At 37.4% G+C, this 135,909-nt stretch overlaps 1 protein-coding gene across 2 annotated transcripts; it reads right to left on the reverse strand.

Moving 5' to 3' along the window:
* Window positions 1-7,833: 7,833 nt before the first annotated feature.
* Window positions 7,834-121,183, reverse strand: TRIM33 (tripartite motif containing 33). 2 transcript variants are annotated; one of them, XM_038561827.1, is made up of 20 exons: window positions 120,657-121,183; window positions 68,744-68,862; window positions 68,202-68,346; window positions 67,908-68,040; window positions 41,935-42,051; window positions 39,180-39,294; window positions 36,978-37,124; window positions 36,390-36,507; window positions 34,706-34,980; window positions 33,740-33,904; window positions 29,579-29,779; window positions 22,907-23,039; window positions 21,056-21,119; window positions 18,251-18,410; window positions 16,849-17,198; window positions 14,969-15,092; window positions 13,176-13,250; window positions 11,314-11,466; window positions 9,836-9,886; window positions 7,834-9,756 (listed from the first exon to the last, which is right to left on the reverse strand). In XM_038561827.1, the coding sequence occupies exons 1-20, from the start codon at window positions 121,180-121,182 to the stop codon at window positions 9,544-9,546; spliced, it is 3,384 nt and encodes a 1,127-aa protein (XP_038417755.1). In that variant the 5' UTR covers window position 121,183; the 3' UTR covers window positions 7,834-9,543. The 2 variants fall into 2 exon arrangements, with proteins under 2 accessions (XP_038417755.1, XP_038417756.1); XM_038561828.1 differs by lacking the exon at window positions 9,836-9,886.
* Between the last annotated feature and the right edge of the window lie 14,726 nt (window positions 121,184-135,909).

A 135,909-nucleotide genomic window follows, 5' to 3' on the forward strand; every position in this document is an offset into this window, starting at 1 on the left:
TAAAAAGATGTTTCTTCACCTGCTGTTTGCACAGATGTTTCTACATCTGCTGTTTGCTTATAGGGTCACTTCTGGAGGCTTCACGTTTTAATTTTCACCACTTTCCTTGGAAGCAGGGAAGTAATCGCACTGTCATGCTAGAAGTCATCTGGTTCACTTTTTAACTCAAAACTTGAGTTTAGGTTACCCTCATTAACCATTTTCTTTGGTCATGATTACTTCTTGTGTCTTAAAACTTGTTTTTCCAGGAGCAAACCAAGAATGCATTTAATGAAGACATGTCGATAGTAAGCTCTCACTTTTTATACAAAATGACCTTGCCCCCTTTTTTCTTAGTTTTATTAGGTATAAAATTCTAGATTGATAGCTTCCTCTATCTGAAAATATTATCCCATTGTCTTCTGGTTTTCACTGTTGTTCTCAAGTAGCTGTAGCACTAATTACCATGAACTTCGTAAGCCTTCTTTTGCTCTTTTAAAGACTTATTTTTGGTAGTTTGCTTCATAAGAGTGTCAACTCTAATTTCTCAGTTGTGTAGGTCCTATATTTTGTTGATCTTCCAGAACTTAGCTCAGTAGGTCTAGATGTTGATTTTCTAAACTCCACAAATCTGATATGACTTTAAGTAAATGTGAAAAGTTCTCAGCCAAAATACCATCCCTAACTATTCTCTATATCATTCTTCTGGTACTCTAGAAGATGTTCACTGGCCTTCACCATTTGCTCTTGGTGACCTTTAACTTCTCCTTCATATATTCTGTGTACTGTACTGCATACTGTATTAATTTATCTTGGTCTTCTTTGATCTGTATGTTTTTCTTCTCTAGATGTTTTATTCTCAAATCTGATTTTTCCTCCCATGTACCCATTATCCCTATCCACCTATACCATTTTTAAGCTTCTTATTCTTTCTCAATTTTTGGACACTCTTTTATTCCTTATGCATTTTGTATTTCATTGAATCTAAGCGATCATGTATTGAAGGATACACTTTTTATATCACTAATATAACCAATATATTACAATGCCATCACAAGTTTAGAGATAATAAGCCTTTTCAGTCTCTGAACATACTTATCAGTAATTCCAATGTCTGAAAAAATAGTAATTTCAATGTCTGCAATCATTACAAGCCAGATTCTGCTCTTCCTCCTAATTTTTAAATAATGACTTGTTCCTCATTTTTGTGACTCTGAATGAGTCCAAGAATATTGTAACACTATCTTTAAAAATTCTTTGAGATTGGGTTTGGAGTACTTTTTTTAAAGATTTTATTTATTCATGAAAGACACAGAGGCAGAGACAGGGAGAAGCAGGCTCCCTGTGAGGATCCTGCAGATGTGTTTTCTACATCTGCTGTTTGCTTATAGGGTCACTTCTGGAGGCTTCACGTTTTAATTTTCCTCGATCCCCAAACTGGGATCACCCGCTGAGCCAAAGGCAGATGCTCAACCGCTGGGCCACCCAGGCATCCCTGAAGTACCTTGCTTAAAATTTTGAGTACCAACACTTGTTTAAATGCCTGGAATCATTTCTAACCTGATATACTTTAAGCCTTAGTTTTTCTGATGACACAGAGAAGTGTAAGTCGGGTTCCAAACCTGTTTTAAGTGTTAGCTTGCAGACACCAATTCTCAGGGGAGAACTTTTTTTATTCTTCACTTAGCCAGTTTTCTCTTCTCTCTTGAGGTACGGTATTCTGGCTCATTCTTTCACTGAATGTGTCATATTTTGAGGTACCAGGTTTTGGAAGATTATCTGACTCTGACTTCACACCTATGTTGTGGCCCTAGTCTCCCTAAAGCTTAGCCTATTCCAAAGTCTTTAGGACACAAAAGGATTAGCAGAACCTTGGCAGTAACTGTCTTTTTCAATACTTCTTTGGATTCATACTTTTGTTCTACCCTCGTTTAAACCTTATTTTGACAACTTTCAAGTCTTCAAAAACTTGAAATAGCAATAAAATAAACACCCTACTTTTCACTAAGATTCACCAGTTATTTTGCCACATCCACACTATATCATATATATATTTTACACACACACCCATTTTGCCTAATCAAATGATATTCTTAGATATTTTATTCCTAGATATTTCAGTATGTATTTCCTAAAAAAAAGGATATTCTCCTGTGTAAGCAAGAAACTATTGTCACCTAAGAAAACTAAACGTTCCATATCATTAAGAATTCTATACAAATCTCCACAGATGTCTCTAAGATGGCTTTAATTTCCAGGTTTACTTAATTCAAGATCAAATCTAATTTAATGCATTACTCGTTTGTTTTGTTTTTTAAGATTTATTTTGGAGAGTAAGCATGGGGATGGAGGACAGGAGATGGAGGGAAAAAGCCAAGTAGACTCTGAGCTGAGCGCAAAGCTGATGCGGGGCTCAATCGCACAATCCTGAGGTCATGACCTGAGCCAAAACCATGAGTCCAATGCTTAACTGACTGTGCCACCCACGTGCCATTACATGTTATTTTTTGATCTATAATGGTCTCCCTACCTGTTTTACCCAACAGTTACTTTAAAAATTCACATCAGGCATCTTTGCAAATGTCCTACATTGCACTTTTCGGCCAGAACGTGGTCCTAGAGTCCCGAGATTGAGTCCCCCATTGGGCTCCCTGCATGGACCCTGCTTCTGCCTCTGCCTGTGTCTCTGCCTCTCTCTCTCTCTCTGCGTCTCTCATGAGTAAATAAATAAAATTAATTATTTCATATGATTAGATTCTCAAATATTTTTGGTAAAAATGTTACAGGTGATAAAGGTGGAGCTTTTGTTTTGTACTGGTCTCAATCTACCAATAAATAATGGTGTGGCTGGACTGGCCTCCATGGCCAGTTATTATTATTGTAAGACACTTCAGCAACAACCATCAGGAAACTGAAGAAATAAAGGTTTATTACTTACAAGACCTGGAAATCACACATTTCACAAAAAATTAAAGTGAAGCTCAGAGTTCATATAGGTAACTGGTTAACCAAAGTTTACCAGTTCAAACTAAAGTGTACAAGGCCAAAACTCATGATTTTTCCACCACACAAAATACATCCAGAAAGGTAGCAATTTGGAAGTTCCATTCTGGTATTTCGCTTGGTTATTCATGGTCATAGTTCTGCATAACCTAAAGAAAAGCCAAGGCTAAATTCCTTGGAAAACAATCTATACTCAATCTAACCCACTGTATGCTTAACGCTGCTCAAAATGGAATAGTTCTTCCAAGGTTATCTATGGCTTCTATATTGCTCAACTTAGTGGCCACTTTACCTTCACTTCATCTCTTGCTCTAACACTTCATATCAATGATACTCCTTTTGAAACCCCTTATAAAACCTCTCTCATCTTCCATTATGGCTCCTCTGCCTTTCCTCATGACTAACCTACAGTCTTCTTGTAGAGTCTTTTTATTTTTTTTTAAAGATTTTATCTATTTATTCATGAGAGACAGAGAGAGAGAGGCAAGCAGAGACACAGGCAGAGGGAGAAGCAGGCTCCATGCAGGGAGCCCGATGTGGACTCGATCCAGGGACCATGGGATCATGCCCTGAGCCAAAGGCAGATGCTCAACCGCTGAGCCACCCAGGTGTCCCTAGAGTCTTTTTAAAATATACTCCTTAAAAAAAATAAAATAATAAAATAAAATAAAATAAAATAAAATAAAATAAAATAAAATAAAATAAAATAAAAAATAAAATATACTCCTTAAATGTTTCCTCTGTTACTATAAGTATCCTACTCTTCTCATTCTATAAATTTCCTAGGCAATATTGTTATTTTTACATTGTTTTAGTTAACAACAGTATGCTAATCGCTCATCTTTTGATAGGTGTTTGCTGAATGCCTATCATGTGCCAGTCAATTTCAATGATAATAAGATAGACGGGATTCCTGATGGATCTTGGAGGTTCTGTCTGCAGTCTAGTTATTTCTCATAAGCACCAGAACCATGGACACCTGCACCTTAATTTTCCACAGGTACCTTAAACTCAACATATCCCCAAAATGAACCCATTCCCCTCCACTTATAATCTTTTTTCCCACTCTTTTTAATAGGTGCATTTAAAATATGCTTACTTTCTGTTCTAAATCTCTCTAGTTTCCATCTCCACTGCCAGATAGCTAGTTTAGGGGTCACCTGGATTATTCACAGCCTACAATTCCCTCTCCACTTTCAATATTCTCCATAACCCATTCTTCACAGTTTAAAACGAACTTTCAAAAAGGCAAGTCTGATTATGTCCACTCTCCAAGACCTATTCTGTTCATAACTCTTCACAGGCTCCTTGTTGCCATCAGTGAAAGCCCCAAACCCTTTAACATGACTTTCAAGGCACTGCTTTAAAAAGGACCCTGTCTCAGTTCTCCAGCTTAGTATTTTACTACTCCAAGTTATACTCTACTCCAAACTGAACTTCTCAGGTCCTGGAATATATTTCTGTTCCCTTTCATTTTCAGACTTTTCTATATTTTATTCTCTCGTCACTCTCTCTTTGCCTGGTCTCCTATCATTATATTTTTAGGAATGAAAGAGATCACTTTCTTCATCAATGAAGTTTGGTGTTAGTCCCTTTCCTATATGTTTCTACCATATTGTGTTGATCCCTATCACAATACACATTGTTCTCAAATAGAGTCTAACCACTTGTGAAGGAAGAGACTCTATTTTATCTTGTTCACTTCTGTATCTCCAGTGCCCGGCACGGAGTATACATATTTCAAATAAACTTAAATGATTAAATCTCAACTTAAAGAGGAAGAAAAAAAGGAATTCATTTGCAAACTTTTTCAATTTTCTAATTTAATAGAAATAACCAAAACAATGTGGCTTTCAAACAAGGCTTTAAACTAATCTAATACAACTTCTACAACACATTCCAGAGCATTATAACAAGAAATATTTACAGGCAGCTAATGTATTAAATAACCATGAAAAAGAAAATCTTGCTTTTAATACACACCAGCAAAAAACACAGGAACGGAACAATTAGAAACTGCAACCTTGTTTTAAAAAATTAAATATGATTATTTAGAGAATACAATACCACAGAAACAGCACTTTTTCTTTAAGAATCATATTGAAGGGTAGTTAATTATGTGCAAAAATAATAGTTGTAGTAATAGTAGGAATAATAATAATAATGAGGGGAGGAGACCAGTTGAAATACTGGAAGCAAGGAACTAGTAAGGCTGTAAATTTAACCCTTTCGTGTGTATGTCTACATAGAAAATTAACAGGCTTTCAGATTGCACATACCATTTTCATAGGCTTATATACATGTTTCACTGTGATTTAAAACATAGTAAATGCCTACATTTTTCAGACTAGGAGCAGACAAGCACTTCCTTCGTAAGACTGAAATTTAGGCCACACCTGAAAGGGAATATTGCAGTGGCACTTACAAAATCATTTCAGTGCCTTCCCACATACAAATTTGGTGAATTTAAAAGAACAGCATTTTTGACTTTAAAGATTACTTGCTAGAAAAGGGCTAAACTTAATTTTGTACATTTTGTAGTATGATTATGACAAATATATCCAAATTGACCTATTTTTGAAGATAATTTTCTCAGATACAATAAAAAATATATAAAAGACCACGAAGGCAAACACAAGGAACTAAGATGAAAGATATGCTTTACATGCATTTTGGCCAATAAAAGAAACCATTATATCCAAGAGTACATGTTGAAATCTGAAATGTCTATGTAAACTGTGGCATATAAATTTTTTTTTCTTAAAAAAGTACCTTCAATTTTTTTTTACTCAAATACTTACTTTTAAAAAAATATGCAACTTTCCCCAATTTTTAAAATAAAATGCCACAATATATTGTCATAAGCTCCAGCATACATTTAAATTTCTTATTTTTTTAAAAGATAGACTGGGTGATATGCATACAAACTTTCCTATAAAATCACCATCCGAGAGAGGACTATGACGTGCCTATTAGGCAACAGACTTAAAGCAGTGTTATTGCTTTATCAAGGAGGAGAGAACTGTGAGAAAAATAAAACAAAGCATCCAGGTTCAGTTCAAGATCAAACTGATAAACCTTGAAAACCTTGGATCATCTTCAGCAGATTATTAATACAGATGGTATGAATTAAGAATGATTGTTTTAATTAGGGGAGTTGGGGTAGGTGGATTTTATAAAACTACTCACCGATCCAATGCTGAGTATGCAAATAAGCAGTGCTGACTTCAACAAGAAATGAGATTTTTCTATTTCCTGTGTTGTTCATTGGAAAAGGGTAAGGGACTTAAAAGGCCAAGGAAGAGGGGGCCGCAGCATCTACTCCCGTTTTGGATACTAAGAGATTGCTGAATAACATACGGTAGGCCAAAATCCAAGGGCACAGTCAGAAGACCTAAATCTACTGGCTTACTAATACTAATCACTAATAATTACATGGCAGGATACCTGCTGAGGTAATTGATAAACCTACAATTTGTACACTATAAACCTTTGCTTCTAATTAAAAGCATTATTTCTTTGGATTAACTAAAAATCTCAAAAACCATTACAACAAAAAGTGAGAATTAACTAATATTATTTCAAATTCCCTTATATAAGACATAGAAGTCAGAAAGTACCTTGTTGATTCCAAAAAGACAAATTTCAACAGGGGATCCAATGCCTTATCATCTCTCTGTGGTCATGATCTGATATTTCTATATAGAACATGACCTATAATCTTACCATACTTTGGAATACTACATGCTTCACCTTGCAAAACAATTCTTTTACTCAGTGAATCAGCTGAACCAAGTGCTAAAACAAATACAAATAAAGGCCAGTAGAACAGACTGAGGAACACTTTGTTCTTAGTGTTCTAATGGGCGATGGGAACTGAAGTACTACAAAACTTTGCACTCTTCTTTAAGAAAAAAAAAATTTAACATCTCCAAATCTAAAATACTGCCTTTTAACAAAGAGTAATTAAATTGCCTTCAGGAATTGACATTCAATGTTTGTTTTTGAAAAATAAACTAGTAGAAAAACATGAAGATATCTGAATACCAATTTAAGTTTTTATATTTTTTACCGGTTATATTAGATAGTGGCTGAACAAATCAGCTTAAGAACACAGTGATTAGTGTACAAGAAAAAAAGCTTCAGTGAAATCTAAACCCTCATTTAAGGGTGGTTGACAGCTATTTACTTAATAGTAAATTCTCAGTAGTATGAACTGTCTTCTATTAAGAGAAATGGAGCATATTACACGTTGACAATAAAGTGGCTTTTCAAAAACCAATCTCAAAAAAAAAAAAAAAAAAAAAGAATTCCACCTCACATAGAAAGGGAACACTATCTTTTAAGGCCCCAAATATCAAGAAATAAATATTTACTTAAAATTTAATTTCTCCCCCATGGATAGAACCTATGTATAAGACTTTTTCTAAGAATCATGAAAGGATTCATCTGAAGAGCAAGTGTAAAATATTAGAAATCAATGGCTTGACAAAAGGAAGTTATACTGCTACTCAGTGCTTTCCAAAACGTGCCCTTAGATATGACTCCTGATAAACTGAAATCATAAATGTGGTGGTAAAGAGGGAAATACACATAAATAAAGCATTTTAAAATGATTCTCTCCCTCGTTTAAGAAAATTCTTCTTACGTACCTGAAATTTGAGTAAAATGATAAAAGTTTGGTGTAAATTTTAAAGCTGAACTTATAACAAGAAGCTAAAAAGAAGCCACAGAATGAAGTTAGTCAACAGCTGTAATAAAATCAACACCACTTACATACACCATCAGAAGGCCTGAATAATATTCATGTTTACCCCCAACACTTGTTAAGAAAAGAAAAACCCAAAGGAATTTGTATAATAATTTCTTTAGAGCACTTTATTTGATTCAATATGCACTAAAAAATATTTACCTTAGACAATTATGTCAAATAATTTTTACTGAGTAGTCTACTGTCCGAACTGCAGAAGCTGAAGTTTTAAAAAGGCAAACGATTTGCCACAAATCTGCTGACGTCTGAAAAATATCTAATGGCAAGTCTTCTATTTTGGTCACTTTATATTTTAAGGTGTCCATACAAAAGTAGGACTAAATTTTTTTTAATCCAACAAAAGAGAAGCCTGTACACAGTCTAGAACACACATCTTGGATCTGAGCATCACAAATGAAGAGAAGAAAAATGAAACCAAGCCAAGGTGGTTTACCTGTCTCAGGGGCTGAACTCAGGGTAGTAAAGGTGGGTTTACTCCAGTAACCATTCAAGTGGGGATTGGCTCATTTTCAGGATTTACTTACAGGCCTCTTCTAAGTCCGTTAAGCCCCCAGTCCATGCAAATGTCCCACTTGGTGGACAGATGAGTAATCTAACCCCACCGGGTTTATTTTAATAGTTTTGATATTTAATAATAAGCTGCTTCTGAAGATTTTCTGAGAAGTCTGTTCTCTATTAAAATAAGATAGAACCTCAAAATATGAATGTGAACATTAGAAATAGACAGCATATATTACAAATCCATTCTTGATAGGAACATTAGTAAGAATACACATTAGCTTAAAAAACAGGCTCAGCAAATGTTGCTGATCTGCCAGAAGTTTTAGTTCACTATTTACAAATAAGACAAAGTGAAATACAGAAAATTTTACACATTTGGTAGTTGACAGATTATTGTTTGCCAATAGTGGTCTATCAGAAAACTGATATGAAGGAAGACTGGATAAGAGCCAGTGGTCACCTTCTCAATCAAATTTAAATGTACAGAAAACTAGATTAATTTTGAAACAAACATTCTGCCTTTGATGGGAGTAACTTTATGATTAAATGATCTGACTGGGAAGTGCGATTCCATGGAAGTGTTTCTCTGGAAATGACTACTATATGATCTGCCACTGAAAAGTTACCATATTTATTTCAGCAGACCATTAAAATTGATTAAATGATGATCAATGATGTTTCCTAGACTCCAGGTATAAATAGAAAATAAAACTACTGTTGAGTTCTTTAAACCAATATAAAAACTAAGGTCCAACAGCATCAAAGGGAGAAAAAATATAATGGCATGATTCAATGCACATCTGCATTGACATCAAAGCGGAATCTGAGCAACTTTGATTTTACCTAGAAAAAAAACTGGTATGTATGTGTGTGGAAGGGGAGGCATGGAAGTCGTTTTTAATAGCTGTGCACTCTTGTCCAAGAGACAATTTATCAAACGACATGACCTTCAAGTATTTACTTGTACACCAGCATCCTGCAGCAATCAATACCACATGATCACCAACATCTGCCATTCTAAAGAACCATCCTTTTTAGTAACAGAAATCTTCAAATCATTTCACTTTTACTTTTCGTTTTTTACTTTTAAAGTTGCAAATAGAGTTCTCTCCCCCTTTCTTCGCAAGAAGTGACTTCTGTCCATTACTTCAATCTAATACTGTGTAAAAGCTATCAGCTTCGTCAAGGAGGTGCCCATTGCAGGCAGGATATTCCAGCAACACTTAAATAAAAAGTTTTCTTTTCTCTCTCTTTCTCTTTTTAAAACAATTATTTAAGTTCATGTCATTTTACTTTATATGTACTGGTCTCTCATCTGACTTTAGGCGTTTTCTGCGGGGCTGTATAAAGTCTTCGTCAGAGTCCTCAGTTACCTCACCATCATCCTCTTCCTGCTCAAACTCTGGCAAAGGTGCGAAGGTCCTGTCTGAGTAGATCTCTGTGAGTTTATCTTCAAAGTACAATGCAACTGCTTTCCCTGCCTGAGCTACTTCTGAATCAGCCTGCAAGCAAAAGATAGGAATATTCACCTATTGGTAATGCATATTCCTTCACCAAGTTTGCATGGTCTGAAAAGCTTACCTTCAAATTAATCTCTTGTGTTTCTGCATAAACTTGAACAACTTTCATCATCTAAAAAGGATACCAGAGTCAAAAAAAAAAAAAGGGAAATTATAATCCTTTCTAAAGTTATGAAACTGCATAGGATTGGTGACGAAAGTCAGCCATATTAGGGGGAACAAATTGCTATAACCAGATCAAGTGCTTTCTAAAATTCTATGGAACATGGAACTACTTTCTTTACAACGTTCTGTTGCTAAAGCTACTGTGAAACCTCAAGAATGGTTTCAAATTCTGAATTAGTAAAGTCAATCTGAAATGGAGGTCAAGTGAATACATCAATCTAATTAAGACCAAAAAATAAATCATTTAAGAAATGTTGCTTTTTTAAAAACTACCAAACCATCAACAAACCACTTATCAGAATTCTATCTGTATGGCAATTTGTTAACCATAAACTATTTAACTATCACTAACGCAGATAAAATGTGTCTTCCTTGCAAATGTTAGCTACAATTCACAAAAGCACATTTATTTGAAAATAATCTAATTGGATTACAAAATATGACAAAAAACTTAGGACTGTATCAATTTAACTTCAAGTAAGTAAGGTTTTACTATACTCTCTGTGGTATACTACTACACTATACATTTAACCTATAAAGATTATTTTTTTCCCCAAATTTTAAAAAGATCACCTAGATGCTTGCAGAGGTAGCTATGAGTATACTTTAAATGATTCAACATGCTTTTAGTAATAGTCATATGGCACCAAATTTCATCAGCAATAAAGAAGATCTTTTACGCTTTTGATCTTTCTAAATATTCTGTAGATTCTTATCCAATTCCATTTTCTTCTCCTAGAAAAATGAAAATCTTCCTTAACCACAGGAGACTTGCCTTTTCTCAAAGAAAACAAAATTTCCTTGAAGGAGTTATAGATCACATGTTCCCTCAAGGATAGCCCATCCTTATCCTCAAAAAATACATAACCAAAATTAATGAAAGTCTTATTGCTGAGATCAGAAAACTTAACATTATATACTCTGGCCTATGATTCAAGATGAGCCACCAGAGATTAATGATTTTAGGGTTCTACATTTAATAGACTAATATTATTAACCTACATTAAAAACAAAATCAAAGGAACCAGTACAAATCCTTTTTCTAAATGTACCCTATCAAATATAAGCTGTTTATAATCATTTCCCACAAAATATACTTAACTACAGACTACTCTCTATACTTGTGTATCTCAACCCTCAACTTATTCAAAAAGGCATATCCAATATACTTCAAGTTATACACAGTAAACATACTTCTTTAGAGCTGCGATGCAATCAAATTTTACTTTTGACAGAACTGCAGCAGAAAAAAAAATTTTGAGTCAAATTAGAAAAATCTTTTGGAAAGAAAAATAAGATTTAAAAAAAAAACCAAAAACAAGCAAAAACCGAAAACTAATAATCCAAGACTTTATAGTTTGGAAGCTAACATACTTCATTAAACCTTTCACAGTTCTTGAAGATCAAACGGACATCAGCCACAAAGTCATCTGGGATTTGGTAGTGTTGGGAATGTTTTTTCTGAAGCTTCTTTTTCACGGTGGATAAGTCCATTGGTTTCTTTATAATTTTATAGTAGTTTGGTATCTGAAGAAACAAATAAATAGGGATATATGAGGATTCTCCAAAAATGCCAAACTGTTTTATTTGAAAATGCACAGCATATTGATTTTGGAAAACAACATATGTTAATTATTGAGTTGGCTGCTTGCAAATTTTGGGTATAGTAAATGTATTTTAAATCTTATGTCCAATCATCTATCATAAAAACTAAATCATATTCAGAATATGTGGCAGTCTAGTGCTCGCTTCGGCAGCACATATACTATAATCAGAATATGTGGCAGTCTAAATGGTTAATGAAAGTCCCAAAGCTCCATCTTTGGTAAAGAGCTTTGGAAAGAACACAATCAGCAAGGGTAGCCAATGACTACTGTTAAGGACACAACTGGCTCATCATAGTTTTATGACAGCCAGGGAGTTTTTTTTTTAAAAAGGAAAGAAAAAATAAAAAGAACTAAATGTATTATTAGTAGAATGCTATCTTTTAGAGGCTATTAATTTTATATCATAAAGAACTCTGGACATAAAACAACAGAGGGAGAAAGAGTATAAATAACACAAGTAAAATTGTATTAACCCTTTAATAGTGATCATGCCAGGGAAAGTTCTGGCCCCAACTTTTGGCCAAAAATTTGTATCCTTGAGAAACAAATGAACTTGGAGAGCTATATAAACAGTTCATGAAAAGAAATGTTTGAAAGTTATTTTCTACTGTAAAGTCCCTGAATTTGAAGACAAACTTCCTAGTATCAAATGATTACTATTTGCATAAAACACCTTGTGTCCAGTAGGCCTTTTGTGCTTAAAACTCATTTCTGAGCCTACCCAGGAAACAAGTCCACTATTTAATATTCTATAACAGGTTTGGTATTAAACAGTATTTTAATTCAGCAACTGATGGTGAGCAAATGTATATAGCCTATTCTCATTCCATTTATGAAGCAGTGAGCACCCGATATTCCTTTTTTGTATGGGGCTTTAGAGCTTTTATTCTTTACAAAAGTCTCCTTTAAGATAAACAAAGAGCACGGACTTGCAAATTTTCAGTCTTTTCTTAACCCTGACTATTCTTTATAAAAGTGGACTTATCTTCATAAGATAATAGCCAGTGTGAAAGATTCAATTTTATATTTTTATTCAAATTAATACTTACATAGAGAGATTGTTTTCTCCCCAAGGTACTGAGCCTAGAATCACAGAACTGGAATTTTAGAAATAATTTAGTCCAATACTCCCACTGTATGTTTAAAAAAGTAGAGGTAGAAAATTATGTAATTTCCCCAAAGTTATTAGGCTGGACTGGGAGAAGAAGTTAAGTCTTCTGACTCTTGGTCCAAGATTCTTTCCATTACACCTATATCCCTTATGTCCATTTTAAAAGTGAAAAGGTACACTGAAATTAAATCTTCATGACAGCAATAAAACCTTTAAAAAACAAACTGCGATTTTGACAAGTTAATCTCACATCTATAGAGCCCTAATAAAATTTCAGATTAGTAAGTACTTAAAACATTATCAGATATTGTGCTAAAGCATTCTATAAAGGTATCCATCCTATGTGTCTTGGAATATCCAAAATGGGATAACAAATAATAGTAGAAAAGAAAACTTGAACCTTGGAGAGGTTGAGATTATTCAAGAAGCCTGAGATAAGAAGTCTTAAGGCAGAGCCAACACTCTTAAGTCTTATACTACCCTTCTTCACCAGAAATGTCCTAAAGTAAACAACTCACCGAAGCAGGAACTGGCTCCTGGAATTCAATACTTAATTCATGGCAATAGAGGTAAAGCAGAAGACGTTCACATTTCTGGCCCAAAAAAAGAAAGGAAAACTCATGAGATGTTTTTTCCCCTAATAAGACTCTTGAGAAAGAGAACTTTATCACTACAAAGCATTACTACAATAAACTGAACATATGCCTCCTATATATTGACTTATCTAACTAAATACACACACTCAAAGAAAATCGTCTTGTTTCCCATTTAGTTTTGAGACCTCTGTTCTGCTTTAAATGAATTTTATCAGAGTGCTTCTGTTCTTAGATGATGACTAAGGTAATTTATCTATTATTTGTACAAATGGAAATGAGTCATAAAAGTCACATATAGCATTTTTGTATGAAAATTATAGATTACTAGATAATCCTAGTAATCTATAGTAATCCTAGTAATCTATAAATCATTGCTGCTGTTATTCACTGTAATGCTCTGATGCAAGCAGGACATATATTCTTTCTTTTCCTGAAATGACTCCACACAGGTCCAAAATTAGACAAAACGGTCTTCTCAATATAATTCTAAAACTCTTTTATACAATCAGAAGTAAGCTGAAATGCATTTTACATTTACAGTTTTCATTTGCTTAAATTTATTTTAATATGTTTGTACACTCTAAACAGATAGTAGACAGGGATTTTGCAAGTATATACATCAGAGTAGACCCAAACACAACTGTAATGATCACAGAGCAGAGATTTTGTTTTTGGAGTTGAGACTACAGACCAGCTCAGCAGAAATCTGAGTGAAAAGAGGAGAGAGGGATGCCTGGGTGGCTCAGGAGTTTAGTGCCTGCCTTCGGCCCAGGGCATGATCCTAGAGTCCCGGGATGGAGTCCCACATCGGGTTCCCTGCATGGAGCCTGCTTCTCCCTCTGCCTATGTCTCTCTTTGTGTGTCTCTCATGAATAAAAAGAAAAAAAGAAAAAAAGAAAGAGAAGAGAAGAGAAGAGAAGAGAAGAGAAGAGAAGAGAAGAGAAGAGAAGAGAAGAGAAGAGAAGAGAAGAGAGAGAGAGAGAGAGAAGAGAAGAGAAGAGAAAGAAGAGAAGAGAAGAAAAAAAGAAAGGGAGAGAGAGGGAGAGAGAAAGAAAGAAAGCAAAGAGGATTTTGGATTTCATTTTTAAAGACAGAAAGCTACTGGAGGATTTTAAGCAAGGAAGTGACAGACTTATTTATATTTTTAAAAGAAAAAAAAAGAAAAAAAGAAAAAAAAATAAAAAGAAAAATAAAAAGAACACTATGTAGAGGCACCTGGGTGGCTCAGTCAGTTGAGCATCAGACTCTTGATTTTGGCTCAGGTCATGGTCTCATCAGGGTTGTGAGATCGAGCCCCTGTATCAGGCTCTGCAGTATAGAAAACTATAGTTTAAAGAGGCAAGAGTAAATTCAGGGAATCCGAGTGAAGAGATTATTATGATAGTGCAGATGAACAACTATAATGGCTATCTCAGTAGGTGATGGTGAGGAGAAGTAAGAAAATCGTATTTTGGTCATTCCTGATTCTTTTATTTCTAACAGATTTCTGGCTTGAGCAATAGAAATAAGTGGTGATACCTTATAATGATAGGAAATGTAGAGGAAGAGTGCAGTTTTTTATATTATTTGTTTATTATTTATGTATTTTTGAAATCAAGCTTTTGGTTGGGACACGTTAATTATGAGGAAGCTAAGATGTAAGCTAGATGTCTGGAGGTACATAGCCAGGCAACTACAGAATCCCTAATAATAAATCTAACTATTCTGACACTTACCCTTTGGTCCACGGGGCTTAACCCTTGTGCAGTTTTCCCCTTCTTACTATGTTGCAAATTATCACAATCGTATTCAACTTCTGGTTTCCCAATATCTCTGCAAAATGTGCATATCCAATCCCCACTAAAGAGGAAAACAGGCAATTAGTCCGTGTAATTCTAACAAAACTCACTCTAGAGAAGCTAGTTCTCCAGAAGTAAATCTCCAGTTTGTTTTCTTTCCTTCCCAGTTTTTGAGGGAAAGAGAGGGTCTATTCCTGTCAGATCTCATACAGTGAAGCTGTAGGAGAAAAGCTTCCCAAAACTTTTCCTACTCGTCAATTACTTTCTAGAAAACTTTATAAAACTGGTGTCCCTATATTTCAAAAAGGATCTCTTCATAACACAAAGTTGATAGTCAGTACTTGTGGCATAAGAGTGTCAACAGCAGTACTACCTCACAATGACCCCATACACATGAAGAAGAAAAGAGTACAGGATATGGAATTCCTCGGGTATCCCATGCTGGTTTGGCATGTATTGAATATGCCAAAAATAAAACCATTCTTCTTCATGGCTAGCCAAAGCCAAAAATATACACCTACCTCTGTAAGTGCAAGCACACGTATATATACCCCTTACTTTTTAAATCTGTTTAGTCTATGGTTTGTTTTTATCAGGATTTCCATTAAACCGTAAATTCCAAAATGGTGCATTCCCAGTAATTCTCCCCCTCTCCCCGACCATAAAGAAATTCTAAATCTAGAGATTGTACTAGTCTGTGCCAACAGTTCGAATTCCTTCCAAAGTATCAGCCTTTGAGAGAAAGAATTCAGTGGCAAAATTCTAACATTCCAGCAGATGTTACTACCCAAAGGAAAGAAAAATATGAAAAGCCTTAATTACAACATCATAATGCAAACACTTTTCTTTTATAAAAGAGTAAAGTAAAAAAAGGCCCTTATTACATCTCTGCCAAATGACTAATAACCTCTCTTAAAACTTAGGTAAGAATTATGATTTCTTCAGAAAAATATTCTGGCACTGTTTATATATATATCTACCACTTTTCTAATTATTCAAAAGGTTGAATTATTCAAAAAGGGTAGCATTTATTCAACTAAAATCACTGCTTCTCAGGAATCTGAGAGGAAATGTGAATGTTTTATCTATAGGCAAATAAAAGCTGGACTTTCCCAAGAACATCATTTACTGTCACTTAAAAGGAAATTTTGGGGTAAGAATTTAGGAAGGGGAAAAATAGTCTCTGAAATGCATCAGAGATAAAATGGCATGGATACAACTTGATAAATAAGAAATGTGCACACAGTGCTACAGGCTAGCACTACCAATTAACTGCTTCCAGTGGTCAAGAAGTGGTAACTAAAAAACTCAAGATGTTGAAGGTGTTTTTACAAAACACTTTTTTCCTTTAAAATGCCTTTTGAGAGTTTTCAAACATTAGAAAAGTAAGTTGTGGTAAGATCCAAAAGAGTTGTCTCCAACTGAATAGAATTCTTAAATGAAATTTCTGTAGACCCTATTAAGATTGATTGCAAAAGATAAAAAAATTCAGCATCAATAGGAAATCAACTAATCTCTCCAACATCCCAGACCTCTGCCTCTCATAATTTAGAGTTTTATCTACTTTGCTTACACTAAATATAAACCGAAGGCCAGGAAATAGTCTATTTTTTATCATTCATGTATTACTTAGATCTTGGACATTTTACCATTCAGCTATTAGTTTCTCTAGAAAATAATATCAAAGGAGTAATAGGGTCCCTGTCTGATAGAAATACTATGCATTGGTTAGGATTTTATGGGTGGTTGTTGTTGTTGTTGTTTTTGTAGCTTATAAAAATAAAGAAGAACAAAAAAATCAATTATTTCACCAGTACCTTGGAAAGCTAAGAAGTGTTGGAACATGACAAGTTAGATGAAAGACCTTTGGACATTTTTCACAGCACAAGAGATCCCCTCCATTTTGGCAGACAGCACACCAGTCTTCATTTGGGTCATCATCTTTGCTACTGCCATCTCCTCCAATCCTTGACGACCTGTGTACAAGGCTTCGAATCGGGGACTTTCCATTAACAAGGCTGCTGAGCCCTGACTGTTTGCAGCTTTCATTTGTATCTGCAGGTTCAGTTTTCACATGGTTTTCCAGGCTTGCTAATGCATCCAACTCACTCTCTAGGTGCAGGTTGGTTGAGAGAGGTGGTGTCAAGCTACTCTCAGGACTGCTCAACTAAAATAAAACAAGGACAAATTCTTGAAGAATCATTTAATCCTTATTGTATGCAGTGTGAGTGTAACTTAAAAATTATGTCAATATACAAACATATATACTGACAAAATTAATTTGGAAATGACATTAGTGACATAAAGGAATGAAAATAACCCCAAAACTATTAGGCATGTCAATGTATGATCTTATAGAGCACACTAATATTGGTTCAGTTCGATAGTAAGAAAATGTTAAGCACATTGATTGGAAAGTGGGCATAGGGTTATACTTTTCCTACAAAGAAGTGACTATGAGACCCTATTTTTCACACAAGAATCTACTGCATAGCTTTTAAGAAATGCTGTTCTGCCTACTTAACATTTTACTACTCTAAACACAAGGCTAAATCCCTCTGCTTTCTAAATCTACATATACTGTATTACACATGCTAATATTCCAAGTTGAAATGTCTATGTGCCAACCATGTAGAATATGACACCCAAGCCTGGGCAAGAAGAAAAAATCAAGTTCAAGATTTACTGCCAGGGTAGGTAGATGGGGGTGGCCTTCCTTCACCTATATTATAAATTTTATAAAATGTTCAATCTGGAAAACTCTAAAATAGTAATTCATTAGCCAAAGACAATCATCCCATCACAAAACTCTTTGATCATTAAACTTCTTTCATGCCAGCAGCCCTAATTCTGAGTTCACAGGTCCAGGAAAATAGTCAAGGATCTTTTGTGGCTGAGACTCAATGTGATTCCTGAGTTAATTAATAAGGTCGAAACAAAATAGAACCTGATTTAGAATCGTGGCAAAAATACTAACCAATAACAAACTAAATGATCATTTCAAATGACTCCTGAATACAATTAAATCTTTTGTGATAAATTACAGCTGATACTTAGAGGAAAAACTTGAATTACAGAAGGAGATATCTGACTTATACCAGGCATAAATATCCAAAATTAATAAATGTCCATAGAGCCACTATTCAGTCTAATATGCAGAAATGGAAGAATTCATGAAGTGGCCTCCTTAAATCCCTGACAGCCCCAGTGGGAACTTACCATGCAGGCACTTCTCCTGCCATCTTCTGTCTTTTCTTGTTTCACAGCTCCTGAAAAGCTACATATTTCATCTTCAGTTCCAGGTTCTTGCTTGACCTTAACTTGATCAGACTTGAAACTAAGACTTGTCTTCTCAGCAGTTCTTCCTGATGACCCACAGCTAATAAAAACAAAAAATGTCACATATGTTTGACCGTAAAATGTACGTGAAATCAATTATATGAAAAATAATGTTCATTAAAGTAAAAACAAGAAGCAATATATTAACTTTCCAGAAAATAAAGACACTTCATAATGTAGGTAAGAGAAGTATGATAGAAGCTTAGCTTCAAATTCTTTTAAAACATAGATCAAACTTTCAAAAGACCCTGAAAACATATTTTATGGTGTGAGGCATTTATACTAAATCATTTAAGAACTCTAGTAAATAACCATTTTCCCAGACTAGTTAATATAGAATGTCAACAATTGCTTTTCTCTGTAAAAGTAGTTTTGATTCTTCTCTGCCCCCCGCTCCCCACCCCCCACCCCACAAAAGAAGCATTAATAACAGTAGTTTGTGAAGCCTCCTCAAAGGAAATTCTATTTTGGCTTTTGAGAGCAGGAAATTGGAAGAAGAGGGTAACAAGTAATCAACAACTCAAGCCATCCTTATTTGAGTTAACAAAATAATAGGCTAAGAGAACAGGTATATGACTAATTGGTTCTATCTAGACCACAAAGCAAAACCACTGGCAAGAGAAATGAATAACTGGTAAGACTGTACTGCTACTGAGAATGAACACCTTTTTCACTCAATATGTACTTTTCTTCTAAAAGTACTGATTATTTAAAGTATAATTTAAAAGTCATGCAAGTATTTAATAGCACTAGTCTTCAGAATGCACTCATACAACCAAATTTTTAAAAAATGTATGTAGCTTAAATCTTTCTTGCATTGTACTAAATTATTCAAACTAAGGTATATAAATCAGTCAACATTTATTCTATTTTGTTAACACTCCACACACCACCTCCATTTCTTAGCTCTGTCCATCAAAAAGGCAGGAGAAACAATTCAGCAGCAATGAGTGCCCCTAGTGCCCAGAAGACTGTCTCCAAGCACTATTTCCTCACTAACACAATCAGGATTTCTTAAGAGAAATGGTGGGCTCTAGTCCTGAGGCAGGAAATATATAAGACTAACCTGGAACATCATTTTTTAACGGGAAATAAAGGAAGCTTTCAAAGACTCCTAGGTTATACCAAAGGACTAAGGAGCTAAACTGAAAGAGCTCTGACAGGCCAAAGATGAAACAATCAGTAACCCATCAGTAAAAATAACATCTATAATAGTTTATAACATAAAATGTTTAAATATATGAGTTCACAACTGACTGAGCCACCCAGGTGCCCCTAAATATATGAGTTCATAAAGGTAATAATAAAAAAACCTCATTGGTCACTGTTGGAAGGTGCTAGGAACTAACTCATTATTATGAAAAGAGAAATAATCTCTTATGCCTTTCTTATATCCAAATAAATAGTTGATGACAGAAAAGTTTCTCTTTTCAGAAATATTCTAAATTAGTAAACAAAACGAAGAAATAACACAATAATTAAAATATCATTATTTTTCAGGGCACCTGGGTGGCTCCATCGGTTAAGCATCTACCTTTGGCTCTGGTCATGATCTTGGAGTCCTGGGATTGATCCCCACATTGGGCTCCCTGTTCAGGGAGAAGTTTGCATCTCCCTCTCCCTTTGCCCTTCCCCCAACCCCAGGGCATGTGCTGGCTTGCTTGCTCTTACTCTCTGTCTCCCAAATAAATAAAATCCTTAAAAAAATGTTTAATTAAAAAAAAAATTGTTTTTCAACCAGTTTAAAAAAAAAAAAAAGCTAGGCAATTATCAATTAATGGTTGCTATCATGAACAAAAAACCACCAAACATTATGTGTCCCTGATGGAAGCACATGCCACCATCAATGAAATATTCTTCCTATCCCATCTTCCCCCTGATTAAACCTGAATCGGATCAAACCTCATGATCAAAATTATCAATATACAGGGGAAAAAAAAACAGCACATAGTGTATTTAAATGACAAGCTAGGAAAACTCTGTATGAGAAACAATACATTTCTTCAACATATAAACTGATTTTGACCTCAATATATCTGTTGATGGCAATGTATAGAGTTCATTTGAGTTTGATTCAAAGAAACCACTTTTTTTAAAAAGGGATGTATGGCATCAAGTGGATCTCTACTGATGTTAAAGAATTAGTGTTTTGGTTTATACCAAAGTGGTTATACCACTTTTTTTTAGGTGTAATAATGGTTCTGTGGTTAAAATTTTTAAAATTCTTTCAATGAGGGATCCCTGGATGGCTCAGCGAGTTGGAGCCTGCCTTTGGCCCAGGGTGTGATCCTGGAGTCCAGGGATTGAGTCCCGCATCAGGCTCCCTGCATGGAGCCTGCTTCTGCTCTCTCTCTCTCTCTTTCTCTCTCTCTCTCTCTGTGTCGCTCATGAATAAAGTCTTTAAAATAAAATAAAATTCTTAAAAATATAAAAAATAAAATTCTTTCAATGATATATACTGAAATAGTCCAAGTAAAATGATAAGACTTGTGAAGTTTGTATCAAAATAATCCAAGCCAGGGGAGAATAATATATAGGAGTATAGAATAAATAAGACTGGCTATAACTTGGTAACTGTTGAAGCTGGGTGCTAAGATAGAAGTTAAATGTAATATTCTACTTTTTTAAATACCTTTTGAAATTTTTCTTAAGGAAAAGAAAACTATTAATAATGTTAACACTCACCTGCCTCGGCTGCCAGTACTAGAGGTACTAGGAGGTCTCACAGGTGTGTGAGAATTGGATAAACCTGGAAAATAATGAAAATATGAGTATAAATGCAGGTAATATTCATAATTCTACCTACTAGTTAAAGAATTAAAGATTACTATAATGCAAGTTAGCAATTCTTGGAAATCAGACTTAGCCTTCATGTCAAATCAGGGATGGCATGTGTAACCCTTGGCAGGGCAGGCATCAACCAGCTTCTGTCAAACTAAGTCCAAATAGGATTCTCAGAATCCTCCTCAGAGAAATACTATCTAATCAATGAAAACTACCAGATCAAGAGAAAGCTATTTGCCATTCCACCCCAAGTCATCTGGTAAATCTCCTATTTAGATTCCTAATAATTATTCTTTCTTTTAAACGTCCTGGAATAACTATATTAAACCTTAAAAATTCTACAACTCAAAAGCCGTATTAATGAAGCATCTCATGAGAAACTCACATTTTTATATTTGAACTATTTTTGCTCTAAAAATAGTGAGGTGGTCTGTTTAACAGAAGTAAAAAATAAGTAACATTTAAGAAGTAACATTTAATTTAAACCAAAAAAATATACTCCATAACCACTTCTGCACTGTCAATCTGTTTGGACTTGCTTTAATCATTCATTCATGGTAAGAGAGTCAATAAAACAACTGGGATTTTGGAAGAGATCTGTATTTCACAGACTTAATTAGTCACAACTTTAATAATTATCAGTGTTTAAAGTTTTTGTTTTAAAACTGCAATTTGAAAATTTACTTTCTTCAACTCTTGTTTTTGAAATTTTTTTTCAATTTTTCATTATCTTACAAGTTTTAAACTCAGTATGAAACCAAAGAACTCTTCAACTGACCATCTATATTATAAAATGTAAGACATGGTAAGCAAATGCATCTATAAATCCAGCAAAGAACAAGAATACAGCTGGGGATTGAGGAGGGGTAATTAACAACTCTGAACAGTAAATACTACAGATATATATTATTTCAGTTAGGTGAAAATTGCCAGCAGTATCTGAAGAAAAATAATTAGAAAAAGCAGTCAGGAAAAAAAAAATGGCCTGATATTATGATGGTTAATTTTATGTGTCAACTTGGTTAGAATATAGCTACCCAGTTGTTTGGCCAAACACCAGTCTAGATGTTGCTATGAAGGTATTTTTAGATGTGATTAACATTTTAATCAGTAGATTCTGCCTAAGCCTACCAACCTCCACAATGTGGGTGGGTCTCATCCAATCAGCTGAAGACCTGAAAAAATTGAGGTCCCCAGAAGAAGGAATTTCAACTCCAGACCCAAGCCTGTAACATCAACTTTGCCCTGAGTCTCCAGCCCGCTGACCTACCCTATGGCTTGCCAGTCCTAACAGTCATTTGAGCCAGTTCGGAAAAACTTCTCTTACTCTACACACATACCTCCTATTGGTTCTGTCTTCCTAGAGAACTCTAATATAGTTGATCCTTAAATAATATGTTTGGGACATTGACCCCCTCAATGGTGCAATCAAAAATGACATACAACCTTTGACTCCCTAAAAATATATCTCCTAAGAGATATTATTATTTATTTATCTTCTATTTATTGACTAGAAGCCATATCGATAACCAATTAACCTATATTTGGTACAGTACATATATTATATACTGCATTCTTATAATAAAGTTAGCTAAAGAAAATGTTATTAAGAAAATGGTAAGGAAGAGAAAATACATTTACATTACTGCACTTATCAAAAAGAATCCACATATTTGTGGATACATGCAGTTCAAACCTGTGTTGTTTGAGGGTCAGCTGTAACAAAAGAAATGCCACCTCTGATGGCTTTACCTGATGATCCTGGAGACAGGGCAGAGGGTCCTGGGGAGGGATTCATGGTGCTTGTAGGCTGTGGGGGTAGGTGACTGCCTGAGATGTATCTACTTAGTAGATTATCTAAACTACTTGAACCAGCATCTTCCAACTAAAGAGAAAGAATGAAATGATAAATTTGCTTTGATTAAAGCTGAGAAGCTATTACTTTCATTAGTATAATTGCTTATGTTCACAGTTTACTAACAGATTATAGTATCAAATTTGGCTTAACTGTTGTTTCTTTAGCCTCTCCTGAGGACCCACCGAGTTTAAAGTTTTTGTGAACAAATCTATAATTTCAGCAAATACCTGAGGTAGCTCAAGACAAAACCCAATAATCCAATAAACCCTTCATGTTCAACTATGAAAATAAAATAGCTCTGACATATACTGACACTTTTGTCTTTTCTCAAAGTTGATGAAGAACCCTACTTATCAACATCCTTGTCCATCTAGTCTTCCTCTATTTCAGCATTCATAATCCTGTCAGAATCATTCACCTGAATAGAAATTTAATCATGTCCGTGTCTAACTTTTTTTTTTAAGATTTTATTTATTTATGTATGAGAGACACAGAGAGAGAGAGGCAGAGACACAGGCAGAGGGAGGGACAGGCTCCATGCAGGGAGCCCACTGTGGGAATAGATCCCGGGACTCCAGGATTATTCCCTGGGCCGAAGGCAGGCGCTAAACCACTGAGCCACCCAGGGATCCCTCATGCCTTTAAACCATGGTTTAAAAAACTTTAAAAAGACTACACTCAGAAAAAAACCCTTAGCCTGGGATATAGGGCCCCTTATTACACAGGGGCAGCCCACAGGAGAATGAGCCCTTTTCTCACTTACAGGCAGGGCAGCAGGTTAAAGCCAGAGGGCCAGACTACCTAAACATCAACTTCCACTCTTAAAACCTCCCAACTATGCTGAAACTGTAATGGTGAAACGATATACATGTAAGAAACAGTAAATACTATATAATTATGAAAATTACCTTAAGAAAAATTTTACACTATTCCAAAAGAAGCAAACTATTCTTAAATAAGTGAAAATCTTGCTTATCGGTCTCCTTGTGCTCATACTTGGCCTTTTAATCTTCTCTCTCATCAGAGGCAAGATTACCTTTTATGCAAATCTACTTCTTATTCAAGACAGAAAACACATACATTTACTTCTTTCCTTTCTTCTCAAAATTGCACTGATTTTCATGGTTATAAAATAGAAAAGGATGTCATCAAAGTAGAAACTTTAAAGAAAATTACAGAAATAAAGCAAGGTAGAATCGGACTGATAGAAAAATGATCAAAATAAACCAGCTCACAACATACCACACACAGGTCAGGGAGGACTCTTCTAAAAATTAAATAGGTCTTTCTCATTAAAGCCCTTAAAAAACCTCCTATCAGAAACATAAAGGGCTAAACGTGGTAACAGGAAGTGGGCTCAAAAGGGGGGCAATGAAGGGCTCTATGAGGAGTTGTGCCTGCCTGGTGATCACAGCTGTTGGCAGAGAGTTCACTTGTAAGCTGTAACTTTAGGAGAATTCCTAGCTGCAACTAGTCAACTGGAGGATTTCTGGAGGGTGAGCTCATAATATGGGCCACAGATGGAAATTGGGACAATGTCACACATGAACACAGAGGAGGGGATGACTCAAAACAGACAGGAAAGTCCCAGATTACCTATAACCTCTACTCCCATTCCTTCTATACTCTCCTACCTGCAATTTATATCTCTGGCCAGATAGGCCTAAGGCTAGAAGACAGGACTGATTAGGAAGAGGCAAACTGGAAGTACATAAAAGGGCCTCCATAATGTCACTACAGCCTCCAACAGGAAATATTAGCTGAAGCATTCTCCCCCAGGTTTCACTAGACCTGGATGAAGAGTCAGCATTAATAAAGTTAGAAGTCTAACTTGAAAAACATTAATTCATTTATTCATGACATCAGTGTTTTTTGAGCATCCTTGAGTAACTACATAGATTATATATTATATAATTTCTATGAATTAAAAGGAAAAAGACAATCCACAGAAGAAATACAAATCATCACTGAAACTAAGAAAAGGCAACCAAGCACACAAATAAACCAAACGTAAATGAAATCAGTAATATCTTTTTACCCAGCAGATTGGTAAAGATGGGGAGGAAAGACTGATTCATTCAGACAGTATTAGGAGCACAGTACAGAAATGGGTATCCCGTAACATTTAAATCTACATATGAGTATCAGAAATACAGTTTTCCCAAAATGTCATAATATCCAATACAGTATCCAGATAAATAGTTGCTAAGTATGTCAAATATGAAAAATTCTTCTAAGAGATTTCATTTATTTATTTGAGACAGAAAGAGCACAAGCAGGGGGGGAGGAGGGAATGGAGGAGGGAGGAGGAGAGGGAGAAGCAGACTCCCTGATGAGCAGAGAGTCCAATCTGGGGTTTGGGAACTTGAGATGGTGACGTGAGCTGAAGGCAGATGCTTAACAATGGAGTCACCCAGTTGCCCTGAAAAATTCTTTATAAAGAATAAATCATTAGAATATTACATCAACTGGGGCGCCTGGGTAGCTCAGTCAGTTAAGCATTCAACTTTTGATTTCAGCTCAAGTTCCTAATCTCGGAGTCCTGAGATTGAGCCCCATGTCTTAGCGTGGAGTTCTGCTTAACATTCTCTCTTTCCCTCTCCCTCACCCTCCTGCACTCACATGTGCTCTCTCTAAATAAAATCTTAAAAAAAAAAAAAAAAAAAAGGATCATAGCTATTAATTATAATCAAATCTGAACAGAATCTAGTATTCATTTATGTATTCAAAAAGTATTCAGGTTCATCATGTATCAACTCAAGGTGTAAATTACAAACATGCATTATCACTATGCTGGAGATGGGCAACTGTTCAAAATAAAATTTAATTTAGGTTGAGAGAATTCTATTTAAATCACTTTCTAATCCATACTTGATGGCTATCATAACTACTATTAAGATATATCAACAAAACTCCAAAACTGCCTTTGAATTTACTTCTGACTTACATCACACAGTTAATGCTATCCTGTTTACTTCCTGTGTAGCCTCTGTCAGGTTTATTCTTACTATACCATGAAAAGTATAGGATAGGAGAGAAAGCAAGTGATTCTTAAAGAGAGGATAGGTTTCTTTCCCTTTCTGTTCTTGGTTCATATGGTTAACTATTTCTTACTATATATGTGCTTTCATGGTAACCACCTCTACTTTTAAAAGTAAAGGACAGTAACAAGTGTTGGCAAGAATGTGTAAAAACTGAAATCCTCAAACAATGTTGGTAGGAACATAAAATGCAGCCTCCACTGTGGAAAACAGTTTGGCAGTTCCTCAAAAGCTTACACATACAATACATGACATGGCAATTCCACTCCTGGATATTTACCACAGAGAACCAATAACCTGTGTTTATGCAAACACTTGTAATCTGTTCACAGCAGCATTATTCCTAGCAGCTAAAAACTAGAAACCCAAATGTCCATCAACGGATGAACCCATAAACAAACATGCTGTATCCATACAACAGAATACTCAGCCATAAAAAGGAATTAAGTACTGATGCAGGCTACAATATGGATGGACCTGGAAAACACTGCTAAGTGAAAGAAGCCAGACACAGAAGGCCATGTATTATAATCCCACTCATGCAAAATGTCTAGAAGAGGCAAAAACAGAAACAGAAAGTAAATCAGTGGTTTCCAGGGGTGGGAAAGAAGGAAACATGACTGCTTAATGGATAGGGTTTCTTTCGGGGTAATAAAAATGTTCTGGAAATAACGGTAATGGTTCACAATCTTGTGCATATACTAAAAACCAGTGAACTATTCATTTTTAAAAATTGGATTTTCTGGTATGTGTATATTTCAACTTTTAATAGTAGGTGATAAAAAGGAAACTCTTAATATGATGCCAGCTTTTCAAAGATGTGTAGCATCTATACTTCTTCCATCTGATCTCTGTCAGCACCAAAGAGAAGATCAGAGTAGCATGAGAAAATTACACTAAGTAAAATATTAGTATACTTCCTTTTCCTTTTGAAAGTTTTTTAAGACCTGGAACCAAGCCTTATTTATCTTTTTATTCTCAGTCCCCAAGGACTTTAGCATATACTAAGTATTTAGCAAGACCTGAATGATTCTTTTAACACTGTACATGTCTCTTAATACTGTACCTTTCCAGGCCTACAATCCTGAACTACCTCCCTACTATCTCTATGGACAGTGGGGAGAAAACCAGACTTGTAATCAGAAGCCTGAGCTTTGAAATCTAACTTTTCCATGTACTGGGTGACTAGTCACTAACCTTTCTTACTCATCCATAAAATAGGGATAGCACTTATCATAAGATGGTTTTGCATATTAAACTGCTATACAGCCTGTGAAAAGTAGTTTGTAAACTCTAAGCTTATAACTCAGAAATTCTATTTTTTAGGGGCACCTGGATGGCTCAGTCAGGTAGGCATCTGACTCCTGACTGTGGCTTAGGTCATGATCTCAGGGTATTGAATGGAGCCCTGCTTTAGGATCCACGCTTAGCAGGGAGTTTGCTTGAGATTCATTCCCTCTGCCCCTCTTCCTGTTCAAGCGTGCTATCTCTAATAAATAAATAAATCTTAAGAAATTTTATTTTTTATAGATATGTTCCCACATTTCCCATTCTATATGGTCTAGTCCTCTCAGCACCAATACAACTTGAAGTTAAAGAAACATCCTTTAAAACTAACTCTAATAAAACCCATTAAATATATTAAAATATTAAAAGGCAATCAAGGGCCCCAGTGTCTTAGTAATTTCACTGCTCTTTGCTCCTATGGTGACCCTTGATTCTGAGTAACTCATACAATGCATGAGATGATGACTTGGTATATAACTTCAAAGGTTAGAGACACCTGGGTGGCTCAGTGATTGAGCATCTGCCTTTGGCTCAGGTCATAATCCTGGGGTCCTGGGATTGAGTCCTGTATCAGCCTCCCCACAGGGAGCCTGCTTCTGTCTCGGCCTCTCTCTGTGTCTCTCATGAATAAATAAATACTTTAAATTTTTTTTTTAACTTCAAAGGTTATATTTAAATTTATAAATAAAATGCTTTTTGTCAAGTCATTGCCTTGGCTTGATGCAGACATGCAGTGTGCTATGCCCACTCTTGGTGCCTTACTGTTTCCACTCACCCTCAGGATGGCCCACAAGCAGACCTACCAACCTAAACAAGTATTTTGATGAGCACGACAAGTACTGGTATGTCACATTACCCAGAGAATTTTCCAAACAAGTACCCAAAACCTATCTGATGTCTGAAGAGGAGTGGAGAAGACCTGGTGTCCACGAGTCTAGGCTGGGTTCATTACACAATTCATAAGCCAGAATCATGTATTCTTCTCTTAACCACTTCCAAATTATCAACAAAATAAAGTATATCTGGGAATCATTCATTAAACCTGTTTCAAATTTAATGTGTTATATGTATGTAGTATTCAGTGAATACCTGAAAAATGTACAAATCATCCATCCCTAACTGTGCATGAGTTGTATTCTTCACAGCAACAGAGCTCAGTTAAATGCAACTGTAAGTAAGCTGCAATAAGGTGGATTTGTTAAGATTTTTTTTTTTTTTTTTAAGTAACCTCTACACCCAATGTGGGGCTTGAACTCACAACCCCAAGATCAAGAGTTGCATGCTCCACCGATGGAGCCAGCCAGGTGTTTAAGACAAAATTTTTTCTAGTCTGTTTTTCCTTTAATATAAATGATTGACTCTATTACTTTTGTATTTAAAAGTTTGTATGTCGCATTTAAAAATTATTTATTTGAGAGAGAGAGAGAGAGAGCACACGCTCAAGTGGACACAGAGAGAAGGGAGAGCAAGACTCCCAAGCAGCCTTCATGCTCAGCAAGGAGCCTGATGCAGGGCCCGATCTCAGAACGATGAGATCATGACCTGAGCTGAAATCAAGAGTTGGATGCTTAACCAACTGAGCCACCCAGGTACCACTCCCCTACAAAAATTTTTAATAAAATGCTTTTAATTCAAATGAATTCATGAAATTTCAGAATGCACTGCAAGATTTTTTTTTTCCCAAGAAAATGCTACAGGTGAAAGGAAGAGAAACCTCAGAGGCCTTTAACCTTTTTTATCTTCTACTCTTCATCACTTCCTCTCTCAGTATACACCACCCCCACCAACTGCAACTGCCTGTTATCTAGACCTTCCAACCTCTTTCTCAGTCCAACCTGTTTGCAAAAGGGGTACACCATCCCTTTTGGACCTAACATAAGATGTGACCACATTGTGGTCCTGGGTCTCCTCTCCTCTCTGGATCCAGACTCATAGCAGGAGTGCTTTATCTAATATATAACGCTTGCCCGCTGGCAAGTGGCAGAAAGATTAGCAAATCTGATTATCTTATTACTTTAAAATGTTGAGGTATGCTAGTTTTAGTACACATAACTTTTAAAAATCAAATATTATATTCTACTCTTTGGAAACTTCAAAACACGTTCCTGAAAGGAAAAGGAAAAGGAAAAGGAAAAGGAAAAGGAAAAGGAAAAGGAAAGGAAAGAGAAAGAGAAAAGAAGACCCTTAACTCTCTAATTAACAGGAGGCTTTAAATCTCTCATCCACTTAAATACAAACCTGTATGGGTGGAATATCTGGCAGTGACGGAAGGTTTTCAGGATTGGTAACTGAGGGAATTAGCTCTATTGCTGTAACAGATGGACTGGTGGGGCCTCGATTTGCATTTGCCATCGTAGCTGTAGTAGGACTGGTTGGATTAATTGTGGTATTGTGCACCGACACAACAGGAAAGGGTCCAGCATGCCCTGGGTTTGAGTGCTGTTAGGAAAAAAAGATGTTATCATTACTTGATCTGCCAAGATATTTTAATATGAACTATACCTTCACAACAATTTTCAGTTTAGGAAGGATACACAACAAGTGTCTGATACTTGTGACTGAGAAACAAAGAAGTAAGCACTACCTTAACAAGAGCCAAGACACAGAAGAAATCTGGGTCCATGAATAGATAAATAGACAAAGAAGATGTGGTATGTATGACTGTGTCTGTCCATGGGTGTGTTTGTATACACAACAGAATATTTTTCAGCCATAAAAAATGAGGCAATTCTATCACTTGCCACAGTATGGATGGACCTTGAAGGCATTATGCTAAGTGAAGTAAGACAGAGAAATATAAATACTGTATGATCTCATTTGTATACGGAATCTTAAAAACAAATTCATATAAAAGGGGTTCAGACTTGTGGTTTCCAGAGGTGGAGGATGGGAGAAGGGGGAACTGAAGGGCAAAAGGGAAAAGGTACAAACTTCCAGTTATAAGATAAAAAGTACTAGGTATGTGATACATATAAAATATGACCACAGTTCTAACACCATATGTGATACACAGGAAAGCTGTTAAGAAAGTAAAACCTAAAGATGATGTGGTATTTACACACACACACACACACACACACACACACACACACAATGGAATATCAGCTATCAGAAAGAATGAAATCTTCCCATTTGTAATGATATACAAAGAGCCAGAGTGTATTATCCTAAGCAAAATAAGTCAGTCAGAAAAAGACAGATACCATATGATTTCACTCATATGTGGAATTTAAGAAACAAAACAGAAGAACACATGGGAGGGGAGACAAAAAAGAAAAAAAGAGAGAGGGAAACAAACCATGAGACTCTTAAAGGTACAAATTGAGGGTTAATAAAGCAGGGTAGGTGGGGGATGGGCTTCATGGGTCATGGGTATTACAGAGGGCACTGTTATGTATTAAAGCACTGGGAGCTGTACGTAAGTGATGATTACAGAATTCTACTTCTGAAACCAATATTGTGCTATATGCTAACTAATTAGAAATTAAATAAAAAATTTGAAAGGTAAAAAAAGTAAATCCTGAGATTTATTACAAGGAGGGAAAAAAATTTTTTAATTGTGTCTATATAACATGATGGATGTTAGCAGAATCTATTGAGACAATCATTTTGCATAATATTTAAATCAAACCATTATGCTGTAAGCCTTAAATTTATACAGTGATGTAAATCAATTGTTAATAAAACTGGAAAAAAGAGTAAAGCCTTCTCCAACTCATACAAAAATATTCAAATTTAGGCTTTTACATTTTCCTACTCATTTCTGTGTAGTATTTAGAAAAAGGTAGACTTGCCAATAATTTTCAACCTGTCACCCTGGTGATATGATGTTATTTCAGAACAAAGATGTGTATAAATAGATGATCTGGAAGCCCCTAAAGTTTTCAAACAACAGACCAGTAAAACCTCTGCTCTATCTATATTCCTCTTTGGCCCTTTTGTATTTTTAAAAACACAAATAACTGCGAAAAAAGATCGTGTAGTTATGCACTATATAACTGATATGGTAGAAAAAAAACAAAAAATGTACAAACAGAAATACGACATCAATTCCTAACTGTAATACTCTGTGACTCTGGGCAAATCCATAATCTCAGTAATTTAGAAATGTGGATAATACCTCACTTGCTTCATTGTGAGGGACTGTTAGGAGAATCACCTTTAAGATAACATAGGCAAAAATCTTTGGGAAACAAATTACACACATATAAAAAAATTAGAAATTTAAACGTGTAAAATTCTAACATCCAATGATTTCTGCAGGAGCCCTAACATCTGATTCTGGAGCTTTTGCACTCTTCCAAGGTATACCTGCCCCTTGGTAATATATACATATATTTTAAATTTTATTTAAACCCCTGTTAATATTTGAGGGCTTTCCACATACTAATGGGTACATGGGTATGTATCTTTAAGGAAATTAATGTCCAGATCTTCAACCTTCATTATGTATTTTTTTTCTAAAGAAAATACGATTTCCCTAGGAATGTGCCAGAGTCTACACTACGGATTCTCCTCTTCTACTTCTTTCACAATTGCCTTTCAACCCCCAGCCCCAAAACAGTATACCTCTGACCCATTCCTAATCTTATCTAGCATCCTGCCCAGAGGCAGAAAATACTCTCAGAATGACAAGCAAAGGTATGAGTTTCAAGTTGATGAAAAAGTGCTCAGCTCAAAAACCTGGTAACAAATCCCTGAGTGGGTTCTGATATGAAGAAACTATCAAATCATAAAAAAGATTTAAAAGTAGTATTGATTATCTCATTTTGAGTTTCAGTTTATAATCTACAAAAGTTCAAATAATGGAGGAAAATGAGAAAATTCTTTTAATTCCCAGATACATGTTTTTGTGAACAAGTTTCCTGAGCATCATGAGAAAACAAAAACCAGGAAAAAAACAGTAATAAAAATTGATGTTGAACTCTCATTTACTCCAGTAGTAAGTAACAGACATACAAATATATATAAATGAATACAAAGGGGGAAAAGGCTCCATATATCTCATAAAGAAATGTGTATCTAAAAGAATTTTACTTTTTTTATGTTTCCTAATACTCTTAAACCATGTAAATATATTTCTGCTATTTAAACAACTGTATACGAATTATTGTAATGAAAATTCAGTCCCAAAAATCTTTTTAAGCTTAATAACAACAGTCTTATTGTCACTGGAAATTTAACAATTTTTAAATTGAGAGACATTTTTCCTGCAGAAAACTGCAACTAACTGATCTGTGAGTCTATCAAATGTAACTATATTATTATTTTTTTTAATGTAACTATATTAAATTTCTGTAGAGAAAGTAGAAGAGTAATTCAAATCCATGGAGAAAAGAGAGAATAAAACTGATTTTCAAAAAAGAGCTTGCTATGGTATCTGGGATTCTAGTGGATTCGTGTACAAGAATGATGTAAGGATTTTACTTTATAATGTTAATATTTACAATATGCCAGAAATTATGTCCTCAGCAACCACTTAAACTTATAATAGAACTTTTAAATGTCAATTTTAAATGTAAAGGAATGCCTAGTTTTCAAAAGTCTTTCCAGAGGTACTTGGGTCTAAAAGTTGAAGGACCACTGCTCTGGGACTGCTTATCCAACTTTAGTGTGCTGATTGATCTGAGTTAGTAGAAGTTTACATATTTCTGAGTATTTTGCTCCTAGAAATCCTGATTCAGTGAATAAGGCTCAGAACCTATTTCTGACAAGGACCCCCCCCCCCCCAATAGTCATTCTGATGGTCATTAAAGCACACTTTGAGAAACATCACTGTAATGGTTATGAAATGAAATTTATTATTTTATAACTAGAAACCACATGTAAAAGTAGCCTGATTTTATAATCCTAACTCCTGTTTAATATAACCTACTGTTAGGCAAAAATTAGAAAACGTGTTTCTAAATACACTTATTTTTAAGAGTAGGCATATCTATATTCTTAAAAGAAAAATAAGCAGAGAGAAGCAAAAAATAAATAAATTACACAGAGCATAGCTCTATTGTTTTCAAAGCCCTTTTTTATAGATTAGCTCCAAACACTGCATTAAAAGATAGGAATAATTTCAGGAAACAAAGGTTCTAAACTTGACTTTACCATTACCTCTTGTGATCATGAATAAATAACAAGCTCCTCTGTTTTTTACTTCTGTAAAATGAACTGGCTGTATTAGAGCAGAGGTTCTTAACGCATAGTATATAATGAGTGGAATGCCATTAAAGAAGCTCTTAAAATTGAATTCATGTGTATATGTATTTTTCTGGGACAAGAAAATACACAGCATTAATCAAATTCTCAAAGGTATTAATGGCCATACATCCCCCCACCTGATTAAGAAAAATGATGTCTTTTAGTTTTAAAATTGTATGATTCTTACAAATGTAACTCTAGGCATACTTGTCTTTGGAGGTGTGGCTGCATCATGGAATACTGAGGGCCGCTGTGCCTGGGTATCCCTGGTATTCGGGCAGCATTCTGAGCCAATCTCATCTGATGGGCTTGGAAAGCTCCACAGTTCATGTTGCCTCTTTGCATTGTTTGCACACTGATCAATCTTGGAGGCTAAAAAAGGTAGAAATTGCATTTACGTAATAATATTTTTTATCAACTTATCTTTCAATTATAAAATATTATGGTAAAAATTAGGACAGAAGGGCATAAAGTAAAAAGTCTAAGTTACATTCTCCCCCATTTCTAGCCTCAATCTCTTTCTCTTGGGGTGTGTGTGTGTAAGACTTATTAACATTAATTTATCCAAACCTGGATTAATGGTTTTGATTTGGATGGGGAAGGGGAGATCAGGAAAGATACAGGGATGGAAATGATTTGAGCAAATGCCTGAAGAACTTATCAGATCAAGGTGCCTGCGTGGTTCAGTCAGTTAAGCGTCCGACTCCCAATTTCTAAGAGGCTAAGGTTGTGATCTCAGGGTCATGGGATCAAGCCCCGTGGGGGGGGGGGGGGGGGGGGGCTCCGTGCTCAGCACTGAATCTACTCCAGATTCCCTCTCACCCTCCCCGCTATCACTGTCTTAAATAAATAAGAACTTACCAGATCTTAGGCAAAAACTATCTAGTTCTCTGGCCCAAAACCACATGTGGAAAACAAAAAATATGATAAAAATTTGTGCTCCTCTATAGTAAGTACAGAGTCAAGTTTGTTTCCCATGTAAGTATTTAATGCCCTTCCTCCCATCTCCCCCAAATCCCTGCCAAACCCAGAGGAAACATTTAAACTCTAACATTTGAGCTTTGTCCTTGCTAGTAACTTTGAAATGTGTAAATTCATCCGTACAGGACAGAAGTATAATCTTGAGGCCTTCATAATCTTTATCAATAATGTCATGCATGATATAATACTCACCTGTTGCTGTAACATCTGCGGGGCTGCTTGTCTAGGGTGCTGCTGTGTTGTTGTTGTTGTTGTTGATACAGGTGCAGGTGGTTGCTGCATCCTCATCTGCTGCAACTGTTGATGTTTCTGTGCATATACTTGTTGTTGCATGTGCTGGAGTCGAAGCTGTGCTAAGTTAATCTGTCCAGGGGTTTTACTAATGTGGTTTGTCCCTGGAGGAACTTGCCCAACTACAACATTAGGAGTATAACCAGGAGCTGGCTTACTCTCTATTACTAGATTACCTGAAGGATTTAAAAAATGAGAATAATTTGCATATAAACGATTAAATTATCTACTTTGTGGATTAGTCACTATCTTTTCCTCTTTCCTTTGACAATTATCAGCACTCAAAGCTTTTGACAGTTCAGCAGAGATAGAAGCTAGGTTTAAAGATAATGAAGATCAGAAACAGTCCAAAGCCAAATAATTGACTTTTGATTATTCAGAATAATATATCGCCTGCCCTTATTCTTTATTTACACAAATGCATAAAAAATTAAAGATATGAAAGAGATATTATCAGAAGAGGCCCATCTAGTCAGTCAAAATCCATTCTCCTAGATTCAAGGAAACCTAAGATTGCTAATGCTGATGCCATTGCCTTTGAATTGCCAAAATCTGCAGGGGAGAGCATGACACTGCTCCAGAACTGTCTTCTGTGGAAACGTGGAATGTTTTAACCACTTATGTCCCTAGAATGACAATTTTCCTTGCCTCTCACAGAGCTCTTGTTTTCTAGGAATAGAAAACAAATTTTAGGAAGGTCTGATGTAAGGCAGAATTGGCAAACATTTCCTTTGATGAGTCAGATAATTTAGGCTTTGTAGGCTACATAAGATCTGTCACATATTCTTTTTTTTTTTTTTCATTTGTTTTTATAACTCTTTAAAATGTGAAAAAAAAAAAACAAAAACAAAAAACTTAGCTGCCATGCCATACAAAAACAGTTTGCTAATGCCTGATCTAAGGCTATAGTAAAATTTTAAAATACACAAAAATTATTTTTTTACAGAAATCTATCCACCTCTGCTTTTACAACTTCCAATGGTGAGGACTTGACTATTTTGAAAGTGACTTTACTCAATGTGTAGACAGTTCTAATCATTGGGAAGTTTTTGGTCTTTGTTTTAAATTGAGCTGTTTGACTCCCTGTAACTTTCACCTGTGGTCCACAGGTCCACACTGAGGAGCAACAGAGTAAAGTCCATTCCTCTTTCGTGTGGAAAAGAGCTAGTCTTAGCTTTCAAACATTCCTCAGTATTTGACTTTCAGACACATCAGCATCCCGTAGGTCCTCCTCCAGTGGATAATTAGTATAACTAATATACAAATTACCAAGCATCTAATAAACTCTTTCAAGAGAATAAAGGCCCATTTGCTAACTTTTCGACATGAAACAGTCATTATCAATTTTAAAAGATGGGGGGGTAGTTAGCAATGATAAACATTTTTTAAATCTAAAATTAGTAGACTTTCAACATTCTTAAAGATGTTATGAACACAGCTCAAGTGAGTTTCCGATGAGGAACATATTTTCCAAGAAGTTTACATGTAAGAGTGAATTTAAATTTTAAGTATCTAAGCTTTGCTTTAGATACTTTCTCCTAATTCAGTGTTCCCAGTTATATTCATGAAACTAATTATTTCTCACCTAAATTGACTACATTCTTTGCCCAGAAGGTGGGATCACAATGGAAACGAATTGCTCCATTAGCAGCAGGCACAGGATCACACCGTGCTTTCAAAATATGGCGCAATTGAAAAGTAATCTTAAAGGAAAAAATTCACATTAGTCTTAAAAATTTAAGTATCACTTGAGAAATCACACATGATAAAGACATTAAAAGCTCATCAAGCCCCACAATGTCAATCTCAGATGAGACAGTACACGATTAAAAGACTATCTATATCAGCAATCAAATGCACATGCTTGAACTTCTGATATTTCTGGTGATAAACTGCATTATGATACCAGGTATTTTCAGGAAAATAAATACTGTCTGGTTCCATTCATATGAGATTCTAGAAAATAAAAGAAATCAGACTAATGGTTGCCTAGGGTCAGGAGTAAAGGGAACAAGGAAGCTTTTGTGGGTGATGGAAATTTTCTGTATCTTAACATAGTGGTGATTACATATGCAAAACTACAAAATCTATACTTTAAAAAAGTGCAGTTAACTGAATATAAGTATATTAATGTCAAGTCAATTTAAAACCATAAATATACTATGTGTCTCACCAGTCGCTTGCTGTACAGTAGTGCTGTGCTGCTGCCACTCGCAATTGCCCAGTTTGTAAAGTTCATAACATGTTTCACCTGTCGGGAAAGGCCTGTGATGTCATTCTGTTGCTGTAGTAACTTCATCTGTCTTTCTTTTGTAACATTCTGAAACAGAACAAGAGTTCAGTGAAGAATTCTATATGAAAATTTCAACTCACGATTCTTATTATAAATGAACAAATTCCTACATTATTTTTTAAAATTAGGATAAGTTGACAAGCACTTCATTATTTAATGAGCTTCTGATCAAAAGAAAAGTCACTAACAAAAGCGGAACTAAAACTTCATTCTCAAAGCTAACAAGGGATATTCCACATACAGAAATTGTTAGTTGATGTTCTCTCTTTTCCTTCAGAAGATAAAATGTCTTTGTTAAAAATAGTATCTATTAGGCTGATCCAACATACAGAATCTATGACACAATGAGCTGACATTTAGAAATTTGATATATTCGTTTCAGACCAAAGAAAATTTTGTGTTACCACTGCCACCTACTGGTGTAGCATGAGGCTAAAGTTAAAATCTATTCCTTTAAATACTTAAGACAAAATGAGAAAGGTAAATTCCAACACTCTAAGAGTACAGTTAGGGAAAGTTTTGAAAAGACAAAAGTTCATAAAGAACAAGAAAGTAAGTAAGAGCTGAAGGACCAATGGGTGGGGGGAGAAATGCTGCAAAGGAAAAATAAACTACCTGGGAACTTAAATTCCCAGAAGCGATAGATGATGTTCTATACACACTTCGACATTAGGTACACCAAACAACGTAACTATAGTTGGTACTTAACCATTTTCTTAATGCCTCAACTTGATTTACTGGACAATTTTTTTCCCTAAGAAAACAAGTTGCTCATTTTGTAATGTAAAACAAGGGATAAAAGTATTCAACTGATAGAAGCTGATTCACAACTTTCCTAGAAATCATCCCTTTCACAAAGCTTAGGAAAATAAATTCTATTTTACGAAGTTTAAGAATGTATTATACTAGAAAACATCTACTGTTTAAATTCAGCATATTAGGAGTATGTGGCAGATTTACCATTTGGTATTTTTGTATAAAGAGGCATCTTTTCACTCAAAAGTTCTTGACATGGTTTAAGAACATTATTTTACACCTATAGTTAAAATGTATTTGCAGTAAGGTAAAAGGTTATCAAAAATAGTTGCTGCTCCGGTGCTCTCCATTTACACAGTCCTTTTAAAAACAAAAATCTATTAAGAGTTATATACACTGATTGGATGTACAACAGAAAAGGGATCTCTAACTTTATGTGTGAGAGTACTTTCATCTCACAACTGAGTCTTAATAAAAAGATATTTTTCAAAAAAACAAAATTCAGAAATAACACTGCCAACAGAATTTCTTTCATTTGTGTGTAACTATGTGTCTAGTATTTACACACAATGTTCTATAAAGGAATGGAGCAGAAAAAAATAACTACTGTGGAAAATCTGAGGTTAATAGTAATGGAAGTTAAAAAAATCAAATACACAGTTTAAATTGCTACCATTTAGTGGTGCAGAAAATACAGCCCCATATTATCTGAGCCTATTAAAGAGCACCAAATTTGGAAAACCAATGAACTGTGGTCAGTAGTTTCAAACTTAATTTGGATTTCACAAATTAACTGGATTCTTATCTAAAAATTTATATCTACATATTAATCTCAAATTATGCAACACAAAAACAATACAACAACAAAATTATCTGTGATTTTAAAGTTTATAAATTTTGAAATGTGCATTTTAAGCAAAACTATGGAATATTTTTTAAATGAAACACACAAATGACTCAAGCTGACTCCCAATATACATTCACGTGTAAAAGTTAAATTGAGGCCCTATCTTAGGGGCTGGGGAGGATGTAGCAGGTTGGCTTTGTCTTGGTTTTGTATCACACTTTAGAAATAATTCTTTCATTTCTAAAAGGACAACACTATCTTCTCATTTATACAGCTAAAATCAGTTATTATTAAATTGGGCTGCAAATTAACTCAATAAAGCTCTATTTTCTAATAGGAAATGAAAATTTTTAAATGTTTTTAATTTTCTTTACTTCCATGCCCCCACCCAACCAATCTAAAAGAGCTTTCAATAAACATTAAAACAGCTAAAGCGCAAGAGAAGCAGTCTTTGTTTTTATTTTGGCTTTGAACCATACCTCTAGCTGCTGTAAGAGAGATTTTCCTTTCTTATTAATTTCATTGATAAGGGTGAAAATGGCCACTTTAATTTCCTGTTCTACTCGTTTGTTAGTCTCATTTACTTCTTTTATCCTGAATAAGAGAAATGCATCATTAGGTTATCAACTTATCCTATGTCTCTGAATCAACTGTTACAGAAATTCATCCAACTGGGCACTTAAGTGAATAATTAAAATAAAACCTCTGTCAAAATGTACAACTTATGTTTTGGTAGATCTGAGCACTCAATTTGGTCGAAACAAGTTATTTATACAAAGAACAGATTAAATATTTAGTATTAAATTAAGTTCATAAAGGCCTGTTTAGTAGTCTAGATGGCAATCTCCTTTAGTTCCTATGACATCAATGTGATATATAAACATCTGACTCCATAATTGCTGTCTAATGTCAAATCTGGCGCATCGGATCTGCTTAATGCTTTTCAAGAATAATGTGCAAAAGAATAATGTTGCAAACAGTAATTATCTGTTGAAATAATAGGAATTAAACTTAGAATTTATTTTCACTTATAATTTAACCACCTCAAATGTGGGTTCTGATACATGCCCCCCTTTCATAGGTTCTTCCCAAAACATCTTCAATTCATTTTGTTGAGTTGTTAGGTGTTTTAGAAGAAGTATAGGCTCCCATTTTGGTGATGAAAGTTTTGTTTGCAGATATGAAATAGCTGATACCTATGGGGGGGAAGGGGAGCAGCCCACCAATATAAACATATATAATATTAAACAACAATATAAATACATATAATATTAAACAACCAAAGAAATTAGCCTTCAACTTTTATACATTCTACTTCTTTACAAACCATTACTCACACTTTCAATCTCTAAAACGTCTTTTATTTGCCCAATTCAAATTTGAGTAACTTTAAGACAGTCTGAGTAATAATAATGTAATTTTCCTTCGTCTATACATCAGTGCTTGTTTGGGCACTTACTTGAAAATTTTATTCAATTCTATCCTTACTAAAGTAAGTGGAAGATGTATTTTTAAAAATAAGAGTGCTAATTACTATTGATAATGTAGGACTCTAACTTAAAATGATTCAGCCCAAGACTGAAACAGTAAGCATGCGAAAAGAGAAGAGTTAGCCACAGTCAGATTCTCATTAAATTCAAGCATGTACTATTCAATTGTGAAGAACAACAAATCAATGTACATTAAATAATGGAGATAGGAGGTCACTACACACTGTGTCTACACACTGTGTCTAAAGGGAAGTATTACTGGAGATTTCAATACTTAAAAAAAAACATTCCTGGATATGAAATCATTAATCTCCCCAACTCTCTGCATTAACACATGAACTTCTTGTTCTACTTCTATACAGATTCAGAAACATACATACAAAATATCTGTATAAAAATATGGGACTGCCATATAAATGAACTCACTATCCTTTTCTTGAAAAGGACATTCATCTGTGATTTATGAAAAGATAGCTACCCTCCCCAATATTACCCAACATAGCAGTAACTTTGAAACATCCTGGCATTTTCATGACAATTAACCATCCATGATTAGCATATATAAAGTATATAGAGTTGACCCTTGGGCAAAGTGGAGGGTTAGGTACTCCTAACTCCATGCAGTCAAAAATCCATGTATACCCTTTGACTCCCCAAAAGCTTAGCTAATAGCCTACTGCTGATTAGAAGCCTTACTGGTAACATAAACAATGAATATGTTTTATGTGTTATATGTATTATATATTCTTACAATCAAGTTAGAGAAAAGAAAATGTTGTATTTATTGAAAACAAATCTGCATATAAGTGGACCCTCTCAGTTCAAATCCATGTTGTTCAAGGGTCAACTGCATTGTTACATATTACCTCAGAGTAACCTTTATTTTCTTTTGGCATCACTTAAGATGAAAGTTCTACCACCTTTTAGTCTAATATTTAATGTACTCTTCATTCATCTATTTAATATTTGAGTATTGCCATTTTTAATATCATAAATTAATCTTAACATTCTAGAAGTACTTTAAGTCTCAATATTTGTGAAACTGAAAAATATTTATTGATTCTACTCATACCTCCAGGAATATACAGATTTTAATTATGCCAGATCCAAGTGTTCATTTTTCTACACCAAGTCTTCACCTAACAAGGATGTATTCACCTAACAATATGTATTCATTTATGGAACTGATTTCAACTTGCCTTATCAGTAAATTTAGTTCATTTAGAAATGAACCTGAATAAAATTTTAAAATATTGATGCTATTATTGATAAAAATAATAAATAGCTAAAATCTTGAGGGTTTTAATATGTGACACAAACCGCTAGTCGTAAATCTTATACTACTACTACTAAGAGAAATAGTATTTTCAATTCTTACTTTACAGAGGGGGAAGGTACATATTTGCCCACCATTCTTCACACTCTATACTATGTCTTCCACAAAGTTAAATTTTCTAATTCAACTCTGTATTAATTGCTTTTTCCACAGTTAAAATTAAGGCTTTTACAAAGTCTAGTTTTACGGATTATAAAATAACCAAAAATGTAAAGAGTATTCAAAATACTGGTGAATTAAATCTTATTTAACAAACATTATAATGCAAACTCAAACTTAGAGCATTTACCCTTCCAAAAATATGTTTTCTATATATGCTTAATATAAAAGGAACACAAAGTTTAAACTGGACCTACTGTATTTAAAAATTCTTAAAGTGAAATTATGGTTTTAAGGCAACACACTTACCTATTCTGCACCTGAGTAGCAGCAAAATGAACATAATTCTTTTTCTCAAGAAGCTTAGCCAATAGATTCTCAATTGCACCTTTCTGGTTTTGAAAAGCTTCTTCCAAAAACTGATACCTTAAACACACAAACAAAAAAATACTACATTTAAAACAGAAAATCTACTATTAAAATTCTTAAAAAGTGAAAAATTGCTACGTGACTCAAATTTAAGACTTTACTTAAATCATCAACATGCTATGTTCGGCCTCACACACCTTACCTTAATACCAACTTTTAACTATCAATCCTTCCCTTTTGGCCTGAGCCAGAGAAACCCTTACAAGACCAAAAAAATTAACTTAAAAACCATTCAACTGCTCTTAAATTAGAATTTTGATTCAGAATTACATTTTTTTAAAAAATCCAAATATCAGAATAAGTTGTGTACATTTTAAGCCATAAAATATAACATTACAGAAAATATTTTCAAAAGTGGGAAAACTATCCATAGTTTTAACATCATAAAACCACTATTACCACTGTAATGTAAATTCCCAGAGTCCTGGGATTGAGCCTGCATCTCCCTCTCCCTGCCCTGCCTCCTGCTTGCTTTCTCTCTCCTCAAATAAATAAAATCTTTTAAAATATATACACATAAAATAAAAGTATAATCATAATGTATGTGCAATTTGACCTCTGACTTTTATCTTGTCTTTACAATCACCACTTGAAACAATTTTTCAGCTCCCCATACTATATAGTCAAATTTTTCCAAAAGAATTATAGCAATTAAAAATCGCAAACACCACACCAGTTTTATTATTACTTTGTCAACATGAGTAGTGTATGTCAATATTTCCTAATATTATTGTACTGAAAATTTAGACTTGATAGTAGAGACTACAGTTCTTTGGCTACTAGGAAGGTAGAATGGTTTTCTTTCCTAGGTTTATTTCCTTTGTGTAAATTACTCATTAAGTCAACAAATATTGTGGGGCTTCTTCTGTATGCTAGGGTCACATGAGTAAAAAGAAAAATCCATTACTGTTCATATTCTTGTAATAAATAGGCACACATACAAAATGATACCATACTGTGAGGTAACAGGTATAGTGGAGGTATATATATATATAATCCACAACAAGAACCTAGTGCATAAGCCAGCCAGCCTTAATACCAAGGAAAGCTTCACAGAGAAGTCAGAATGGTATTTTCGTATGCTAAATACAGAGGCATATTTCAGGAACTACAAACACTTCAATTTTGCCAAAAGAAAGCCATGTAAAGGTCAGAATATAAGATAATAATTAATAAAACCCGAATCAGACTGTGAAGAGCTGGGTATACCATGCTAATGTATAATGATTTTATCTTCTCAGTAATGGGAAACCCTTGAAAAGTTCTAACCAAGATGTTATAATCTGATTTATGTTCCAGGAAAATTGTCAGAAATATAAAAAATATATCTGAAGAAGAGAGAACAGGATGACTAGCTAGAACTCAATGACAGTAGCCCAGATAAGGAATCAGAAAATAACACTAGCTGGCACAGCTGCACAAATAAGTTTGAACAATGGACTCTGTCAGATCAGCACCTTTGGTTATTTGGGAGTTTACATGGCTCCAGTTAAAGTAAGGTCCATGGGTATGACCTAAAAATTAGATGCCTAGCTACGGCACAATCAAGAGAACACTGGAAATGAGTTCAAGATATTGACAAAGTTACAATTGTCTATGGGGGTACTAAAATTATTAAAGTAAAGGCAGAAATTGACGTTAAGAGGAAGACTATGAGCACCTAGATGTCTGTGTCTTCAGTGAAGGTCTCACTTATGGTAAACATAGGAGAAAAGGCTATGAAAGTTGTGAACACTGAGGAAAGTTCGGTACGAGGAAGGAAAAGTTTGCTTCGTGCTCAGGTTCAAGACGTAAAGGAAAAAAAGGCAGTGTAGGAGGCAAAGTGTACAGCAATATGAGGCCTGGTGTAATAGAGAACATTCAGCAAGTGAGGTTTTTATTTTGTGGGCTGCTTTAAGTTTTTTTTTTTTTTAATTGTAGTAAAATACACATAATGAAATTGATCACTCAACAATTTTAAGAATTCATTTTTAAAGCAAAAACCAAAACACCCAAAATCTTGTCTGTAAAGTCTAGCACTTTATAATTTGTGTAAGATATTAAACAGCAAAAACGGATGTGGGTATTTTAATTTTAAATTAAAACTATCAAAATTAATTAATTAATTAATTAAAACTATCTATTGTGGGGATCCCTGGGTGGCTCAGTGGTTTAGCGCCTGCCTTCAGCCCAGGGCGTGATCCTGGAGTCCCAGGATTGAGTCCCACATCGCGCTCCCCTGCATGGAGCCTGCTTCTCCCTCTGACTGTGTCTCTGCCTCTCTCTCTCTCTCTGTCTCTCATGAATAAATAAATAAAACCTTAAAACAAAAAACTATCTATTGTTAGATTGGTAACCCAAAGATTGTTGTTTTTGTTTCATTTCATTCTTTCATTGAAGAATATTTGATTTATTCCCTGCACCACAATTTCTCTATGTCCAAAATAAAACTTTACTTTGTAAAATCTGTACAAATGAAGAAGAAATAGGAGATTACCATCCTAACCTTTGAGACCGAGAGGGAGAAAGATCTTTTGATGCAGTTTGGTTATGTCAGTAATGTCAGTAATAGAAAGGCACCTGGTAGAAAGCTCAACTAGTCTCATAATTCAGAAAACTGTAATTCAGAAAATCTAACCCTTACAAATTTATCTTCTCACCTCAAAATAAATGTTTCAGAATCCTATTTCTAGAAATATCTTGTTGATTCATATGAACAAGTATTAAGCAAACACATTATGATATACCTACATTTAAGTATGTGTTCTTTCCTCCCCTTATACAGGAGTTGACATCTGAGCTGAATGTTTAAGTATGAGTAAGTTAGTGCTCAAGATGAATTTGAGAGGAAGGTAAGTTCTCCCACCGGGGGAAAAAAAATCTGAGTGTATAGAAGTAATAGTTCTGAAACTATCTGTCATTTTTAAGGCTCAGGAAAAGAAAGTAAAACTAGAAAAGTAGAGAATTACCAGATGCTAACAAGACTTGCACATTTTCTTAAGGTGCATTCAGATAATAACGAACAATGAATCATTAAGGAATTGAATGAAAAGCGATAATCGGATTTGTCTCTGTTCACTTGATTAATTACAATTATATTATTAGAAGAAAAATACTACCTGGATTTTGAACAACAAAAAAGCAATATGGAAGTAGTTCTGGCTACAAGCTACTTCTGATTCTCCTAGCTAACAGAATAAGCTAACACTGCATTTTCTTCAAATCAAAATTATAGTTGACATACTTCAGAAACGGGGAGGAAAAAGGATAATTAATAAACGGATTAAGTATATTTTTGATTAGGGGTACTGGGTGGCTCAGTTGGTTAAGTGTCCCAACTTGATTTTGGCTCAGGTCATGATCTCAGGGTCCTACGATTGAGCCTTGAGTCAGGCTCTGCACTCAGTGGGGTATCTGCTTGAGAATCTCTCCTCCTTCAGCACTTCCCCCCTGCATGCATGCTCTCTCTCTCTCTCTCTCCAAAATAAATAAATAAATCTTTTAACTATAATTTTGATCACTATGTAAATACACAAGAGCCATTTCTTAGGTGTTAATCTTGTATATGAAGTAGAAGTGATTCTTAACCTAGGGTTTCTAGTCACAATGAGCTATATTCAGTATTTCAAAACATGTAGGTAAAAATTACAGAGGTCCATGATTTATTAGTACAGGCAGGCTAGGTAAGACTTTCTGTGATTTTGATTAGAATTGTAGAAACTCAGTATAATATATATACCACTGGTTATATAGTTTGGAACAGACATCAACATCATAATCATATATTTTTTATTAATGAAAAATAATGCAGTTTGCTAAGAAAGTTTTGAAAACACAGTTCTTCTAAGTAAAGACTGAGAGATAAGGACCATTTTTTTAAAAAGACTGAGAAAGAATTATCTAGTAACTTGAAACTGTAACTTTTGAATGCACATTTAGTCTTACTAGATCCTGAGCTATACAGGGATGCTACTTTACTTGCCAAGTAATCACAGTATTATTTAGTAATTGTCAGCATTTAACAATTGTAAGATTTTACTCTGGCACTTCTAGGAAAATATATCATCTTAGTTTATAACCAAACTGAGTATCTAGGGAAACATTTTTTAAAACTAGTATGTAATAATTCTGGCTCAGTATCTTTTTTTTTTTTTCTTTCTTTTTTTTTTTTGGTTATTTTGAGAGAGAGAGAAAGCATATGTGCATGCAGGTGTGAGGCAACAGGCAGAGGGAGACAGGGAGAGAATCTCAAGCAGATTCCTCATTGAGTGCAGAGCCAATGCAGGGCTCAATCTCACAAACCCAAGATAATGGCCTAAGCCGAAACCAAGAGTCAGACACTCAACTGACTGAGCCACTCAGGCGCCTCACAGTTTCTTTTTAAATTCAGTACTCCATTTTAAAAATGACATAAAACTTTATATATTTAAGGTTCAGTTCTACTGAACCTATCATCCATTTTCAAAGGTATGCATTTATTATACCCAAGTTTGTGGATATCCCCTCCTGCTCTATCCTCAAGATTACTTTGAAAAAAATCCCAAACATACTATATCTAGGTATTTATTAACCTATAGATAGCAACGGATCTTTTGAGAACTATGTTTTCAAATGCTGTGATAAGTATCTTACATGGATTCTCTTATTTAATCTTTAGAAAAATTTAATGATGTACATACCATTACCAGCTTCACACTAATAACAGATGGATAATTTTGATAACCCTCTGTGTGTTAATCAGACAAATATATAATACTTATTTTATAGGACTAGTCCAAGAGTTAAATTGGTCAAAACACACAAAGCACTTATTAAGCATAGTACTTTGCTTACTGGAACATAGTAATGGCTTACAATTAGCTGTCATTGCTATTTTTTGCAGTAATTTTACATGATTTGCATTATGACAATGTTAAACTTCAAAACTTCAATAACAAAGGTCCTACTGTGCACGAAGACCTCATGTTTTTAAGAAAAATTTAAAATGAGGTTATGTTCCTTATTTAAAGCTCTATATGAAATGATAATAAGCCATTCAGAGTTCACAAAAAGTTGCACAGAGTAGGACTCTGAGCAACTATGAAAACCTAAAAAGGGTGGAAATTTCACGAAAGCCTGGGGAAGACATTAGGATTCTCACATCACCAGAACAGGGAGGGGCACCTGGGTGCCTCAGTGAGTGAGCTTCTGCCTTCGGCTCAGGTCACGATCCCAAGGATCCAGAATGAGGACTGACCCTCGCATAGGCTCCCTACAGAGAGCCTGCTTCTCCCTCTGCCTATGCCTCTGCCTCTCTCTTTATGTCCCTCATTCATAGATAGATACATAGACAGATAGAAAATAGAATAAAACTAAACTAAACTAAATCTTTAAAAAAAAAAACAGAACAGAGAATAAAAACCAACTTTAAATCTCAAAGGGCACACAGTGACATCAGTTGATAGGTCAATTGTGCATGACTTCAGTAGTACAACAGGCTATTGCTTTCTAATATTGTCTTCAAATTTACCTATCTTTTCTTCTATAATGTCCAATCTATTGTTAATCCCATCCAAACCCAATGGGATTTTGGAAAAAAATAAAACATGGGGGTTGGGGGAACAGCAGTGGAGAGATAGAAGAATATTGAGTTTGGGGACAACTGTAATATGTAATAATATATAATATGTATAACTAGCATTTCCAAATGGGGAAAAAGGGAAAAAACCTGGAAGAAATTATAATAATGGAGTAGGCTTTTCCAAATTTGATAAAAAAAATATAACCCTACAGATTTAAGAACCTCAACATCCTCCAAGTACAAGAAACATTATGAAAGTTACTCAAAAGTATATAGTTTCCAAACTGCTTAAAGCCAATAGGGAAAAAAAAAAAAAAAGAATCTTAAAAATGGCCAGAAGAAAAAAAAGATATATACAGACTAATAAAGATAGAACAGGTGGGCCACCTGGGTGGTTCAGTGGGTTAAGTGTCACACTGTTGATTTTCGCTCAGATCATGGTATCAGGGTCATGAGATTGAGCCCTGGGTCAGGCTCCACTGGGCTGGGTGTGGAGTCTGCTTAAGATTCTCTCTCTCTCTCCCTCTGCTTCTCCTCCCCACCCCCTCCCTGCTCATGCACAATCACTCTCTCTCAAGAAAATAAGTAATAATAACAATAATAATAATAACATAAAGAAAGGAGAATTAAGATGAATATACAAAATAATGTGGGGAAAAAATACAATTTAGTGGAGATAACCCAAAAGTTGGGTCTTTGAAAAGACTAATACTGATAAATCTAGAAAAGATGATCAAGAAAAACAGAAGGCACAAATACCTGATATCAAGGATTAAAAAGAAGTCACCATTATTACAGACCTGAAGACATTAAAAAGATAACAATGAAAACTTGTATCAAGAAATTTGAAAATCTAGATAAAATGGACTAATTTACAGAAAAATGTAACTTTACAAAACTAAAGCAAGAAGATACAGAAAACCTGAGTCTATAGCTCAAAAATAAATGTAACCAAAAAATTCCTATCCAAAAGGGACACCTGGCTACCTGGCTCAGTCAATAGAGCATATGACTCTTGATCTCAGAGTAATGTGTTCAAACATCATGTTGGGTGTGGAGTCTACTTAAAATAAACAACAACAATTTTTAAAATTCCTGTCCAAAATATATATTCTAGAGAAACACAGAATAAAATATGTATTACTAGAGATGGGAAGAAATATTCCTATTTTTTACAGTAGCCCAGAGTAGAAACAACCCAAGTTACTGTCCATATGGCAATGGATAATATATAATATAATATAATATAATAAATATAATATAATATAATATAATATAATAATATAATATAATATAATATAATATAATATAATATAATATAATATAATATATAATGGATGCCTGGATGGCTCAGTTGGTTGAGTGTATGACCCTTGATCTTGGGGTTCTGAGTTTGAGCCCTGCAGCGGATACAGAGATTACTTAAACATAAAACCTTTTAAAAATAAATAAATAAATATAAAATAATGGATAAACTATAGCCAAGAGGTTCCCAAACTTTCTTAAATCATGATGCCATTTAGTGTCTCAGAAATTCTTTGCAGAGAACTAAAAGCAATACCCAGCAGTTCCATTTATGAAATAGTAAGGTTGTAAACACAACAAAAATTCAGATTTACAAAGATATTTTAGTCATTCCTTACACTGTACTTTTTAGGTACTTCTCTCTCTTTCTCTCTCTCTCTCTCTCTCTCTATATATATGTATACATTCTCTGTATATTATATATATATTCTCTATATATATACACATTCTCTGTGTGTGTATATATATATATTCTGTGTGTGTGTATGTGTGTGTGTGTGTATATATATATATAATATATATATATATATATATATATATATATATATAGTCTTGTGTTTTTAAAACTTTTTCAAAGAATGCAGTCGTTAATGACATGCAATGAATTCTATTTGCCAAGAAGCATTTAAAGGGTAAGGATACCATAGTAAAAAAAACAAAGCTTCGTCTTCTTCTTCCTTTCCTTATATTCTAATTAAGGAGAAAACAAAATTTTAAATAGAGTTATGTGATAGAGAAGACACAAGCGGCAAAAAATTCTAGATTAGAAACCGAGAAAAGGGTTCCTGAGATCTCAAAGGTAGGAACCAGCCATGCAGAAATCATAGATGAATCATAAAGTTACCAAAGGCATGTTTGCATAGCTGCAAAGGAAAATGACCAACCAACCGAGTTTTTACTTTTGTAATAATTTACCAATTAACATTTTTACCAACACACATCTCAAATGACCTGTCCCTTTGCCAAATGGATAACTGATTATTCTAAATATGTTTCTTTCTCAAATCTTCCCTCCTAATATTCCTCTCATCAAGCTAACTCTTAGAGATAACCAATTCTTCTCTTTCTAGTCATAAATAATCATTCGGCTGGGTAAGTGAATCTGATACCTATGAGTTCCTAAGATAATCTGATAGGCACACAAACTATAATACTAAAGTTAACAACTTTTTTTTTTTTCAGCAAAACCAAAAGGAATTAACTCTATTTCAGAGTTAATCACTGAAGTGAACTACAGTTGAACCATATATTCAATCTCAAGACACATATAGACTAAAACTCTCCAAGATAGCAAAAACAGTCTCAGTTATTATTATTATATAGTCATCACCTAGCATGGTATCTAGTACAATGGTCAGCCCTCAAATATCTACTGAACAAAAGAGCTGAATGAATACTGAATACTGCAACAAGCTGCTTTTACTCTGACAATAAATGTACCATATGAAAACAATATACTTGGGAGCACCTGGGTATCTCGGTTGGTTAAGCATTCGACTTGGATCTCAGCTCAGCCCTTGACATCAGGGTCCTGAGTCCCGCAGTGGGCAGAGAGCCTACTAGAAGGGAGGGTGGGTGGGAGGGAGGGAGGCAGGCAAGCAAACAATATATTTAGGACAGGAAATCTTGATTTGTCACCATAGCTCTGGATCTAGCTTCCTGAGAATAATGATAGTACATATTAATTTATATGTCATTTTTACCAGCAACTTAGATATTATCTGAAAGTTTCTTGGAACTTTGCAAGAATTTAGAGAGAAAAAATGAGTTTGGCAAAGGGTTCTTCTAAAGTAGAGGTTATCAACCTTCAATGAGTAACTGAGGTGATTTACCAGTATTTGTAACATACTGTAAAAAATTTTGATACCCAGAATGTAATTTAAAATTCTTATTTAACTGGTCTGGAGTAAGACTAAGACATTAATATTTTTTTAAAGCTTTCTAGGTAGGTCTACACCTAGGACTGAAAAACATCTACTCTAAAGCTTATTTATTCATAATAAATAATAATAATAAAAATATATATACTTAGAATAAATTCTATGTCTACCCTGTCCTAACAAAATCTAACCAAGCCCTTGCAAGATCTTCCAAGAAACAGAATTTAGAAATTGAGTCCAACCAAGTTAGAGAGGCTTGGGAAATACATTGGGCTTTCCATAGACCCTCCCTTAAAAAAGAGGAAACCAAGCTTATACAAGATCAAGGTGATCAGCCAGTAACTTAACCCCCTGACAGAATAACAACCAACAGTCTACACAGGAAAGAATCCAAAGTTTCTATAACGTAACATCCACAACATCCCAAACCTCAATTTAAAAATCACTAGGCATCAAAGAAACAGTAAAAAATAATTTTTTTAATTTTAAAAATTTAAAAAGTAAAAAGAAAAAAACCAACAGTAAAATATAACTTAAAATAAAGAAAAACAGTTCAATAGAAACTGACACCAAGATGGTCCAGATGTTGTATTTACGCAAGGATTTAAAATGGGTTATTGTCTATTCAAAATTTACATGAAAACATCTTTCAGTGAGTGAACTAAGAGAAAATCTGAGCAGAGAAATTAAACTATAAAAAGAGAAATGGAAATTCCAGCAAAGTGCAATAATTGAAATAATTCACAGGATGAGCTTGGCAGTAGTAAATGGGAAATGGCTGAAGGATTAATTCAAATAAACACAAATCTCAAATTATAAAGTTTGAAAATGAATAGATTAAAGGAAAATGATCAAAGCCTAGAGTACAAAACAATACTTGAAGTTTCAGAAGACAGAAATAATGCAAGGGGTTGGGGGGGTGAATTTTTTAAGGAAATAACGGCCAAGTTCCTAAATTTGATGAAAATGATAAAGTGGGATACCTGGGTGGCTCAGCAGTTAAGCGTCTGCCTTTCGCTCAGGGCATAATCCTGGAGTCCCGAGACTCAGTATCACATCGGGCTCACATGGAGCCTGCTTCTCTGCCTATGTCTCTGCCCTCTCTCTCTCTGTCTCTCATGAATAAATAAATAAAATCTTTAAGAAAGAAAGAGGGAGAGAGAGAGAGAGAAAGCAAGCAAGCGATAAACTTACAGGCAAAGAAGGTGAGTGAACCACTCGTAGGATGAACCAAATAAAATATATAGCTTAAAACATAATGGTCAAATGGTAAAGACCACAGAAAAAGAGGATCTTGAAAACAGCCAGAGAAGCACCACACAACATTTAGGTAAGAATAAAATGGATGACATCATTAAAAACAAAGGAGGCCAGAATACAAAGCAATGACAGCTATAAAATGCTGAAAGAAAAAAATGTCAATCTAGAATTCTATATCTAGTGTATAAACATCCTTCTAAACAGGATTTTCTGGTGAATGTAAACTAGAAATATTAACTGCGGCAGACCTGCGGAAAAAGAAATGCTGAAGGATATTCTTCAGGGCAAGGGAAAATAATAAAAGATAGTATAACTCATATAAATGAGAAGATATAAAGAGAAACAGCAATGATAATAAACAGAAAAATATAAAAACCTATGATTTCACTTTTCCTTCTCATAATTTTCTTAAAAGATACCTTTTTTGGGGGGCAGTGGAGGAGACACAGAGAGAACATGCATATGAAGGAGGAAGGGAAGAAGGAGAGGGAGAGAGATACTAGTACACCAAGCAGGTTGTATGCTCAGCATACAGCCTGATGTGGGGCTGATCTTACAACCCTGAGATCATGACCTGGGCTGAACCACCCAAGTACCCCAAAGTCAACTAATTTTTTAAAGAAGGCATTGTAAGGCAAGATTTATAAGGTATGTATAAATAAATGATATGGCATTAGTACAAAAGATAAGGGTTTGATAAACTGAATTATCCTTTTGTTTGTAAGGTTACTGCATTCATAAAGCAGGAAACAGTACAATACTTTACGGAGGCTTTAAGTTAAAGCTGGGTATCATGAACTCTGGAGCAGTCATTAAAATAATAGAACTAAAAAAAAAAAAAAAAAAAATAATAGAACTAGGGGTATCTGGATGGCTCAGATGGTTAGGCATCACCAGTCTTTGGCTCGGATCATGATCTCTGGGGTCCTATGATTGAGTCCCTGGTCTGTCTCCCTGCTCAGTGGGGAGTCTGCTTTTCCCTTTCCCTCTGCCCCACCCCCCACCGTTCATGCTCCCTTGCTCTCTTTCTCTCTCTCAAATGAATAAATAAAATGTTTTAAAAAAAATAATAGAATTAGAGCTTAAAATGCTGAAAGTGGATGTAAAATGAAATACCAAAAAGTTTTACTACATTGAAACACGACAGGAAAAAAAGAACACAGAAAATAAAAAATGAAACTAAATGATAAACTTAAACTTAACCATATCAATAATTACATTAAATGTAATGGGATTAAACATTCCAATTGAGGGGTGCCTGGGTGGCTCAGTGGTTGAACGTCTACCTGCCTTTGGCTCAGATAGTGATCCCAGAGTTCTGGGATCAAGTCCCACATCAGGCTCCCTGCATCAGGGAGCCTGCTACTGTCTCTGTCTCTCTCTGTCTCTCATGAATAATTAAAATCTTAAAAAAAAAAAAAAAACTGAAAAGGCTAGGGCCTCCACAGGGCACTTGGCTGACCCAGTTGGAAGAGCATACAACTCTTGAGCTCAGGGTCTTGAGTTCAAGCCCCACACTAGGTGTAGAAATTACTTAAATGTTAAAAAAAAGGGGGGGGAGGGGGGTCTCCAATTAAGACACAGCCCTCAACAATTTATATAATTAAAAATTAATTTCTATGAAAATACACAGATATAACTGACAACTCCTATATTCAGGCAGGTCTATCACCTCTTTTATTCCTATATCTAAATAAGTATTTGTTGAATAGATGAAATGTCTAAATGTGTGTCAAATACTGTTCCAGCTCCTGGCACACTGTGAATAAAACACATGCCTATCTTCATGAAGTTTATATTCTAATGAGAAAAAAGACAAAAAATAAGATGCAAATTACAGAACATGTTTAGAAACTGGTAAGTGCAATATAAAAAAAGAAAACCAAAACAGGATAAGGAGGATTAGGAGTAAAGGGACAAATTACAATTTTAAACACAGTGATCAGAGTAGATCTCACTGACAAACAGAGACTTGATGGATATATGGAAGTTAGCTATGCAAACAAGTGGACCAAGAAGAGTCTCACATACAGAAAACAGGCAGACAGCAGCATGTTTGCCATGTTTTAGAAACAACAAAAGACAAGAGTGAGGGAGGAGAGTAGTAGGAGATGTATGAACATACAAGCCACAGTAAGGAATCGGACTTTTAGCTCTGACTAAAGTGGAGAGCCACTGAAGGTTTTGAGCAGGGAGCTCTAGTACTTAAGAATGAACTGAAGGAGAGCACTGACAAGCATAAGGATAACTAAGGAGAGGACTGCAGTCATCCAGGCTAGAAATGATAGTGTCTGAGATCAGCCTCGTAATAATGGAGCTAATAGCAATGAGGTAGTAAGGAATTGTGAGATTCAGGGATATATTTTGAAGGGGGAGCCAAAAAGATGTTCTGGTAAGTTTGAGTTTGGGTATGAGAAAACTGTGGAATCAAGGATAGTGCCAAGATTTCCGGCTTATGCAATGGAAAAAATGCAAATGCCAAAAATTGAGATAGGGCAAGTCTGCCAGTGAAAAAGATTTGAAGTGATCAGTTCTATTTTGGATATATTATATTTGAAAAAGCAGACACTCAAGAAGAGATGTTACAGTTTATAGAATAGACAAATCTGAAAGTTCAGTAGAGAGTACTGAGCTAGAAATAGAAATTTGGACATCATCAACATATGGATGGTATTTAAAGCCATAAATCTGTAGCTGTAGATAATGAAGTAATGCCTGGCACATTCAACATTAAGAGATGAAGGAAAATGAGCAAATGAAACTGAGAAGTAATTAGTGTGATAGGAGGAAAACTAAAAGAATGTGGTCTCTTGGTAGCCAAGTAAATAACATGTATTAAGGGAATGATCAAACATGTCGAATGTTGCTGAACTGTCAAGTATTAAGATGATGACCAAGTAATGACCTCTAGATTTAGTAATGAAATGGCTATTGATGACCTTGAAAAGAACAATGTTGATAAAACACTGACAGAAAGAATGAGACAGGAGAAATTAGGGGACTGCAGATTACAAGCAATCCTTTCAAAATATTTTCCTGCAAAGAGGAACAGGGACAACTGCCCAAAGGGAAAGTGGGTTAAAGAAAAGGTTTTACCTTCTCATTTTTAAAGACGGAAGAAAAAATAGCAGAATATTAAAATACTGGTGGGAATAACTGGTAGACAAGTAGATGTGGCAGGGGAAGTCTGCAGAAGTTCTCTCTGTATTTCTTCAGTTTTCTCAATGAAGTAGGAAGCATTCCCAGTATCTGGAAGTGGGGATGGACGATGAAATGCTAACAAGAAACACTGTTAATGCACAGTATGACTGACAGGTAACATTAAGAATCTACCTAAGGTAAGTGGTCATGAAATGAGAGTAAGATTGGTTGGTGTCATGCATTTTTTCTCCCATGATGTTCCGCTGCATAACCAAAGCATGACAGAAGGCAAGTGGGTTAATCAAGATTGTGGTTTTACCAAGAGTTTGACCAAGTGGGATACAGGAGTCAAAGCTAAATGTGAGTGAGTGAAAATGATTAGCCTGAAATTAAACTGGAAAAGGGTTAAGTGAAGACACAGAAGAGTGATGTAAAGTGAAAGAATAGTACTATCAATGGATTAAAAGTCACTGAGTAGTGAAAAACTGTGGAAGTCTGATACTAAGTAGAATGTGCTAGACTGAGAAGAGATGTGGTCACTTGAAATTAAATATAATTATTGGAAATGCCAATGTCTAGTGTACAATCATGGATGTGACTGGTAATGTAAAGGACATAAACTTTAGAAAGGAGTTCAAAAACACAAAGACTAGAGTATCTGGAGGATCATGTCTGTGTATATTAAAAAACTCCAGGAATTAAGACAACAGTACTATCTACAGGTGGCCTCTGAGTTAGGAACTGTTTAAGAGATGAAATCAAATGACCCATGGATTTTTCTATGACAGCACCAATGAGGAATAGAAATGATGATGTAAGATTAAAATTTGGAGACTTTTAGGGAGGAAGGATAAAGAATGGTCTAAAAACAGCAAAGAGACTGACTATACATCTCCAGGTCTGGTGATACATGAAATATCAAAGAAAATATAGCCACCAGTGAAGAGGGCTGCAGGGGAAGCAGTGTCCTACCGCTTTGTTTCCACTATAGCAGAGAAAGCACAGAAAAGGATTTTAAAAAGAGATTGAGGATAAAGAGATCCTGCTGATGACAAACCATGAATCCCAGAGAACAGTGTGGCAGAGACACAACTATCACATGCAGAGCCTATGGGAATTAAATTATGGCAGATGAGGGGAAACCTGGAAATGTGGGACTTTTCTTGGGTGACAAATAGGGATAAAGAACATGGTAATGTTAGCCCTCATAAATTTAAAGCAAGTAATGATGAAGAAGTGCAAATGGTGGTAAAGAAGGGTGGGGCCTGGGGCTTCCTCTTATAATCTGTTAGAAGAAACTGTAATCAAGTCAACCACATCTTCATCCCACATAAGGAAAAAAGAGTCAGAATTGTGCGGTCTTAAAATCTGCAGGTTTACTTATGACCCTCATCTCAGGAGAAGCAAACTCACTCCAAATGTATATGTTCCATCTTGCTCTATGATGAGAATTCATGGAACAGAAATCTGAGAGGGCTCACTAAATGTGAGGACACTCTCTCCTGTGAGGATGGGGGCAGGGCTATGGGATGTCTTTAAAATCATAGGCCTAAATAGTTTAATCAACTTTACTTATTTAAAATTAAAAAAAAAAAAAGATTTTATTTTTTAAGTAATTGCTACACCCAACGTGGGACTCAAACTTATAACCCTGAGATTAAGAATCACATACTCTACTGACCAAGCCAGCTAGGCACCCCAGTTTTATCAATTTTAGACAGTGAAGAAAATTCAACATTTATACTACCATCTTCCTTACTTCTATCATGCTTAATCTAATTTTATCATTAAAATAGTTGTTTACATTAAGGTTTCAAATTTAATATGGCCAAAACTTAAATACCAATTCCATAAAAATGTCTAACAAACCATGTCTTCCCATAGTCTTCTCCATTTCAGTAAATTCAATCCTATCCTTCCACTTACTCTTAGTAACATACAAGCCAAAAATCTTGGTGTTGGTGATACCCCTCATATAACTCATACAAATGCAAATCCATACATCACAGTTTCAGGCATCAAATCCAACTTCAAAATATGTGTAGAATATGACCACATCTTACTATCTCCAATGTTAGCACTCTAGTCTAAGCTATCACTGTCTTGTCTAAATTACTGAAAACAGCCTTATCTCCTAATCCTATTTTTGCACCCCTTTAATCTTTCCTCATTGTAGATGGCAAGACCGTTTCAAAACAATAAAGTTAAATCATTCCACTGCTCAAAGCTTAAGTGTCCCACTAAGAGCCAGCAAGCATTCTTACAATGGCCCACAAAGCACTCAACAGTTGGCCATTTCTGCCCCTCTGACCTCACCTGATACCAATCTTCCTCTTGTTCATTCCATTCAGACTATGGAGCCTCAGAGAAATCAAGGATGCTACTATCTCTGGCCCTTGCCAGTTGCTTTCTCTATCTAAAACATGCTCCCTTGGGCCAAGTTTAAGTAGAGCTGCTCCCATTCTTCCTTCAGTCTCTACTCAAAGCCAACTTCATCATGGAAGCCTTTTGAAATCATCCTACTTAAAATAAAAACATAGGGCAGCCTGGGTGGCTCAGCGGTTTAGTGCCGCCTTCAGCCCAGGACGTGATCCTGGAGACCTGGGAGAGAGTCCCAGGTCGGGCTTCCTGCATGGGGTCTGCTTCTCCCTGCTTCTCCCTCCTACTGTGTCTCTCATGAATAAATAAAATCTTTTTTAAAACTTAAATAAAATAAAATAAAAACATCCACATGTCCACATATCCTGTCTCGACTTCTCAGCTTTATTTTTCTATATAACAATCAACATTTGATATATTACTTATTTGTCTGAGTCTTATGAAAAATTAGGTCCTTGCAGGCAATGAGTTTAATTTTTTTCACTGAAATATACCACGGCTAGCACTCAGTAGGCATACAATTATTTGCTGAATAAATGACCATGTAAATACTCTGCCCAAGGACAAGCCAAGGAGTATAATAAGAATAATTTCTTTTTTTTTTTAAGAATAATTTCTTTTTTTGTTAAAGTTTTTTAAATTAATGAGTGCCCTCGGTTCCCCTCTGCTTAACTTTCAATTTACCAATTCCTAATAAATCTCATTTTTCACCAGATGTGTCAAAAATTTGTGAATATTATTTTTTAAATGACCTAACAATACCAAATATATTAGAAGTAGTTCCACTTTTTCATTTTTTCCCTGGACATATCCTCAGTCTCCATGCTTCAGTTAAACTAACTACTATATAGATGTCATTCTGGACATTCCAATATTCACAATTCACCATTCACGTTCTTGGTTTACTAACATTTTTGTGGATCACACTAACAGCACTCCAGAAAGAGGTGCATGAGAGGCAGTTTCTGAATCCTTGTATGCTGAAAAATGTCTACCTCTCATTCTCACATTAATAATTCAGCTGTGGAATGGGCAACTGGCTGGCTCAGTTAGTAGAGCATGCCACTCTTGACCTTGAGGTTGTGAGTTTGAGCCCTATATTGAGTGTAGATTACTTAAAAATAAAAAAATCTTGAAAAATAAATTTACCTATAGAAACCTATGGTAAATCCTTTCCCTCTCAGCTCCCAACTTTTGAAATCACTGTTTCACCACTTTCGTCTATCTCCTTGTATTGCCACTTTTAAAGATCGATCCTATTTAGATTCCCATTTCATTACACGTTGCCTACTTTGGAAACTTTGCTGATCTTCACTTTAATCCACTGCATACTGTCATTCTATGGTGACATACACTTTTTTTGTGGGTCCCTTTTTACAATCAATGTATTTGGTACTAAACAGGTCATTTCAGACTGGCAACTCTAGGTTCTTAGGAGTGTTTCCTGTATTATTTGATCATTTCTTTTTCTGTAATTTGTATTGGCTGGCTGCTGGATATCTTGTAATTTTCTTATCTGTCTTTTCTCTTTTTGCTGTATTTTCTAGGATACTAACTAAAATTTATCTACCAAACCTGTTAATTTTTTATTTTAGCTATCATGCTACTAAGAGCTCTTTTTTTTTTTTTTTTTTAATGAATTCTTTTTACAAAGATTCTATCCTATAGAATCCAGTACCTTTCAGGATGTCATCATTTTGACTTTACATTTCCTTTTGTTCCTATCTTATGCCTTTGCAGCCCTTTTATTCAGTGTCTTGGTCTCTTTCATGTGGGTGGCTATGTCAATCAGAAATATGTACTACCCAGCAGCCCAGGTGGCTCAGCGGTTTAGCGCCGCCTTCAGCCCAGGGCCTGATCCTGGAGACCTGGGATCAAGTCCCACATCACGCTCCCAGCATGGAGCCGGCTTCTCCCTCTGCCTGTGTCTCTGCCTCTCTCTCTCTCTCTCTCTCTGTTTCTCTGTTTCTGTGTCTCTCATGAATAAAAAAATAAAATCTTAAAAAAAAAAAGATGTACTACTGTAGTGACTTGTGACTAATAAAGATTCATTTAGGGAGACCTGGGTGGCTCAGTCGGTTAAGCATTTCACTTGTGATTTTGGGCTCAGGTGATGATTTCAGGGTCATGAGACTGAGCCCCATATAAGGCTCCATGTTTAGTGGGGAGTCTGCTTGGGATTCTCTCTCTGTCCCTCCCCTACTTATCCACAGGCTTGCTCTAAAATACAGAAATCTTTAAAAAAAAAAAATACAGACACACACACATTAGAGTTCATCTTTATCACTATAATATTTAGCGTGGAGGAAACAAAACTACAATTTTAAACTGTGTAAGTCAATAGCAATTACAGAATGAAACTAAATCTTTTTGATAACTTAAGATTCAATATAAGAATCTAAGAAAAGTACAACAAAATTGAACTAAGGAAAGAATAAAGATAGAACCATGAGAATTAGAACACTTTTAAAGAACAGAATAAGTGACTTCAATCACTCAAATAACCAATAAAAGACTCAAATCTATGGCCAAGGCTAATAAGGAAAACAGAAATAAACTAAGCTATATACAACATTACAAACAGATATAACCACGGATTTTTGTAAAATCTTAATGCCATTTAATTCTCACCAAATATGTTCTTAAAATTTCTAATGAGTAGATAATTTTCCAAGAAAATGTAAATTATCATAATCAGGTAACTGACTCAAGGAGAGAAGGGAAAGCTGACTTGATCAATAAGCATACAGGAAATTGAGACCCCTGAAGAACCAGTCCTAAAAGACCTTAAAGTCCAGGTAGGGAAAAGGAGTGGGGAAGATGAAGCAGAAAATGTTGCCTGCATTTATAGAAGCAGAGAGTTTACAACAGGATTTGCTACTATAAGAGCACAAGGAGGAGTTGACAAACGCTGTAATAAGTATAACCTTCACAAATAGGAAAGTCTGGCTTTTGTCTTAACTACTGAGAGTACTGAAATGTACTGCCTGATCAAAGTACCTGTGTTTACCTGGCATCTTGAGCTACATGAGAATGACATGGTGTATAGTGGGAGATTTTGGTCACACGGTATCAGCTCAACCTCAGGGAAGGGCTAGAGACAGGTCAGTCACATCACCAGTGAGCAATGTTCTATATGACAGAGCTCCAATAAAGATTCTAGACACCCAATAGAAGACTCAAATCTCTGGCCAGGCTAGAGAAAAGAAAAAAGAAAAAGAAAATAAACTCAGCTATACAACTTTCATAGCTATTGGTGAGGGGGGGGCATCAGATGATCCCCCTTGGTTTACAATATTCTCTGCATACTGCCATACATCATTGCTGGTAGGAGTTAATTATGTCCAAGATTCCACTGAAAGAAGATAACTGGAACCTCAACATTTGGAACACTCCTAGACTCTGTACCATGCATCTTTCCCTTGTATGATTTTAATCTCTATCCTTTCACTATCCTTCCAGTATGATAGTTCTCAGTGAGTTCTAGCAAATTATCTAACAATTCCAGCAAATTATTGAATCTCATGTAGCCTCAGGAAATCCTCAACTTACAATGAATGTCAGAAGGGTGGTTTGGGGGAGGGCATCTGCGCAGCTCAGTTGGCTAAGCATTTGACTCTTGATTTCAGCTCAGGTCGTGATCTCAGGGTCATGAGACAGAACCCTACACTAGGCTCCACAATGAGCATGGAAACTTCTTGGGAGACTTCTTGGGATATTCTCTCTCTCTCTCTCTCTCTCTCTCCTTCCCTCTGTCCCTCCTCTCTCTGTCTCTCTCTCAAAAAAAAAGGAATGATCTGGATGCTCCTCAAATTCTGCACTTGGTATCAAATGTGAGAGGGCACTTATGCATTGTTCTCTAGATTCATAATTGGTATCAGAAATGGGATTCACTAGAATGATCCTGACTCACTGAAACATGAGGTTTGGGAAGAGGAAGGAAGACAGGACAAGGGTTTATGAACCTCTGATTCCTGGATAACTACCTCATCACTCATGGTACGAACTATAGCTGAAGTTACTAGAGGTAAGTTATCAATGGAATTTAGAAAGGTAGATGCAACTCCCCAGGAGTTGACTCCCTGGATAAATAAGGAAATGCAAGCCAATAAGAAACAATTATACAATCCTTTGGTTTTGGGTTTTTTTTTTTTTTTTTTTCCAATCTTTTGGTTCTTGATTCTGAAGTAGCTAAAATGAACAGTGTTGGGACAGATACTAACACTGGGCAAAGCTTAGGTTTCAGCTATGAACTATGGCCACTGCTAGCCTCAGGGCCACTCCAAAGGGAAAAAGTATGGTGGGAAAAAAGAATCCTCATGAACTCTAGTCACAGAATGTACTCCAGGTTTAGGAAAAGACAAAACCAAGAAACTAATAAAAAGGAATATTTCACTTGTAGATCGATGCTTCTAAAAGAAAAACCTTTACTAAAATATTGTGAGAGTGATTACCTAAAGGCAGATCACTGGTTTTGAATGGTGCAAAATAGAAGAGCAATGTCTGAGCTGATGCAGGACCCACAACTCACTAGTGAACAACCACAGATGGATATACATAATTCAGACACACAGGAGGTCATTCCCAAGGGGATAGCTAACCCAGTGGACCAGATAAATGATCCCATAAAGTTTGCTGACCCTAAAATAGAGGAAGAGAACTGTTCTCCTATAAATGTGGATTCCCCAGAAGCAGTGGCTAATGTGCTTCTTTATGCAAGCCATGCTAGACTTGCATTATGAAGATCAGGATATTCACCTGCCGAGCATCCTCTTACTGAGATTATAGTAAGTACTGTGATTAAGGGGCACACTTCTACATGGGCACCCCATGCAACCTTACTGCTACAATATTTAGCAATGATCTGAGAAGTCTTATTAGATTTATTTTCTCAGATTCCCAATATGTGGTTTATAGATGCTGAGAAAATTAGAGATTCGAGTGAAAATAGGAAAACAAAGGGGAGAGTCAAGGTATTTAACACAGCAGGATGGAAATCTTCAGATGGCTACGTAAAAAAATGAGAATGAATAAAGCAGATATTGATGGGGTTGAAACAAGTATCTTAATGTAGTATGATTAGAAGTTGGATGGACCAATAAGAATCACTGCTGCTCCGCAAAATTAAAGGGCCCTAAAGAACTCTGCTGTATTTATACCAGTTCAGAGAAATTTTAAAAGCCAGAGGACAAAGAAGACCTGAAAAACCTGACCTGGAATTACCAAGGGTTACTGTCCAATAAATTAATCACACTGAATACTGAAAGAGAGGCCAGGGTATTCTGGTTCAACACCCAACTGGAGAATCAAGGTAATATGCGCTTGTGTGTGTGTAAAATAGCCAGGGAGTAGATAAAAGACATTTCTTTAACTCCTCAACATGAGAGCCCAATGCACTATAATTCTAAAATCTGTTGAAATCCTACTGGGGAGCTACAGTTGGATTCGGAAGAGACACAATAGTTGTAGGATTAAGGTAAAAATTTGGAATAGGGATCCCTGGGTGGCTCAGCGGTTTAGCACCTGCCATTGGCCCAGGGTGTGATCCTGGAGTCCTGGGATCAAGTCCCGCATCAGGCTCCCTGTATGGAGCCTGCTTCTCCCTCTGCTTGTGTCTCTGCCTCTCTCTCCGTCTCTCATGAATGAATGAATGAATGAATGAATGAATAAATAAATAAAATAATTAATTAATTAATTAATTAATTAATTAAGGCAACTTGAACTCCAATAAAAGAAAAAAAAATTTTTTAATTTGGATTAAAGTTAGAATGCCTGAACAAACTTTCTGTGAAGTGGTTACTTCCCCTTTCCTTAACTGAATTATTGGGATAGATAATAGATATTATGTCAAACTGCTATTGTAAAACAGAAGGCATATAAATTCACCTTAAGGCCAGTATTAATCCCCCCAAAAAAGGGCCAGTATTGATTAGATATGCTAAGACAGGAACCACTGAAACTGAACCCACAAAAATTAATTTGAGACAGTATATGATACCTGGTGGATAAAGAGATTATCACTTTAATGACAAGCTGTAAGACAGACTACTGGTACCAATGAATTCTCTGAACAGTAACAAAGTATATGTAGCCTATGAAAAAGTGTATGGCTCATCAAACCTAACAGTAGACTATAAAGCTTGAATAAAGTAGTGCCCCCATAATATCAGCAGTCCCTGATTTTATTTCAATAGTAGAAAAATATATATAGCAGGCTATAAGAGTGATACTCAGTGACTGACCCTGCAAATGTTTTTTTCTGCCTTGATTTCCCCCCACGAAAAAGCCAACAACAATTTTCCTTCACATGGAAGGATCAACAATTTACATTTACTCTGTTGCCAAAGGATTACTTAAATTCACCAGGTTACTAGTATGAGACTAGAAAGGATACAAGATCTTGATGATACCATGACAATATCACAAACTAAAGATAAAGGTACAACTGACTTAAGTGCAACAAGGACACCTATGACCAGAAGAACATGTTGATAAATCCACCAGGTCCAAGGACCTGCCCAAACAAGTGAAATTCTTAGGAATAACCTAGGCAGGTGCCACCCTTAACATTCCACAAGTAAAGAAAAATAAATTGTTTTTGCCATCTATCCCTAAAACTGAACAAGAAAAGCCCAACGTTTGGTGGTATATTTGAATTGTGAAGGACACATACTCCACATATGGGAATACTAGTAGCATCAATCAATACAACTACCCAAAAGAAGGCTGTATTTGAATGGGATCCTGAACAAAGGCAGGCCATATCTTAACTGCAAAAAGCAGTGTGTTTCCCCATGCTCTTGGGCTCCTACAATACAAAGATCTGACTTGGGGACTTTGAGCAACACAAACTTATGTAGAATAAAATTTATGGCAAAAAGCCAATGAGTACCAGTCAGCAGCATTAGGGTTTTGGACCAGAAAATTTCTGGATACCATGCTAAAATATACGCCATTTGAGAGAAAATTACTAACTTGCTCTTGGGCATTAAGACTGACTCTATGACTAAAGGACATAATATAACTCTACAATGTGAAACATACACAATGTATTGAGCAATAGAGGAACATCCTAGTAAGAAAGGCAGTGCCCAGAGGAGTTCCACATAAAATAGAAATGGTTTGTTCAGGAACATGTGACCAGCACGATGCAGAGTTATTTATTGTATTTATGAGCAAACAGCCTCTTTTCCCCTAATGATGACTTTAAAACCACTTAAGGAGCTGCTGAATCCTAGAATCGTATGTACCCTATGAACAGCTCTCTAAGAACAAAAAAAGAGAGCTGCTTGGTTGTCAACTATACTTCAAAACTGAATAAACTAATACATCGAAGAGAAAAGGGAAGGGAAGAGGGAAAGGAAGGGAAGGAGGAAGGGAAGGGGGAAGGGGAAGGGAAGGGAGCAGGGAAAGAAAGTGGGAAGAGAAGGGAAGAGAACGAAAACTAGTTTGTGGATTAACAGTTCCAAGGTGAACAGCATCCTATTTAGAAATCATTACTCCAACTGAAGACGATAACAAATCATATCAATGAGCTCAATGAGCTGAACATGCTGCTCTCCAAATAGGGTTTTTACTGAGCTCTGCAGTTGATGTCAGAAATGAGTGTAGTCGGGCACCTGGGTGCTTAGTCAGTTAAGCATCTGCCTTCGGCTCAGGTCATGATCCTGGGGTCCTGGAATTAAGTGTCACATTGGGCTTCCTGCTCAATGGGGAATCTGTTTCTCCCTCTGCCCCTCCTTCTACTTGTACTTGCTCTCTCTCCCTCTCGCTTATGAATATAATCTTTGAAAGAAGGAAGAGGGGCGCCTGGGTGGCTCAGTTGGTTGAGCATCTGCCCTTGGCTCAGGTCGAGATCCCGGGGTCCTGGGATCGAGTCCCACATCAGGCTTCCTGCGTGGAGCCTGCTTTTCCCTCTGCCTGTGTCTCTGCCTCTCTGTGTCTTTCATGAATAAATAAATAAAATCTTAAAAAAAAAAAAGAAAGAAGGAAGAAATGAGGGTAGTCTTGTGAGTTGTTTGCTAACTTTGTACAGATGATGAAGAGAGAAGACTCCACTATGACTCAATAATGTATGCTATATGGAACACCTGAAACTTCAGCTACAGGGGAACCACTGAAAGGTGTTTTAAAAAGGGAGTGAAGGGTGAGGAAGGACTCCATTTTAGCAAAATAACCCTGACAGCAATGTGGACAGAATTAATTTGACAAGGTAAAACTCAAAGCAAGAAGACCAACTCTAAGTGTGCTGTAGTAAGAGGAACCTAGGGTTTTATTTTATTTTTTTAAGATTATTTATTTATTTATTGAGAGAGAGAGGCAGAGACACAGGCAGAGGGAGAAGCAGGCACCATGCAGAGAGCCTGACGTGGGACTCGATCCAGGGTCTCCAGGATCACGCCCTAGGCTGCAGGCAGCGCTAAACCACTGGGCCACCGGGGCTGCCCAAACCTAGGGTTTCAAAGTGCAATGACAGGGGGACCTGAGTGGCTCAGTCTGTTAGCGCCCAACTCTTGACTTCAACTCAGGGTCATGAGATTGAATCCCACATCGGGCTCTGTTCTGGGCTGGGCATAGAGCCTGCCTGAGATTCCATCTCCCCCTCCTTCCTCTGCCCAACCCCTTCACCCCTTGCACTGGGGAGTGTGTGTGCACACGCACGCACATGCTCTCTCTCTCTTTCAAATAAATAAAGTGCAATGACATGAGTTCTACAAGAGTCTATCCTGGAAAAAATATACAATATAAAATATAAAATCATCTCTTTAATCGAGAGAGGATTAAAACTTAAAACCAAGTGGTAAAGGAAATGGTGAGGAAAAAAGAAGGATCAGGCAGGGCTAACCTCTGAGGGAAGAACAGTTGAAGCTATTCTTTCATGGGAAAAAGGATGCCATCTTCCTTCTCTTTTTGCTTCTCACCAATAATTTAAAAAGCATAAGTAACCCAAGGGCTCAAAGATCTGACCTACAGCTGTAAGAATGGCAATCTGTCTTGAGATTATTACAAAAACAATCAATGGTAAAATCTGGCCCTGAGGAGAAGGCATCCATAAGATTAGTCACATGAAGCGAAATATTAGCCAACTTGCAGGTAAGATTAAACATTCGGGAAAACAAAAACAAAAACAAAAACATTCGGGGACAAATTAAAGTTACAAAAGTTTAAAGCAGCAATTCTAAACAAATGTTCTATAGTACAGTAAAAAAGAACAAACACCATTAATTTTATTTGGTCAAGTTTGAGAGATTCCATATCCTGTGTCTGTATCCATATGCCATATGGAAGAAAATAAGCATATGGGTTTAAAATAGATCCAACTGCTTGTGTTCAAACCCAGGCTCTACTACTTAAGGTGAGAACCTATACAGATTTACTGAAGCTTTCTGCAAGTAGGCTCCCTCACCTTTTTAAAATAACACTTCTTGGATAGTTGGTGTGAATTAAACAAACATGCAGCATTCAAAAAAGTACCTCGCCCAAACTACAATAATTGTTAGCTATTAGGGCTAATATATTCCCTCTTTAAGAGGATTCTAAGGAATTCCAATGAACTTAAGGAATTAAAAGCACTAAGACACTCTATAGTTAAACACATTTAAATGTGATTAATCCTACTTAACCTACCCTTTTTTTGGGCAGGAGATCCATAAAACCTATTTCCATCAAATCAGCAGAAGTGTCATAAGAACACTTGAGAAAAGGCAGAACTATGGGTAAGCAAGAGCATCTTTTAAACTACAATACAACTTAATAGAAACTGGGAATTTTGCTAGAAGACAATTATACTCCTGACTAGAAATTTCAGTATGTTTCCAGAATAGTTCTAATGTAACAGACTAGTTAATAAGCGAAAACTACTGAATTCTGAGTGTATAACAGGGTTAGAATAGAAAGCTAGGTCTTACAAAATTAGTAATTCTGCTTGCTTATTTACGCAGTTTGCAGAAAAACGAGATTTATATCTAACATGAAACCAGTATATTTATGCTTTGATGTTAAAATGTGTATCAGCCATATTCACAGGAATATTACCTTTTCAGGTTACAGCCCAGAGCCTAAATACCACAGAATACTTGAAAAAAGCTTATTTGAACCAGAAGCACAGCAAATAAATTAATACAATTCCTTTCGCAAAACCAAATGTAATGATACATTTTTAACAAATTTTCATAAGACAATTAGATTTGAATGTGGAAACCATTATATAGTTCATGAAAAACATCTTGCTTTAAGAAATAAAATATATGAAAATGAGAAAATGCTAGCAAACAAAATTATGAATTAATTTAATAATTTTATAAAACATCTTAATAATATTTCGTGTTAAGCGATTATGACTTCTGTACCTATGTTCTTTGTGTTCCAATAGCTGACAGTCTCTACATGTCAATCTATCACATGTTTCACAGAAAAGTTTCAATTGTTCTTGTTTGTGTACAGGGCAGAAAACAGGGCGCTGACCAGATGCTCCAACAGATTCTGCAGTAAAATAAAACATATAGTTTTAAACTAAAAATTTTTATCTAACTTTCTAAATTCTTATTAATATTGATGTCCAAAGCATATAAAGAATAAATAGAAATGCTGTGAGGTAAAGGAGATTAATAGTATATTAATCATTAAAACTGCTTCTATCTTACCTGAGACATCTTCTTTCTTCCTGATCAAGTGATCTTTAGTGAATTTTACTCTTTGATGTGCTTCAATACATGTCTTACATAGCCACTCTCCACATTCTACACAAAAGCCAACTGCACTTGCATTGTCTTCACAACTAGTACATACCTAAAAGAGGAAACAAATACTAATCTACATCAAATTTACAAAATATAAATCCACAAAATAAAAACTTTCTGACCTGCTCTCAAATATACTAAATGACTAGAATAAAATTTTGTTATCCACTTATCTTCAATAAAAACCTTTTCCTTCCATATCAAAAATTCAAGTAAGTAAAAATCTAAGTTTTGTAACACAAAAACCATATATAAGATTTGAATTTTTAAGTAATAACTTTTCATCTAATCAGTTACGAGAGTATAAAAAAGAATTAAGATCCTTATTTTCAACTGGAAAAATAGAATTATATCTGAACTACTCTAAATTATGTAACTATCCAAATAGATTATTTACATTTCAATATCAAGATAAGAATATAAAGAAAAACTAATAAGAAGCATACCTGTTCTGATTTCTCATCAGAACTGCTAGGAGCTTCAGATGTATCTTTCACAAAATAATTATCCACAAGGTCTATCTGTCTGCATTCTTGGCGGCATACTGGGCACCGTATTACACCAACTACAACACAAAACAACAACATTAAATATTCCTCAAGAAAAAATAAGGAAACTGTGCATTATGCCCCTATGAAAAGCATTCATTCATATGTCACAGACAAGACCAAAGAAATGAACATTAAGAGTTGAGTAAAATAAATCCACTGAGTTATTCCATTGGGGAGGGGGGAATGATACCCTATTTAGAAAGAGAAAACAAGCATTTATACAAAAAAAAAAAAAAAAAAATCTAAAAGTGCTTTATTACAATGTGTTAGTCAGATAATGGCTTCCAAAGATATCCAGATCTTAATCTCTGGAACCTGTCAGAGTCACTTTATACAGCAAAGGCAACCTCTCGGGTATGATTAAATTAAGGCTGTTGAGATGGGAACATGCTGTCCTGGATTATTTGGGGGGGACCCTATATGTCATCTTTCAAGAGGGAGGCTGAGGAAGATTAGACTATAGAAAAGGGAAAGATGGCTAACAATGGAAGCAGAGATTGGAGTCATATACTTTGGGGATGAAGCAGTAAGACAAGAAATACAAGTGGCCACTGTAAACTAAAAAGACAAGGAAATGGGTTTTCTCCTTTTCAGAGCCTCTAGAAGGAATCAAATGAGACTACACTTTGACTCCAGCAGACATTGTGACTATAGCCCAGTAAAACTGGCAATAGTGAATGTGTGTTATTTTAAGCCACCCAGTCAATGGCAATTTTGTTACAGCAGCAACAGAAATAACAAAATCTATCATCTTAAAAATTCTGAATTGGTTCAGAACTACTTGAACTCACTTTCATGTGGGATGAAAGATCACATGTGCCTAAACCTCCTAGTGTTCTAGCATCTATCAGAAGAAACAAACCTATGGAAGTTAAAGTTAAAAACGAAAAAACAGCAATGCACTCAACACAACAAACTACTGTCAGCCATAAAACAACGGATATAGTAAAAATGACACAATCCTTACTTTCAAGAAAGGGTTCAAGATTAGAATGTAATATATATAGTTTATACCATGTACAACTATAGAAAGCATCATATGTATACGTAGATTAGAATATAAACAGAATCCCAAGAATTGTTAAGTATACAAATTACAGAACCTGAAGAAGTAGTTCCAATGGAAAACAGAAACTTAGACACAGTGTTACTCTAAAAGTAGGAATTTCAGGGGGCACCTGGGTGGCTCAATCCACTGAGCATATGAATATGACTCTTGGTTTCCACTCAGGTCATGATCTGGCTCCAAGCTGGGGGTGGTGCTTGAGATTCTCCCTTCCTTTCCCTCTGCCCCACCACCACCTGACCCCTGCTCACAGGTACACACGCTCACTCTCTCAAATAGATGATAGATAAGTAGGAACATCAATCTCTCAGTAGACATATATACTGTTAAAATAAACTAAAAGTTATATATCTGAAAACAAAATGTAGTTTTTATAATATAAAGTGCATATAAAGATCCTGCTCAACAGAAATACGTAATTTTTTTTTCAGATTTTACTTTATTCATGAAAGACAGAGAGAGAGAGATGCAGAGACACAGGCAGAGGGAGAAGCAGGCTCCCCACAGGGAGCCCAATGCAGGATTCGATCCCAGGACCCCAGGATCACGCTCTGAGCCAGAGGCAGATGCTCAACCACTGAGCCCCCAGGCGTCTCTAAAAGTAACTTTTCAAGTCAAAAGAAGAAACAGTATTGGAAAGAGAAAGGAGGAAAAGGGATATAAATATTTATTCATTTGAGTTGGCACTGAGTTAGAAACCTTCCAAAGAAACACAGAGTACAAAAAAATAAGAGTACAATAAAACAAGGAAGTAAGTGTAAGTAATTGTAGGAGCAAAACTACGGGAGCAACTAACGTCTCACAATAAATTAAGCTTTCACTGAAGAGGTCACACTTAAACACTGGTCTTGAAAAATTAACATTCGTTTACTAGTGTGCAGGCAAGTTTATTTTGCTGACCTTGGTTCTTCAAATCCTGTACATTCCTAAGGAAGGCCTATCTCCAACACTGGCCCTCAAATAGCTCCTATGACATGACCTCTAACTCTCAGAATATTCTGCCTGATAAGACTGTTGTATGCCTGAGGCCTTGGGCCATGCTGTATTAAGTTTGACCTCTAAAGGTGGATGGAGACTCAGCAGGTAGTGTGAGTTCTACGGAGGAGGCACCCCTATGTGACCATTCACCAATCAAAACCCTAGACACGGAGGCCCAGACAAGCTTTCCTGATTGGCAACACTCCTGCATATTGTCAGACATAGTTACTCTAAAACCAAGCATCTCCTTGAGCAACTACACTGAAAGGAGACATCTTGAAGCTTGTGCTTATTTTCTCCTGGACTTCATACCATGCACCTTTTCTCTCCTTGAAACAAAATGCAACCATGAGAATAATCAATCCTTCCAATATATCACTGAGCCTGAGGGTGACTCCAAACTTGGCTAGGAAAAGAAGAAACAGTATGCAAAAACAACAGTAAGTACAAAGTTCACAAATGAAAAAAAAGGGCTATAAAAGATAGAAAAATGTTCACACATACATAAGCATATGTAAGATATTGAAAAAGTTAAGAAATTGGCAGCATTTAACAAAGGAATATTTTTGTTGAAGGATACAAAAGATGGAGAGACATTCTGTTCTAAGCAAGAAACAATATTATAAAAGTATCCATGGGGCTCCTGGGTGGCTCAGTTGGTTAAGCCTCTGCCTTCGCTCAGGTCATGATCTCAGGGTCCTGGGACAGAGATCTGAGTCAGGCTCCCTGCTGTGCAGGGAGTCAGCTTGTCCCTCTCCCTCTGCTATGCTTGTTCTCTCTCATGCTCTATCTCTCTCAAATAAATACATAAAATCTTTTAGAGTATCCATCATACCCTACCCGTGTAAGTGAATAATTTCATGTACATCTTTGTCTTTCTGGGGACGCCTGGATGGCTCAAGGTTTGGCACCTGCCTTTGGCCCAGGGCGTGATCCTGGAGTCCCGAGATCAAGTCCCACATCGCACTCGCTGCATGGAGCCTGCTTCTCCTTCTGCCTGTGTCTCTGCCTCTCTCTCTCTCTCTATGAATAAATATATAAAATTTTAAAAAAATCTTTGTCTTTTTAAATCCAATAAACTGATTCTCAGATTCTTAAAAGTACTTCAATCTAGCAAGTAGGCATCACAGTTATAACAAAAATTCATCTATATCTCATCTCAAATCCCCATTAAAGTAATATTAAGGAATTTGGAAGATAAAATATCTACAAAGATGAAGGCAAAGGAAAGAGCAAAGCACTCAATTCAGTATATATGCAATTTTAAGAAATGTAGAAGCAAAATGAAACGAACACTGCAAAAGAAACCCAACCAAAAGTACACCAGGAATGAAAAATACATCAGAGAAATACTCTTATTTGCCATAAAAATTTTCAGACAAGGCTGGATTTCAGAAATTTGAGGCATGAAAGAAGTTCCAATGAGAGAGAAGAATAAATTAAAGTCCACAGGTATCAGCAAACCCCATTCCTAGGCTGACTACTTACACCTGACAGATTACCCAGCAGCTAAGGTGTCTTACCACCAAAACCAAAAGAGCTGAAGCTTCTTCAGGGATCATTCTGCTATCTGCTTCTATTTTTTTAAAATTTTATTTACTTATTCATAGACACAGAGAGAGAGAGAGGCAGAGACACAGGCAGAGGGAGAGAAGCAGGCTCCATGCAGGGAGCCTGATGTGGGACTCGATCCCGGGTTTCCAGGATCACACCCCAGGCTGCAGGCGGCGCCAAACTGCTGCACCACCGGGGCTGCCCTGCTTCTATATTCAATAAATTTAAAAATTATATATATGTTTGCTTTGAAAATGAGAGCCATTTTCCATTTGAGTTTATAAAGTAAGTATTATCCTTGTAATTAGTATAGATGAGTGTGCTCCTGACTCAATCATTGAGTGCTGGTTGTCATGATGAGTTCTGATCATTATATAAAACTAAAACCCAAACTCCAAAACCAAAGCTGCTGATTAACTTTATGCATAACATCCCTAGAACGGATTTCATTACTTCAAAGTTCAAGTTCTGACAGACCCATTCAGGCCTATTAGTTTCTTTTTAAATGACAATTTACTACAGTGTGTAATTATGGGGGATGTAGGGGAAATAGGGGAAGGAAGACACTTTTTAGAAAATACACAAGTCTACAAATCAGTTTATCTCCACAGTGTTAAGAGAAATTTAGCTTCAATAAGTTGACTGGTATGAACTTCCATTCAAGAATGATGGCTAAACAGATATGGAAAAGACCATCTGAAATGGCCAAACACAGAAATAACTAAAATACAACAAATTAATAGGTACTTTGAAAAATATATACCTAAGTCCCCAACCTAAAAAAGGCAAAACTAACATGCCAGAAAGAAAAGGGAACTCAAAGTTCAAGTGATCCAGTATCAGCTGATGCAAGTGGGTCAACAGGGGTTATAAGTATTACTACTGGGAACAGGAAGTATGACAAAAGTTAAAAGGTGAACTTGAACCCCTTCCATAAGACCATGGGGCAGGCTTTAAGTGCCCTACAACCTAAAATTTTTACCAACCCTAGAGTCATCCACAAGACGTCAGGACACCAAATAAGCTTTACGCATAGATATACAAGCAAATTTTGTGCTATCTGAACAGTACACACAAAGGCCAAGTCAAGAAACTAGTAAGAAGCTTACCTGGGAGCTTCCAAGTTGTTGAACTCATGGAGATTACGGGAGAGGCACACTTAGAGCATGGAAGCTTCACATCCCTTCCCACATACCCTGCCCTGTGGATCTCTTCCTCTTGGCTGTTTCTGTGTTATAACATTTTATAATAAGCTGGAAATCTATCTAGTGCTGGATGACTATAGGGAAGTTCATGATACAACTTCCAGCCCTGTACCCTCACACCCTGGCCCCAGTTTTCCTGAGACTTCAGAAACTGAATGGAAAATTGGGAGTAAATCTACCACAAATAAGAAGGAGCTCAAGGAATTCAGTCCAACATACTCTGGTCATCCTCCTCAAGGCTTAAGTCAACATTTCTCTTCTGCTCTCTATCCTAAAATCTTTTTATTTTTTTTTTTAAGATTTATTATATTAGGGATGCCTGGGTGGCTCAGCGGTTGAGCGTCTGCCTTCAGCTCAGGGTGTGATCCTAGAGTCCCGGGATTGAGTCCTATATCAGGCTCCCTGCATGGAGCCTGCTTCTCCCTCTATGCCTCTGCCCCTCTCTCTGTCTCTCAGAATAAATAAAATCTGGATCCCCGGGTGGCGCAGCGGTTTGGTGCCTGCCTTTGGCCCAGGGCGCGATCCTGGAGACCCGGGATCGAATCCCACGTCGGGCTCCCGGTGCATGGAGCCTGCTTCTTCCTCTGCCTGTGTCTCTGCCTCTCTCTCTCTCTCTCTCTGTGTGTGACTATCATAAATAAATTTAAAAAAAAATTAAAAAAAGAATAAATAAAATCTTAAAAAAAAAAAAAAGATTTATTTTAGTGAGAGAAAATGTGGGCTCCAGGGAGGGCCCAAGGGAGAGATCTCAAGCAGGCTCCTCACTGAGCATGGATGGAGCCCAGCCCAGGGCAATCTCACCACCATGAGATCATGACCTGAGCCAAAATCAGAAGTCAGATGCTTAACTGAGCCATCCAGGTGCCCCCCCCCCCCCCCAAGTTCAAATTCTTATTTTAAAACCTTCTTCAGGGACAGCCCGGGTGGCTCGGTTTAGTGCCACCTTCAGCCCAGGGCCTGATCCTGGAGCCTGCTCTCCCTCTGCCTGTGTCTCTGTCTCTCTCTCTCTCTCTTTTTCTTTCTCTGTGTGTCTCTCATGAATAAATAAAATAAAATCTTTTATAAATAAATAAAAATAAATAAAACCCCTTCATTAACCAACTCAGAACTCTTAAAAAAAATGTCCTCATATATACTTCTCTTTCTGGGATTCCTATTAAGATGAATTCACATATTCATTCAACAACAAAAAAAAAGAAGCTTCTCTGGAACCTTACAAACACAAAACTATCTCATTAGAATACCTCTCAATCCAGGGCATAAGTGGGACATCAACTTAGGACAGGCTCACAAAATAAAATTACAATGCATGAGGGAACCCAGTAAGAGTGAATCAACAAACACTATTAAGGCAAGAAATAAAAACCTAAACCACAGAAAATAAAACAATTTGAAAAAGAACTCAACAATGTGTAAGGTGTTGAGAGATAAAGGAACAAACAGAATCTATGAAAATAGAGCTAAAAAAGAATCACAGAGAAATACAAATTATAGAGAAATTCAGTTTACTGAATAAACTCAAAACACAAGTTAAATAGTAAGCAAGAGATAACTGAATAGAAAATTAATGAATTAGAAGACAGATATGAAGAAATCACACAGAATTCAGCAAAGAGATAAAGAAGGAACTACAAAAGAAAATAAGAAAGCTAAAGAGCTGAATGAGAAACTCTAGTTTCAAACATAGTAAAGAGGGAGGAAAAACTCTTACTGTTAGTTATTATATACAAGACAATTAGATTGATAGCAGATCTCATTAGTAAAAAGCAATGAAAAAAGTAACAGGGGTATCTTGAAAGCTTCTAGAGAAAGTAAGTCAATTTAGCAATTTAAATCCTGATAATGTCACTAATCAAAAGCAAGTTAAATTTTCAGACATAACAATACTGCTCATTGTTACAAGAATAAAGCTGTAAATTTGACCATATAAAACTGCCAATTTTAGACTATGTATGCCCTGCAAACACGGTAATTTTACACAATTTAACTTACTATTGACTTTAAGAACATGGAAAATATTTAGGGGTGCCTGGCTGGCTCATGAGTAGAGCATGCAACTCCTGATCTCAGGGTCATGAGTTTGAGCCCCATATTGGGCACAGAGTTTATTTCAATAAAAATTTTTTTAAAAAGTAGGAAGGGGATCCCTGGGTGGCGCAGCGGTTTGGCGCCTGCCTTTGGCCCAGGGCGCGATCCTAGAGACCCGGGATCGAATCCCACATCGGGCTCCTGGTGCATGGAGCCTGCTTCTCCCTCTGCCTGTGTCTCTGCCTCTCTTTCTCTCTGTGTGACTATCATAAATAAATAAAAATTTAAAAAAAAAAAAAAGTAGGAAAATGTTGAGACACAAAAAATAATCTGCAAAGTCATTAATAAAACATGTCTATATCTAAATATGCATGAGTTAAAAATATATATAAATATTAATTTAGGAAGATAAATAACATGAAATTAAAATATCAAACTATAATAATATGGTCTCTTATAATTAAGCTATACCTTTAAAAAGTCATTCTAAATACAGTATGAAGGGAAAATTGAGAGACTAAGTGTCAACTAAAAAGGTAAGGGGTGCCTGACTAGCTCAGTCAGTTAAGCATCTGACTCTTGATCTCAGCTCAGGTCTTGATCTCAGGGTCGTGAGCTGGGTATGGAGCCTACTTTAAATAATTCATTAAGGTTAAATCTTGCCATTATAAAATATAAGTGAGGCATCAAAATTCAACTGCATAAAGTACAGTCAAGTTGTTGGAAAGAAAAATAACTGTACAAACTTTCTTAGCCAGCCAATCACAAGTGTCCGAAGCTAAGACTTAAGTTTAGTATCATGCTTAAGTGTGTTCTAAAGACCACAGTTTGAAAACAATTATTATAAAATACCAGAAGAAATTCTAGGAATATCTACTCTACTGGCTGCCACCATTTTTTCAATTTGATTCACAAAAATTGGCTGATAAGACTAGTGGGGACACAGGGACTCTCTGCTACCACATATCCCCTGTCTTGTTTCTCAGTCCAACTTTGCTCTTCCTACTTCTGGCCTTCACCAGTAAGAATTTTAACCTTGCCTGTTTGAGAATGAAGGTTGTGCTGAGGATAGGAGACAATCATGACCAAATTATATCTATTTTTTAAAAGATTTTATTTATTTATTCATGAGAGACACAGAAAGAGAGAGAGAGAGGCAGAGACACAGGCAGAGGGAGAAGCAGGCTCCATGCAAGGAAGCCTGACATGGGACTCAATCCCAGGTCCCCAGATCAGGCCCTGGGCTGAAAGCAGCACTAAACCGCTGAGCCACCTGGGCTGCCCACCAAATTATATCTAAATTTGCATTACTATAAGGTTTTACTGTAAGACCAGTTAGTATTTACTTTGAAATTTTTATGTTTCAGTTTACTTAGTGCTCATACATAACCTCTCTGCGAAGTAGTTTCAATTAGTATCTTCACTTCAAAGGTGAGGAAATTGAGCTTCAGAGAAATCAGGTAATGTTCTCAAGGTCACTGGACACTGTAAATGGGGAGGGGGGATTTTAAGATCTAAAACCACGATATCGGAATCAATAATCCATGCTTTTAAAACCTATACTAAAGAGGCTAATTAAAAGGCTGATCCATTAGTAATGAAGTAAGACACTAAACTAAGGCAGTCATAATAGAAATACAGAGGATAAATTAGAGGCAGAATCAACTGTTTAATGAATAACTGCATGGTGATGGAGAGGTAGCAGTTACAGCAAAGCAAAAAATTAGAAATTCTAGATGATTTACAAGTTTCTGGCATGGATAATTACACAATTACTCAAAATAAGGGAAAGGGGAAAAAGTGAGGGAAAAGTAATTTTAGCCAAAATGTAATGAATATGTTTCAGATAGACTGTGTTTAACTAGCATAGTTTTGCAGCTGAAGCGTCTAGAAAGAACCATCAGCATATAACTAGTTAAAATCTGAAGCACAGTTATGATTAGCAAGGGGTGATCAAAGACAGTATGATATCTTTCAATATACTGATATTTATGGTCAAGCAGAAGAAAAGGACTTCACAGATTCAAGACACAGATTTCAACATTTACAATTGTAAATCCCAAGAAGTACATTTTACATTAAAAGCCAGTAAGGACCACCTGGCTGATTCAGTCCACAAAGCATGTAACACTTGATCTCAGGGTTGTGAGTTCAACCCCTACATTGGATACAGAGATGATTTATTTTTTTTTTTTTTTTTTTTTTTTTTTTTTTTTTTTTTTTATGATAGTCACGCACAGAGAGAGAGAGAGAGGCAGAGACACAGGCAGAGGGAGAAGCAGGCTCCATGCACCAGGAGCCCGACGTGGGATTCAATCCTGGGTCCCCAGGATCGCGCCCTGGGCCAAAGGCAGGCGCCAAACCGAGGCGCCACCCAGGGTTCCCCAGAGATGATTTAAAACTAAAATATTTTAAAGTAGGTTCCATGCTCAACATGGGGCTTGAACTCACATCCCTGAGATCAAGAGTCATGTGCTGGGCAGCCTGGGTGGCTCAGCAGTTTAGCGCCGCCTTCAGCCCAGGGCCTGATCCTGGAGACCCGAGATCGAGTTCTATGTCAGCGCTCGGCATGGAGCCTGCTTCTCCCTCTGCCTGTGTCTCTGCCTCTCTCTCTCTCTCTCTCTCTCTCATAAATAAATATTAAAAAGAAAAAAGAGTCATTTGCTCTACTGACTGAACCATCCAAACACCCCAAAAATAAAATCTTGAAGGAAAAAAGCCAGTACAAACACACATATGCATAACTGAAATAAATGAGAATCAAACAGAAGTCAATTACAAAACAAACAAATACTTTTTCTATTAATTCCTCATGATTAACTTGTCATCACTGTACCAATTTACTTTTAAAATTATATTCTATTCCTAGGGGTGCCTGAGTAGCTCAGTGTGTTGAGCACCTGACTGCTGGTTTCAGTTCAAGCCGTGATCTCATAGGTCATGGGATATGAGCACCAGGTCAGGCTCCTCACTCAGCAGGGAGTCTGCTTGAAATTCCCTCCCTCTACCCTTTCACTTTGTTTTGCTCTCACTAGAGAGCACCTGTGCGGGCTCCCTAAAAATAAATAAATAAATCTTTTTAAAACAAATAAAATTAGATTCTATCCCTGAATGTCAGTTAACTACTAGCATGAACTTACACTTTTTTTTTTTTTTTTTTTTTTGATGTAAGCACTAAATCCAGCATGGGGCTTGAACTCAAAACCCCAAATTCAAGAGTCGCATGCTCTACAAACTGAGCCAGCCAGGCACCCCAACCTAATGCTCTTTTTATTCAACCCCTAGCTTTTTTCCCATATCCTGGAATGGTTAGTCCAAATCTTTAATCATCAACTTCTATCTCTTTTCCCTTAGAAAATAATTGTGAATACAAAATATAGATACATTTTCAGGTGAGAAGGAAATACAAGAGGACTTGCACCCATGGCATGGCCTTTAATTACCCAAGTGGGAGGCCAGATCAAGTGATGAGAGTGAGAGGCTTGTGAGCTTAAGTGCTGAAAGACTGAATAATCCAGAGAACAGGAAAAACAGGCTAGAAGGTATATTATCAGGTATCAAGAATCCCAAGTTTGAAAGATATAACCATTCCTAAGACTAATTCCTCCCTCCATCTTGAACCCATCTCCTGTCCAGCTCTATTCGTTCCCTGTGTACATCCAGTAATATGAACCTAGGAAGTATTACATATTTACTGACAGGCAGGCAAAAAATAATAACTAGAAGGTCACCTGGGTGGCTCAGTCAGTCCGACTCTTGATTTCAGCTCAGGTCATGATCTCCAGGTCATAAGATAGAGCCCTACATGGGGTTCCATGCCCAGCATGAAGCCTGCTTAAGATTCTCTCTTTCCCTCTCTCTTTGTCCCTTCCCGACCTGCATGCTCTTAAAAAAATTTTCAATTCAAAAACTTTGTATAATTAGAAAATAAGTTCATTAACATATATATCAATCTAATTACAATATTCAGCATTATCTGTTTTTTTTAAAGATTTTATTTATTTATTCATGAGAGACACACAGAGGCAGAGACACAGGCAGAGGAAGAAGCAGGCTCCATGCAGGGAGCCCAACATGGGACTCGATCCTGGCTCTCCAGGATCAGGCCCTGGGCCGAAGGCAGGTGCTGAACCACTGAGCCACCCAGGGATCCCTACTCAGCATTATTTGAAATAAAATACCAAAGTGTCTTTTTTCTTTTTTTTTTCAGTTTTTTTTTTTTTTTTTTTTAAATATTAACAGAAACTTGTGCAAGGGATGCCTGGCTGGTTCAGTGGTTATGTCTCTACTTTTGGCTCAGGTCGTGATCCTGGGGTCCTGGGATCGAGTCCTACATCACGCTTGCCTGCAGGGAGCCTGTTCTCCTTCAGCTTATCTCTGCCTCTCTCTGTCTCTCACGAATAAATAAAATCTTTTTTTTTTTTTTAAAAGGAAAGAAAACTTGTATAAAAATAATGTGGCTTTGTTTTTGTTTTTTTTTTTTTAAGTAGGCTCCACATGTAGCATGGAGCACAACACAGGGCTTGAACTAGATCAAGACCTGGAGTGAGATCAACAGTCACACGCTTCACTGACTGAACTACCCAGGCACCTCAAAATAACTTTTTTTATATTGGTGATATGGACAAGTTATAGCCTGCCAGCTAATAAAAAAAATGCAGTATCAAACAGTTCAGCCAACAATTTTTAAGATTTTATTTATTTGACAGAAAGAGAGAGAGAGGTAGAGACAGCATACGCATGCACAAACAGGGGGAGGAGAGTTGAAGAAGGCAGGTTCCCCACAAACCAGGGAGCCTGATGGGGGGTGGAGGGGGATCCCAGGACTCCAGGATCATGATCTGAGCCAAAGGCAGATGCTCACCCAACTGAGCCGTCCAGGTTCCCCAGCCAATAATTTATTAAGAATGATTTTTATACTTTTAAAAAAGAAGAAGGTAAAAGCTACAGAGATAGTATTTGGACACATAGTCTAAAGTGTTTACTACCAGGTTCATTACAGAGAAAGTATAGAACATCCAGCTTAAATGACTGGATTTCACTAACCCAGGTGGAAACGATGCCATATAACAGAAAATTTAACATAGTTCTTAAATTCAAGTACTCCAATCCAAATCTACAGAAATTCTGAGACTTCTTTGTACCTATATTTCACACGACACAGCTTCAATCTGTGTATGCATATATATGCTTGCATGAGTAAACTTGCATGCAACTCTAATTTCCTTTCTCTCTTTTTATGGGGGCAAGGGGTAGGAAGCCAAAAAGACCCAGGGAAGCATGAAGATATGACCATGAAGACCCATGATTTGATGGGCTATTTGGGTCTGTTTATTCATTGGCTCCTTTAGGAGACCATCTGACTTCTGCAAAGGGAGGCTCAAACAGTCCCTGGATCATGAAAGGGAAGCTCCTAAGCTCAATGTACAAGCTGAGCAGGGAAAGAGTAAGATCTGATACTTCCAGGATAACATATAATTTGAAAATGCATTCAGTACAGGACAGCTGAAACATAGTTTCTTTTTGTTTGTTTTTTTTTAAGATTTTATTTACATATTCATGAGAGACACAGAGAGAGGCAGAGACAGGAGAAGCAAGCTCCATGCAAGGAGCCTGATATGGGACTTGATCCCAGGTCTCCAGGATCACGCCCTGAGGCAAAGGCAGATGCTCAACCACTGAGCCACTCAAGCATCCCTGAAGCAAAGTTTATGATGTCTTCCATGGTCTACTGGTTCACCACTGACCAATAGCCACACCACCACCCTCAAGCTTGACCCTGTAAATGAAGTCATACTCATGAATACGCAAAGAACAAGTATAACCCATTTGAGGAGGTTCAGTAACTTGAGGGAGACTGAAGTGAACAATCAGAACCAGATGGCTGCTGAGGCAGAACTAATGAAAGAAACAAGAGAACTTGAGTTCAGAAAAATGTACTGAGAACTTTCACAGAAATGCAATTAGAATACAGATAACAAAAGGAAAAGTGCTCTGCTAGAATTAAGTAAGATTTCAAAATTTTAATAATCAGAAGACCTGAAAACAGAATGGAAACTCCTAAGAGGCAAATTGATAGTTTGGAAGATCAAATTAAGAAACATACCTAAAACAAAAGAAGGCTGAAAGAGAAAAGGATAAATAAATACATACCAGCAAATGGGTAACTATTACAGTTACACTACTGAAAATCAAAGACAAGAAAAGTGACTCATGATATACAGGGAAACAGTAAGAGTAATAGTAGACTTAGCAGAACCACTAGAGACCAGGAAGCAGGGGAATGACATTATTCAAACGAGTGAAAGAAAAAATTACCAACCAAGAATTCTTTTTTTTTTTTTTTAAAGATTTTATTTATTTATTCATGAGAGACACAGAGAGAGAGGCAGAGACACAGGCAGAGGGAGAAGCAGGTTCCATGCAGGGAGCCTGATGTGGGACTTGATCCCGGGACTCTAGGATCATGCCCTGAACTGAAGGCAGACGCTTTAACCGCTGAGCCACCCAGGTGTCCCCCAACCAAGAATTCTACATTCATCAAAATTAACCTGTGAAAGTGGAAATAACCACATATAAACATGGATTGAGGAAATTCATTGCAAGTCCACCTGCCTTACAAGAAATACTAAAGAAGGTTCCTCAGTCTGAAAGGAAGTGACATCAGACAGTAACTCAAACGTAGACAAAGAAATAAAGACCACAGGTAAGGTTAATTACATAAGTGTTTAACAATATAAACCTACTTTTTCTTTTTAACTGACTTAAAAGAAAACTCTACAAACAGCAGCAGAAAGGAAGAGAAAGGAAATGGAAGTCATCCAGAAGCAAGGACATGACATCAAACCATAACCCAAAACCACAAAAATTAAAGTGTACCAGAAATAGTAAATATATGCAGATTCATATAAAGCACTGTATTTTTTTCCTTTATTCTCAACTTCTTTGAAAACTCTAAGAGTGTACCAACAATAACAATAAACATATTACTGGGTTTATAATACAGATGTAACATAGAGAACACCACCACAAAGGAGAACTACATCGGAGAAAGAGTCTATTATTTTACTGAAACCAAGTTAGTAATAATCTAATGTAGACCTGTGATGGGGTGCCGGGTGGTTCAGGTGGTTAAGCATCCCAATTCTTGGTACTAGCTCAGGTCTTGATCTCAGGGTTGTGAGGTCAAGTCCTATACTGGGCTCCACAGTGGGCACAGAGCCTACTTAAAAAAAAAAAAGACTGAATAAAATTTACAGACACACTCGAAAACCCATCTATTTCGGAACACTGAGAACCACTAAGAGACAAAACAAGAAGTGCTGATTCTACAAAAATTAGGAGAATTTCAGATAAAACAGTGAGAGATGCTGCCCTTCTTAAATGAGAATGATCCTATGATCCTCACTCCCACCCCAACAGTCTGACCTGCAAGATCAGTAGATTTACTTGAGCAGGATTGACCATAAAACCAGTAGCTTTGGTGCAGTATGAGGCAGAATCAATTAGGGGAGGAGGGCAAACGTGAAAAACAGAAGCTTTGCCACTAAAAATAAGAATCTCAGGAAATAACAGTTTGCTAATATATACCAAGGTTAAGGTCATAGAGCAAGCACCAACCCAAACATAAAATTAACACAGCTGACTCTTGAACACAGATTTGAACAGTGCAGGTCCACTTACAGGTGGGTTTTTTACATTACTGTAAATGCATTTTCTCTTCCTTATGATTTTCTTAATATTTTCTTGGGGCACCTGGATAGCTTAGTTCATTAAGCAGCTGACTTCTGCTCAGGTCATGATCTCAGGGTCTTGGGATCAACCCTGTGTTGGGCTCCATGCTCAGTGGGGAACTCTGTTTCAGCCTCTGGCCCTGTTCCCCACTTACATGCACATGCATGTACTCTCTAATAAATAAAATATTACAAAAAAAAATAAAACCTTAAAAACTTAAAAAATAAAATAATGTTTTCTCTAGCTTGCTTTACTGTAGGAATACAGTATATGATACATATAATGTATAAAATGTGTTAATCAACTATTTATGTTATCAGTAAGGTTTCCTATCACCAGCAGGCTATTAGTAGTAACGTTCGGGGAGAGTCAAAAGTTATATGAGGATTTACAAGTACGCCAGAGTCAGTGCCCCCTTCCCCACGTTGTTCTAGGGTCAACTCTATACTTAAAATGAGAGAGTCACAGAAGGACTAAAACTCTCCACACGTAATTGGCTAACTAAATGGGAGACCCAAGAAATCCCAGCAAAAACTAAAGGTCTTGTGAGACTAAAAACTGGCCACAAATTTGAAAGTTTTCCCAAATCACTGAGATCAATCATTACTGGGTGTACGACTCATAGGCTCAAGGCATTCAATCACAACTAATGCTGAAAGCACAGAGTGACCACCAAAATATGCAAATATAGGAGCAAGCCCTACAAAACCAGGCTAAACAAAAACAAAAACACTGAAAAAGGACGTCAGCAGCTATACACTATACAAAAGATAGATTCCACATTTTAAGTCTAGGCAAGTCATTAAAAAATACCAACAAATAGGGGAGCCTGGGTGGCAGGGTCAGTTAAGTGTCTGCCTTCAGCTCCAGTCATGATCCTTGGGTCCTGAGATTGAGCTTAATGTTGGGCTCCAAGTTCAGCGGGGAGCCTGCTTCTCCCTCTGGTGCGCGCTCTCTCTCTCAAATAAATAAATAATTCTTAAAAAAAATACCAACAAACCACAGAAAGATAAAGCAGAATTTAAAGTGGCTACAATATAGATACATATTATCTAAGATATCAAATTGAGAAAACATTCAAAGAAATAGCAAAAGTGTGACCTGTGACCTGTGACCTAAGGGAAGAAGAAAAAAATCAGTCAATTGATCACTTGAGCCCAGACCTGGAGGTAGTAGACAAAGATTTTGAAACAGCTATTATAAATATTCCCAAGAATAAAAGGAACCTTTCGAAGAATAAAGTAAAATAGAAGGGCAGTGCCTCAACAGAAAGTCTCAATAGAGTACTAGAAACTATAACAACCCACAAAGATGAAGTACAATATCCAAAATAAAAATTTCATTATATAGCTGAGCTCAATAGCAGACTTGAGTGAACCTGTAGATAAATAAACGTATTCAGGAACACCTGGGTGGCTCAGCGGTTGAGCATCTGCCTTAGGCTCAGGGCATTATCCTGGGATCTGAGATTGAGTCCCACATCAGGCTCCTCCCAGGGAGCATGTTTCTCCCTCTGTCTGTGTCTCTGCCCCCCCCCCTCTCTCTCTCTGTCTCTCATGAATAAATACATAAAATCTTTTAAAAAATAAAAATAAACATATTCAATCCAAAAAAAGGAAAAATGACTAAAGAAAATGAAACAGATCCTCAGAGACTAGCAAGACAATGCCAAAAATCCCAACATAAATGTAATGCGAATCCAAAAACAGAAAGTAGGAAAAACATGTAGAAATAATAGCTGAAAATGTTCCAAACTTGATGAAATACATTAATCTGCAGATTCAAAAGGCTGGAAGAACTCCAATTATGATAAAAAGAAAGCCAATCAAACCTAGATTATCTCAAACTCAAACTGCTGACAAAGATTTTCAATTAAAATACTCAAAAGTAGCAAGAGAAAAACAATTCATTACATATGAGAGAACAGTACCATTAACATCACTTTTCATCAGAAACAATGAGGCCAGAAAGCAATGAAATAACATTTAAAGTACAGAAAGACTGTAAACCAAGAATTTAATAGCAAGCAAACATATTCTTCAAAATGAAAGCAAAATAAAAATATCCTTAGGTAGATAAAATTTAAGAGAATGTCATTTGCATGGTTGTACCACAAAAAATAATAAAGGAAGTACATCAGGCTGAAAAGAATTGAAATGAGAGACAGATCCACAGGAAGGAAATGAAAAGCATTAGATATAGTAAACATGGAGGAAGACACCAAATATTTTTTCCCACTTAACTTCTTTAATGGGAACAAGACCGTTTAAAACAATAATAAAAAAAAAATCAAAAAATAAATCAAAAAATAAAAAAAAAAACAATACTCATAACAATGCACTGATGACTTTTTAAATATTTACATGGAATAGTATAACAGTAACAGTACAAAGAAGAGGAATGGATCTACAGTGAAGCAAAGTTTCTGTATTTTAACAAAATTAATATAGTATTATTCTGAAGAGGCTTAAAATGGACATGTAATAGCCAAAGTTATAACTAAAACAAAAAGTGAAAACAAAATCAGAGAAAATTTTAAAGTGCATTAAAAATATCAATGGACACAAATGTATAATAAAATAACAAACTGACATGATACAGATAGAAAACAAACAGCAAAATAGCCAACTTAAATCTAATCTATCTTTTACTTATATTAAATAGAAGTGGACTAAGCACTCCAGAGATTATCAGACTAGATAAAACACAAAACCCAACTATATGCTATCTAAAACAAACATTTTTAGATTCAAACACATAACAGGTTTAAAGTAAAAGAAGGGGATTGAGCACATGGGTGGTTCAGTCAGTTAAGCATCCAACTCTTGATTTCAGCTCAGGTCATGAACTCAGCCTCATGAGAGCTAACTCTGCACTGGGCTCTGCACTGAGCATGGAGCTTTGGGATATCTCTCTCTCTCTCTCTCTCCCTCTGCCCCTCCACCTGTTTGTGCAGGCACACATGCTCTCTTTCTCCTCCCTCTCAAATTAATTAATTATTTATTTTTAAAATAAATAAAGTAAAAGGAGGGAAAAAGACCAGGAAAATAAAATAACCATAAGAAAAATAGAATGGCTAAGTTAACATCAGGGGAAAAAAAGTCAAATGAGTAATTTTATGAGATACAAAGATAAAAATTTTTATATGCTAAGTATCAATACATCACGAATATGTAACAATTATGAATGTATATGCACCTAACAAATAAATGAAGCAATAGGTAACAGATGAATGAAGAATCAACAATTCAACAATTTCAGTTGTAGATTTCAATATTCATCTCAGGAATTAATTATTAGTAAGAGTACAGATCCCTGAACATACTAACCAACTTGATATAACTGATATATATAGAGCACTCCATAAGAGACAGTACAATACACATACTATTGACAGTATAGTACACACACCACAAACAGAACATTCTCAAGGACAGACCATTTATTAGTCCAGAGATGGGCATATTAAGACCCATGTGATAGATAAAGTCCAGTCTATTTCTATGTGGCCCTCAAGAACTGGTTCGCTTTTTTTTTTTTTTTCTATTATTTAAAAGTTGTGAGAGGTTTTTATTTCCTCCTGACAACAAATTCTTGGTATCATTTCCAATACTACTTCTCCAACTGTGACACCAACTAGATGGCCTACAATTCAATTCTGACACTAACTACCTAGAATTAGCATTAGACTCTAAAAGTTAAAGGCTCAGCATCACAAGACTGCCCCCAGATGCCAATCACAAGTCGTAGGTTATCACTAGTACTTATTACCAACTGGTGATATATTCAGGAGGTTTCCACAACCCTGTTTCGGGTTCAATTATTCATGAGAATGACTTCCAGAACTCAGGGAAGTTCCTTTTTTTTTTTTTTTTTTTAAGATTTTATTTATTTATTCATGAGAGACACACACAGAGAAAAAGAGAGAGAGGGAGAGACAGGGGCAGAGGGAGAAGCAGGCTCCATGCAGGGAGCCTGATGCAGGACTCGATCCCAAACTTCAGGATCACAACCCAAGCAGAAAGCAGACGCCCAACCGCTGACCCACCCAGGCGTCACTGGAAAATTCTTTACTTACTATTAACAACTTTATATTATAAAGGACAGAACTCAGGGGGTGCCCAGATGGCTCAGTTGGATGGATGGCTGCCTTCAGCTCAGGTCATGATCTCAGGGTCCTGGGATTTAGTTCAACATTAGGCTCTCTGCTTAGCCTGCTTCTCACTCTCCTTGCCCCCTACTCATTCTCTCTATATATCACTCTCAAATAAATAAATAAATAAAATTTTTTAAAAAGGATAGAACTCAGGAATACTCAAATGGAAGAGATGCACAGAACAAGGCATGAAGAAGCACAGAGCTTCCATATCTTTTCCAGGAACCACACTTTTTCACACCTGCACGCCTTAACCACCCAAAGCACTCCAAATACCACTGTTTAGAGGTTTTTACAGAGGTCCCATTGCATAGGCACACACTGGCCATTGGTGGTTAATTCAATCTTTAGCCCCTCATCACTCCTCAGAGGATCCAGGATCTTTCAGCCCCTCTAATCACATAGCTGGTTTCTCTTACCAGCCTCTATCCTGAAGCCATCTAGAGGTCCACTAAGAGTCATCCTCTTAGAATAACCTCAGGTGTGATTGAAAGTGGTTTGTTACAAGAAACAAAAGATGCCATCAGCCCTATCATTCAGTCTTAAATGCTCTGTGTCAGGAACCAAGAACAAAGACCAAATACATACTTCAAACTGTATGGGGATGGATGGTGGGAGCCACAAGAGAGACCTGACATGGCCTACAAAGCATAAAACATAAACTATTGTTGGTAAAGAAATAGTTTACCAACTCTTGTACTAATTAATTCATAAGACAAATCTCAATAATTGGAAAAGGCTTCAAATCATAGATAGTATGCTCTCCTACCACAATTTAATTAGAAAACAACAACAGAAAGAAATATGGAAAGCCCCAAATATTTGGAAATTTAAAAAACAAATTTCTAAGTAACCCATGGATAAAAAGAGAAATCATAAAAACAATTAGAAAATACTGAATTGGGGTACACCTGGCTGGCCCAATCAGTCACATAATTCTTGATTTCATGGTCATGAGTTTGAGCCCCACAATGGGTGTAAAGATCAAATAAACTTTAACAAGTTATCTTTAAAAAAAAAAAAAAGAAAATACTGAACTGAATTAAAAATTAAAACTAATATGTATAAAATCATAGAATGTAGCTAACATAATACTTGGAATCCAACAAAACATTCTGTCATGATAAAATGTTCCATATCTGCACTGTCCAATGTGGTAGCCACTAGGTAAATGAGAGTAGTAAACATCTGAAAGGTGACTACAGTGACTGAGAAACTCAAAATTTCAATTTTCTTTAATATTAACAGCCATATAGAGATATTAGCTACCACATTTAATAGCACAGACTAGGAGAGAAATTTAGAGATTTGAAAACATACTAGAAAGAAAAAATACACATCTAAAACAAATAATCCTAATATGCCCTTTAATAAACTAAAAAGAAAAAAAACTAAAATTAAATATAATGAGATAAAGATCAGAGTAGATATCAATGAAAGGAGGGAGGATGAAACACAAAATGGTTCTTTAGAAAGACCAACAAAACTGATCAACAATTAAGTGGATGGAGGAAAGGGTGTAAGGAAGGGATGGTTGATGAGGGAAGAATAATATACAAGAGAAAGAGGGAGACTGAGACTGATTGGTTTATAAGTAAAAAAAAGAACAAAGACTGCCAAAATCAAGAGTGCAAGAGCAAAACAGAGGACTTAACAGATTCTACAGAAATCAAAAATAAGGGAAAAACAGGAATATGCTTATGTCAACAAGATGGACAACTTAATGAAATTCTTAAACAAATAAAAATTACCAAAACTGACTCAAGAAGAAACAGAAACAATAAACTAATATCAAGTAAAGAAATTAGATCAGGAACTATAAAATCTTTTGCAAAATAAATGTCCAGGCCCAGCAGGTTTCAGTTGTGAATTCTCTCAAGGAAGAAATAATACAAACCACATAAAACCTCTTTAGAAAACAGAGGGGGAAAGAACACTTTGCAACCCATTTAAAGAGGTCAATATTGCCTGTTACAAAGACAAAGATATGAGAGACAAAATATCACCAGAAAATTATGGAATGGGGAGAACAGATGTATTAAAAGAGGAGACAAGGATCATTCCCAAATTTCTGATTAAGGAAACGAGTAATTACTCAAGCAGGTAGCACTTATAAGAGGAGATCTGGAATCTACAGAGATGAGTTCAAGTTTAGACATGGCGAATTTGAAATGCATTTGGGTCATTTAATAAAACATGTTAAAAAGGCAGTTTTGTTAAACAACATACATGAGTCTGCATACGGATAATCTTTTATTCTAAATTAATGGCCTGAAAAAAAAAATAAATTAATGGCCTGAAAAAAATTCATGTACTTACTAGCTTTCTAGTTAATATTTGTTTTACTTTTTCTGATAAAAATTATATAGGGAGCACTTTATATTTTAGAAATTTGAGGGTTTTAATGAGTTGCCTTTACATAACCATTTATTTTGCTTGAAATTCTAACCATGCCCATGTTCTACTTTTTCAAAACAATTACAAAAGTTGAACTAGTCAAGAACATCTTAAAAAAAAAAAAAAAACCCTAAATAATCTTGACCTAGGACATTTTTTCATTTGCAAATATATATTATACTGATCATCCCTTTTTTTTTTTTAAGATTTTATTTATTTATTCATAGAGATGCAGAGAGAGAGAGAGAGAGAGAGAGAGAGGCAGAGACACAGGCAGAGGGAGAAGCAGGCTCCTTGCACTGGGAGCCCGATGTGGGACTCGATCCAGGGTCTCCAGGATCACGCCCTGGGCTGCAGGTGGCACCAAACCGCTGCGCCACCGGGGCTGCCCCCATCCCTTCTTCTTTAACTGTTTAAGTCTCCCAGACTCCAATATCATTTTCCTGAGAGCAAATATCATTTAACATTTTCTTGTACTGAACAGGAATTGAAAGCATGAATCTGATAACTCCTGAGTCCGTAAGTTCACACCTATAAACTGTAAAATGTTAACACCTAAAAGAAATCTTCACTATCTCTACTTCAATAAATGTAAAAATTGGACAGCTGCATGCAACAGAATGAAACTCAGATCTTAATCATTCAAAAATCAACTGAAATGAATCAAAGACTCAAATTTAAGACATGATACCATAAAACTTCTTGAAAGAAACATGGAGATTCCTTGACACTGGTCTTGGAAATGATTTTTTGGATTTGAGACAACAGCAAAGGCAACAAAACCAAAAATAAACTCGGACTACATCAAACTAAAAAAGTTCTGCACAGCACAAGACACCACCAACAAAACAAACAGGCAACCTCGGGGATCCCTTAGTGGTTCAGCTGTTTAGTGCCTGAGCTCCTGGGATCAAGTCCTGTGTTGGGCTCCCTGCGTGGAGTCTGCTTCTCCCTCTGCCTGCATCTCTGCCTCTCTATCTGTGTCTCTCATGAAAAAATAAATAAAATCTTTAAAAAAAAAAAAAGGGCAACCTATAAAATGGAACAAAATATGTACAAATCATCCATCAAATAAAGGGTTAATATCCAAAAGATTAAAAAAACTCACAAAACTCAATAGCAAAAATACAAACAATCCAGTTAAAAAATGAGCAGAGGTACTGAATAGACATTATCCCAAGAAAACATACATATGCCCAACAGGTATATGAAAAGGTGCTCAATCATCAAAGAGATGCAAATTACAACTGCGATGAGATAGCACCTTGAAAATGTTAGAATGGCTATTATCAAAAGGGAAGAGATGCCATCTCACACAAGTCAGAATGGCTAAAATTAACAAGTCAGGAAACAACAGATGTTGGCAAGGATGTGGAGAAAGAGGAACTTGTACACTATTGGTGGGAATGCAAGCTGGTGCAGCCACTCTGGAAAACTCTGGTAGGAAGGTTCCTCAAAGTTGAAAATAGAGCTACTCTACGACCCAGCAATTGTACTACTGGATATTTACCCCAAAAGTACAAATTATAGTGATCTGAAGGGGCACCTGTACCCCAATGTTTATAGCAGCAATGTCCACAAAGGCCAAACTATGGAAAGAGCCCAGGTGTCCATCAATAGATGGATAAAGATGTGATATAGATTATATACATATATATTCACACATACACGCACACTTACATACAATGGAATACTACTTACCCAACAAGAAATGAAACCTTGCCATCTGCAATGACATGGATGGAACTAGAGAATATTATGCTAAGCAAAATAAGTCAATCAGAAAAAGACAATTATCATGTGATCTCACTCGTATGTGGAATTTAAGAAACAAAATGGAGGATCATAGAAGAAGAGAGGATAAAATAAAACAAGACAAAATCAGAGAGGGAGACACATCATGAGACTTTTAATCATAGGAAACAAACTAAGGGTTTGAGCAGGGGATGAAAGCGGGAAGATGGTGTAACTGGGTGATGGACATTAAGGCACATGATATAATGAGCATTGGGTATTGTGTAAGACTGATGAATCATTGACCTTTACCTTTGAAAACAATAATGCATGTTAGTAGAAATTAAATTTTTTAAAAAAGAGAAAACAAATGTCACTGAGAACATGAAAAAAAGAGAACCCTTATGCACTGGTGGTGTGAATGTAAATTGGTGACTCCACTATGGAAAAGAGTATGGAGGTTTCTCAAAAAATTTAAAAAAAAAAAACGAAGAAGAAAAAAACCTACTAGGGGCACCTGGCTGGCTCAGTCAGTGGAGCATGCGACTCTTGATCTTGGGGTTATGAGTTTGAGCCCCACATCAGGTATAGACATTAATAAAAAACAGTAAACTCTTTAAAAAAAAATAACAGAACTACCACATAACCCACCAATTCCACTGCTGGGTATATAGCCAAGGAAAATGAAAACAAGATAGCAGAGGCCAATCTTGGGATCCCTGGGTGGCTCAGAGGTTTAGCACCTGCCTTCAGCCCAGGGTGTGATCCTGGAGTCCTGAATCGGCCCAGGGCGTGATTCTGGAGTCCTGAATTGAGTCCTGCATCGGGCTCCCTGCATGGAGCCTGCTTCTCCCTCTGCCTGTGTTTCTGCCTCTCTCTCTCTCTCTCCCTCTCTGTGTGTCTCTCATGAATAAATAAAATTTTAATAAATAAATAAAAATAAACTACCAAAAAAAAAATAATAATGTCCTGGCCCTCTGCATCAATGAGTAGTCAGAGAGCTGAACTTTTACCCCTACTTGACAGTAACTAGAAGAAATAGGGTTGAGGGAGGTGAGGAAGGCATCACTCCACTTCCTAGCATGCTAAGGTCCCAGGGCAGAACTGAGATTCCAACCCTACCCTGCAAAAATGTGGTGTAAGTCATTCTTAGGCTTCCTCCTCCCCTGGTGTCAGTGGGATTCAATGGAATTAAGCTTATATGGCAACAAAGTTTTATGAGTTGGTATCCCACTTTCATCGGGAATAACCAAGGAACTGAAATTCCATTCTCAGCCATGTGCAACAAGGCACTGAGAGTCAGCACTGTACTGTGCTTGGGATGATGTTAGCAGGACCCAGTGAGAAGCTGAATATATACACCTTTAGGCAAAGACTGCTTTCTGAAAAAGATACTACACTGTCTTGAGAATCAAAATACAGTACCTGACATATCTCTAACACACTCTAATATCACTGTCAGGCCAAAAACCAGAAAAATCACAACTTAAATGACAAACACAATTGATATATGCTCATATCAAAAATAAGATGCTAGAACAATCTGACAAAGAATTTCAAAAAAACAACATAAAAATATTTCCTAAAGCAATTACAAACTCTTTTGAAAAAAAAAATAGGTCAAAGAAATAGAACTTAATTTAAAAAACCAAGTGGAAAGTATAGAACTAAAAAATATAATAAGGGGCCCCTGGGTGGTTCAGTGACTTGAGCACTGGACTCTTGGTTTCTGCTTGGATCATGATCTTAGGGTACTGGGATCAAGCTCTGCACTGAGCTCTGCACTCAATACAGAGAACTGAGGTTCTCTCCCCCTACTCTTCTTCCTTCAATTCCTGAGTGCTCTCTAAAATAAATAAATAAATATATATACATAAATATAAATATAAATATATATATATATATATATAAAATAACAAAAGATAAATGGCCTCAATACTAAAGTGAAAATGGCAGAGAATGGAGTCATTGAACTTCAGACAAAATCAACAGAATTTACCCAAAATAGATGGGGAAAAAGAAACAACACAAACTTAAGGACCTATGAGACAATAAAAAAACCAGTTAACATTCACATATCATTGCCACCCTGTAAGTGGCACTTAAAATTTATTTTAATGTGGTTAAAAAATAATAATGTGGTTAAGAAGATGTTACATATATACAAAACAGAATATTACTCAGCCATCAAAAAGAACAAAATCTTGCTATATGCAATGACATGGATGGAACTAGAGGATATTATGCTGAGCAAAATAAGTCAAAGACAAATACCATATGATTTCACTCATGTGGAATTTGAGAAATAAAACAAATTAACATAGGAGTAGGGAAAGAAAAATAAAATAAGATAAAAACAAGGAGACAAACTGTAAGAGTCTCTTAACTATAGGAAACAAACTGAGAGTTACTGAAAGGGAGGTGGGTGGGGGGAGGATAACTGGGTGATGAGTATTAAGGAGAGCAATTGCCATAATGAGAACTGAGTGTTATATGCAACTGATGTATCACTAAATTCTACCCCTAAAGCTAATGACACTTTATATTAACTAAATTGAATTTAAAAGTTTTAACTTGGGATCCCTGGGTGGCACAGCGGTTTGGCGCCTGCCTTTGGCCCAGGGCGCGATCCTGGAGACCCGGGATCAAATCCCACATCGGGCTCCCGGTGCATGGAGCCTGCTTCTCCCTCTGCCTATGTCTCTGCCTCTCTCTCTCTCTCTGTGTGTGACTATCATAAATAAATAAAAATTAAAAAAATAAATAAATAAAAGTTTTAACTTATTTTAAGAAATAATGGCTCAAAGTGTCCCAAAACTGCCAAAAGAAAAAACAAACCTACCGATTCAAAAACTTTAAAAGTCCCAAACAAGATAAACCCAAAGAAATCCACAGTAGGACACACAGTTAAGTTCTGAAAGCTAAAAACAAAGAAAAAAATCTTGAAAGCAGCTAATGACTGCATGACGGGAATAACCATTCAAATGACAGCAGATATCCCAAGAAAACCATGGAGGCCACAAGGAAGTGGCACAATATTTTTCAAAAGCTGAAAGAAAAGAACTCTTAACCACAAGCTCTATATGCATCAAAAAATATCCTTTAGGAATAAAGGAAAACTAAAACCATTCTCAGTGGAGGAAAACTACAAAAATTTGTCACTAGCAAACCTATGCCTAACATACAGCTAAAGGAAATCTGCTAAACAGAAAAAAAAATGCTAACAGAAAAAACTTTGATCTTCAGAAAAGAAAGAAAGAAAAAACATTATAAAAGTTAATGAGGGTAAACATAATACTCCTTATAGGTATCTTAAATCTTATATGATGACTGGTGTAAGAAGTGTAACACACACACACAAAAAAGTATAACACTATCTGATATAACACTATATAGAGGAAATACTTAAAGACAACCACATTATAAAACTAAAAAGGGTAGAGGTGCCTGGGTGGCTTGGTCAGTTAAGTGTTCAACTCTTGATTTCAGCTCAGGTCCTGATCTCAGGGTCATGAGTTCACATCCTGTGTTGGGCTCCACACTGGAGCATGAAGCCTACTTAGAAACAAAACACTAAAACTAAGAAGGGTAAAAGGATCTAAATAGAAGTTCCTATATTTACTCCAAATGGTAAATTGTTAACATAAATTACAAATGGTTATACTATCTGAAACTACTAGGGGGTACCTACCTAGGTGGTTCAGCCAGTTGGGCATCTGCCTTCGGCTCAGATCATGATATCTGACCTTGCATCTGAGCCCCGCATCTGGCTCCCTGCTCAGCAGGGAGTCTACTTCTCCCTCTCCCGCTTCCTTTCCCTCTGTGTGTGCGTGCTCTAGCTCTCTCTCTCCTAAATAAATCTTTTAAAAAAATAAAAAACCACTAAGAAACTATTCAAGCACTATATATAACTATTAAAAAACTATATAAAAAGCATCATAATTAAAGATGAAATCTTTAAAAAAATATTTAGGTAATCCCATGAAGGCAAGAAAAGAAAAACAGAAGACTCAAATAAATAAGAGCACATTTACACCCTAATGCATCAGTAATTACCTTACATGTGAACAGTCTAAATGTATCAGTTAAAGACAGACTGGCAGAACGGATAAAATAAAAACATGGCCCAACAATGTACAGTGTAAAGAAAACTCACTTCAAACAAAGACACATAAGTATCCTGAAAGCAAAAAGGTGGAGACAGACATACCAAGAAAATTATTAAGAAAAAAGAAAGACAGGGAAAACTTTTGAAAAAATATTGAGAGGAACTCTGCAGACCCCTCCCCAGAGAAGTAACCGTAACTGGTGAAAAAAATTTTTAAGTAAGTTCCACATCCAACATGGGGGGGGGGGTTTGAATGCACCACCCTGAGATCAAGAGTTGCATGCTCTGCCAACTGAGCCAGCTAGACATCCCACTAAATGTTATTAAACACACACACACACACACACACACACACACAGTAATTTTAGTCTCCTGAAATTGTCCTAAGAGCATACAGTAAAACAAATTTTTTTAATTAAAAATCCAAGAAAATCAACTTAATCTTGGTAAAAACAACAACAGGTCTATGGCATTTAAGCTGCAACCACCTCCGTGCTTCCCCTACCAACTCATCACGATGGAAACACCACTCCAGGTAGGAAGGGCCAAAAAGGCCTCTCCTACCAGCTCCAAGTCAAGGGCTACACAATACCTTCCCTGAGAGGGGCAGACCACCTGCATTTCTCTCCCCACAGAGCTCTGGATTGTACATATTAAATTTGAGGTACTGTGGCCAGGAGCTCAGGAGCTCCCTTCCTCCATACTAACCCAATTCATAGGACACAGTTCTATTCAGGCACAGTTGGACAAAAATACTGGAGCAACTGGATCACTTGTTGGTAGAATAGAGGTTCCATGACTAAGAGGCAAGCCACTAAGACCAGAAGCTACTGTACCCCATCAAGGACTCTGTTCATACAGCAGGGATTTCTCCCCAGAAGTGAGCCACTGGCCCCACCTACAGTTCCAGAGCAGTGGGCCCAAGAGAATTTGCCCAGGAGGAGAGGCAGGTTATAATAAAATAATAAGAGAGCCCTCAAGCTCTTCCCAACAGAAATGACTTTATTTGAAGTGTGTGCAAAAGTTCAAACCTAAGGGCTTAAAATGGAGGAAATTTTCATGGCAATTAGGAGGAAGCCAGTAGCTCCATGAGAACAAGCTAAACCACAGGCCAGCTAGTTTATGAGAGAACCCAAGGAACCTAGAAAGGAGTACTCCCAGGGTCATAACAAAACCTCAGTAACCTCAAAAACTACCTCGGAAAGGAGTATGAATTTAATTACGGTGAACTGAATTTAATTACGAAAAAAGTTATGTCCCAGGCCACTGTCAAAAAGAATAGATAACCAGACCCCAATTACTGGAGCCTAACAGCTTTGTGTGATACTAAATGTTTAATAGAGATCAAGGAAATTGTTAAAAAGCGCCCTTCTAAAATCACTATATCCCAGGGCGACTATATATGCCCAAGGCTGTGCTCTCTGACAGGAAACATCAGAGGCTTCACACTGCAGTGGAAAATAGACTTCATTTCACAAATGACCTAGTCAAGTCATTAAACAAACAGTAACACAACTGTTATCCCTGGGAATAGGGGAGATGAGTTTCATGAAAAAACACAAAAATGGAAAAGTGGAAAAACAAAGGATGTAAGACATATAGAAAAGGCAAAATGGCAGACATAAATCCAACTACATCAACAGTAACATGAAATGTGAATGGAGCAAACAATCCAGGGCAGCAAGGGGTGGGCTCGGAGGTTTGGCACCGCCTTCAGCCCGGGGCCTGATCCTGGAGACCCGGGATCTAGTCCCACATCAGGTTCCCATGGAGCCTGCTTCTCCCTCTGCCTGTGTCTCTACCTCTCTCTGTCTCTCATGAATAAATAAATAAAATCTTAAAAAAAAAAAAAAAAAAAAAAAAACCTACCTACAAATTCAACACAATTTCTATCAAAATCCTGGCTGGCAGGCACCTGGCTGGCTTTCTTATAGAAATTGTCAAACAGATGCTAAAATTTATATGAAAACTCACGGGATTTCAAATAGCTAAAACAATCTTGAAAAAGAACAAAGATGAAGGGACGCCTGGGTGGCTCAGTGGCTGAGCATCTGCCTTTGGCTCAGGGTGTGATCCTAGAGTGCTGGTTCTTCCTCTGCCTGTGTCTCTGCTCTATGTCTCTCATGAATAAATAAAAAATCTTAAAAAAAAAAAAAAAGAACAAATTACCAATTTCAAAACTTACTACCAAAAAAATTACTACAAAGCTACAATAAACAATGCTGTAAGCATAAGGATATATATACAGAAATCAGTGGAACGGAATTAAGAGTCCAGAAATAAAAACTCACTTTTATGGTCATTTTAGCACTTAAGAGTGCTAAGACAACTGAATGGGTAAGGTAAATGGTGCTGGAACAATGGCTATCCATATGCAAAAAATAAAATAATTGAGGCTGGATCCTTACTTCACACACAAATTTTACATATACATATTCACTCAACCGCGTCATAGCTCTGAATCTAAAAGCTCAAACTGTAAAGCTCTTAAAACCTAAGAGTACACCATCATGACCTTGGGTTAGGGAATTTTTTTTTTAGGTATGGCATCAAACACAGAGCACAGGGACACCTGGGTGGCTCAGTGGTTGAGCGTCTGCCTTTGGCTCAGGGCATGATCCTGGAGTCCCAGGATCAAGTCCCACATTAGGCTTCCTGCATGGAGCCTGCTTCTCCATCTGTCTATGTCTCTGCCTCTCTCTGTGTCTCTCATGAATAAATAAATAAAATATATTTAAAAATAAAATAAAATAAAATAAAATAAAATAAAATAAAATAAAATAAAATAATTTTTAAAAAACAGCACAAAAGAGAAAGTATATTTGACTTCATCAAAATTTGGCTTCAGCATTAAACTTCTGTGCCGCCAACACTATGAATGTAATTAATGCCAATGAGTTGTACACTTAATAATGGGTGACATAACAAACTATGTTAAATATTTTTTCAACAATGAAAATAAGTTTAAAAAAATAGCAACATGTTCAAAAAGTTTGTGCGGCAAACAATACCACCAGAAAGCTGAAAGACAACCTACAAATAGAAGATATATACAAATCAGAAATAAAGGTCTACTATCCAGAATATACAAAAACTGACAGTGATTTCAAATAATTCAAGTAAATAATGAGCAAAAGTCATTTCTCAAATATTTCTTCAAAGAAGATATACAAGTACAATAAGCACATGAGAAGATGTTCAACACCATTAGGCAACAGGAAAATGCAAATCAAAACCACAATGAATATGACCTTCAACCTAATAGAATGGCCCTAACTTCCATACTGTAGAAAACAGTATGGAAGTTCCTAAAAACTTAAAAAAGATATACCCTATGATCCAATAATTCCACCACTAGGTATTTACCCAAAGAAAATAAAAAACACCAATTTGGAAAAGATAATATGCACTCCTACATTTACTGTAGTATTATTTTCAATAGCTAAAACATAGAAGCAACCAAAGCGTCCACTGATAGATGAATGGATAAAGAAGATGTGACATACACACACACACACAATGGACTACTCCTCAACTATAAAAAAAGAATAAGATCTTGCCATTTACAACAACACGAATGGACTTGGAGATCAAGTGAAGGACTTGGAGAGTTAGTGAAATAAGTCAGAGAAAGATCAATTCTGTATGATTACACTCACATGTGCAATCTAAAAAACGAATAAACAGAAAAGCAGAATCAAACCTATAAATACAGAGAACAAAGTGATGATTACCAGAGGGGAGGAGGTTGGGGGGAATGGGCAAAATGGGTGAAGGGAAGCAAAAGACACAGGCCTCCCCATTATGGAATGATTAAGTCACAGGAATAAATTATGTTATGGAATGAATAAATCATGGGAATGAAATGTACGGTATAGGTAACTGTCAATAATGTTATAATAGCACTGTGTTATAATAGCTACACCTGTGGTGAGTACAACTTAACCTATAAACCTGTTGAATCATGAGGTTATACAATGCAAACTAATGTAACACTGTGTCAACTATGCTCAAATTAAAAAATAATAAAATTGTTGGCAAGATTATGGAAAAATTGAAACCCTCATACACACTGCTGACTGGAATGTAAAATGGTACAGCCATGTTGGAAAATTAGGCAGTTCCTCAAAAAATTAAAAGTAGTTACTATACAATCCAGAAATTCCACTCATTTATATATAAAGATGAAAACATAGGTTTATGCAAAAACTTGTAAAAAATGTTCAGAGCAGCATTATTCATAAAGTTAAAAAAAGGAATTCAAATATCCATCAACAGATGAATAGGTAAATAAAATGTGGTAAAGCCATAAAATGGAATATTATTCAAGCCTAAAAAGACTGTACTAACACATCCAGCCATGTACAAATTTTGAAAATTTTGTGCTAAATGAAAGAAGCCAGCCACAGAAGACCACATATTCATTCTACAATCCCATTTATATAAAATGTCCAGAATAGGCAAATCTGTACAGACAGAAAGTAGATCAATGGCTGTCTGGGGGATGGTACTGTGGGTAAATAGGAAATGACCATTAACAGGTACAGGGGCTCTTAAGGGGGTAATAAAAATGTTCTAAGATTGACTGTGGTTGCACAACTTGGTGAATATACTAAATACAGCTCAACTATACACTTCAAAGGTGTGAATTCTATGCTTTGTGAATTATATCTCAATAAACCCCTTACGTATTTTCTAAAAGAGTGGCTATATTAGTATCAGATCAAATAGATTTCAGAACAAAAAACATTTTTAATGTTAAAAAATACATTTTTTAAATGAAAAAATTAAATGTTGCCATCTACACAAAATAATTATTTTTATTCACACTTACATAGGGTCAGGTCTCATTATTCATAATTATGTTCTATAAAGTTGCTACAAAAAATAAATTACTGAATACTGAATCATCACTAGGAGATATACAGGGTTAGGTTCCTGCAACCCTCTGGTCACAAAATTTTAATCAACCAATTAATATATAAGGTTGTCTTATGTGTATTTCTGTTTAAACATACTTTAATAATTATTCTTGGTTCATTAACACTGAATTCAGCTAACAGCAGTGTAACTCCAATCACACTATATAATAAGGCTTATATCTAAGATGTATTTTTGGTCCAAGTCCCTGCTCTGCTGTGTCGGGTATACTTGGACCCAAGCTCGAGCTTGTAAATAAACCCTCATGTGTTTGCTTAAAAAAAAAAAAAAAGATGTAAAAAAAAATGTATTTTCTCCATAAAGTTATAAATAACCTTCTTGAACCTAGGAACACTAGACTTGAGCTTTATGCTTGGAGGTCATTTTGAACAGTGAAATCACGAAACAAAAAGCACTAAAATGAGAATAACAGCACAAAATTTATCACAAGAAGGAAATTAGTTTCCAATTTGAGAGCTGAAAGGCCAGAGCATCACCTTGTTCTACCCTCAGCTGTGGTAAAATATATAAACAGAAGATTTACCATTTTAACCATTTTCATGTATCCAGTTCTGTAGCATTAATTACATTCATGATGTTGTGCAACCATTACCACCAAAATGTTTTCCACAGTGGCAGCCCATTTTACATTCACACCAGCAATGTATGAGGTCAAATTTCTCCAAATCCCTGCCAACACTTTGATTTTTTTTGAGACATTGTGGTAGATATAAAGTGGAATTTTTTGGTTTTGATTTACTCTCTAATGACTAATGATCTTGAGCATCTTTTCATCTGCTTACTGGCCACATGTATAACTTCTTTGGAGCACTATTAGGATCTTTGGGTCATTATTCGATTGGATTCGTCTTTATTATCAGGTTGTAAGCATTCTTTATAGATTCTAGGTACTAGATTCTTTTCTGATATATGACCAACAAATACTTTCTCCCATTTATAGGCTGTTTCTTCACCTTCTTGAAAATGTCCTTTGATGTACAAAATTTTAATTTTGATGCAGTACAATTTATCAAATTTTTTTTGTTGCTCATGCTCTTAGTAGCATATCTAAAACTCTGCCAAATCCAAAGTCATGAAGATTTACTATGTTTTAAGAGTTTTATGGATTTAGCTTTTATATTTAGGTTTCTGATCCATTTGGAGTCAATTTTTTATATGGTATGAGGTAGGAATCAAACATTCTTTTGCATATGGAAATCCCATTGTCCCAACATCATTTGTTGAAAAAATTCCTTTCTCTCACTGAATGGATTTGACACCCTTGTCAAAAATCATTTGGATAGGGCAGCCCAGGTGGCTCAGCGGTTTAGCGCCGCCTTCAGCCCAGGGTGTAATCCTGGAGACCTGGGATCAAGTCCCACGTGAGGCTCCCTGCATGGAGCCTGCTTCTCCCTCTGCCTGTGTCTCTGCCTCCCTCTCTGTGTGTCTCTCATGAATAAATAAATAAAATCTTAAAAAAAAGATCATTTGGATATACTTGGAAAAAATAAACTATTAACACATGTTATATGTCGTAAGAGATAGAACTAAGGACAAAGTGGGAGGGACACTTCACCATTTAATTGTGTATACTTTTAACTTGTGGGCATGTGAAAGTACTACTTATTCAAACACCAAATTAAATTCAGGTTTTAAAAATACAATTATTTGGAAAGCCACAAATAGGATATATATCTGACAAAGGACTCATGCTTAGAATATATTTTTAAAATTCTCCAAAAACATTGGGGAAAATGCAGATAACCCATAGGACAAAAACACACGTACAACTTGAACAGGCACATCCTAATAAAAGATATCCAAAGGCCAATAACATATAAAAAGTCAATTTTACTGATCATCAGGGAAATGCAAATTAAACTACACACCCATTAGAATGGCTAAAATGAAAAAAAAAAAGGAATGGCTAAAATGTCAAAGACAGGTAGCAATAAAAATCTTAAACAGGGCTGATAGAAATGTAAATTGATACAATCACTTCAGAAAACTATTTGGCAACATCTAGTAAAGCTGAACTTACCTGCAACCTATGACAAGGCAAGTCCATTCTAACACATACAGCCAAGACAAATGTGTGCATATGTTCATCAAGAGGTTATGTTAAAGGGGCAACTGGGTGACTCAGCTGCTTAAGCGTCAGACTCTTGGTTTCAGCTTAGGTCACAATCTCAGGGTTGTGGGACTGAGCACCACCTCTGGCTCAACACTCAGTACAGTGTGCTTGAGATTTCGTCCCTCACCCTCTCCCTCTGCCTTCTCTCTCTCCCTTGCACAAGCACTTTCTCTAATAAATAAAATCTTTTAAAAAAAATTTAAAGAGATATTAAAGTAGAGTTTTAGGAACACATTCATAAGAGTAAAAACCTGGAGGCTGAGGGGGTGGGGGCACCTGGGTGGCTCAGTCAGTTAAGTGTCTGCCTTCAGCTCCGGTCATAATCCTGGGGTCCTGAGATCGAACCCTGCATCAGGCTCCCTGCTCAGTGGGGAGTCTGCTTCTCCCTCTGCACCTCCCCTCGCTCATGCTCTCTCTAAAATAATTAAATATTTTTAAAACTAGTAAAAAAAAACAAACCTATACTATTGTATCAGCTATACTTCAATAGAAAATAAACTATAAACAACTCGATGTCCAACATTTAAATAGGTAAGTAAATTTTAGTACATTCATACAACGAATGCTGTGAAGACAATGAATGAAGTACATTCATAAGCAACATAAATAATTTCATGTTGAGCAAACACATGCAGTCACAAATTGGTCCATACTGCTTAGCTCCACCTAAATATAAAAACAGGCAAAATTAACCTGGTGTTAGTAGGATCAGGGATGCCCAGCTGGCTCAGTCAGTAGAGCATTTGACTCTTGATTTCAGAGTTGTGAGTTTGAGCCCCACCTTGGAGATAGAGATTACTTAAAAGCAAAAGCTTTTTTTAAAAAAAGGAACACAGGATCATAAGTAGTGACTGGAAGGGGACAGTAGGTTTATAAGGTGCTAGCAATGTACTGTGTCTCATTCTGGCTGCTGGATTTATACAAGTGTGCTTGACTTATGTGTATTCACTGAACTATATAGAGTTTTATACTTTTATGTGTATTTCAATATTTACATTAAAAATTACATGTAGTTAAAAATATACTAGTCTCCCATCATACAACTACTCTTTATAAGTAAGTCTGTTTATTATCTTGACTATGCCCCCTATTGAAAAGACAAAATCTTCAGAGGATTTTCTTTGTCATCAAATTGACTTTATCCCATGCTCCCCCAAGCATAAGCTATCTAAGCATGTTGTACCAAGTTTTACGCCATATTAAATGACCCACTGGAATCAACAGTACATCGAACATGCATCAAATGTGCAAATGTAACAAAAATAAACTTCACAAGCTGTTCAAAATATGGCTGTTCAAAATCTGGCAGAAGACCTTGTGAACACCTCATGTGTAACATGCTACTATGACACATCAGTTGAGATCCAGTCATCTAACTCTATCTTCAATATGTAAAACCCTGAGCATTTTTGGAGCTGGGAAGAACAGGTAGGTAAATTTTAGAAGTATATTATAATCTAGTTTGGTACAAAAGTAGTAAAAATTCTGAAGGTAGACCTATGTCACAGGTTAAACAGGCTTTTGTGAACTTGCTAATCACCATTTATTCAGCATTTTAATCAATTTACCAAATCTGATTGCACAATCCATAATTGGAAAATCCTCTTGCATTTGTTTCTTTCTAACTTGATAGTAAAAACATTAACCATTCTAAATGATCTTTAGTTCATATTAAGATATTACAACATAGCTTACTGATATACTCTAAAGGCAAAACTTTACATTTACACTTACATTTACTCAAACTTAAGCTTTCAAAATTATGAAGTCAGACTAATTATAAATTAGTTATATTCAACTCAAATAAAAGTGACTCATCAGATTCTAAGTCAGGACAAAAGTAGAAGACTGATGGTCTATGTGGTATTATTTGGCCAGGATGGGGTGTTTTGTTTTGGTTTTTTTTAAGATTTTATTTATTTATTCACAGAGAGAGAGAGAGGCAGAGACACAGGCAGAGGGAGAAGCAGGCTCCATGCAGGGAGCCCGATGTGGGACTCCATCCTGGGTCCCCAGGATCACACCCTAGGCTGCAGGCGGCACCAAACGGCTGCGCCACTGGGGCTGCCCGACATTATTTTATAGATAAGGAACATGAAGTCTAGTCAGAGTCAAATAAACTTGTTCACATCTAATTCTCTCCTGCCACCAAGGTTCATTTCATATATCGTTTTATATACCTCACAACACAAGGTGATACTTAACAGAAAGCAGAATTTTGTATTTGAAGAGGACAGCTAAAATGCTCTCTTCTCATCATTACTGTCAACTCTTCAGACTCACTTCAAGCTCATAAACATACTACTTCAGTGAAATGATTCTAAGTTCCCTACTCTCATGTCTGCTCTATTCCCAATGAAAACCAGGTAGAAATCTTCTGAGTGACATTAGGGTTTTTTGTATAAGTATAATGTGAAGATTAGTTTTTAAGTCATTCTCCCATAACTGGAAAAGAAATCTGCATATAATTGGATATTAGCATTCTATCAATAAACTGAACACGGGATAACAAGTCTGATTGGTCTAAAATTATTATTTTAGTTATTTGTGATGTTAGAAGAAGAAAGCTGGAAATTCTCATTCTTTCAAATCCACTGCGGACAAGAGGCCAAGCTGTACATAACACAACTCCTTCAAATCCAACTTGTAACCAACCCAAATTCAAAGGTGGGATGGGACCATCAGAAAACATAATAAATATGTTCAGCTTTGCAAGCAAAGATACCATATCAGGAATAGCATGTAGATACTTATGTAACAAAATAAAATAAATTTTTACGTTTTAATGCACAAAATTCAAAATATAATATAGAGATCTAATAAATTCAGCATTACTTAGTAAATAGTAAAGAAACCTTAGTAAATAAAGTGTTTTGTAATACAGGTCTAAAGAATTACAAAATACTTTTTTTTAAAGTTAACATTTTGCTTAACTGGGAGGACGTAATTAACTTGCCAAAAGTAAAGGGGTTTCCTTGCCTGGCTAAGGAATAAGCACTCACAAACCTACCTTGATTTTATTTCTTTATTTTTAAGAAAGTCTGCCATGATAAGATATTCCATTTTAAATTTTCTGATTTATAAATAAAATCTTTAAAAAAAAAAAAAAAGGTGACGCCAGGGTGGCTTAGCAGTTGGGCATCTGTATTTGGCTCAGGGCATGATCCTGAAGTCCCAAGATCGAGTCCCACATCGGGTTCCTTGCATGGAGCCTGCTCCTCCCTCTGTCTATGTCTCTGCCTCTCTCTCTGTGTCTCTCATTAATAAACAAAATCTTTAAAAAACTAAAATAAAATAAATAAATTTTCTGATTTCCCCATCCATTGTTTTTCCCATGAGTTGGGAAGGTCATGAGAAGTACTCAGTCTGCTTATGTACTTTTAGTCGAGCTACAGTAGAAACACTTTGCCATCTAATTGGAAATGAAACAACCCATACTCTACTGTGTCTTCAAAGTGTGACATTTGAAATCCACTTTTCTCATTTGTAATGATAGGTACACACTGGTAATTAAAATTTTTTTTGGTAAATGTGTTACAGTCACACATATGCCTAACAAGTTGTAACTGCATGATCACTGCAACTTGTAGTGCACTTTTAAAAGAGAAGCACAATCAGTCCACACAGTCTGTCACAACTAATCATTTGCCACTGTAGCGTGAAACCAGTCAGAAATACATATAAACAAATGGACATAGGTGTGTTCCAAAAATTTTATTTATAAAACACAAATTTGAATTTTAAATAATTTTAACATGTCACAAAATATTCTTCTGAATTTTTTTCAACCATTTAAAAATCATTCCTGGGGGGGAGGGGGGGGGAAATCCCTGGGTGGCTCAGTGGTTTGGCACCTGCCTTTGGCTCAGGGCGTGATCCTGGAGTCCCAGGATTGAGTCCCACAGATCAGGCTCCCTGCATAGAGCCTGCTTCTCCCTCTGCCTGTGTCTCTGCCTCTCTCTGTCTCATGAATAAATAAATAAAATCTTTAAAAAAATAAATAAAATAAATAAAATAAAAAATAAAAATAAATCCTAGGGGCACTTGGGTGGCTCAGTCAGTTATGCATCTGCCTTCAGCTTGGGTCAGGATCCCAGGGTCCTGGGATCAAGACACATGTCAGACTCCCTGTTCAGTGGGGTATCTCCTTCTCCCTCTCCCTCTGCCACACCCCTTGCTTGTGCTCTTGCTCTATCTCACTCTCTCTCTAATAAATAAATAAAATCTTTTCAAAAAAATCATTCTTAGCTCATGAGTCATATAAAACCAGGCAGCAGGCTAGATTTGGCCCATGAGCCATAGTTTGCCAACCCTTGGTCTAGAGTGAAATCCAACAATTAACAAGCACAGAACCCTCAATCAGAATTGTATTGCCTTACTCAAGAAGAAAGAGAACCAAGGATTATCCACTGTCTGAAGAAGACTCCAGGACAAAGAGATCAACATATCAAGGGAAAAAGTTAGAAAATAAAGTCAAGGTCTTTCAGAACATTAGCTGACATAAGAAAACAAAGAGAAGGAATACCTAAGGAAAAAGACAGGAGAGAGTGTGACCCCTTAAGTGTTAACATCCAAACAGTAATAGTTCCAGAAAGAATGGAGGGAGAGGAAATTAGGTATCCTTATAAAAAAATATATTTAAAATTTAAAATCTTGTTACTATAAAGATTATAAGACTAACAGAAAAAGCACAAGAAACTTTTAAAAACAAAGAGGGAAAAAAATCAATAGAGGCACATCACTTTAATGAACAAGGATAAAAAGATATTAAAAGGTTCCAGAGGGGCACCTGGATGACTCCTTTGATGGAGCATGCAACTAACTCTTGATCTCGGGGTTACCAGTTTAAGCCCCATATTGGGTATAGAGGTTACTTAAAAGTTTTTTTAAAAATTGTTTAATCTTAAAAGGTTCCAAGAAGAGGCAAATAAAGCAAAACCCAACTGGAGTCATACAAAGAAACAAAATCAGATTTTGTTTCTTTGTATCAGCAACACTGATTTAAGACTGGAAAAGCAGTGTCTTCAAAGCTCTTGAGAAAAAAAAATTTTAACCTAAAATTCCATATCCAGTCAAGCTACCCTTTAAGCAGTAGAATGAAATAAAGAGAACACCAAATATGCAAAGGCAGGGGAGGGGAGGGCACCTGGGTGGCTCTGTTGGTTTTGGCTGTGGTCATCTCAGGGTCCTCAGATCCAGCTCTACATCTCAGCAGGGAGTTGGCTTGAGATTCTCATTCTCCCTCTCTTTCTGCTCCTCCCCTCACACTCTATTTCAAATAAGTAAATGGACAAATCTTTAGGGAAAAAAAAAATGCAAAGGCTCAGGGCACCTGGACGGCTCGGTTGGTGGAAGATGCAACTCTTGATCTTGGGGTTGTGGGTTCAAGCCTTATGTTGGGTACTAAGATTACTTAAAAATGAAAAAATGCAAAGGCTCAAAAGTTTTATTCTCAACTCTTTCTTAGGATGAAAACATAGGGGAATAAACAAACAGGGAAAACATAAAAGGCTAGGGTATGTGTAAAGCAATTGGAACCAAGATACTCTTCATAAAGTAGCTTGAAGGATTATACTCTTAGTTGGAAAGGTGTATATGGGGACCCCTGGGTGGCTCAGCAGTTGAGCGTCTGCCTTTGGCTCAGGGCGTGATCCAAATTCAAGGATACAGTCCCACATCAGGCTTCCTGCATGGAGCCTATTTCTCCCTCTGTCTGTGTCTCTGCCTCTCTGTGTCTCTCATGAATAAATAAAATCTTTAAAAAAAAAAAAAAAAGGAAAGGTGTATATGCAAATAATAACAGTAAATTTTAAAAGAATAAATCTGACCAATAACATACAAATAAAATTGTCTGTCACTGCCTGGGTTCAAAGCAAGGAATTCTCTCCTGAGAATTTCCAAATACAGCGAAGCCTATAAAGTACACCCTAAATCAACATCTGTCAGTTCTAAGAAATGCTAAATTAAAAATTAACTTCAGTGATTTTGCATTGGTGGCACCTCACAGAAGCAAAAGCAAAATACTCTCTGGAGGCTGGTTCCCACAAACCAGATGTGGCAAGTTCCATAAAGAAAGACCATAAAGGGGGATGCCTGGGTGGCTCAGCAGTTGAGCATCTGCCTTCAACTCAGGGCCTGATCTCAGGATCTGGGATCGAGTCCCACACTGGGCTCCCTGCAAGGAGCCTACTTCTCCCTCTGCTTGTGTCTCTGCCTCTCTCTCACACTCTGTTCACACTCTGTTTCTCACGAATAAACGAGAAGAGAGAGAAGAGAAGAGAAGAGAAGAGAAGAGAAGAGAAGAGAAGAGAAGAGAAGAGAAGAGAAGAGAAGAGAAGAGAAGAGAAGGAAGAGGGAAGAGGGAAGAGGGAAGAGGGGAGAGAGAAGAGAGAAGAGAGAAGAGAGAAGAGAGAAGAGAGAAGAGAGAAGAGAGAAGAGAGAAGAGAAAAGCCAGCCCATAAAGAACATGCTCACAATCCCAAACTATAAATACTGGTAACACTCCTTACTATAATCAAGTAGGAAGAACCAAGTAGTAGTAAAATAAGACCTCAAGACCTTCACATAATGTAATTACCCAATATAAATATGAAATCAAAATAATTTTGGGACGCCTTTCACTCAGGGTGTGATCCCAGAGTCCCGGGATCAGAGTTCCACACTGCACTCCCTGCATGGAGCCTGCTTCTCCCTCTATGTCTCAGCCTGTGTCTCTCTCTCTCTGTCTCTCATGAATAAATAAAATCTTAAAAAAAAAAAAAAATCAGAATACTTTTGGTATTTTAAAAATACAAACAAATGAAAAACAGCAGCAAACACTGCTAAATCTAATTTTAAGGGAAACTATTTACAGTAAAACATGTATGTGTGTTGTGTGTGTGTGTGTGTGTGTGTGTATAAAGCATATAGGAATAACTCAAAGAAGATGTGAAAAATCTCTCCAGGGGTCAGGGGGAATGTATATACTATTCAAAAACACAGAAAATTATAGCTAATTGAAAGGCAAATAATGTTTATGAATGGGCAGACACTATATTATAAAGATAGCATTTTCTCCCTAATTAACCTGTACAGATGGTCCCTGACTTACAATGGTCCGACTACTTCTCAACTTTCCAATGGTGTGAAAGTGATATGAATTCAGAAAAAAACATATTCTGAATTTTGATCTTTTCCCAGGCGAATGATATGTAGTACCTATTTTCTCATGATGCTGGGAGCAGCAGTGAGCCACACCTCCCCATTAGCCACATGATTATGAGGGTAAACAACCAACACACTTAAAATCATTCTGTACCCATATAATCCTTCTGATTTTTCACTTTCAGCACAGCATTCAATAAATTACATGACCTATTCAACACTTTATTACAAATTAGGTTTTGTGTTAGATGATTTTGCCCAACTAAAGACTAACATAAGTGTTCTGAACTCATTTAAGGTAGGCTAGGCAAAGTTGTAATGTACACGAAGCTGGGTGTATTAACACATTTGGATGTTTGCAATTTACAATGGGTTTATTGGGACATAATCCCATCAGCTATTAAGAAAGATCTGTATATTCATAGGAATTCCAACCAAAATGCTAACAAATTTTTTAAGTGAACTTTCACAGGATTCTAAAATGTGTAACAGCAGGATGCCTATGGGTGGCTCAGTCAGTTAAGTATCCCACTCCTGGATTCAGCTCAGGTCATGGTCTTGCAGTCATGAAATCCAGCCCCACACTGGGCTCTGCACTCCATTCAGAGTCTGCTTCAGATTCTTACTCCTTCTTCCTCCCCCTCTGCCCCTCCCTGCTTGCTCTGCATCTCTCTCTAAAAATAAATAAATAGATAAATAAATAAATAAATTTTTAAAGCTAAAAGCACAAAAAGTCAACATCAGTGAAGATCCTCTTCAAGGGACACCTGGGTGGCTCAGCAGTTGGTGTCTGCCTTTGGCTCAGGGCGTGATCCTGGAGTTCTAGGATCAAGACCCGCATCAGGCTCCCGGCATGGAGCCTGCTTCTCCTTCTGCCTGTGTCTCTTACCTTCTCTCTCTCTCATGAATAAATAATATATATATATATATATATATATATATATAAAATCTTAAAGATGAACAAGGTATATGTGGAGAGTGAAATTATGTAAATGAACAACAGTTTATTACTTATTATAAAGCTAAAGTAAGATGGAAAAAATGGGGGAAAAGTCAAGTGTATTCGTTATCTATTGCTGCATAACAAATTACCCTCAAACTTAGTGGTTCAAAAACAACAGTATGTTATCTCACAGTTTCTTCGAGTCAGGAATTTGGGAGTGACTTGGCAAGTGATTCTGGCTCAGTGCCTCTAAAAAGGCTGCAGTGATAATGTGAGCCAGAACTGTAGTCATCTGAAAACCTGACCATTCTAGAGAATCCACCTCCAAAGTGGCCCATTCACATGACTGATATTGGCAAAAGGCCCAGCTTCTCTCCACTTGGGCTTCTGTACAGGATTGCTACAGCGGCAATCATTTTCATCTAGAACAAGGGATCCAAAGAGTAAAGAAAAAGCTGTGTGCCTTTAATGACCTAGCTTCAGAAGTCACTTTTAATTCTCCTGTATTTACTCTCTTAGTTTCCCAGACCAGTTCTGAGTCCCTGTAGGGGACACTATAGAAGATTGTAAATACCAGAGAGAAGAACACTGGGGCCATCTTGGAGGCTGGCTACCACACCAAGTCACAGTAGGCTTAGAATAAATGTTCAACTTACATAACCAACAAAGGATCAGTATGCAGAACTTATCAAAATTCTTGTAAATCAAAGTTTTTTAAAATGTGAGCAAGCAGGATGCCTGCGTGGCTCAGTGGTTGAGCATCTACCTTTGGCTCAGGGCATGATCCCATGGTCCCAGGATCGAGTCCCACATTGGGCTCCCTGGATAGAGTCTGCTTCTCCCTCTGCCTCTGTTCTCTGTGTCTCTCATGAATAAATAAATAAAATCTTAAGAACAAAATGTGAGCAAGCTAAAGAAAAATAGAAGATATACAAATAATTCATAAAAGCAGCAACATAAACTGCATATAATAAGCATTCAGAAAGTATTATTCATCAGTACCACATAATTCTTGCTATTTGCTTTAAATATTTTTCTAAAAATAATACATTTATGTTCATTCAATCCTTCTCTCCCCACCCCCATTTACCCCTGGGACCAATGTCCACTCTAGAAACTGGCTAGGGATAGAGGTTCAATTTGTGGCCACAGAAGAGACACACACTAATGTACCCAACACCATGAGCCCACACTCTGAAGCTGGACTCAGAAAAGTGATGGTCACAGTCAACCAGTCATAAATATGAAAAAATAAAAAAAATCAGTAGGCTTACAGTGAGCTATTTACAAAATGTCAACTTCAGTTATTCAGTATAAACATATGAATTTTGCTACCCTCTAGTATTCTATAACCTAACATTTTTCCCAACAACTACATCATTTCCTGATTATCCTTTTTTGGTCTCAGGATCCGTCTTATGCTATTTAATTACTGAGGACCTAACAGAGCTTTTCTTTAGATAGATGGGTTTTATCCATCAATATATATAATATTAGAAGTAAAAATTGATAATTTTAAAATATTAATATTTCAATAGTCGATAATTCACTTTTATTAAAATTAAATGGTACATTAGTTTATTTAAAAATAAAACTGCATGCTTAAACAACATTTTTATGAGAAATAATTATATCTCCAAAAACAAAAAGTTTTAGTTAAGAGTGGAGTTGTTTTTACACTTTTAAACCTCTGTAATGTCTGGTTTAATTAATACATTCAGATTGCTGAATATATGCTTTTGCATTTAATCTGTTGTGACAGATTGTTTTGTTGAAGAATATGAAGAGAATAGCTATGTATTTTTAAAAAGGGAAGACTATTTTAATGGCCTTTCAAACAACAGTGTGGATATTCTTTGATTGAATACAAAAATATAGAGTCAAAGCATCTGTCTGGCTCCGTTGGTAGAGCATGCGACTCAGTGTCATGAGCTTGAGCCCTGTGCTGGGCATGGAAATTACTCAAAATTTAAAAAATACATATACACACACACACACACACACACACACACACACACACACAAAGTGTCTTTCTTTCTTTCTTTCTTTCTTTCTTTCTTTCTTTCTTTCTTTCTTTCTTTTCTTTCTTTCTTTCTTTCTTTCTTTCTTTCTCTCTCTCTCTCTCTCTCTCTCTCTCTCTCTCTCTCTCAGAGAGAAAGTGTTTGCAAGCAGGAAGATGGGGAGGGGCAGAAGAGAGAATCTTAAGCAAGCTCCATGCTGTACTCCAAGACATGGAGCTCGATCTCACCACCCTAAGATCATGACCTGAGCCAAAATCAAGAGTTGGATGCTTACCTGACTGAGCCACCCAGGCTCCCCTGAAGTATATTTATTTCTTAAATGTCAGTAACAATGTGCAATTTCAAACCATACTGATGAACATTTACTATTCCACTATAGTAATATAGTGAACTTCCACTATATTAAAATCTACTTGTCTGCTTTACACTTTGAATCTCTTTCCTATGCATAATTTTGTAACATGATGCATTGGTCAACTGGTCATTTGGAAAATACTCGTTCACTGTGTAGATCTTCCAAATGTTGACATTTCATTGCACACTATCAAAAAAAAAAATTGAAACTTTGATACACTACCCAACCTTATCAGAAAAGCCTACAAATATTGAGAAGCTTTCAAGCTCATGGTTGCACATACAAGTTTATTCAAAAATCCTAATTTTCATTTAAAAGCTCAATCTCTATCACTGGCAGCATATGTTGGTTATTTTCCTTGAATGGACAGGCTCAATTCATTCATTTTTGAGAAAATGGCTGCCAAAGCCACATGTCTGAAAACCATAGTTTGTCAATCATTGTTTTTTTTTTTTCCCCCAATCATTGTTTCAAGTAAAAATTAGTTTCCACGAAAATAAAGCTTATTTAGCTTGGAATTCAAAGGACTGCACAAGTACTTTTCTTCTTATGCTTCAGTCTGCAGCAGAAACATTTAATGCACATTTCCCATTTCATCACACAGAATTCTCAAAAAAAATCAAGATTTAATAAAATAATGTCCTAATGCTTCATCAAAAACAAAATGAAACTAGCATGTTTTTTGCTGCTGTTTGTTTTTACTCTAAATTTATTGTGGTAAAAATATAATGACTCTTTTTTTTTAAGATTTTATTTATTCATGAGAGACAGAGAGAGAGAGAGAGAGAGACACACACACACACACACAAACAGAGGGAGAGGCAGGCTCCATGCAGGGAGCTTGATGTGGGACTCCAGGATCCCACCCTGGGCCAAAGGCAGTCACTAAACCGCTGAGCCACCCAGGGATCCCCAATACAATGACTCTTAATATGGTTTGGAAGCACTATCTTAATCCTTGCTAAGATGCCAGCAGTTTCACACATCACTGCTTTTGCATCACTAATATAAATACCAAAACAGTGAGTAAGGCAAATAATAAGTATTATTATGAAAAGAGTTTTAACTTTGCCAGTGTCTGAAGGGGAATCTGAGACAATCTCCTCAAAATTCTAAGGACCAACTTTGAGAATCACTACTTTAAGGTACTCTCAGTTAGGCTCTGCTAAGAATATAGATAATGAAATAAACAGATCCTTCTAAAATTTTCGGTGTACAGATAGTAGGCCATGTAAAAACTTAGGTATTACAACATTACATTACAACTCAGAGTTCATGAGTTTTTACATTATAAATTTTAAGTAGCTGGAGAGATTGGAATGCAAATGATTTTGTCAAGTGTGCTGTACATCACTGGATACCAGAAAAGTCTAGAAAAACACCAACAATTTAGGTTCCTTTGTCTTCTGTTTACTGAATAGAAGTAGTCATTAAAAAAATGGGGGACAAAAAAATGGGGGACAACTGGAAAATAACAGAAATAATAGTTTTTGGGGTCTTACCATGTGTCAGCACTATTATGAAGCACTTTACAATGTATTAACTCGTTGAATCCTCACAATAACACTATGAAGCAGGTTTAATTATTACCCTTGATTTACAGATGTTAAGTAACTTATTCATAGACATTCTAGTAGTAAATGATGGAGCTCAAAAATGAATTCAGGTACTCTGAATCTTGAATTGTGTGCGCTTAAACAACCACAGAGCATTTAACCAACCACAAAAGTATTTCAGTTTTCTCTGACACATCTTTAATGACTGCTTGCTGATGACTATATTATCATTCAAAAACTCAAGCTTGTTTATGTAAATAGGGTATTAGAGAAAGTAGGGCCTAAAAAAATCCTAAATAGATAAGCCACAGAACTAGCAAACTGCCATGGGGGGGGGCGGGGGGGGGGGGGGGAGGACGACAAGAATTTCCAAAGGCTCAAACAGAAGACTCCCCTGAGTGGCTCATAATACCCAGTGATAAAACACAGAACCACTGTGAGAAGATGCTCTTCACACTACACCCAGAGGTATCCCTCTTCCACTTACCATATTAAGGTTGCCATTTCAGACTTTTCACAGTAAGTTGAAGATTCAGAAATATAATCATTTTTTCACGTTGATTCTTCCATCATTTCCCACAAATAAGATTAAAATTATGCAGATAAAAAAGTTGGTATAGAATACAATCATAGAATTTTACAGAATAGGAACTTAAACTGTTCCTACTACAGAAGATGGTAAGAGGCTGTTTAGTGCCTTAACCAAGGTTACACAGCTAATTAACAGCAGAACCCAATGCAAGTTACTCTCCATCCAGTTCTTCATACATATCATGCTATCTTGGATATGCCCTACTATAAGTCTCATCCCCTTCAAGAGTTCATTTGAAAGTTTGTTCAGATGCATCAATACAAATTTGTATTTCTATTGATACATTACAGATCTATATAACACCCACTACTGACATCAAACCCAACCTGAAATAGAATTTTTTAAAAATGATGAAGCACTTTTAAAAGCTTACGGTTAAGACTCAAAAAGTATTAACTAATTTATCTATTTGGTTTTCCAAACACTTCAACAGTAAATAGATCAGCCATTATGGTCAAATATCTAAATTCATGTTTCTTAAAAGTACAGTAGATACCAGAAGCGCACTTACTAAAAATGAGATACCTAGGGGTGCCTGGGTGGCTCAGTCTGTTAAGCATCTGACTCTTGATTTCAGCTCAGGTCATGATATCAAGCCCTGCATTGGGCGCTGGACTCCTCATGGACTCTACTGGAGATCTCCCCCCCCCCCCCTCCCCGTCCCTCCCCATACTCGAATGGACACTCTCTAAAATAAATGAATAGGGATGCCTGGGTAGCTCAGCAGTTGAGCATTTGCCTTTGGCTCAGGATGTGATCCCAGAGTTCTGGGATCGAGTCCCACCTGCATGAGCCTGCTTCTCCCTCTGCCTATGTCTCTGCCTCTCTCTCTCTGTGTCTCTCATGAATAAATAAATAAAATCTTTTAAAAAAATAAAATAAAATAAATAAATACTTAAAAATAAATTCCTAGTATCATCCCCAAATCAACTGGGTGTCTGAAACTCTCAAAATGGCATTTTATAAAGTTCTCCCAGTGATTCTTATTCATTCAAAAGATATTTATTGAACAATCACTCTACAATATCCTAGTGAGAAACAGAAAAGCGAGTACAAAAGCATTTTATATATTAGCTGTGCTAAGAAGAAAAAAAGATAATAAGGGAGTGACCGACCTGAAGGACTACTTTAAAAAGAGCAAACACAGGATTTTTAGGTGATGAAAATACTCTGTGTCATATTATAGTGATGGATTCATGTCATTATATATTTGTCTAAACCGACGGAATGTACAAACACTAAGAATGAACACTAATGCAAACTATGGACTTTGGGTGATTATGATAGGCAAATGTAGGTCCATCAATTGTGACAAATGTACTACTCTGGTGGAAGATACTGATAACGTGGGGAAGCCGTGCAGCTGTGGGGGCTGGGAATGAATAGGAAATCCCTATATCTTCCTCTTAATCTTGCTATAAGCCTGAAACTACTCTAAAAATAAAGCCTTCAAAAAAATTTTTTTAAAAAGGGGAGTCATGGGATCCCTGGGTGGCGCAGCGGTTTAGCGCCTGCCTTTGGCCCAGGGCGTGATCCTAGAGACCCGGGATCGAATCCCATGTCGGGCTCCCTGGTGCATGGAGCCTGCTTCTCCCTCTGCCTGTGTCTCTGCCTCTCTCTCTCTCTCTGTGTGACTATCATAAATAAATTAAAAAAAAATTTTTTTTAATAAATAAAAATTTTAAAAAAATTAAAAAATAAAAAAAAAGGGGGAGTCATAAAAGGCCTTTCTGAGGAGGCAGCATCTGAAGTGAGGAACTCTTCACTCAAGAAAAGTGGTACTTAAACTTAGTGTGCATCAAAATCACCTGGACTTGTTAAAAACGGATGGCTGGTCAGAAGGTCTGGAATGGGGCCCAAGAATTTGCATTCCTAACAAGATCGCAGATGATGTTCATGCTTGCTGCTGGTCCAGAAACCACACTTTGGAGAACCACTGATCTAAAAGGATCAGCTAAAAAATGTGGATAACTTTGGTGTGTTACAAGAACAGAAAAAAAGGCCAGTTAGCAGAAAGGGTAAAATGCACCCGTCACTGTTTGAAAAACACTTAACATGTTGACTTGAGTTACAAGTTATGGCTCTCTAGACCAGAGAAGAAACCAGTGTTCAATAATACCTTACATTTGCAAGCATTTCACAGTATTTTCACATTTATTATTTCATTTGACTTAGTAAGATGTAAGTGAAGGATTAGCTACGTTTTGGAGATAAAGAAACTGAAGGACAGAAACATTATAAACCACCTTTACAGAAAACAATTAAGTGGCAGAACTATGTCCCCTGACCCCAAACCCAGTGTTCCTTCTATAACTTTTTTAAGATTATATTTATTTATTCATAAGAGACACACACAGAGAGAGAGAGAGAGGCAGACACACAGGCAGAAGGACAAGCAGGCTCCATGTCGGGAGCCTGATACGGGAGTCGATCCTAGGACTCCAGGATCACATCCTGGGCAGAAGGCAGGCGCTACACTGCTGAGCCACCCAGGGATCCCCTAGAACTCTTTTTTAAAGAGCAAAGCAAAGGATACATATAGGAGTTAATACTAATACATTATTTTCTAAACTCCCTGTCTAAAACTATGATGGCTTCCAGGCTTGATTTGTTTTAGCTACTAGTTAGAAAGCAACATTACCTTAAAATGACAATGCTTAGTCCCATCTACTTTTCACTCCTAGCTCAAAAACAAAGGATGGAGAATGAAGAGGGAATTCACAGACTATTACTCTCTCTCTCTCTCCTGCATAAATATCAGAGAGCCAATTTCATAACCTCAGTCTTCCAGCCACATCAGTCAAACACAATTCTCATCTTGTGTTCCTTCTAAATCTCTCATCTAATCCAGGTTCCCAAAAGAACACTGAATCCCACACATCTCCCTATACTCATGAGGCCATGAGCAGTTAGTTATACACACCCATTATCCACCCTCCATACACCCATTATCATTTAGTAACTTCACCATCAAATCCTTATTCTTAATGTAACATTCTTACCTGTATGCCTCAATAATACTTCAAACACAAAACACCCATAACTGAAATCATTATATCCTCCTTTCACCACAAACACATACACACCTGCTTCTGTTCCTGAATTATTTGTATTAAAAGCACTGCTACCCACCTAACAAGAAACCTGGAACTCATCCTAGACACATCCTGTCTCCCCCACACCAATCTCAACACCTCCCAACTTCATTCCCATGGCTACTTAGAATTATTTACTACTATTAATTAAATAGCTGCCATTTCATTACTAACCACCATGTACTAGTTACCCTACGTACACACTTCATTCTATCATAACCCCATAACCACATGAGGTAGGTAATTTTGTCCTTGTTTCCAAACTGAAAAACTTAAGGCTAAAAAAAAATTAATCTGGGATCCCCGGGTGGCGCAGCGGTTTGGCGCCTGCCTTTGGCCCAGGGCGTGATCCTGGAGACCCGGGATCGAATCCCACATCGGGCTCCCGGTGCATGGGGCCTGCTTCTCCCTCTGCCTGTGTCTCTGCCTCTCTCTCTCTCTTTGTGACTATCATAAATAAATAAAAATTTAAAAAAAAAATTAATCTATCCAAATCATAACTGGGAAGTAAAAAGTAGACACCCTCACAAAGTCCATACCTTTCCCCCATATCAAAATGCTTCCTTAACATCTGTTATTAGTGCTTTATTAATTCCAAATGCTCATTTCTCTATAAACTGTCAAGATTCCCGTCCTCCAGCCCTGCCTCCCCTTCCTCTTCGATATGTGATCTTTTTGGATAACAAAAGTGATTCTTTTATCCTCTTGATAAAAAAAAAGCCCTTGGGGCGCCTGGGTGGCTCAGTGGTTGAGCCCCCTGCCTTTGGCTCAGATATTGATCCTGGGGTCCTGGGATGGAAGTCCTGCATCAGGCTCCCTAAAGGGAGCCTGTCCCTCTCTGTCTCTCATGAATAAATAAAAATCTTAAAAAAAAAAAAAAAAAAAGGCCTTCATGGACACCTTGTCTACACTGTACAAGACATACTTTACAGGATGAATCCCAAACCCTTTAGTACAGGTCAGGAATCCTTTACTTGAAGTTCCAAATTTCAAGAGCTTTGAAATGTGAAAGTTTTTCATGAATCTACAACAAAACCCTCCCTGAATTTTAAGTTATTAATGTCTATTCCATTAATGGGATACTTGTATGTTTCACTGCAGAAACATGAATGTGTTTTATAATGACTAGTTAACCTTTAGCTCCAGAGATGTGTAAAGTACCCTGTACCCTGAAAACTCCCAATCCAGTGAACTCACCCTTCAAGAAACCTGCTCAATGGTTTCCTTTTCAATAAAGTTCCCCTGACCTCCTGATTTGTCGCAACCACTGTACCAAGTACCCACTGCCACCACTGCTGTTGGCAGGATATGTGTTTCACCTATAGGACTATGAACGAGCCCTTCACTCACCATTTTATTCAATCCTAATACACTGTCTGGATCAGAAGGGGCTCCTTAATTTACAATGAAACCCAGCTGTCTGTAACTCCCCATTCCCTTCAAAGCTCATTTCTCCTTCACCCCTGAACCTGAGGATATTTCCCAAAACATGCAGGCCCTTCAAAGCTCTTCCGATTCCAGAGTTCTCCTTCCCAATGTCATCCTAAAACTACTTTCCATCAGACGGCTTCTCTCAGCCCCAAACTCTCCAATACCCTTTATCCGCCCCTATTCAGTCCCTAGTCCTCCTGTCCCCCTAGCCTCGAACGTGTCAAGTCCTTCCTTCCACGGCAAGTCATCCTCACAGCCCTACTACTTACCTACTCCCTTCTCAGTGCCTCTCCCGCTACAGGCCTCTCCTCCCTCAACACTCCTGCAAAGCGGTTTCCAGCCCGTCTCCTGCCTCCGTCCGAGTCCAGCAGCTCCGAACCTGCGCTCGGCCGGGAGTCCACGCCTTCTCCGCCAGGATCCGCACACCCAAGGCTCCCCTGCGGCCCGTGTCCCCTCCCCCCGCCTCCAGCCGCCGGCACCCCTCCCTTCACCCCCCCCCTTATCTCTGGCGGCCCACCTTCTTTGGAAGGCGTCCCGGGGCCGTGTCTTTCACCTCTCGGACCCCTCGGGTGCGCTCCGGTCCGAGGAGCCCCGGGCCCGAGCACCTCCGTCCCCAGACCCTCCTCGGCCCGGACCTCGGGCAGGGCCTGCCGCTCACCTTGCTGGATGTCGCCGTTGCTGCCCCCCGGGATGGGCACGCTGAGCTGGCGCTCCGGCTCGGGCAGGCAGCGCAGGCAGAAGGAGTGAAGGCAGGGCAGCAGCTTGGGCTCCGCCTCACGCCGGCTCTGCAAGCTCTGCTGACACACGGCGCAGGTGTCCAGGAGCGAGGCTGGCGGTCCAGGAGGCGGCCCCGCCGACGGACCCGGAACGGGAGCCGAGGCTGGGGCTGGGCCCGGCGTCGCTGCCGCCCCCCCGGGAACTCCAGGGCCCACTGAGGCCGCAGGGGCTGAGGCAGCCGGGGCCGAGCCGGAGGAGGCCGCGGACACCCCCCCGTCGTCGGGCCCGGCCGCGCCGCTCTCCGCGCCCGCCCTGCCGCCTTCCTCCTCCTCCTCCTCTACCAGCACCGCGGCGAGAGGCGGCTCCGCCTCCTGCGCCGCGGGCCCGGCGGCCCCGGCAGTTACCGGCGCGCTACCGCTGCCCCCGCCGCCGCTCTCAGCCTCGCCGCCGCCTTTGTTTTCCGCCATGTTTTCCTCTTTGAACCCGCCGGACCGCCCCGCGCCGCCCGCCGCCCGCGCCGCCGCCGCCGCCGCCGCCGCCCCCAGCCCCAGCCGCAGCCGCAGCGAGAGCGGCAGCCGAGAGCGAGCAGGCAGCCGAACGAACGAGAGCGCGCGCGCACGCGGCGCCCCCGCCCTCGCGTCGCGCGGCTGAAGGAGAGCGGGCGCGGCGCGCGCACGTACGCACGGACGTCCTCCCGAGGGAGGCGGGAACTCGCGGCGCGGGCGGGGAGTCGGCCCCGCCCCCTCTCCGGCCGCCGGCCCCGGCGTGCTGCGTCCGCGCGGCAGCCCTGCTGCTCGCGGGAGTCTCTGGAGCCGGCGGCCGCGGACGCCGAGCAGCGCTTAGTCGGCGGCAGTGGTTGTGAAGCCGGACGCGGCGGTGGTGCGGGGCGAAAAGCGGGAAAGGGTAGGAGGCGGGGAGGCCCGGACCGCTCGAGCCGGCGACTCCCGGGGGGCGCCGTCCCCGGGGGCGGGCGCGTCTCGGCGCGCACCTCGCTCGTCGCACGGTCGGACGCCGCAGCCCGCCGGCTCCGAGGCGCGCCCCTCCTGGGGCTCCGTGCCTGTGCCGGCTGCGTTCCTTTGGGTGGTTGTGCCATGGGGAGTCGTGAAGAGGGGCCTTCCTCTGGAGGCCTGCCAGCAGAAACCGGCTGAAAAGATCCCGTGAGGAAGAAACTCTTTAACAGCTATTTTTAGCTTCTTGAGGTGGTTGATTCTCAGACGTTGCTGCGTGTCAGAAAACCTACTGAGGAGCTTTTTCTTTAGGATTTTACTTATTCTTGAGACGCACAGAGAGAGAGGCAGAGACACGGGCAGGGGGAGAAGCAGGCTTCCCCCAAGGAGCCCCATGGGGACTGGATCCTGGACCCCAGGATCCCGCCCTGAGCCACCCAGGCGTCCCCTGAGGAGCTTGCTCAAAGCAGAGATGCCAGGGCCACACCCCAGACCTGCAATCAGGAAGTGAGGGTTGTGGGGGAGGGCTGGTGGATGTTGAAAAGTCGCTTCGGCGGATTCCGTGGTGCACCGGTATCAGGTCCTGAGAGTCTCACTTAAGTGTCTTGGGGTGGGGGGGGGGGCTTCCAAATGCCCTAGTAATATCGGCAATAGGCGCTTTCAGAAAGGTTTGTCTTTATTTGAAAACAAGTACTGGGGAGGTTTATGTGGAGCAGCGGCTGTTTTAATGTTGGGATCATGAAGTGCTTTCGCCTTCTGACAGTGTCCCCAAGGAACTGTTAACTCTTTGAGCTCGTACAAGTCCTTAAAGTAAACCACCTCGAAACATTTTTTTTTTATCTCCTGGCTCAAAAATACCGACCTCTTAACTATGTATTGGGGAGTGTTTTCAGAGATTACAGCAGAAAGCAAAGGAGATCTGTGCCTTCAAGGAACTTGCAGTCTAACGGAGATTGACGGTAAATTGACAGTAAATTTATGCCAGGGAGTGATAAATACTATGAAGACCAAATAAGAGTAAAAGAAATAAGAGATGACTGAGGAAGGCCTCCGCTGATAGATGAACAATACTTGTGGGTTCTTGCAGAAGAGTGTACCAGGCAGAGGAACAAACAGTAAGTACAAATGATCTGAGGCAGACAGGGATTCTTGGCTTGTTAGAGGAACAGGGAGGAGTCAGTGGGCCTTGAGTGGTTTGAACAAGGGAGACAGTAGTAGAACATGAGATAAGAAAATTAAGGGGGCCAGGTCATAGGACAGAAATGATCCTCAAATTTTTAAACTTCTGTGCCCTTGAGAACAACTTTGACAAATTATTTTCTCAGACCTCTGTAAGTAGTTGACTCTGAAATATTTCCTCATGCATGTTAGTTGCCAAGAGTGCAGTTACTGACATTTTGGAACACTGACATTTTAAAATTGTTAAATTACTTTTAAATCTACCCAGTGGAGGGATCCCTGGGTGGCGCAGCGGTTTAGCGCCTGCCTTTGACCCAGGGCGCGATCATGGAGACCCGGGATCGAATCCCACGTCGGGCTCCCCGTGCCCGTGCATGGAGCCTGCTTCTCCCTCTGCTTGTGTCTCTGCCTCTCTCTCTCTGTGTCTATCATGAATAAATAAATAAAATCTTTAAAAAAAAAAAATCTACCCAGTGGAAAAGTAAACACTAAAGTGGTTTAACAAACACCACCATGCAGTTTAAGCACCAACATCCATCAAAAAATATATCTTGGGGGCGCCTGGGTGGCTTGTCCACTAGCCTCCATCACTTGACTTTGGTTCAGGTCATGAATTCAAGGGTTGAGATCCAGCCTCAGGCTGGGCCCAGGGCTCAGTGGGAGTCCGCTTCAGATTCTTTCTCTCCCTCTGTCCCTCCCCCTGCCAACTCAAGTGCTCTCTAAAAAAAATTTTTTTAATGTATTTTGTTAAACACGGAAAAAAATAAGTTGTTACTGGGAATGTCTTAATGAGATGGCTGATAGTTTTATTTTTCAATTAGTTCATGTAAATCTGGATGTGTATAACATTTCTATGAAGAGACAGGGTGTGGTGTCGATTCCATTTTTCATTTTTATAGATGTATTTTAAAATGCATTAAAAATGTGTCTGTACATATTTATTTATATATATGTGTGACTAATTCTCTTAAAACTATTCTTAACTTGGGGCACCTGGCTCAGTTGGTTAAGCATCTGCCTTGGGCTCAGGTCATGATCCCAAGGTCCTGGGATTGAGCCCCATGTCAGGCTCCTTGCTCAGCAGGGAGCCTGCTTCTCCCTATCCCTTTGCCCCCAGCTTCTGCTTGTTCTCTCTCTCTATGCTTTCTATCAAATAAACAAAGTCTTAAAACAAAAAAAAAATCTATCCTTAACTTGTACCCATTGGAAAAATTTCCTCTGCTGGAGCATCCAAGGACTACTCCTAACCTAGTTTTAAGATGCTGAGTGGGATGGGAAGGCTTGGATGAGTTTTGAGCAAAGACTCAAAGTAGTGAAGAGTCACTATGACTGCTTCCTAGAGGGATCACATGTCGGGGTTCAGAGCAGAAGAAAGACCAGTTAGGCTGTTACTAGAATAATAGTCAAAGAATACTGGGTTTTTGGACCTCCATGGTATATGTGCAAATGGTGAAAAATACTGAGTATATATAATAAAGAGCAAATAAAGAATTTTCTCCAAATTCATTTTAAATAAATAATGGGGCTGAATCTCTCAACCAAAAGTTTTGCTTCCTTGAATTTTTTCTTAACCTTTTGATGCCTATCACTTGCCTTTATTTATTAAGAGCTAGTATGAAAGTGTTTTTGAAAACTACATAATTTTCTAGAAATTACCCTTTGTGAAATTTACTGTGTGCTCTGAAATGGCAATCCCTGGAATTAAACTGTCACACAATATTTGGGGACATTTAAATATGCCCAGGTACATCTTGAGACACCTGGCTGGCTCAGCGTGTGACTCTTGATCTTGGGGTTGTGAGTTCAAGCCCCATGTTGGGTGTAGAGCTTATTTTAAAAATAAATAAACCGGGACGCCTGGGTGGCTCAGTGGTTGAGCATCTGCCTTCAGCTTAGGGTGTGATCCCAGAGTCCCAGGATCAAGTCCCACATCGGGCTCCTTGTGAGGAGCCTGCTTCTCCCTCTGCCTGTGTCTCTGCCACATTCTGTCTCTCATGAATAAATAAAGTCTTTAAATAAATAAACCAGCAGACAGACACCCGGGTATGTCCTTGATTTGCAATAGTAGCTCAGAAGTCTTAGGGGAAAAACTGAAATCATTCATGAGGCTGAGACACCATATATACAAATCTGTCAGATGGAGAATGCATAGCATAGAGGCTGAATATATACCCTGGAGGCAAAATGCCTGATTTGAAGCCTCGTTCCTCCGCCTACTAGCTGTATGATAACTTAGTTAACTTGCCTTAGTTTCCTCAATTGTAAAAAGGTGTTTGATCCTAGTAGGACCTACCTTAAGGTTGTTGGACAAACACTTGTAGAGTACTTACAGTACCTGGCACATTACAGTAAACCTAAAATGAATGTAAAAGTAGACTCAGAGTTCCCTAAAGGGACTGAACTAGAGGGAGAAACAGGTACCTCAGAGAAAAATCTCAAAAAGAGAAATTATGCTATGTGCTAAACTTATCAGTGGATATAAGTAGAGGTTGTGTCCAGCTATTCCCCTGGCCAAGGCTACTTTTTACTTCTGACCCTCTTGCACGAGCATTATGAGAAAAACAATTCTGAAATAAAGGAGAGCTATCTGTAGGTGCCTGGCAGCTCTGCCATACAGAAAACCTCCCCTGAAATTCTTGGTAACCAGAAGCGGAAGGAACTTTCCAGTTGTCCAGAAAAGAGGAAGAGCACTAGAAGTGAATGATGTTAGATAGGTGAACGATGGGGATCCCTGGGTGGCTCAGCGGTTTAGCGCCTGCCTTTGTCCTAGGGCACAATCCTGGAGTCCCATGGAGGCTGCTTCTCCCTCTGCCTGTGTCTCTGCCTCTCTCTCTCTCTCTCTCTCTGTCTATTATGAATGAATGAATGAATGAATGAATGAATAAATAAATAAATAAATAAATAAATAAATAAATAAATCTCAAAAAAAAAAAGGTGAATGATGGTGAGAGCATAATCCATGGCTGGGCACAGGAGGTTTGTGATAAGACAGCAGCCCAAGAGGAGCATGAAGACTTGTAAGGGCAGGTTCTACAGCTCTGGAGCAGAGCAAACATGGTCAACAGAAGGAGCAGAAGAGTGCCTGGGCGCCAGCAGAGGAATGCTGAACTGTCCTTGAGATTTGGGGCATTTCTTGAATGTCATACTTATTCTCATGAGTGAGCAAAGCCAACAAGTCTTGAAGGTGGAATTTTGTGATTTAAAGTTCACTTCTCAACATAGATTCATAGGCACATGCACCTTGGACTTAGTGGGATGTCCAGCTTCAGAGCAGGAACCTTCCTAACACGATTGTTGAAAGAGGAAATAAAAAGGGGTGATATTGAGAAGAACAAGATTTTTAATCCAGAAGTGAGTCCAGTGCCACACTGAGGAAAAGGAAGACCAGCACAATAATCCTCATAGTTTATTTGGGTAGAAGACCAGTCAGGCCCCTGGATTCACTGACACCAACAGAACAAAGGATCACCTGAGGAGAGGTATAGAGTATCCCAAAGTAGTACATACCTGAAACAAAAATAATTGGCTAGCATTAAGAAGGCTAAAAGGGCAGACTTGACAGCTTATCTCAAAAAAGCTATTAATGAGTATTAAATAGTTGGCCACTGCCTTATTTCTTACAAAACAGAAGTGTCGGGATGCCTGGGTGGCTCAGCGGTAGAACAACTGCCTTTGGCTCAGGGTGTGATCCTGGGTCCAGGGATCGAATCCCACATCGGGCTCCCTGCATGGAGCCTGCTTCTCTATGTCTCTGCCTCTCTGTGTCTCTCATGAATAAATAAAATAAAATCATAAAATCTTTTTTTAAAAAAATGTCTTAACTTCTTTTAAGAGTACATACTTAAATTGACCTCATGCAGGGACACCTGGCTGGCTTAGTCTATAGAGCATGTAACTCTTGATCTTGGGTTTCTGAGTTCAAGCCCCATGTTGGGGGTAGAGCTTACAAAAAAATTGACTTCATACAGTAGAATTCTGATCTTGAATGGCTAGCAATATTTTTGTTAGTTCTGATTTAAATAAAACTGGCTTATGGTTAAATTAATACAATCAGCTTTTTAAATTTTGGTAGCAATTCAAATCAGCAAGTGCTAGCACTGTTTTCCCTTCTAAAGATATAAAGACTTGATTAGTAATATGTTCAACTTTTTACAAAGATGGTGAATGCCATCTCAAACCTTATAGGAGATTGCTTTTTTAGATTTACATAGCTGGCTATATTAATATATTTAAATACTGAGGAAATATCTTCACTGCCTCATAGAACTGAGCAAGACTCATCTTTCTATCAGTGTTCATTAGGCTGTTTAAGAGCTGAAGATAAGGTAGTAATGTCCCATTTATCTTTTTTTTTAATTTATTTATTTATTCCTGAGAGACACAGAGAGAAGCAGAGACATAGACAGGAGAAGTAGGCTCCTCACAGGGAGCCCGATGTGGGACTTGATCCCTTTACCAGGATCACAACCCAAGCCAAAAGCAGACGCTCAACCACTGAACCATCCAGGTGTCCCCAGTTTATCTTTTCAGTCTTAACTATGCGAATTAAAATTCCCTGTATCTAAAATGTTGCCTTTTATTTAATGAAAGGCACTTTAGTGTGACTTATGTATAATTTAAGAGAATATTTAACACTTCTCACATTTTATAAATAATCTATAAGATCACATGCTTTTAAAAATCAGCATGACAGATCTAATAGCAAGTTACACTTTGCTTTTAAATCCTTTATTATCGGGATCCCTGGGTGGCGCAGCGGTTTGGCGCCTGCCTTTGGCCCAGGGCGCGATCCTGGAGACCCGGGATCGAATCCCACATCGGGCTCCTGGTGCATGGAGCCTGCTTCTCCGTCTGCCTGTGCCTCCGCCTCTCTCTCTCTCTCTCTCTCTGACTATCATAAATAAATTTAAAAAAAAAATAAAATAAATCCTTTATTATCTAAGTAAGACTAAGTTATAATTCAGGATTCTTTTGGAATGCCTGGCTGGCTGAGTTGGTGGAGCATGCTACTTGATCTCAGGCTGTGAGTTTGAGCCCCACGTTGGGTGTAGAAATTACTTAAAAGAAAAAAAAATTTTTAAAGCTATCTTTAAATAGCTATTAACAGGGATGCCTGGGTGGTTTGGTGATTGAGCCTTTGGTTCAGGGCATGATCCTGGAACCTGGGATCAAGTCCCTCATTGGCTCCCTGCGGGGAGTCTGCTTCTCCCTCTGCCTATGTCTCTGCTTCTCTGTGTGTGTGTGTGTCTCTCATTAATTAATTAATTAATTAATTAATTAAAATAAACAGCTATTCACAAACAAAATTGTAGAACTCCTATATATACGTATGACTGGTATTGGTATTTTTGTCAAGTCATTAGATGGATTAAAGTAGAGGATATAACCATCAGCACAGATCTGTAAATTATGTACTCAGAAGGCTTAATATAATGAAAATCATAGATAATGAAAAAATGAAGTTCACCATCAGCATTTTATGATGTTGTTTAAAGTACACTTCAAATTCCAGGTTCTATGTTGTCTGAGTTGAGAAGTACTAGTACCAACTAAAAGGAAATGATGGCAGAGTTGAGCCTAATTGCTAACTCTTGTTTTTTCTGTATTTCTAAGGCCTTCCAGCAGCACATTAGTAATCTTAGTAATAAACATGACATTGAAACAGGAGTTTACAATTTACAAAGTACTTTCACATACATTATCTCTTTTTTTTTTTTGAGATTTTATGTATTTATTCATGAGAGACACACACAGGCAAAGACGTAGGCTGAGGGAGAAGCAGGCTCCTCACAGGAAGCCTGATGTGGGACTCAATCCCAGGACTCCAGGATCATACCCTAAGCCAAAAGCAGATGCTCAACTCCTGAGCCACCCAGGTGCCCCACATTATCTCTAATTCTTGCATCCAGTAAGATACATCCCAAATTAGACAATAAAGAGACATCACTTGAGTTTACCATAATGTATTAGCTGTTGTTACACAATAAGGTTTTCATTTTTCTATTTTAACAATACTGTGATAAACATTATGATGAATAAATCTTTGCATGTTTAGAATTATTTCTCTTGAATGTACCTAAAAATAGAATCACTGATTCAACAAGTATACCCAGTATAAAAGTCTTTTTTTTATATATATTTTATTTATTTATTCATGAGAGACACAGAGAGAGAGGCAGGGACACAGGCAGAGGGAGAAGCAGGCTCCATGCAGGGATCCCGATGTGGGACTCGATCCCGAGTCTCCAGGATCACGCCCTGGGCCAAAGGTGGCGCTAAACCACTGAGCCACCTGGGCTGCCCCTATAAAAGTTTTTAGTAAATAAATTTGAAGGCTTCCTTTTAGGTTATCAGATAACTAGATTGTTTTTAAATGTATTTTGCTACTATAAATAAGGTGGAATTAACATGCATTCTTTTCTTCAAATTTCAATTTGTTTCTCCAAAAATCTCTCCTTACAGAGCATCATCCCTCAGTCCACCGTGGCCTGGCTTCCACTATCACAACCAAAACACCTCTTGGTAAAGTCATCAGTGACCTCCACGTTTTGAAATCCAGCAGACATAGTTTAGTGCCTAAGCTTATTCATCTTCCGTGGGGTTTAACACTGTTGGCCATTCATCATCTGGAATCACTTAACTTCCTTGGCTTTCATGACACTCCACTCTCTTGGTTTTCCTACTACCTCTTAGACTGCTGTTTCTCTTTCTTTTTTTTTTTTTTAAAGATTTTATTTATTTATTCATGAAAGACAGAGAGGGAGAGAGAGAGGCAGAGACACAGGCAGAGGGAGAAGCAGGCTCCATGCAGGGAGCCCGATATAGGACTCGATCTTGGGTCTCCAGGATCACACCCTGGACCAAAGGTGGCGCTAAACCGCTGAGCCACCCGGGCTCCCCTGCTGTTTCTCTTGCAGACATTGTCAGGGGTTCCCAAGACCAGACAAGAAGAATTCACAGGACTCAGAAAAGCTATTATACTCATGGTTATGGTTTATTACAGTGAAATGATACAGATTAAAATCACCAGAGGGAAAAGGTACATGGAGTAAAGTCCAGGAGGCAAAAGACATAGGGTTCTAGGTATCCCCTCCCAGTGGAATTGCACAGGCATTAATTCTCCCAGCAGTGACGTGTGACAACACACAGGTTGCCAAATGGGGAAACTCACCCAAGCCTTGGTGTACAGGGTTTTTATTGGGGAGCTGCCATGTAAGCATGGAGCACGTGCCTAACTGATCCCAGCTACTTGGTCTCCAGCCTATAGAGGGGAAACTGGTACAACATGGCCTGGGCCTCAGGCATACAAAACACTCTCATTACACAGAGTATTCCAAGGACTCAGATACTATCTCCTAGGAGTCAGTGAAGCACCAGTTTGATTAAAGACAGGCATTTCTTTGGAATGTGCGGGGTTTAAGCCATCCAGGCCTACTAAGCTAGCCCTTTCCTGAACCCCTCACTCTTATTTAATGTTAGATTTTCTCAAATACTGACTCTAGACCCCTTATCTTCTCAATCCATTTTCTTTGCCCCTAGGCAAACTCATCCGTGTTACAGCTTTACTTGCCATGAATGCAGTGATAATTTCTAAGTGTGTAGTTTCAGCCCAGGTCTAACCTTTGAAGTCTAGATCCATCTTGACAACTGCCTATTTAATATCTCCACATGAATGTCTCAAAGGCACCTCAAATTGAGCATGCCCAAGACTCAATAATCTTCTCCCTCAACCTCTTCATCTTCTTCCACAGTCCCTACCTCAGTGAATGTTGTCACTGGGGTGTCTGGGTGGCTCAATCAGTTGAGTATCTGACTCCTGGTTTTTGGCTCAGATCATGATCTCACAGTGATGAGACTGAACCCTGGGTCAGGCCAGAGTCTGCTTCATATTCTCTCTCCCTTTTCCTCTCCCTCCTGCTCACACTCTCAAATAAATGAAGATTTTCAAAAAATGCTGTTATTTATTCACTTAGTTGCACTAGAAAGAAAAACATTTAGGAGTTAAGTTAACTGATTTTACTAATAGATTGGCTATAGGAAGGGGTCAACCTTAAAACCTACAACTTCTTGCCCCTCATATCCAACCTATTACCCAGTCCTGTCAATTTGACCTCTTTTTTTAAAAAAAATATTTTAGTTATTTATTCATGAGAGACACACAGAGAGAGGCAGAGACATAGGCAGAGGGAGAAGCAGGATCCCCATGGGGAACCTGATATGGGACTAGATCCCAGGACTCAGGATCATGACCTGAGCCAAAGGCAGATGCTCAACCACTGAGCCACCCAGGTGCCCCTCAATTTGACTTTTAACATTTCTTCAAATCCCTCCATTTGTCTCTATTTCCATTGTCACATGGTAAATCAACTCACCACCCTCAAGATACCACCACCTTCACCTCCACCTGCACTTGTGACTCCTTTGCAATTCATTGTCTAAAGTGCAGTAAGAGTAATTTTTTCAAAGGGAAACTGATCCCTGGTTTCTGAGCCCTCCTCTCCATGACTTTCTCTTGCTTTAGGGATGAAAAACAAAATCCTTAAGGGCCTAAAAGACCCTTTCATTTGGGCCTGGGCTACATTTTTAGCCACATAATACCCCACTTTCCCCATGATTCTTACAATGTAGCTACACTGGTGTTTCAGTTGCTTCACTGTGCCGTGTTCCATCTTGCCTCAGAGACTTTGCACATGATATCCTCAGGCTTGAATGATCATTTCTCCTATTAACACCATCCACTCTCCAGAGTTAATTCCTACTTAAACTTTCGGGTCTAGGCTTAAGAAATACTTCCTCAGGCAGCCCCGGTGGCGCAGCGGTTTAGCGCCACCTGCAGCCCAGGGCGTGATCCTGGAGACTCTGGATCGAGTCCCATGTCGGGCTGAGTGGAGCCTGCTTCTCCCTCTGCCTGTGTCTCTGCCTCTCTCTCTGCATCTCTATGAACAAATAAATAAAAAATCTTAAAAAAAAAAGAAAAAGAAAGAAATACTTCCTCAGAAAGCTTCTGTCTAAATCAGTTTTCTTTATGGGGCCCCTGGCTGGCTCAGCTGGAAGAGAGTGCGGCTCTTGATCTTGGGTTCTGGGTTTGAGCCCAATGTTGGGTGTAGAGATTACTTTAAAATAAATAAATAAATAAATAAATAAATAAATAAATAAATAAATAAATAAATAAACAAACAAACATTAAATCAGTTTTTGTTCTTAGATGTTCTCACAGACACCTGTTTCTTTTCTTCAGAGCTACTGTGAGAAGCACCTTAGTATAATGGTTAGAGACAGGAACCACACTCTCTGGGTTTGAATTCCAGCTCTACTTATTAGCTGTGTGACCTTGAACAAGTTACTTAACCTGTCTCTGCCTAAATTTCATTATGTACAAATGGGTAAAATAGTGATGGACAAAATAAAACTATATACATATTATATTGCATATAAGTAATTTTATGTGATTAAATTAATACATAGAGTTTGGAATACAGACCAACAAATATAAAGTACACAACATTTCCTTTTATCATTAAGTTCTCAATTTGCAATAATGCATTCATTAGCATGATTATCTGATTGATATGTGTCTCTTTTGTTTAAATGTCTCTTTTTAAGATCTTTTTTTTTTTTTAAAGATTTTATTTATTCATGAGAGAGAGAGAGAGAGAAAGGCAGAGACACAGACAGAGGGAGAAGCAGGCTCCACACAGGGAACCCGATGTGGGACTCGATCAGGGGACTCCAGAATCATGCCCCGGGCCAAAGGCAGGTGCTTAACCGCCGCCAAGCCACCCAGGGATCTCTCTTCCTTTTCTTCCAATTAAGCTCCACACCCAACATGGGGCTTGGACTCAGAACCCTGAGATCAAGAGTTGCATGCTTTAGTGATTGAGCCCAGGTACCCTGATATTTGTTTCTCTAAATAAGGTCCATGAAAACAGGGATTATATCTACTTCTGTTTACGATTTTATTAATATTGCCTGGCACATGGGTGCTCATAAATATTTGATAAATTAATAAGTGATTTTTAGAATTATTGGATCAAAAATTTTGCATGTGTTACATATTTTTTGATACTCATCATCCCCATGCTCACAGGAGGGTTTATTTTGTTTCTAAGAAGGGAAAACTTGACCATGTTTCTGCTTAAAGGAAAGAACTAATGATAATCCAGAGTTGAAATTAAAAGAAAGACAGGAAGCTTCCAGCAGACTTTCAAAGAATCTGGGAGAAAACAGGCTGTAGAACACAGATGGGTCATCAGCCTAGGATAAGAGAAAGGATATCACTACCTCAAAATTATGGGAAAGAAAATTGAGTACTGTGAGAAAGTGGATGAGGAAGGCATCTCTGTAGGAGGAAGGTCCAGTGTAAGGCATTGGATCCTAAGCAGATTAAGGAAGACACTCAATGACAGGACAGTCTTGCATGTTTAGGGGTTAGGCCAGCACAGCATAGCTCAAGAAGGTTAAGAAGGACATCAGTATAGGAATGGGACTGTCATAAAATGTCAGAGCCCCAGTAAGGTGAGAAGAAGAGCCTCTTCAGTTACAAATATGGAAGGAAAAAACTAAAATAAACTCTGCAGTGCTGGGTTAGAATTGTGATATCTATTGGTCCTTGTGGGTGTCAATACACAGAGATAGTATGAAAATAAATATAGACAGGAGCACCTGGCTAGCTCAGTGGGAGAGATGTGACTCGATCTCAGGGTCATGAGTTCCAGCCCCATGTTAGGGGTAGTGATTACTCAAGAAAGAAAAGAAAGAGAGATGGGACTCCTGGGTGGCATGATGGTTGAGCGTCTCCCTTTGGCTCAGGGCATGATCCTGGGATCCGGAATCAAGTCCCACATCGGGCTCCCTGCAAGAAGCCTGCTTCTCCCTCTGCCTGTGTCTCTGCTTCTCTCTGTGTCTCTCATGAATAAATAAATAAAATATTTTAAAAAGAGAGAGAGAGAGAGAGAAAGGGATAAAGAGAGGGGGAAAGGGAGAAAGAGAGGAAGGAAGGAAAGACAGAGAGACCTGTGTACTTGCATGTGCATGTATATGAAAGGGAGGCAAAAATGTTACCCTCTTCACATCTCTGGCTGAGCCTGAGAATTAAATGGATTTAAGACAGATTAGCAGGAGAAAAGCAAAAAATTTATTTAACATAAGTTTTACATAACATGGGAGCCTTTAGCAGTAAATGAAGACCCAAAGAAGTAACAAAAATCTAAGGGCTTATATATTAATTTGAACAAAGAGAGGCAATTGTGGAAGAGAAACAAAAATATACGGGAAGATAGGAGTTACTTTATTTTTTATTTTTTAAAAAGATTTTGTTTGTTTATTTGAGAAAGAAAAAATGAGTGAGAGAGAGAAAGAAAGCACAAGCAGGGGGAGCAGCAGGCAGAGGAAGAAGGAGAAGTAGACTCCCTACTGAGCAGGGAGCCTGATGCAAGCCTGGATACCAGGACCCTGGAGTCATGACCTTGGCTGAAGGCAGACGCCCAACCGAGCCACCCCAGTGCCTCTATTTATGTATTTTTTTTAAGATTTTATTTATTTATTTGTAGAGACACAGCTAGAGAGAGAGGCAGAAACACAGGCAGAGGGAGAAGCAGGCACCCATGCAGGGAGCCTGATGTGGGACTCGATCCCGGGTCTCCAGGATCACGCCCTGGGCTGCAGGTGGTGCTAAACCGCTGCGCCACTGGGGCTGCCCTATTTATGTATTTTTTAAAGCTTATTTATTTATTTTTGGAATCTCTACATCCAACATGGGGTTCAAATTCACAACCCCCAGATCAAGAGTCATCCCTTCCTCCCTCCTTCCTCCCACTCCACGGGTGCCCTGATAAGAATTATTTTATTTTAGCAAGGTCTGTTTTTTACAATGAAGTATGGCAACCTTTATTAATGGTAAGTTACCATATATGCCCTTTCCCACCTCCCACCTTCACTCTGCCCAGCCCTCCCAAATTAACAAGAAAAAGAGCAAATATTTGGTGACATACTGACAGCAGTTTCACTCTCTTCAACAATCTCATACACAAGTCATTTTAAAGGGCCACAAAACATCCAGATTTTGCTGACAAGTATTTCGGGATTGCATGATAAGTCTTTCCACTGTTTGTAGGACCTGAATGGAATATTATCTTTCACTGTATGGCTCTGGCTTCCAGGTACCAGTTAGGTGGTATTCTTATTTTTTTTAAAGATTTTATTTATTTATCTGAGAGAGAGAGAGAGAGAGCGCACCAGAGCAGCAGAGAGAGAGGGAGAAGCAGGCTCCCCAATGAGCAGAGACCTGACTTGGGGCTTGATCCCAGGCCCCTGGGATCATGATCTGAGCTGAAGGCAGATAATCAACTGAGCCACCCAGATGCCCGGATGGTATTCTTAGGTCACCTCTCTGGTCTCCAGAAAAATGGAAATGTACCATCCACAATGACGTACACTGAAGCAAATATCATTTTGCAAATGTCCACATCCAGGGAATGAGACTGCATGATATAATTTCTAAAGCTTATGAAAGCTTGGTGGAGGAGAGGAGCATTGAGTCCATAATCAGCACCTAGTTTCCGAATTTCTTTCCTCTTGTAAAACTTGTCTAAGATCTTCTTCATTCATGTCCAGAGGGTAGGTTAGCTGGGCCCTTATGTCATCATCCCCACTGGGGCCCTGAGGTTCAATCAGCTGTAGGAACAAGGATCTGTTAGGACTTCGGTGCCTCTTGAGAGAGAGGAGGAGGTGGAGGCAATGTCAGACACGCACCCTAGTGCCCCAGGAAGGGGTTCAGTGTGGGCATGAAGGGTAAACTGCTGCCCGGTCGCCAGCCAGGTGCCCCATTAGGAGCCAAGCCCACAATAGGGCACACAGGAGTTTAACAAGGCCCAAAGTCAGGCTCCCTGCTCAGCGAGGGAGTCTTCCTCTCCTTCTCTTTTCATCCCTCCCCCCACTAATACTCCTGTGCACTCTTTCTCTCTGTCTCACAAATAAATAAATAAAATCTTTTTTAAAAAAGCAAGGTGTGTTTGTATAGAATTCTCAAAGCCCTAGCTCCCCATCTCTGGTGATAAGAATGTTCCTTTT

Source organism: Canis lupus, chromosome 17, assembly GCF_011100685.1.
Source record: "Canis lupus familiaris isolate Mischka breed German Shepherd chromosome 17, alternate assembly UU_Cfam_GSD_1.0, whole genome shotgun sequence".
NCBI lineage: Eukaryota > Metazoa > Chordata > Mammalia > Carnivora > Canidae > Canis > Canis lupus.

Coding starts and splice junctions, on each gene's coding strand:
- TRIM33 (XM_038561827.1), bottom strand. CDS start 121,182: ATGGCGGAAAACAAAGGCGGCGGCGAGGCTGAGAGCGGCGGCGGGGGC. Junction 17,199..18,250: donor GCAGGAGAAGTGCCTGCATG/GTAAGTTCCCAC, acceptor GTTTTATTTTAG/TTGAGCAGTCCTGAGAGTAG. Junction 13,251..14,968: donor TAAGCCCCGTGGACCAAAGG/GTAAGTGTCAGA, acceptor TTTTTGGGCCAG/AAATGTGAACGTCTTCTGCT.